Genomic DNA, 139133 nt, shown 5'->3' on the forward strand with positions numbered 1-139133 from the left:
AGCAAGGCAACGCCTCATAATGACGATGACTGCTACGCGGCATTATGGTCAAGTTTGTTCTCATCCGGGAAAGAGTAAAGGGACAGGTTAACGCAACATACGGCAGCCATTGATCGGGCGGTTAACCCCCGACGCTTGGGTATCAAAGATTAGGTTCGCTACCTAACACCCACTGCTTATACGCAGCTCCCCTCATCAAACAGTTTTCCGACCATGCGGAGGTCTACAGCCAGGAGTGGGGGACTCCTCGGAGGGCCTAGCAGGGGCCCACCCGAAAAGGCATAAGCGTTCGCTCCGACCAATTCTAGATGGAAGACGAACTTGCACTAATTATGCTCGTTATACGGCACAAAGCTACGCTTTGGTATCAACCCCACAAGAAAACCCTCCTTCACTAGGGACTTCGGGGACTTGTACATACCGCCCAACATAATTAGCAACGGTTACGCTCATCATCTTTGAGCTACCCGCTCTTACCTTCGCGGCACCTGCGAGCTTCCCGCTTAAGAACTTCTGCTCATGCCTTCGCGGCACCCTCGAGCATCCGCTCACGCCTTCGCTGCACCTTCGAGCTTCAGCTCACGCCTTCGCGGCACCCCGAGCTTCCGCTCACGCCTTCGCGGCACCCCGAGCTTCCGCTCACGCCTTCGCGGCACCCCCGAGCTTCCTCTCACGCCTTCGCGGCACCCCCGAGCTTCCCGCTCACGCCTTCGCGGCACCCCGAGCTTCCGCTCACGAGCTTACCGCTCACGCCTTCCTGGCACCCCGAGCTTCCGCTCACGCCTTCCCGGCAACCCCGAGCTTCCCGCTCACGCCTTCCCGGCAACCCCGAGCTTCCCGCTCACGCCTTCCCGGCAACCCCGAGCTTCCCTCTCACGCTTTCCCGGCAACCCCCGAGCTTCCCGCTCACGCCTTCCCGGCAACCCCGAGCTTCCCGCTCACGAGCTTACCGCACATGCCTTCCCGGCAACCCCTGAGCTTCCCGCTCACGCCTTCCCGGCAACCCCGAGCTTTCCGCTCACGAGCTTATCGCTCATGCCTTCCCAGCAACCCTTGAGCTTTCCACTCACGCCTTCTGGGCAACCCTTGAGCTTTCCGCTCACGCCTTCCCGGCACCCCCGAGCTTTCCGCTCAAACCTTCCCGGCACCCCCGAGCTTTCACGCTCTTGACTTCCGGCATTCCCAAGCTTTACACTCGCATCCCCTCCACATAATACACATTAATGGAACATTGAATTCTTCTACCATTTGTCGTTTGCAACAAATTGAATTCTTTTCGCATTCCATTAATACGAGCGAAAACCAAACAAACACAAGCGTTTGCGTATGCATCGTTCACGAAATTACAAACGCTTGCCTTCATGGCACTCATGCAACTTACACCGAGCGTAACCTCGTCAACTCGACTCGTTCATTTTCTTGTGAACACCACTCGCATCATATGCAATTCATATGCTTATTTGTGATATGTTCACACAACCATACTTGTTCTCGACTTTATACGTCATAACCGATCATACTCGGCGTCATTCATATATACATCAACATGTATCATGCACATCGTACATTCGTATATGCCAATACATATCCGCGCAACTCACATACTTTGCCCAATACAACAAGCATTCTACGTGCGATGCTCCTATATTTGTGTTGCATGTTAAAGAGTCCCTTCATGCTTAAGGAGTTCGGGGACTTGTAGGGGCTAGGCGCCTCTCGGACATCACTTATGCTTGATGACTTCATGTTTATAACTCCCCAACCAAGAAGCTGCTCTTACTCGGGGACTTCGGGGACTTGTAGATACCTCTACTAGCAAGGCTAGTTTGCTACCTCACCAGGCATAAACAACACCCTCGTGGGATCCAACCGCTACTTGCATCTTGTAGCCCTATGTTCAAGCTACGCGACGGTATCCAGAAGTGGCAAATACGGCACCGGGAAGCCACCTTTCCGACCTTGCAAGGTTGCCTTCACAACATGGCTTCAAGACTAGAATAGTGGGTTCTTGTCCCACATCTAAGAAAATGTAAAGGAGATGGTTTCCTTCACCTATAAAGGGAACTCTCCTCCCACTTAGAAAGACATTCCATATCCAACACTCCATTACACACTTTGTAATCCCAAACACACATACTACAACATTCAAGTGGCGACGTAGTTTCCCGCTAAGGCGGGAAACGAACCACTATACTTCGCTTGTGTCGTTCTCTCTCTCTCTCTCTCTATCTCTCTCTCTCTCTCTCTCTCTCTCTATCTCTCTCTCTCTCTCTCTCTTACGTTAATTAGACCCCCTCGGTCACTACCCCTCGGTCACTTACATTAACATTATGAAATTTCATCAACAGTACATGCATGTTAATTTCTGAATGAAAATTTTGTTACAATATTAATAACAAATTGTTCACAAACATGTAACAATGTCCTAAATTGAGTAATCATCTCAAACAAAACTAAGATTACACTTAAAATTACTCATATTACCGCAATGACAACAAATGTGTTGTCATATTTGTAAATGTGTACGTGACATGCATGTAAGTACTTGAGAATTTCCCGAATTGAGATTATTTATTTCAATGTATTAACGTAGTGTTTCTATTTCTTGCAAAGTTTTAAGACTGATTATTCGGATTAATGGCAGACGGTGTAAGCTTCCTCCTTCATGGCTTCTCTATCTCTCCCTCTCGTCCAATTCCCAAAATCGACGTAATTTCTCAGATGATTTGCGAGATATATATCCAATGGTTAATTCGTCCTTATTTTCGTCTTCTTCCCGCAAAAGCAAACATATATTAGTTTTTTTTTTTTTTTTTTTTTTAGAATGAACATTAATTATATTAGTTGAGTAATATTGAAAATGATCAGAGTGCGCATTTGATTGTAAACGTCTTTGTACATACATGGTTACTAGACGATTTGTTTGGGCTTTTTCTTTATTATCATGGGCGGCTTGGGCAAAGGGTCCGCGGTTGAATAGTATTTGCTAAAAGGAACGGGGTTAAACAGCGAGGTGTACGATGTCGTTTTTCCGCCCCTGTTCTAACTTCTAACTGAAATGGAGAAGAAGACTTGAGCAGAGAAGACAAAGCAAACTAGTTGCAGAAACATCAAAGTAAGTTTCGTCTCCAATTCTGAACTCGTCTTCGTCTTTCAATCTTCGTTTCACTGCTTATTATTCCCCTTTTATCAATCTTATTACTCTCTTGGGTATTTTGCATTTTCTTTACTGTTTTGATCTGTCTGATCGATTGCTTGGGGGTTTAATTTAGTGATTTGAAGCTTTTGCACATATGGGTTCACATGATATGAATATATATGGTTCAAATTTTCCTGATATTATTCTGTTGTTTGTACTTTTCAGTGGACTTTGTTATTTCAGAACCTTTGCTAGTCTGCTAGGAATATGACTATAGGAGTCTGTTGATGATGATTTAAATTTAAGAGAGCTAAATAGTTATTGCTGGAAAGGCTGTTAATGCTGTCATTGATTAATCCAGAGAGCGCAGTGTACTATCCAGATCTAAAATACATTCTGTATTCATTAGTAAAGGCAATGAACATCGAAACAAAATGAAGTCTGTCTTCTGGTTTTGTTCTGGGGATATACCAGCACCCTACATTTGTTTCAGCCATGAGGCCGATGCTTACATTTATTCTTCTTTTATCGTATTACTGTCTCAGTGTCTCCTCTATTTTCTCTTCACATTGCTGTTGACCATCGTTTTATGATCTCTGGTTGTCATTTGCACACCCAGTTTGCGCTCTCTGTATCAACCTCTCTGGAAGGGCCACTCGAGGCATATTAGGCGCACTTTACCATATCTTTGCCTAATATTGAAATTTTAGCAGATGGCAGAGCTGGCTGCTCGGAAACATGTTCAATTCATTCTATCAGAAGCAAAGGTCGAATTTGAATCCAAGTACACATATAGATGTTTTGCTTGTTATAGGTAACATGGTTTGTTATAGGTACATGGAGGATTGTCCGAAGAGGAAAAGATGAAACTCTGTTGTTTATTGAACTATGAGAAGCTCTCGGAAGAAGCTTGCATACACCTTTCTCAGAATGCAAAATTCCCATCAAAATCAGCAGTCCAAGCTCTCATTTCTCAGCAAGTCAAGCTTAAGAGCTTATTTCATGCCACTAACAATCCCAAGTCCTATGGTGACTCCCCTTTTAGTGTCACTGAGGTAGATAATGAGGGAAGGAATGGTCATGATTCCAATGAACAACGCGTTCTTTATGCTGGAAAACTTGATCTCTCGGCTGACAACGAGAAACTGAGAGAACATTTACATGGTATGCAGCGGAGGGTCATGGAGTTGGAAAAAATGTGCAAGAAAATGCAAACCCAAATGGCAAAGTTCACAAAATCAAGAGTGTTATCAAGCCACAGTCATGCAAGATCTTTCCCCAAACTCTTTGTTCATGATAGTTTTGCATTTCATTTTATTTTTTTATGAAGTACTATATCTCATATATGTATAGCAAAAAGGAATGGGTGGGGGTTTATGACTTTTTGTGTTTGTAACAGTTTTTTCTTCCTTTTCTGTATAACTCTTGGTTGTATACAGTTACAGAAAGAGAACTGCTGTTGAATCATTTTGTTATGATTTTTCTTTAGTGCTCTTGGTAGAAGATGGGAATTCAAGGTCAAGTCATTTTCCTCAAGTCACTCTCACATTTTGGGGCATTCTCTAATGCAATGCAAGCTGGAAAGCAGCATGGTGTCAAATTTGAGAGGGAATGAAAAGCTGAGCATATTTCATTACATACTTTTCCATTTAAGGCATAAGCTGCATATTTAGCACATGAACTATTCCCCCTTTTCTTAATCATCATCATATATTTGTCTACAATGTCCTCTATGTGAAATCCAAATTGTCAACCGCTTATACTTTCCGACTATTGACCGAATTAATACTCTTCAACCACTATTGAAGAGTATTAATATTTTAAAGCATTGTAGGATTTTTTACCGCGTAAACTAAAAATTAAGATTTCGTTTGTCTCAATTATTTGTCAACTAATCAAACAAAGAATAAAAAGCTAGTAGTAAGATATTATATACAAGTAGTGTAGTTGTTGTTGACTTGCCCCAAAAACAATCGAAGTGGGAAACTGAATAACAAGGTTCACTTATTGACTCCCAAGTCTTCCTCTGCATTATTGACTGCAAGCCTATACAGAAAAACACAAGTTGACATGAACAACTCTCGACTCCCTGTTCTCTTTAGCTGTCCGAGAATCTAAGAAAACTATTCCTGAAGAGTGAAAACTAGAATGAACCAACTGTTAAAAACTGATAGCGACCTTTCATGGGTAAGTCTTGAAAAGATGAAAAGACCATAGGTTTTAAAAAGAAATTGTAATTGAAGGAATTAAAGCATGAACATGGCTTTCCCTTACAGAACACAGGGACTGAATGAAACCAAGCAATGTTATTCTACATTATTGACTCTAAACCTAAACCCTGATTCAATTCACCGGCTGTTAAATATTCATTGCAATCTTCATGGGTAAGTTTGAATAGATAAAAAGGCCTAGATAACATAAAATTGTGATCCAAGGAGTTGAAGCATGAACAGAAAGCCCTTTGCCCTTACAGAACGTACAGAAGGATTCAAAGAAAGAAACCTATTAATGTTTCCACCTAAATAATCTCAAGTAAAGCAGCAATTTCAATCATGTGAAATCACAATATCAACTTGCCTTGAACACTTAATTATCAAGAAAACATTTTCCATAAGATATTCTCCCAACAAATTAATGAATCACATATTCTAATTCCGAGTTTCTGACTTGCATGCTTCTGACGAATATTCATACCAAACCCTGCATTGGGTCTAGTTCTAGTGACTCTCCACTGTTACTATACCTACTCACAACCTACTCTCACTAATAATATGCAAATGATCCCCACCCAGGCATTTGTGTTCAATAATTTGACTAATAAAGAGGAACAAACTTTTGCTAAATCCATTATTGGCACATCAAGTTTTGTATGAATATAAATGTTTGACATCAGTGATCAAAGTCGTAAGCATTAACACGAGGATTATTAAAAATTTCAATTCGACAAAAACACAGAGACCGAAGATCATTTAAAGTTTTAAACATTCTGTAAAACGAGAGATTATTCAGAGCACCGCCATGCACTTGCACCAACATAAATGAATGGTTAGATTTCATTAAATACACTTTTTGTTTATTAAAAATAAAGTTGATAATAAATATCAAGGGTTGAGATTATTTTATAAGGGTTGGGTCACTTACACCGTCGGTGCATAGAATAATTTCCACTGTAAAACAGAGTTGATCGAGCTTTTGGTTTCAGCAACTAGACTCGGTCCTTCATTGACGTAATAATAACATGGCGTAAGATGGAAGGAGATTCACTATTCACATGGACCTGAATTGTGTGTGGATATTAAAGGTTGGTTTTCCGGGTCAATCTGAATCTTGATGAAACCAAGATATAAACATGAATGGATTAAGAGTCAAGAGAGACAAAATCCCATAAACCCTTTCCTTAGACGCCACTTTCTTCTTCTGCAAGTTCCCATGCCAGGTCCTTCTTTCTTAAATCCTTTATTGTTGTTACTTATAGATTGATCGATCCGGATTATAATATAAGCTAACTTAGAACTAAAGCATAAAGAGAACATACCACATTCATCAAGTTGAGGATTTCAATAAGGAAATGGCTACGTACGTGGCTATATTGATATAGTTAGCAACTAGCTACCACTGTATATATAGTTGAATATCATGAGTCCATGAGACCATAACCATGACCACGTCCACAGGAACCAAGCTTCTCATTGAAGCAACCTTAAGGTTAATGACATATTTTAAAAAAATACTTTTGTATTTCATATTTTCAAAAGGAGTTTGTTATAACAACAAAATATATATAAGAAGTCGGTACTGCACTGCTGCCTTGGTCTTGGGGTCATTGTGAAATATCTTCCTCGCTAGGTTTCTCTGCTTGCTTGATGGCTTTAAAGAATAAAAATTTGACAAAAGATGAAACTAAAAGAGAACTAAAGAGGGAATGTGAACAAGATGGATCCGATATTTGCCTACAAAATTTGTATACCCAGGATTAATGTGGTAAAACTAGGTCTTGTACCCTATCCTTCCACCACCTAATGGGCCTGGCTCATCAGTTGGATATTCAAGTGGCCACATAATCGAGCTAGCAATAGAACTGAATGACGAAAATTGTTAAGATGAGGATCAAACACACAATTAGCGATGTGAAAATCAGCACTAGAGGCAAAACAATATTTCGAAAATCAGTGCCATCACTAGAAGGTGGTGGGGAGAAAATGGAAAAGGAAGAAGAGAGGCATATTAATGTGTATTTGGTCTAAGAGATCGAGATAAAAGTTATTGGGCCCCTTAAACAGTTGAACATTCATCGCCACTGCTACGTTACTAGGTGATTTGTTTAGGCGTTTTTTTAAATTAGCATTTGCTAGCCTTTAGTAGGGCTGGGCAGAAACCGAACCGGACGTCCAAAACCGGCCGAACCGGGCCGAAAAACCGGGTTGGTGACCGAACCGGATGAAAATGGCGGGAAAAAATGAGTTGACCGAACCGGACCGGATTGCTCCGAGTCGGGACCGGGTTTAGCCAGTGAACCGGCCGAAAAAAACCGAACCGGCCTGGATAATAATATTATTTAATTAATATAATTTTTATTTATATTAAAATTATTTTTAATAGTTGTCGAATTCTGATTGGTCTAAATGAGGTTACACATACATTGCGTTGCACCTGATTGCTCTCAGTCTCATATACGAAAACCCTAGTTTTGACCTGATCTCATTCCCTCATTTCGAATCCGCCTCTCTCTTTTCTCTCTCAACTCTCAGTCTCAGCTTCTCTCTCTCGACTCACAGCCGTCGAACGCCGGTTCTCTCTCTCTACTCACGACGCCGCTTCTCTCTCTCGACTCACAGCCTTCGAACGCCGACCGAAGACACCGACTCGGACTAACGCCGACAGAGGACGTCATCTCGACTCATCTCCGGATGGAATCGGTATGGGTTCAGCTTGATTTTCATTTCGATTTCGATTTTGTTTGATTTGATTGGGCATACCCAAGTCAAGGCTTGGTTCCTTTCTGTTCGATTTTGTTGTGAGTTGATGAATGAGTTCTGAATGTTGTGTTTTGAGTTGAATGTTGTTCTGGGTATGTTTGTTCTGAGTTGAATGTTGAGTTCTGAATGTTTGTTCTGGGTATGTTTTGAGTTATGAATGTTGTGTTTTGAGTTGAATGTTGTTCTGGGTATGTTGTTCTGAGTTGAAAGTTTTGATTGGAAGTTTATGTTTAGTTGGTCAAAGATTTCGATTTCGATTTTGTTTGATTTGATTGTCAATACCCAAGTCAAGGCTTGGTTCTTTCTGTGGTTTGTGGGTATGTTGTTGTGAGTTGATGAATGAGTTCTGAATGTGTGAACTGTGTTGAAAGTTGTGATTTTTGATCGGAAGTTTATGTTTAGTTGGTCAAAGATTGAGTTTTTAAGTTGTTTGGGAATATGATAATCTGTTATGTTTGCATCCCAACTGGTTTAGTTGGTCAAAGATTGAGTTTTTAAGTTCTTTGGGAATATGGTAATCTATTTTGTTTGCATCCCAAATTGTTTCTGTTTGTATCTTACTGATTTGATTTTTTCTTACTTTCTTATCAGGGAAGTGGAGCTTCGCAAACTCCCAATGCGACACCAGCTGGGTCAAGCAGCCTTTAAGTTCTTTAACTATAGTTTGTAATAACTTTAAATTTAATGTTTCGCACTTTGAAGTTTGAACTTTATGTTTGTGCTGCTGGAACTTTGATTTACTGCTAGAACTTGGAAGTTGGAACTTTGATTTATGTTTATGCTGCATGTTAGCTATTTGGTTTGTAAACAGATTGTTAGACTGTTGGAACTTTGATTTAGTTTTGGAAATTGCTTTTTGATTATAAATGTTGAACAGCTGGAGCAGATTGTTGATATTTGAATAATTTGATAGTTGATCTGCAGGTTTAACATTAACTTAATGTTATTACTTATTTGTGTAGTTGAGAACTTGAGATGTTGATGTCATGAACAGGTTACTTGTAATGTTCATTACTTGATTTAGTGAACAGATTATGAGTGATTTATACTTTATTTTGTTGATATTTTGATAGTAATGGTTACTCATTTTAGGACAGTTAAATTTGTCGACTTTGGTCGAAAATATGCCAAAAAGAAAAGAAAGTCGAACATAACCGAAACCGATCCGCACCGCACCGCAAAACGGTGTAACCGAAGTAAGCGGTGTAGGTTTTTAAAATGCGGTTGCGGTTTTAAATATAGCACAACCGAATGAAGCGGTTCGGTTGCGGTTTTAGCCTAACACCGAACCGCCCCGAACCGCGCCCACCCCTAGCCTTTAGTTTAGGATCATTATTAATACAATGATTTCTTCACTTAAAAAAAATAAAGAGAGCTTCTATTCATACCTCCAAAATTGGTAGTTGGACCTCTCCACCTAATTGACCTCCAACTTTTACAAATGACCAATATGCTATCTACACCTCTCTAATTTTCCCAAAATGCCCATTGCCCAATAAAATCAATAAAGGGTGGTTCTAGTTGGACCTCCAAATTTGCTATTTAGACCTCCCATACTTAGTACACCTCTAATTTACTTTTTACAATACTTAAAAGGCTAAGTAGACCTCCTTATTTTTACCAAAACACCCTTGAACATAAGATATAACAATATGTTACTCTACTTTTTATCTCTATCTTTAACATGAGAAAAAGAATGAATCAAAATCACATGATATTGCTCTCTTATGAGTAGGTCTCTCCTCCACCAAAATTAATCAGAGGTTCTCGATCTTGATATGTTGCTGGAATCATTTTGAATTTGCTAAAAGAATGAATTTCAAGGGTTTTGGGTTGGAAGATCGAGTAATAACTATATCATAATACTCAATGAATTTAGTTTAATGAAAGGGTTTTTGTCCATTTACACCATTTTTAGAGATTTTTTTCCCACTTACCCCATTAAGTTTTTTTAATTCCTTCTTACCCAAAACACTCTAAGGAGGTCTTCCCTAATACCCAATTAAGATTTTTTTTTTGTTTTTACAAATTTTTTAATACCATTTTACCCTCACCCCTTTGTTACTTAGAGAGAGAGAGAAAATGGAAGAGAGAGAAACCATGAGAGACTTCGCCGGAGCCCCATCACCGGCCGCCGGATTCCGGTCACCGGCCGCCGGAATCCGGTCAACTTTCGCAGGAATCCGGTCAACTTTCGCCGGAATCCAGTTAACTTTCGCCGGAATCCAGTCACCGGCTACCGCCCACCGGAATTTGCTGAAAATCTCACCGGAAAGTTTTTTTGCACCCAATAGAGGTCTATTGCCCCCTAATAGACGTTTATTGCCCCCAATAGACGACTATCAGCCATGTATTGCCCCCCAATAGACGTCTATTGCCCCCTAATAGAACTTTCGGTAGTCGGAATAGGAACTAATCTTCCTAAAATTAGACAGATAAAACTTTGATTACAGAAAAAAACGAAGAAATTATATCAATTTTAAAACGTCTATTGCCTCCCAATAGACATCTATTGCCCCCCAATAGACGTTTCAATTACCGAAATGAGAACTAATTTTTCTAAAATTACACAAATATAACTTTAATTAAAGAAAAAAAAAATAGATTACATTAATTCAAAACGTCTATTGCCCCCCAATAGACGTCTATTGCCCCCCAATATCAGCTGTCTATTGGGGTAATAGACGCTTCAACAGACGTCTATTGCTCCAATAGATTTTTTTTTTTTCATTTTTCTTTCCTTTGGGGCCTCCTGACCCATTTTACCAAACAAAAACGAAAAGAAAAAAAAAAACGAATGAGAGAAATTGATTTGGGCACCTAGAGAATAACTCTGGGCACCAAATCATATTTCTCCATTCTCCTCTGCCACTGGCCTGCGTTGAGCACCGGAGGATACAGCACCGGAGCAACGGCGGAGTAGGATCGAACGCCGTGATGCGCAGCGGAGACGGCGGAGTGGAGCGGACGCCGGAATCTGGGCAAGAAGTCGACGCCGCGCCGGAGGTGAAGATCAGGGAGTGCATAGACGTCGGAGATGCACAGCACTGGGTTGGTCCTCGACACGTCAACTTTCCGGCGAGCTCTTTCATCAGAGAGAGAGAGAGTGCATCGCCGACAGTTACTGGAGAGAGAGAGAGAGAGATGGGACGGGATCGTGGTGGATAGAGATCTGCCACCTCTGCCGTGCGATGGATTAAAGTGAGCGTTTATGCCTTCTTCGGCCGCCGAGGTCTCAGTCCTTCACCGGAGAGAGAGAGAGAGAGAGAGAGAGAGAGAGAGACAGAGAGAGATGGTGCAGATCCGATAATGGAGGATGAGAGAGAGAGAGAGAGAGAGAGAGAGAGAGAGAGAGAGAGAGAGAGAGAGAGAGAGAGGTGCTGCAAATCGGGAAAAGAGGAGAGAGGTCTCTTGTAATTAATTAATTAAGGAGAGGGCAAAACTGTCATTTTGTTTTAAACATGGTAAGTGGGAATAAAATTCTGTTGCTGGGGTAAGTGGGATAGTTTTTGTTCATTTTGGTGCTTTGGGTCAAGGACCCTTAAGGAAATTCCAAATCAGATTGTTTTGAATTTATTTTTGTATTAAATGATGGGCCATGTATAGAAATTATTTGTTTTACTTAATTATTTTAGGTAAATTTTAAAACTATATGTCAATATAAGGAAATTCTGGAAAAATAAAAAATAAAAAATCAATTTAATTGAATGTTATATTTAGGGAAGTAATTTAAGAAGAATATTTTTTTTTCTATTTTTTTTTTCAGTTTTCTCTCTTTGTCCTTATTTGTCTTTTCATATGACTTGACAAAGTATATTAATAATTGAAAAAAGTTGGAGGTCCAAATATCAAATTTGGAGGTCCAACTAGAATCACTCATCAATAAAAGCATTTTTTTTTTGTTTAGATTCTATTCATACCTCCAAAATCGGTAAATGGACCTCCTTCAATTTTTGAACAATTCACAATCCTATTTTACCTTAAAAAAAAATATTTAATCTCCAGGTGGTACTCTCTCTCTCTCTCTCTCTCTCTCTCCAGTAATTTTATCGCTCCTATTTATTTCTTTCATTCCATACGTATTTAGTGTTTCTTCCATGAACTTGTGCATGTGACGTTGACGAGTTATATCAAAAGTTCAAAAGCTAGCTAGGTACTGTAGAACATATGAATGTGCATAATCATCATATGCTTGTTCAAAGGTCAAACATAAATATTCAAATTTCTACGAGATAACTAGGTATAAATTTTTAAGTAGAAACTGACAGAATAGAAGCTAAAACTAGGTATAAATTTCTAACTAGGTATTAACTATTAAGCTTGATAGATTGATGTTTGAGAGATAAAGAATAACTGTTGCTAATGATTTTAGGGTTTATGTTGGAGGAGAAAGTTTTCTCCAAGTTGAAGACTTATTATTATTATTATTATTTTCTCCCATTTTTTGTGTCCTTGTTGGTAATTTGATATGAGTTGACAAAGTCAACTATTACTTGGAAAAAGAGAGAGGTCCAAATACCAATTTTGGAGGTATGAATAGAAACTCCCATTAAATTGTCTTTGTTTCTTATTACCTACAAATGCATGCAGTTAGGAGTTCTTTGAGTTTACTCAAGATGTTTGACCACCTGCGAACATTTTTTATTTTTTTGAGTAAGAGATAGAGATAGGGTGAGTCTAGTTAGACATCCCAATTTGCTATTTGGACCTCCTCTAATTTTTATAAAAATTTAATTACTATTTTGCCCCTCTTATAAAAAATACAAGATTTTGGCCCTCATATATCCAAAAAAAATAAAAAATTACAAGTGAATATTGCAACCGTGTGCAATCCCAATAGAGAAGTTCCAATGCGACATGTTTACACTATTTATTTGCAGATCCAATATGTTTTCTCCGTCATCTCTCTCTCTATCAAACTTAAGGAATTACGAATTAATTTATATTTAATCTTTCATTCAGCAACTATAACAAAAGCAATCCAATGGGTTAATAAATCTGATGAGCAACAGAGGCAGCGAAAATCAGTATTCTACAATCCTTTATTAAAGAAATATAATTTCTATTATCATTATCAACATGCAATCTTTGTTCTGCAACAGAGTCTTCTTACTTTACAGTTTGGTATCGATATGCTTTAGTTACTCTCTCTGAGAGGTAGGTGGAGGCCGTGGCCTTCTGGCGGCGGCTCTACGAGTTGGGCTAGAGGAGAGAGGTCTTCCTCCTTGTCTGGTCTCTGGGAGATAGAGGATGGCAGGTTTCCCCGTCATCGGCTTCTCGAAACTAAGAGTGGTGATGCGTCTGCGCTGCAGGGGTGTCGCGGAGATATTGGATTCGGCTAAGATCGGATAGACTATGGCTGGAAAGGAGTGCAACAGGGATCCGGTGAGCGAAGTGTCGGGCTGTGGCCGACTTTGGGTTCTCGACCTCGGTCTAGCGGCTGGCTGCTGATGGGGGACGGAAACCTTGAGGACTGCGGTGTCGGGCTTACAGGTCCAACTCTGTTTCTTGGGTTGAAGGCGACTTGGTGCGGTGATTGCAATGAGAGGCGGTGGCTGACTGACTTGTTCCAAGGTGGCAACTGCTGCACTGGCGTGGGGCTGCCGGTTGCCAATGGTGGTGAAGGTGGTGTCGTGAAGGCGGCAGATTTGTGGCGTAGGGTTTTCTCTAGGTTCATGGGTTGGGGACCTACGAGTTTGGGCTTGGGCCTAGGTCTATTGGCCTGGGCTTGGGTTTGGGCTCTGGGTTTTCTGTTTTTGGTTTATTCTTTAGGGATTCCTCCTGTTTTGTGGGTGGAATTTGTAGGATCTCTCTGAGATTTGTCGCCAAAAATACTCGGGATGTCTTGGCCTCTTGATTTTCTAGGACATTTTAGGGTAGATTTTGGCTGAGCTTCATGGTCTTTAAAAATGTTGAATTACTTAGGTAGTGACTCTTTTGACAGCCCCACCGGGGTGGGTCATTATGTGTAATTTCGCTGATCAATGCAATGAGTTGACATTTCTCTCAAAAAAAAAAAAAAGCTTTGTTCTGCAACCAAAAAATTAACTCAAACCAATTCCTGCTCATTTGTTTTTGGGCTTGCGCCGCCAACCAAATCGCGGAAGCTTTGTAGTCAACCTTAATTGGTACCCGACAACCAACTTGAGCTGAAGATATAAATGGATGGAATAGGAGGTTGATAAAATGGAATTCAAATATGTAAAATACAAATAAGGGTAATTAGGAAATTTGATGGAAAAAAATAAAGAATGAGGTATAAAAAGCAAATTGGCAGGTCTGAATAGAACCACCCATAGAGATATCATTCATCCCAAGGTTAGAACGGCTCTCACAATGATTTCCTCCACTCATTATCTGCCAATACATGTAGATAATTGCCTTTGTTTCTTCTTACCTACAAATACATGCAGTTAAGACTTCTTTGGCCGTGATGATTAATTTTACAGCTTTATGCCAATTCTGCTTCAGAAAATTCGTGATAGAGAGAGCTGTCTTATAAAAAAAAATAAATAAATAAATAAATAAATAAAAAAAAAAAAACACTTCTTTGAGTTTGCTCTAGATGTTTTGACCATCTACAAACATTTTTTTTGAGTAGAAGATAGATATATGATTCATCCCAAGGCCAGAATGACACTTACAATGATTTCCTTTGCTCATTATCAGCCAAGCAGGTTGGGAAAGACTAGTACCATCCATTCTTACAATAAAGCTCACTTATTCAGCAAGCCTACTATGATTAGCATTCTAACACAAAAATAAATTTTAACGAGAACGTACTTCTTCGCCAATGCACTCTATTGTGGTGCTTCAAAAATCTCTTCAATTTGTTGCAAAACATGGCATAGCAGTTACGCTTTAAAAAGAAAACTTAATTCATCTTCAGCACCAAACACGAATTCAATCTTCTCGATTACCAAGCTAGCATCCCAAGCCACCCAAGCAAAAGCATGATGTATTGGACCAATTCCCTAGGGTCCAAAATTTGATACAAGCCCATCAAGCTAAATTGGGCCCAAAACCCAATAGCACCTCATCTAGGAACATTGATTTTATTTTATTTTATTTTTTTTGGAAAAAAGAAATTACAAGGAGAAATCTCTTTAGTAGCTAATGTGGCATCCACATATCCATGTCATTTAATGAAATTTTTTGATAGATTAAACTTTGTGCTATATCCACATAAAGTAAGATACATATGGTACCTTAAAAAGTGGTTCAACTAACATTAACTAAAAAATAAATTATAAATATTAAAACATTGCAAAAAAATAGATAATGCTCGGGTGAGTTTTTAAAACAAGTGAAAGCTGGGGTCTTGAGAAGAACTTCAGTGCTTTCTCGTTGAGAAATATTATTGCTAAATTGATCATGGTACACCCAGACCTAGTTACATCCTCAAATCTTATGTCGATAAAATTTATTTAACAAATTTGAGAAAAGAACTTAATCTTATTCTCGTCAACAAATTTATTTAACAAGACCAAATTGATGTTCTTGGGAATTTGGATAATGTATAAACTTTAAAGGTGGGACTTTATTTTGAGCCAAACTAGTTGGGATTGGATCTGTTTTTTCCCCGGAAGACATGAATAGAGCTTCATTCCACTAAACGGGTTGTACAATCACTGCTAGGATCCGGTTCTTTACTCTTTTATCCGGGGCACCAATCCCGTCTCCATATTGGTAGATACATTGGGCAATTCGAGCAAGGTCTATTGCTGCTGCTACAAATTCTTTTGTGAATGGAGAAGAAGCACTATTGGCACCAAATATTAGTCCATCTTTGTTCATCTTCTTCCAACTACTCTCAATCAAATTACTAATATATTTGTGAGCAGATTCCTCATCAAAAACAACACCACCACGTTTGATGCAGGATATTGAAGTTGCAGTTTCACCTCTCTCTAGTTCTGCCTGTAGCGTAGCTCATTACCAATATGTTAAAAGCTAGAGAATAGATAACAAAGATGGAAATGAAGAGCAATTAATTGAAGACAGACCTTCGAAGTAACCAAATCATTTGAGAGCCGAAAAATAACAGACGGCCAACGCAAGAGATCATGGTGATTCTCTAAGCATTTAAGAGCTTCATCTGAGATATTTTGATTAAGTAGAAAGTAGGTATGGACTAGAATGACCACCCCGGACACTGATATCCATGCATTGGCAAGATATTCTTCAAATGTAGGTGTGTACTTGTTGTGACACCACTCTGCCTCCGTTAACCAAGATTTGCACATATCAGCCCACTGAGAATCGATATGCAAGCAAGATGTGAGAGCACAGATCATCATCAACATATGGCCAATGTTGAAAAAAACTTGGACAATCACAAGACTCTAAAGCTTAAATATGTTCTTAAGGAATTGTATACATGTACTTACAGCTTTTGTCAGGTAAGGAAGAACGTTCACTCCTTGCTCCTTCAAAGTTTCATAAGTCATTTCATTCACAGTGTTATAGAGAGCAAGGAAACAGAGCTTCAGCTGGTAGTCTGAAAGAATTTCCACAACATTCACATCCCATCTGAATTACCACTAATTGGGATTAATATATAGTTATATACACATAGTTTAGCTCATTATATATAAGTGTATGACTAATGACTTGCTAGTTTACTTTTATTGCCCTTTTGATAATTAGTCTAATCAAAAGATCGAACCAATTAATTACCTTTCAACAACAGATGTGAATAGCTCTAGTTCATCCAAAGTACCATAAACATCATAGACATCATCAATAGTCGTTATTAGAGCACTGACTTTAGTTATCCCGTTCCTAACATCGCTGAATTGAGGTTCAGACACTATACCAACTGACCAAAAGAACAACTCCATCAGTCTGTCTCTGTTGAAGGACAACTTCTTTGCTAACCCCGTATCCTTCCACCACCTATTTAATGGAATTGTCATTAAGGAGTCTAAGTTAGTCTGCAATATTACGTACATATATAAGATCTACAAGGACCGCCTTTAGGGGTGCCAAGTGAGGCAACCACCTTGGTCGGCCCCAAATTTTTTAAGAGCGCCTGCTCAATTCATCCCCCCTTCAAAATGCATGTTAGCTAGACCATGTCCTGCAAGTTAATTAATAACTAATAAAAATAGAATTGATAGGTACTAGTATAATCTATAGGTTTTATTTTTCACCTTGAAATATCTTTAAAATCTCTTTGGTATGTTTGTTGCACCACATTGTAATCTAGCTTGGCAAATTCAAGTAGCACCTGATTTGCATATGCCTTTTTACTGTATGCCTCAATATACCATCTAGCTTCTAATCTTTGCATTCTGTGGTGCAATGGCATCTCCAATGCATGACTCACTTGCTCTAATACACCTTTGTCTTGAGTAACATGCAATCTACTGAGGTTCTTTAGGTGCATGCTGGTGAATGCAAGAGCCTCATCCAAGAGGGTTTCTCCTTCAATACCAAGGAATGAAGCTTCATACAGACTTAGCATGCCTTTGACATCTTTGCAAAGGCAATCCTTAAAGCTGCCGTCACAATCCATGAAAATTTTGAAAACATCTGATGGGTAACATACAAATGCATGTTAGAATGAATTGACATGTGAACTGATCAAAAGCTACAGCAGTTTGTGAGATCAACCTAATTGATGGGGGGAAAAAAGGTTAGAATTAGATTCTACAGTCCGACATGTTTGAATGTGACTAGAACATAGATGATTGATAAGACAATAAGACAATAAGACAATAAGAAGAATTATCTAATTAATATGAAACAAAAGTTGATGGGTGAGGGTTCCAGCGAATGTTGGTCTCTTTTTTTGAGATTCTGTGTACGCACTTTGCATAAATGATAAATATATTATCTTATGAAATTTCATCAATAGTACATATATGTTAATTTCTGAATGAAAATTTTGTATCTATATTTTACCTCAACGATAAATCATATATATGTGACCCAAGAGGTAATTAAAAAAAAATAGTCTTTATATATTAACGGAAATAAGTTTCATAGAGTAAAATATATAGACCTCATTTACTTGTATGCTTGAATTCTCATAATGATAATTGCAAGAAGGTCATACATGAAAGTGGAGTAAAAATATCCATAAATGTGAATAAAATAAATATTAACTAAGCTATTATCCCAATTAATGAAGGGCATCTCCGAGTCTCCTACTCACCAATTAATGAAGGACACTTCAAAGTATTGGCAATATCTTAATCACATGCATATGATCTATTTTCTTATGTTATCACTTCAACAACTCATGCAATAGTTAGGAAAAATTTATTGTCAAAGCATTATATATTTGTATGCATATCATGCATGTATTAACATATTATAGAATTTTTCTTTAATATAATATCTTTAATGTTTCTCGTGAAGATATATAGGAGCATGATATTAGATGAATTGTCTCAGTTAGGTTGAACAAGTGACATGTTGATGTACAAGTTTCTTCATCTCGCCTACCACCACAAAAAAAAAAAAAAAAAAAAAAAGATTTCTGGATTAATTGTCATTAGTTAATTCCTAGCTACTTACCTTGGGAGACTTGAAACCTATGATGTCTTAGGAGCCTGAAGCTTAGAGCAGTGAGGTGAAGATTTGGAGTATCCTCGTCTGTTATTTGGTCAAGATTCTTCAAAACTCTATCAAGGGTTTCTTTTATACTGGCCTCGAATCGGTGTCCCAAACCTAATCGTTGGATGTCATCAATCAATTCAAGTGTAGTCTCTAGTGACTCTGCATCAATCATATTTTTCAGATCCTCCTCCATCAACTTCCACCTATTATCTCCGTATACTTCTTCCTGCAAAATCAAACATATACTAGTTAATTAGTTGAGTAATATTGAAAATAATCACAGTGTGCATTGGATTGTAAACTTGGTACATACATGATTACGACCATCAATCTGTAACGACTGAAGAAAATCGCAACTCCAAATACTTGGCTTGTAATTTGCTGTCAGTCTTTTAACATCCAGATGTGAAGTTTGAGCAGCAGTGCTACCGTTGCTCGCTAAGCATTGGGTAGACATTTGAAGAGCTTTAGATCACTCCCTACTATATAAAGGAGTGATGTTACTCGCAAGCGCACGAATCAATTGCAGCACAGAAGTGCAAGAGCGAGGTCGAACCCACAGGGACTGTATGAAATAGGAAGAACTAATCGAACCAAAATTAATTTAACGCCAACCTAGTTGAAAAAAAAAAGTTGAATGTGATTTAGCTAAACTTGTAAAAATTAAAACAAAGCAAACAGATAAAATATACCTTGATGACAAAGTAACTAAGGTATCGGATTCCACCACATTGCTCAATAAATTTCTAATAATCTAGAAATCAATATACTCCTTGATCAAAATTTAACAATGAAGCAACATGAAATGGCTCTAAAGTAGACTTTTCTTTGCTTCTTAATTATGAATACCAAAGCTTCGCATGTGCATAAACTTATTGAAACTACAAAAGATCAAAGTGTGTGCTAAGCATCCGATGTGAAACAAGCTCATTTGAATGACAAGAGATTAGAAGAGTTCATATTTAATATTTTACAAAGCCAAGCATGGATTAATAAAATTGACTTCCAAACTACCAAAAATACATGACAGTAGAGGTGAAAGGAACAAAGATTTTATTAATTCATTTTGAAGCAAGAGTCATCGGCATGAAAAAACATAACTATGGGAATCAATAGATAATTAAATAAAACTTATTTCATAATGTGGTTTCCTCCTTAACTTATTTAAGAAAATTAGCAATAAATAAATTGAAAACATGCTTAAAACAATATAATACATCATACAAAGTGTACCTAAAGAAAGGGAAGAACAAAGATCAATAATGTGTCTATAATTTTCCTCTCTCTCGTGCTCTCTTCTATTCTTTTCAAGGAAGCTCTATTTATAGTACAATATTGTCTTCATTGCAACATCATCCACGTGAAATTGACTTGCCGCCTTGATCTTCACTGCAACATCATCCATGTGAAATTTACTTGCCTTCGGTCCAAATTCTCAAGCTTTGATGGCACATGTCTTTAAACATAGACTAGACATGAAACTTTCTCTTTCTCAAGTGCTATATTAATTGATTACGACATTTTTTACACTTATTTTCCATCTGCAAGGCAACAATGTACGTACAACATTTTAATGATTGAAGAGTTGGTCCCCAGGTTCATGCATGCAAGCGTGTCTCACACATATTCCATGTGGAAGAGCAACAAACTACGTACAATAATTGATGACCAAGATGAATACCAACACAACACAATTAATGGCATGGAAAGCATTCCATCAATTTAAAATGTGCATATGGAGGCTACACGTGCTACTGAAACAATAAGAAATTGTGTTGCGCTTATTCATCTAATGAAAGGGAAAATGACTAATGTTAAAACAAGGACTCTCTTCATCATTCCCTTTCTTCGTCCTTTCTCGTCTCCAGACAGTTTTTGACCCGCCACAACCTACAATTTTATGAAAACACCATATCAAAACTGTTGTAATTTCTTACGAAAACTTCATTTGGGGACATGGCTTACAGATTACATACCTCGTGGCTTGATTGACGTTTGATCTTTGCCGGGCAGAGCCAAGAAGAAACCAAATACAGCAAATAAAATGTTTGTTGAGGCTTAGAACAACCTAATTGGAATTGCCTTAAAGAACTAAACCCCCCATAGATAAAAGTTAAAATAGGGGCGGAACTACTCTAGTAGTAGAAGGGGTCCGGACCCCCCAAAGATTTTCTCAAACACAATCTAATGCAATTAATACTCATTAATGTTGGCGTGAGTCATACTTACCTTATTTATGTAGATATTCTGTGATCTATAATATTCTGTAATATTTGTAGTATTATTTGATTTACTACTTGCCTTATGAATAGTACTTGTCTTATCAGGCACAATTGTAATTTGTATATAATTCCTTCTTGTAAGGTGAATGAAATAGAGAATTATTCAGCCAAAATTGTCTCTAGTTTTTTGTTATATTTTGACTTTGTATCAGAGCACAGATCCGATCCTGGACTCTGACTCATTGTTCTTTGATCCTTGACCCTTGTTCTTTGTGCTTGGATTTGTTCCTTGTCCTTTGATCCTTTCATCACCGTTGCCTTCTTATATTTCCAAGTACTTTGTTGTTTTTCCTTCCGCTGCATATTCACCATGGCTAAAGAACAAGACATTTCGACCGTGATCAAGCAAGATGGAGATGGTGAGACGTCTCATGGTTCCAACCAAATTTCTGTCTCCGTTAAAGATGATTCAACTGGAAGTTATGGAGGTGTCAAGCTCAATGGCTCTAATTACCGAACCTGGAAGAAGATGATGGAAGCTCACCTCTGTGGAATTGATAAGGTGGGCTATGTTGATGGTTCAATTACTAAACCACCAATTGCAGCCAACAATAATTCAAAATGGAAGACTGCAAATGGCTCGGTAACCTCTATTCTTTACAAATCCATGACTGAAGATGTTTCACAGATGATTATGGGATGTAATACAGCTGAAGAAATCTGGGAAAACCTTAAGGAGAACTACTTTAACGGAATGGATTTTGCCGAGGTTTATGAGCTGAGCACTCAAGCCTCCTGTATGACACAAGAGGGAAAACTAGTTGCCATGTATTATGCAAAACTAAAGGGGATTTGGCAAGAAATTGATCAGATGCGTCCATGTCGCATGAAGTGCCTGGATGATGTCAAGATTTATAAGGAGGAGCAGGATCTCATGAGAGTTTATGTTTTTTTTGGCTGGCCTAGATCCAATATTTGAGAATGCAAGGAGTGAATTACTTCGCCGGACTACCACACCAACCTTGCAGCAAGCCTTTGCTTATATTCACAAAGATGAGACCTAGAGGGCTGGAACTAGAGCAATTACTTCAGAAGTTGCAGGCCTTGTAATACAATCGAAGCCATCCAATCCCTCAAGTAATCGATCATTCTCAGGCAATCGGCCTCCTTCTTCTCTGCGTCCCTCTCCTCAAGGTCCTCCTCCCGGGTTCTCCTCAAATTTGACTTGTAACTACTGCAAGAATTCAGGCCACATCAAAGCAAATTGTTACAGGTTGGTTGGTTTTCCAGCAGGCTACTTTGATAGGCCCCGACCTCAGGACAACAAACCCAAGGGAAAGGTTGTCGTTCATCTTGTTCAAGACCAAGATTACTACGCGGTGACAGAACCAGATCACACCAACTTGGCTGGTAAGGATACCGCATCAGTAAGTCGCGGTGGTAATGGTAAGATTGGAGTTGCTTTAAAATTTCTAGCTTTACTGGTGGCAATACTTGGATAATTGATTCTGGAGCATCTGACCATATGACCTATGAACGTAGTTTCTTCCTTTTTCTCAATCCACCCTTTATTTCCTCTGTTGTCAATGCCAATGGTGATTCTTTTCCTGTTTTAGGCATAGGGTTTGTTCGTCTCACCCCTTCTTTGACACTACATAATGTTCTTTATATATGTCCCTGATCTCTCTCATCATCTCATATCTGTGCCTCAGCTTAATACTCAATCTCGGTGTTCTGTAACATTTTTTTCCTTTGTATGTGATTTTTCAGGACCTCCTCACCAGGGAAATAATCGGCAGGGGTTATCTGAGGGGTCGACTATTTCATCTAGATTGCATGTTTGCCGGAATGAAGCCGGAGAAGGCAGTCCAAGCAGCTTTGATTTCGACTGGGGTTACTAATCAAGTTGAAGAATTATGGCTATGGCATCGGAGATTGGGACATCCTTCCTTTAGTGTCATGCAGAAATCTATGCCATCCTTGTTTCTGGGCATTGATGAGTCAAAGTTGCATTGTGAGTCATGTGTGTTAGCTAAAAGTCATCGTACTAGTTATCCTTTAAGTACTACTAGGAGTTCTTTTCCTTTTGAGCTTATTCATTCTTATGTATGGGGACCTTCCCGTGAATCAACCTTGTCTGACAAACATTGGTTTGTTTTGTTTATTAATGATTATACCCGTCTTACTTGGGTCTCTTTATTGAAACACAAATATGAAATTTTCTCTGCCTTCCAAGAATTTTTTGCTCTTGTTCAAAATCAATTTGGAGCCAATATTCAAGTCTTTCGTTCTGATAATGGGGGGGGAGTTTGTCAATTCTCAGTTTCACCAATTCTTTCATTCTCATGGGATTGTTCATCAAACTACTTGCCCTCAAACCCCTGAACAAAATGGGGTGTCAGAAAGAAAGAATCGTCATGTTCTTGACATAGCTCGGTCTCTTCTATTTAGTGCTCATATGCTTAAGTATCTTTGGGGAGACGCAATTCTCACTGCTTGCCATCTCATCAATAGGCTACCTTCTTCTATTCTCAATGGTCAAAGCCCCTATGCTGCCCTTTCAAATCATGTGTCTGTCCCTTCGTTTTCTAATCTCCCTGCTCGTGTCTTTAGGTGTGTAGTGTTCGTCCATGTCCCTAAGAATCAACGGTCCAAACTAGATGTCAGGGCATTAAAGTGTGTATTTATGGGCTGTGGTGTTAATCAGAAGGGCTACAAGTGTTTTCATCCTCCTACACATAAAGTTTATGTTACAATGGATGTCACCTTTTATGATGATGCATGTTATTTTTCTTCCACCAATCCTTCACTTCAGAGGGAGAAACACACTTTTTTGGAAGAGAAGTCTTGTGAGATTAAAATTCAGCCAATTGAAGATGATGATCATGTAATTTCGGGTCCAACGATCGATCACCAGAATGCCAGCGATCGATCACTAGACAAGTTCGAAGAAGACAGTAGCCAAACGATCGATCGTTCAGCGAGGAAGAAGCTCCCAGTAGCAAAACAATCGATCGTTCCATTCCTAGCGATCGATCACCAGAAGAACCAGAACACGACGTTAGAAATTTAGCAGTCCAAGAAGGCCAAGCTCATCCACCCCTCACAGATATAGATAACCCTTGCCAACCAATCCCTGAGGAGCGTCCCAATCTTGAGGTTAGTGGTGTTTTTTCTAACTCTGATAATAGTGATAGTGTGTATGTTTTGCCTCCTAGGTCCACCCGTGGTAAACCACCTCGTCAATATGAACCAAGTTTAGATGTTAAGTCTAAATATGTCATAGCTAACTTTGTATCCACCCATCGGTTATCCAAATCCATGCTTCATTTGTGAATCAAATATCCTTTATATGTGTTCCCAGTAAAGTGCAAGATGCTCTCAAGGATCCCAAATGGTCTCAAGCGATGAATGAAGAGATGGAGGCATTGGAGAAGAATAATACTTGGGAGTTGGTGCCACCTTCCACAAGAAAATAGAGTTGTTGGATGTAGATGGGTGTTCACTATCAAACACAATGCAGATGGTTCAGTGAACAGATATAAGGCAAGACTTGTTGCAAAGGGATATACTCAAACATATGGCATGGATTATGAGGACACCTTTGCTCCAGTAGCAAAGATTAATACTGTTCGAGTGTTGATGTCTTAGCAGCTAATCTAGATTGGCCTTTGCAACAGTTTGATGTGAAGAATGCCTTTTTACATGGAGGGTTATCTGAAGAAGTCTATATGGATCTACCACCAGGATATGAGGCAAGCACAAGAGGAAGATTTGTGTGTAAGTTGAATAAGTCCTTGTATGGACTCAAACAATCACCATGAGCTTGGTTTGGTAGATTCTCTCAAGCCATGTGTCGTTTTGGGTACAAACAGAGCAACTCTGACCATACGTTGTTTCTGAAACGCTGTGAAGGTAAATTAACTGCCTTGATTATTAATGTCGATGATATGATAATTACTGGTGATAATTCAGAGGAGGTTGAAAGATTAAAAGATCTGCTTGCATCAGAGTTTGAGATGAAAGATCTTGGTTCTCTTAAATATTTTTTGGGGATTGAGGTCGCCAGGGGGAGTTCATGAATTTTCTTGTGTCAGAGAAAATATGTGCTTGACTTGTTGACAGAGACATGAATGGTAGGTTGTAGACCTGCTGATCGATACTCCTATTGAGCAGAATCATAAACTAGCTGAGTACCCTAATCAAACTCTTACAGAGAAGGCTCGCTATCAGAGGGTAGTTGGAAAATTAATCTATCTCTCACATACTCGGCCAGACATTGCATATGCAGTTAGTGTTGTGAGTCAATTCATGCATAATCCAAGTGAAACTCATATGGAAGCTGTGATCCGTATTCTGAGGTATTTAAAGTCTGCACTTGGAAAATGCTTGATGTTTTCAAAGCATCACTACTAGAATTTTGTTCGTAGACATCGGTTCTGGACCGATGTTAAACTAATTTTCGACCGATGTCTTAGTGGGTGTAGAGAAAAGTATAGACATCAGTATAAGCGCGTTTTCAACCGATGTTCCAGACAACAACCAACATCGATTCTAAAAAACAAATCGATGTATAATCGTTATAATCATCATATTTTTGTATGTTAGGTATGTCTAATTCTTCATATTTTCACATTTTATGCTTAAAAAAATATATGTCGAACAATATCTACTTGAACATTTGCATCGATTTCTATTCCAAAAGCGATGTCCAGTACACTTGTAGACATCAGTTCCCATGAGTATTGTTTGTTCGTGGTCATTTTTACATGTAGGTTGCTACATTATTTTCCTAGGAACGATGTCTGTATCTTTATTCTACATCGTGTTTTTATTCAGAAATGATGTTTGTTTTGAGACTGAACATCGTTTTCAATTAAATAAACCGATGTTCAACGGTATTATTTACGTCGACTATGTTTATTCAAACTGATGTGTTAGTTCATTGAAGACATCGTTTATTATTTCCAAAACCGATGTTCACCTTTTGACCACACATCGGTTTACTCTATGGTAGGTGATTTGTATGTTCATAATAGATTACGGTTTGGTGATTAGAAATCGATGTGCAGTAATTTTGATTACATCGATTTTGAGTTACAATTCGATATATTGATAATCATAGGACATCAATTTCATTTTTGATACTGATTTCTAATCTCTCAACAGACTTCGTTTTCCTTGGCATTACTGTTTTATTATGCTTTAATACACTTCACTTCACTTTGACAAGTATGATGTGAAAACTTTGCATTTAGCTATTGCTGGGAAAAAAATTGCATTTCTCATCATCCAAAATAAGGGGCTTTCCCATTAATTTTCTTTCCAAATTCATGATTCAACATAATTCACAAAATAAACCCCTAAACTTACAAAAGCTAGCTTGGAAACATACGAGCAACAATGTACAAAAGTTCCACACCAAGCTTTGCTTCAAAGCCAAAACTAGCTAGCCTTACTACAAAAAACATCTTCGCAGTCACATTCCTACATCAAACTCTGTATATAATCAGCCACTTCAATGCGCACCTCGTCAATTTGATCAGGGGATGTGACACCATTGATAGGGTCAGAAAACTCTGCTACAAGTTCATCTGCAACCTGGAATACTCTAAACTCTTAGACTTACAATAAGATTTCAATGAGAACTTGTATAATCTGAAAAATTGAATGGCTGTAACTGAGCTAATGGCACTTGCATGCCAATAATACAACTCCTCAAAGGATTGACCATGAAATGAAGGTATATTATAAGCTATAACTTCATACAGCTTATCAGTTAATAACATGCAGCAGACAACTTAACACTTAAACAACTGGTTATCTTTTGAAAATGACTGTTCATGCACAAAGGGACACAAAACTTGGATAAGATGAGTTTTTGTATCCTTAAAACCACGGATAACTCCTTGAAGAACCAAAGATGCTACAACTGCAGAAGCACCAACTTTATGAGTAATCAAACAGAGAGCTCAAAAAAGAGCAATCTCTCACTTCCCTATGACCTAAATTGATGTAGTTTAGTGACTTTATATCTTGAACATGTGGTTTGGTGTGAGTCTTAGTGACTCCCAGATCAATCAATGAGTTAGTCACTTTCCTGTTATATGGAAGATGCTACACTTTAGCAAACCCCACATTAACCAAGTGGGAATGCAATGGTGTGGTGCATATACTAGCTCTGCCTGGACCACTGTGACAATAACCAAAGGAGAAACAGACAAAAACATTACAAATTTCCCTTCTAGATATCTATTCCAACTTTACATGATAACACAGAAGCAATGCAAATTTTCTCTTAAAAAGATAAGAACAAAGGTTTTTGAGATTTGTTCAAAACAAGCTAGAGAAACAATTGGAGAAGTGAAGCAGGTTGAAAGATTTAGAATAAAGCAAATACAAGGTAGGGAGGTTCAAAATGAATAACAGTAACATATATATGGTACAATGGTAGTACAGCAACGCATTTCAAATCCTCCATGCCAGGACCTACATTGATCCAAGAAAATGGATGCTTTACATTAATGTGATTCCGACTACTCCGGAAATATGTTTACCAAGGCAGAACTTTCAGTAAATCTGATCCGTTTGAATTTTGCCCAAGCAACTAAACATATACTGCCACTTAAAAAAGAACTTATCTTTTAGCTCAGTTCATTCCCTAGTCTCAAATTGCTGATCCGTATAGCATGTGATCCAAGTACACTAATTCAACTGCTAACCCAAAAAGATTGTGCAGATCCAAAAGCATAACTCCAGGTACAACAAAGTTAAGCCAACAAATCCATAGCAAATATAAGATTCAGTCTTTTTGCTATAAAAAAAAAAAAAAAGATTAATAGTATGACCCCAGCTACAATTGTAAACTAAAATTTGAAGGAAAAAAAAGATTAACATACCATAACTAATGATTGAACAAGAATAGAAGCGAATTGGTATACTCACAGATAAGATATTTTTATTTGGATTTAGGGGTTGTTACCTGGCCATATCCAATATCAACTCCATAAACAAACAATGCACCATACTGAAGTAAACAGTCGGTAAATCCACCAGTTGACCAGCATGAATCAAGAGCTACTTTGCCAGTAATATCGATAAATAGCAGCTTCTAACTTATGTCCTGCTCTGCATATACAAAACAGAGGAACAAATTAGCATAACAGGTCTTACCAAAGTTCGAGCATAAAATGACACAAGTAGCTGTCAAGTGTTTACAAATGAACAACATAACTGAACAATGCTCTTGAAATGAGGATCCTGAAATCCAGCTTACCTACCAATGTTGGAATAAAACACATACTACTTGTTCGTTACAAGAGTTGATTAGTCTGTAAATGTGAAAAATTAAGAAGACGTAACTCAAGGCTACAAAACTGAATATAATCATTACAAGAGTTGATTAGTCTTCTTGTTTTAGGCATATGCCAGTCTCTTCTTCCACCTGGAGTGTTATAATAAGAATAATGTAACTTAGCTTTAGGTTAAAGTTGTAAAACTTGCATCTTACACTTAGTACTTGACTGTTGATTATCAAAAGAAGCAGAAAACAGTCAAACAAATAAAATTTCAAAAGATTCTAAAAAGCAACATACTCAGGATCGATAGAAATATACAAAGACAAGTAGGAAAAATAAAAGTATTGAACAAGGCATATTTGCATAAGCAAGAACAAGCAGTAATGAATCTCAAGAGTACCTTGTAAAGAAACTAGATTGGTTTTTCTGAGGACGAAACAAAAAGGAGAAAACCAGTACCAAGTTAAAGAGAGGAAAAATATATAAACAAGTAATAAAACTCTCCAAGACACAGGGGCCGGAGGAAAAGCATATTATTGATCACTAAAAAGCTTATGGTTTTGTGGTGATGATGGATATGGATAGCCATGAACTATAACCAACCACCCGTCTTTTTTGGCTCAAGCAACCATCATATATTATTGGAACAATAATCTTTTTAATAAACCAAAACCATAGCTTGTGGTTTAGAAGGAATCTAAATTAATTTTCAGCTGATTACATGAACTTTCCAAAATACAAGCAGAAAGAGATATGACACAGCAAATATACATGGCATTATACATATATACATATTGAGAGAGAGAGAGAGAGAGACCTCACGGATTGCGGTGCCGAGAAAATCACCCTTGTCATCATCCAACATTCCAGCAGGCAACTCCAGTATGATCCTTCCAACAGGTACTCTAACCTTCGATATGCAACAATTTTTAATAGGGTTTGATTACATGGAAGTACAATGCCGTAATTTCTTTTTGTGATAATATAGGAATTAGGATGAACGTGATTTTCCGATTTAAGTAAAGCATCATAATGTCATAACAGATACTCTAAAACACCAAAATGAAATGAAGAGCTACCTGTTCAGTAAGAACAGCATAAGCCTTGCCCTCCGATTCCAAAAGTATAAGCACAGCTACAGCCGGTCCGCGTGCAAACACAATACCTGGAACCTAAATATGTTTTAGTTTCACAACAAACAAATCAACAACTATGGCCACCAAAATATACCATTAGAATAAAAAAGACAAGTATGTATATGACTAGATACCTTTTCCCCTGTTTCTTTATCAATCACATCTGCTTCAAACTTCAGAAACCCAATCCTCTTTCCAAACATATCCACACCCTATTATAACCCAGCTGATCAGTTCCAAGACTATGAACTTATCAAAACCAAATCAATTCAACCACTTTAAAGAAGGACTGGATCACCTGAATTAGAACTCGTTTCAGAGCCAAAGAACCGTCGCTTAGAATCCCAGTTTCACTCTCCATGTTCTTCAGCCACTGCTTAAACAAAGACGAATCAATAGCGCTCCTGCAACGTTTTACCATCATTATGAATACTTGGGTTCAGTTTATATCCGAAGTTTTAGACTTTTCTGAAGAACAAGGAAGGGAAAAGCGTGACTGGCCTGAACTGGGAGGAGGAGATGTGGGGGGCGGCGACGATCTGGACGGGCTCGGCGGCGAGTTGACTCGGGAGAGTGAGGGAGTGAGTCAACGGTGGCGGGTCGGATGACATTTTGCAGGAGAAGGATCGAAGGGCGAGGAGTGTTCTGGGGAGTGTGAGTGTGAGTGTGGTTCTGGGGATCAACGACATGGAAGCTTGAACGAGCTTGCTACAACCAACGGGGAGCAAGTGCCCATCTCAATAACAATGCAACACCCAAAACAGATCACAATGTTGGCCAAACAAGATCATAACTTAGTCCAAAAATGGCAAAATAAAACTTGGTCAGAAGAAACTTACTTGTAATCAATCCCAACCAGCACAGAGGCTCCAAGAGATACGAATACCCACCATGGCCTACAAAAATTCAAAAGTAAATAAATAATCTAAAATTAAATAAAAAATCCAACTATAAATTACAATTGGGACTATGTATGACATTTCTGGAGTAGCCAAGTTCTTGGTAGTTATGTGTATTCAACATATATAATGGTCTAAAGTATCTAAAACTAAAAAAAACCTGATATATAGAAAAATACAAGCAGTTCAAATAACAAATCTAGATTAGTGGTACCTGCAGATGTAATCAAATTTTGAGCATATATGCTTTCAATTAAAATGACCTGAGAAAAGGAAAAGTACCTGAAGAAGCAACTCGAGTTGCAAAAAAAGACACTGAAGCTTTGTGAAGTAGATTTTCAAATTCAATCTTTTCTATCAAGTAACCTGCAGTTGACAAAAGAAAGTGCTAAAATAATGAAAGAACAAAACATATGTACAAATAACACATACAAATGAGCAGCTTAATCCAGCATCCTCACAATCAAAACAAAACATTTGAAATAAAAAGATTAGGTTTTGATTCAATTGAGCTAAAAGAAATCAGAAACAGAGAGAGACAGAGCCATTACGTAGTCCCTGAAAGCCAGCCCAACTTCCATGCTTCGGAGAATCTCCTCTGTCAGCTCCAAAGAGACCTTATCTTCTCTTTCTGGTCCACCTTTTCGCACCCAAAATTGGAAAATCAAATCCCTAATTCTCTACTGATTGAGATCAAATTTGAAGACGAAAGCTTTGAAATTTCGGTTATCTGCAATTTGGGGAATGCTTGACATTGCTTATTGCTCCATCTTATTTCGAGGAATCGGAAATTTCAGAGCAGCCCTTCGTCTCCTGCCACAGTCCCGCCGTCTCTAACCTCTGGACAAGGTTGGGTTTCTTTTGCCTTAAAACCCCGACTTAGCGGTTTAAGGCTGCAACGGCTACAAGCCATGAAATCGATGTAGGTCCTCATGTTTTCGCCCAAAATCAAACAAACTTCACAAATGAAAACATGGAAGAGCAAAAAATAAAAAGAGGGGCTCGAGTAAATGACCTGCTTGTCGATCACAACTCTGAATAGTCGCTCAACTCCCCAAATGCAATCGCTCACAAGCTAAAGAAGAACAATGAACCACAACGAACAATCAAGAGCTAAAAAGACTGAAATCAAATCCATATGAACGAACAAAAGCTATGAATAAGCTGAGAAGCCTATTCATAAACACAACAAATCTCCCACAAGCCTGATACCATCAACAAGTAAAACGACTGAAATTGACTCTATCATTTACATATATAGAACTAGAACAATACGTACTAAGATTACTTCGTCTCCGACCGGCGACTCCTAGAATCCTTCGACAGGCAAATCATTCGAATCCCACAACAGAGTCGTTCTCTGAAGTGAGTCTCGCCGACTGGCCGCCGCTCTCTTGCTTCGATTCTAGAGGCTAAGACGGAACGGCGCTGTTTAGAAATGCTTCGATGAATAAGCTGAGGACAGACTGGACAGAGTCGATGCCGGACTGGACGGAGTTGATGCCGAAGAAGCTGAGGACGTAGATGAAGGAAGGAAGGGAGGAGATGGAGGTAGGGTTTGGGAGGAGATCCAGTTTGGGGTGAGTTCAGAATGAAGGCGAGTTCGAGTGAGATGGAGGCCGCGCGAGAGCTTAGGGTTTTCTGTCCAACTTTTGGGATCGGGCTTTAATTTTTTTTTCTAAGTGTGAAAGTTTTTAGATTTAGTACCCGCTTCTTCAATTCACTTAAAACACTTAGCGCGTTTTGCAAAAATAGGTTCCCGCAAATTTTCAAACAAAACTTTTAACACCGGTCATTTTAAGACCCGATGTTAATGATATACATTTAAATCGGTATTTTTGTAAAACGATGTTAGATTAGGTTTTTACATCCTGTGCAAGTCTGACCGATTTAAAACATGCGATGTCTATGAACAGATTTCTAGTAGTGCATAATCATCTGGATGTTAGTGGTTATACAGATGCAGACTGGGCAGGTTGTGTTACGGATAGAAAATTCACTTCCTGTTACTTCACTTTTGTAGGTGGTAATCTTGTTACTTGGAGAAGTAAGAAACAAAAGGTTGTGGCCAGGTCAAGTGCTGAAGCAGAGTATAGAGCTATGGCTCATGGAGTTTGTGAGTTACTTTGGTTGAGAAATTTACTTCGTGATTTGGGATTTAAACCCAAACGAGCCATGGATTTGTATTGTGATAATAAGGCAGCGGTGGATTTTGTTCACAACCCAGTACAACATAACAGAACTAAGCATGTTGAGGTCGACAGACATTTCATTAAAGAGAAGCTTGATGCTAAGCTTATCTCTTTTCCGTTTGTCCACTCAGAAGAACAGTTGGCTGATGTTCTCACTAAGGCAGTATCGAGTAAGGCATTTCATGACTCACTTAACAAGTTGGCCATTTGTGATCTGTATGCGCCAACTTAAGGGGGAGTATTGGCGTGAGTCATACTTACCTTATTTATGTAGATATTCTGTAATATTCTATGATATGTAATATTCTGTAATATCTGTAGTATTATTTGATTTACTACTTGCCTTAGGAATAATACTTGTCTTATTAGGCACAATTGTAATTTGTATATCATTCCTTCTCGTAAGGTAAATGAAATAGAGAATTATTCAGCCAAAATCGTCTCTAATTTTTCATTATATTTTGACTATTAACTCCCAGAGAGCTAGAAGGAAATTTGATGCAATTAACTAGATTGGACCCCTCCCACCAATCTGAATCCATGCAAGGGCAAATGGAGAAAATTAATAAAGTTACTGGCTGGTAAGCATCTACAAGTAATGAACCAGCCAAAATTTAAAGAAAAGTTATGAAATATATCAAAAAGGAAAAATTTTACTTAACTGATTATACTTCTAAGTATTATTTTCAAGTTTTCTATTTTGATTTCTTATTTGGACCCCGCCAAACTTTAACTTCTAGTTCCGCTAACTGAGTTAATTACGGATAACTATTAGCTTTTAATTCAGACTTCTTTTTTCTTATCAGGTTTCAATTGAAATTTTTTTTATTGAATTTGTATTTATGTTAAAAAGTTATCTCTAGAAATACCATATATATCTAAAACAATTGAGATACTGTATATATAAAAGTCATGAATTCAAATAATATATGAAATTTTATTATTTTCTACTATTATGAATGATATATTAGTTATTCGATATTCAAATATATTATATTTTAATACAAATTACAATATCAAATAGCAAAAGTCACAGTTTTCAGTCTATAGTTTAGACACGTAAAACAGTGTTCAAAAACAAAAGACACGGATGATATATCAATTTAATTTTTTTTTTTCCAATAAATACATATTTATGTATCATAAAGTCTCATAATGTTATTTTTTCAGTTTTGCCCTCTCAGTTGATACGGTTATATGTGACTGTATAGCGAATGATACATCACATGAAAATGGGTGTCTAAAATAACAATAAAAGATACTGTTACTTAACGGTGTGTAATATGGGGTGGCTACTGCCCATTTTTCTAGTAGTGTTTCTACATATGCTGAAAAAAAATAACGTAATGTTGATATATTCATGGGAAAAATAATGATGGAAATGATGACATGTGCATGGAAATGATGGATGAAATTTCCAAAAATTGACGACTGCCTTTTACACGTCCGAGGTAATATAGTTGCGAGTCTTTTAGTGCCCCCTCATCACATCAATGTGCTTAATCTATTATATTAAACTTATCTATTTATACACTTAGGTGGTGTTTGTTACATGGGATTGGATGGGATAGGACTGCCTTATCTAAAAAATTAAGACTTATCCCATGTTTGGCTGAAACAAGGACTATAATAAATGAGACTATGTAGTCCCCAAATCAACCTCAACACCTTCTTACATAGTCTCCCCAAATTTCACCAGACTGTGGAAGCAACGCTCGGTCGTTCTTCGCTTCTCGGCGCTCACTCGCATCTTTCACTTCGGTCTCCTTCAACTAAACCAGGTTCAGTTTCTCTCTTTTCTCGATCATGCTCCCTTTCTTGCGTTAATCATTGTTCACTCTTTCCTTCAATCCCCTCTACCTTCTTCTTCTTCTTCTTCTTCTTCTTCTTCTTCTTCTTCTTCTTCTTCTTCTTCTTCTTCTTCTTCTTCTTCTTCTTCTTCTTCTTCTTCTTCTTCTTCTTCTTCTTCTATCTATCTATTTGGTGTCTGGGTAGCTAGATCTGCTAAGATTTTGATCAATTTGTTGTCTGAGTAGATTGACCTGGTAAGAATTGTGATCCAACCAATAGAATTGAGGCAACCGGGAAACTTCCCATTTGCCAAGTACCCAGATATCATAGCATTGTAAGAATCCGAACTCCTCCGACCCATTGCATTAAACACATGCAGAGCCTCTTCGCATTGGCCATTGCACATTTGGGTACTGATTTCCATGTTAAATTGAACAACTTCCGAGTTGGAAGCATTTGACAACCTATTCATGGAACTCTTCTGCTTCTGGGTCTTTGTTTTCTTCCATGGGATTGGGTTTGGGTTAGTGGGATTTCCAAAACTGATGTTGATGGGTTTCTGGGTTTTGGCTGAGCTTGAGCAGAAGCTGTGGTACTGTAACTATGTCAAACGGTAACTCCCGCGCATTGGCTTTGATCAATTTCACGTTTTTGCTTTGCTCTTCTATTTTTTTTTTCTGGGTTTAAGAAATGTTTTTTGTTCAAAGGCTAATTACTCATCAGAAATTTGAGTTCTTGCATGCAATCTGATTACCACAAATTTGATTTGGGTTCTTAGTAAGTGGCAATAAAGACCCATTGAAGCATTGAAGCAAGAACTGGACAAAGAAGACATATTTATGAATTTGAGTTTGATTTTGATTTTTGCTTTTGGTATTTGAGATATGATCTAATGTTTGGCAAATTGTTCAAACTAGTTGTGGTGTTACGTGATAAAGTCTGGGAGAGCAGAGAGAGATTGGGGGATTGGTTGCCTTGCCAAACCATATGTTATGTTTTCAAAAATTTCAGATAAGTTGAGATCTGTCTCTATGTTTTTTGGATAGTTCATCAAGGCTTGGTTAATCCTTAATCGATCAGTTGGTTCTTTGTTCTTTTTCTACTCCACCAATCATTCTCCTGGTGTTCTTGCTTGTGTTGTTCTTTCTTATTAAGAGTTTGTTCTTCTATTGTAATCATTAGTCCTACGGAGCACCAAACATGGTTCAAGTATTAGTTTAGCATAAGCCAGGCTTGAGAAGTCCAGCACTCTCATAGAAATTAAGGTGAGGCATGGTAGTCCCGTGAAACAAACATGCCCTTACGAGTCTTTCTAGTACCTCTTCATCACATCAATGTGCCTCCCCCATTATATTAAAGTTATTTATTTGTACAGCTATGAGTCTTCTAGTTCCTTCTCATCACATCAATGTGCCTCCCCCATTATATTAAACTTATTTATTTGTACAACTATGAGTCTTCTAGTACCTTCTCATCACATCAATGTGCTTTTCCCATCATATTAAACTTATTTATTTGGAGTATTACTAGTATTGAACAACATGTGTTCAAAAAAAAAAAAAAAACACCATGTAAAAAACAATATCTTTTCCTTTGTGTTTTTTTTTTAACCAAACAATTCTCATTCAACTCAAGCCAGAATGGCACGGATACATACTGTTAGAGAGAATACATCATTGGCTGAAATCAAGCCATAACTTAGCATCAGTTTCTGATTCACTGTAGCATCAGTTTCTAATTATTTGTGCTGCTATATAACTTGTATACTTGTAATGAGAAAATCAATCAAAATCATTTTTCTACATGGTATCAGCCTAGGTTAGGGTCCTTACCTGTTGTCTTCTTTCTCTCCCTTCTGCGTCTTTCCCATCCTCCTGCAATCATCTTCCTCCTTCCGTCAGCTTCCTCCCATGGCTGCATCAACTTCCACCAATCCACCATCTCAGAACACTGCCCAATTCACCAAGTTAACAGAAACCAATTACTTAACTTGGCTTCGTCAAATCAAGCCTTACCTCAACGGTGCCGATCTCTGGGGCTATGTTGATGGTTCCATTCCCGAACCCTCTCCCACCATCCTAACCGCTGCCACCGATACTGAACCCGCAAGATCTGTTCCCAATCCTGCACACAAGAAATGGTTCACGACTGACCAACAAATCGTCAGTCTTCTCACCACATCTCTAACTGAGAGTGTTGCCCAGCTCACCATTGGCTTCGAAACATCCAAATCCATCTGGGACTGCCTCGCCCGTCACTTCTCACAGCGTTCTACTGCAAGTGCCTCCAGTCTCAAGCTTCAACTTCTTGAGCTTCAAAAAGGCTCTCAATCAATTGATGACTATCTCCGTCACGCCAAATCCATTGCAGACTCTCTAGCCGCCATCAACAAGCCTGTTCCCGATGATGATTTGGTGCTTGCCACGCTTCATGGCCTTGGGTCCGACTACCTTATGCTCCGGACTGCCCTGACTCAAAATCCAACTCTTCCTGACTTCACCGACCTCCGTGCTCGTATCCTCTCTTTCGAGGCCCAGCAGGCTCCTTCCTCCGAGCATGGTTCAGCCACGGCCCTGTTCAACGGCAGCTCTTCTCGCCGCGACAATCGTCCTTTCCCCGGCCGAAATTTCAACTCTGGTGGTCGGCGAGATCACCGCTCCAAACGAGGTCGCAATTTCCAGCCGCAGGCCGCGTCTTATTCCCAGCTGCAGCGGCCGCCCATACATAACGCGCAACAGCAGCCCTATAATATGTTTGGGCCTTACACCTCTCCCACTTGGGCTGCCCGTCCCCCACCATCAAATGGTCTTCTCGGCCCACCTCCAGTGTGGTGTCCTAATTGTCACACCAATCAGCATGGGCTCAATCAATGCCCTCACAGATTTTCCGGCCCATCCACTATTGCGCCATTTGCTGGAGCCCATTTCGCTACTGATCCAACTTGGTACCCGGATACAGGAGCCACCCATCACATGACATCCATGCCTGTCAATCATCCTCAGTCATATGGTGGTCCTCATAATGTTTTTATGGGTAATGGTGACTCAATGCCTGTTTCCCATACTGGTAACCTTCCCTTGAATTTGGGCTCTTCCCACTTCTTCTTACACAATGTCTTTCGTATTCCATCTATTCGTAAAAATCTCTTATCTGTCGCTCGTTTCACTAAGGACAATCAAGTCATTTTTCTATTTGCTCCTGATTATTATCAAATTTATTGCTTACGCTCTGGTCATCTCTTGTTTCAGGGCCCCTGTAAAGATGGCCTCTATCCACTCCGTTTGTCCAGCATCTCCACCACTCCTCAAGCTCTTGCCTCTTTTCATTCTTCCATCTGGCACAATCGTCTTGGTCACCCGTCCTCTGATGTTTTGTCTCATTTACGTTCTTCTATTGACTCACAGTTGTCCTTCCGTACCTTCTGTTGAGATTGTGCACTTAGCAAATCTCATAAGTTATCTTTTCATTCCAATAAAGATTCTGTTCCTTCTCCATTTTATATTATTCATAGTGATGTCTGGGCATCTTCCACTCCCTCCACTAGTGGCTTCAAATACTATGTTCTCTTTACTGATGAATTTTCCCGTTATACTTGGCTTTATCCCATGCGTCGCAAAAATGAAGTTCTTACTCATTTTCAAACTTTAGTTGCCATGATTCAAAATCTTTTTCACACTACAATCAAATTTTTTCAAAGTGACAATGGGACTGAATATGTCAATAATGCCTTCTCGGCATATTGTAAATCCTTGGGAATTCAACAAAGACTATCTTGTCCTCATACCCCACAACAAAATGGCCTTGCCGAGCGTAAACACCGTCACATTGCCACCATGGCCCGCACTCTTCTTCTCACTTCTAGTGCTCCCCACACTCTTTGGGTCGAAGCCGTCCTCACATCAGTATATCTCATTAATCTTCTTCCTACTCCCACCCTCAATTGGGATGCTCCCCACACCCGTCTTTATGGTAGTCCGCCTTCTTATTCGTCTCTTCGAGTTTTTGGCTGTTCCTGTTTTCCTCATCTTGGTCCTTATGTCTCTGACAAACTCTCGAGTCGTAGTATAGAGTGTGTGTTTTTGGGTTACAGTCCTCACCATAAGGGTTACCGTTGTCTCGATCCCACCACTGGTCGTGTTTATATCTCTAGGCATGTTATATTTAATGAAACTTCCTTTCCTTACAAACATTTGCAGGTACAAAACTCTAGCCCTTTGGAATTCACACTTTTGCCCATCCCAGGCCCCCTTGCTACTTCCACAAATTCCATCTCCAGTGACGGCTCAAGTACCCAACCACTCTCTGGTCCAAATCCATCATTGGCTTCTGTTGCCTCCGAACCACCGCACACTGCCAATATCCAGCTTCCTTCGTTAGGGTCCGCCGGTAGTGCTACTCCAGTCCTCACTTACCGCCGCCGAAACAGGCCAGCTGCACCCAACCCGCCTGCCCAGTCTGTCACTGAACCCGAACCGCCTGCCCAGTCTGTCGCTGAACCTGCACCACCTGCCCAGTCTGTCGCGACTCCGCCAGCGCATTTGACGGTGGCCGATCCTCCGGCGCCAGCTGAAGTCTCTCCACATCCTACTCAAGAAATTCCAGCTCCTGCTCCTCCCTTGCCTCCTCCTATCCATTCCATGACAACCCGTCTTCGGGATGGCATTGTTAAGCAACGAGTGCGCACTGATGGCACAGTAAAGTATCCTCTTCCTCGTGCTCTCCTTACTGCTATTGCTTCTACAGAACCTACATGTTTTACTGAGGCATCCAAACAGGAGGTGTGGCGTACTGCCATGGCCGAGGAAATTAATGCTCTGTTGAAAAACAACACTTGGACTCTAGTTCCTTCCTCCCCATCCCAGAATACAGTTGGCTGCAAATGGGTGTTTCGAGTAAAGCACAATCCAGATGGCACAGTAGACCGTCACAAAGCTCGTCTTGTCGCTAAAGGATTTCATCAACAACACGGTATTGATTATGAAGAAACCTTTAGTCCTGTGATTAAACCTGCTACTATTCGTACTGTATTATGTCTTGCTGTGTCTAGAGGATGGCCCCTTCGTCAATTGGATGTCAAGAATGCCTTTCTTTATGGCTTTCTCCAGGAGGATGTATATATGACTCAACCGCCAGGGTTTATTGATCCATCTCGACCATCTCACGTTTGCAAACTCAACAAAGCACTTTATGGTCTCAAGCAAGCTCCACGTGCTTGGTTTCACCGCATGACCTCTTTTCTATTGTCGATTGGGTTTGTTCAAAGTCTGGCTGACTCTTCTCTTTTCATTTTCCGCCATGGGGTGCACGTGATTTATTTTTTGCTGTATGTTGATGATATTGTGGTTACGGGCAGTGACAATCGCCTTATCCAAGGATTTATTGATGCATTGGGTCGTGGCTTTGATCTTAAGGACCTTGGTCCTCTGCATTATTTTCTCGGTTTACAGGTCTCCTCCCACAATAATGGCCTTCACATCAGCCAGCTCAAGTATGCGCATGATCTCCTTAAGAAGCATGATATGCTGCTTAGCCAACCGGTTAGCACACCCATGTCAGCCAAGGCCATCCTTACTGCCACTGAAGGAGACTCTCTTGCCAATCCCACAACATTCCGGGAAATTGTTGGCTCCCTCCAATATTTGACCATCACTCGCCCTGACATTGCGTTTGCAGTAAACTCTATCTCTCAGTTCATGAGTCAGCCCCGCACACCACATCTGGTTGCTGCCAAACGCATTCTTCGCTACATTAAAGGCACTCTACATCATGGCTTGTTTTTCTCTCGCCAACATCAACCTACTCATCTTGCTGCATATTCAGATGCTGATTGGGCTGGTTGTCCGGATTCCCGCCGCTCTACCTCTGGCTACCTTTGCTATCTTGGCACTAACTTGATCTCTTGGTGTTCCAAAAAGCAACCCACCATTGCTCGCTCCAGCGCTGAGTCTGAATATCGGTCTCTTTCTCATGCCAGTGCGGAGACCACTTGGTTAGCCTTCCTCCTTTATGAACTAGGTGCTCGAATCCAATTTCCTATTCTCTTACATTGTGATAACCTTAGTGCAACCTACATGGCTTCTAATCCGGTTTTCCATGCCCGCACTAAGCATATTGAACTTGATTATCACTACGTACGTGAGAAGGTGGCTCTTGGTAGTCATCGCGTTTGCTTTATACCATCCGTGGATCAGCCAGCCGACCTTCTTACCAAACCACTTCATAAGCACCGTCATGCTCTTCTTACTCACAAACTTGTCCGTCAAGGCCCGTCCAGTTTGAGGGGGGATGTTAGAGAGAATACATCATTGGCTGAAATCAAGCCATAACTTAGCATCAGTTTCTGATTCACTGTAGCATCAGTTTCTAATTATTTGTGCTGCTATATAACTTGTATACTTGTAATGAGAAAATCAATCAAAATCATTTTTCTACACATACATTCCATTGCCATCTATGGGCAAGTCTAGGATGTGGCATGCTAGCACTACCCATTAGACAATCAGTGCTCACATATTCAAAATTGAACCTATACACTATGAAAAGAATACATAGTAAATAGGCTACATTTAGATCTAAGATAACCATAGGTGCATTTAGTTGAATTAATGATCCTCCAGGATCCCAAATACGAAACTCTGAAGAAACAGAGTGTATCCGTGTGGTCCGCAAAAGAGCCCAATTCCAGCAGGTACACACAACAGGTTTCGGCGCCCCAAGCCCATTTGAATTTAGCCCCTAAACTGATTTGGGCCGCCGAATCCTTCTAGGGTCCCAAGATGATCTGGGCACCCAACCTGCTACACCCTTGCCAAACGCAGCAGACGCCACCATCTTCTCACCTCCGGTCACCTTGCCGGCATTCACCAAGGCCTGGCTTTCTTCCATCAATGCATTTGCAAAACGACGCACGACGACTATCTCCTCCACTCCCACAGATTGGAGCGCAAAGATTCGCACCGCCATCAATCATATCCGGGTTCCGGTCCCCACATCTGCAATCGAAAGTGCAGCGAGCCATGATGCTCTGTTTTGGTCACCAGAAGCAAGCCTCTGCTGCCATGGGTAAATCAGAAGACCGTCAAGCCCAGACCATCGAGTTTTCGAGTCATCAGGAGGTTTGAGTCGCCCTCTCCTCGGTCGGATCCTTATCCCAAAATTCCAAGCCCCCTATTTTGAATCTTGCCCAGATCGATTCGGTGATATGAGATTCTGGGTAAAGCCACCAGTAGTTGGCTTTTATGGGTTGTAGTCGAGAGGCATCAATGTTGGAGGGCTGCATGCCAACAGCCTGATGTGGAAAGAGAACCTCCACTTAGAGAGGCGGCTAGGTTTCGGGAGCCACATGCTCATTTCGGTGGTCTTAGGTTTCAATTATCTTTTCCTTTGTGTTTGTTTCCTGAACAACATGTGAAACTCTTTTATGGTCAAATAAGTGTTATAATTTAAAAAATTGATGTCTTTCTCTCTGACTCTCGCGAGAGAGGGTTCCCGACGGCAATTAGATTTGGCTGGTAATACACGTCCTAATGTTTTCCCTAATTAAATTATGTAACTCAGTCCATTGATGGACTATGTCAAATATGGTGCATGCGTGCCTTGCAAGAAATCAAAGATGAAGTTCAATTCGGTTCAGATAGAAGGAAAAAGTGAAGGACTATTGATGCATGTTTTGAGAAATAGCTAAATTGAAAAATTAGAAATTCTTAAAGTTTCTTAATATGTAGTAGGAATTTTTTATGTGCCATTTCGTTTGTGTTTCATCAATTATTTATATATTCACAGGGCTCTAAATTGATGTCTAGAAAAATTATTATTTTAAGCATTTGGCGAGGTTATTATTTTTGTACATTAGCCTGAGTTAAGACTACATGCATTTATTATTTAACTGAGGTTGTTAATTTATCGAACATTCGTTTATCGAGATTTTAGCGCAATGTCAAAAGCACTTGTAGATGGTTGTGTGTGTATCAATACTTGTAAGCTAAAAAGCCATATTAGTTTCATAAACTTTCCTCAGTTGATTTACCTTATTTTGAGATATCAATTGACTTTGGATTTTTGATTTTCAGGTCTTTGTTATGGTTTGCTTCACCTAGCTAACAACAGCTTTAATCCAACCTCTATCGATCGAGTCAAGGAGCTCCAACCTTGTCTTGTGAAAATCTGTGTACTGCCTGCGAGAGGGTAGCTTAATTGGTTAAAGCAAGGTGTGGCGAATTGTGGCTATTTTCATAATGTGTTGGTTTTTTGTGATCAGATCTGATCGACGATCTAATCTTCACGTCAGGCGTTGGTGGTAAGGATGAGATCGACTTTTCTCAAGGAGGTGAGGTACCGCGAAGTAGACATTGGATCGGGGAAAAAAAGGATAGAATTAGATTCTACAGTCCGATATGTGTTGAATGTGACTAGAACATAGATGATTGATAAGACAATAAGAAGAATTATCTAATTAATATGAAATAAAAATTGATGGGTGAGGGTTCCAGCAAATGTTGGTCTCTTTTTTCAAGACTAAGTGTGTAGGCACTTTGCAAACATGATAAAACATACTATCTTATGAAATTTCATCAACAGTACATACATGTTAATTTCTGAATGAAAATTTTGTTACAATATTAACAACAAATTGTTCACAAACATGTAACAATGTTCTAAATTGAGTAATCATCTCAAACAAAACTAAAATTACACTTAAAATGACTCATATTACTGCAATGACAACAAATGTGTTGTCATATTTGTAAATGTGTATGTGACATGCATGTAAGTACTTGAGAATTTCCTGAATTGAGATTATTTATTTCAAGGTATAAACGTAGTGTTTCTATTTCTCGCAAAGTTTTAAGACTGATTATTCGGATTAATGGTAAGCTTCCTCCTTCATGGCTTCTCTCTCTCTCTCGTCCAATTCCCAAAATCGACGCAATTTCTCAGATGATTTGCGAGATATATATCCAATGGTTAATTCGTCCTTATTTTCGTCTTCTTCCCTCAAAATCAAACATATACCAGTGTTTTTTTTTAGTTTTTTTTTTTAGAATGAACATATACTAATTAATTAGTTGAATAATATTGAAAATGATCAGATGCGCATTTGATTGTAAACGTCTTTGTAAATACAAGGTTAGGCCCCTTAAAACAATCAGACATTCTTCGCCACTGCTACGTTACTAGACGATTTGTTTGGGCTTTTTCTTTATTATCATTGGGCAGAGGGTCCGCGGTTGATTAGCATTTGCTAAAAGGAACGGGGTTAAACAGCGAGGTGTACGATGTCGTTTTTCCGCCCCTCTGTTCTAACTTCTAACTGAAATGGAGAAGAAGACTTGAGCAGAGAAGACACAGCAAACTAGTTGCAGAAACATCAAAGTAAGTTTCGTCTCCAATTCTGAACTCGTCTTCGTCTTTCAATCTTCGTTTCACTGCTTATTATTCCCCTTTTATCAATCTTATTATTCTCTTGGGTATTTTGCATTTTCTTTACTGTTTTGATCTGTCTGATCGATTGCTTGGGAGTTTAATTTAGTGATTTGAAGTTTTTGCACATATGGGTTCACTTGATCTCAATATTTTATGGTTCACATTTGCCTGATATTGTATGTACTTTTCAGTGGACTTTGTTATTTCAGAACCTTTGCTAGTTTGCTAGGAATATAATTATGGGAGTCTGTTGATGATGATTTAAACTTAGAGAGCTAAATAGCTATTGCTGGAAAGGCTGATAGTGTTGTCATTGATTAATCCAGAGAGCGCAGTGTACTATCCAGATCTAAAATACATTCTGTGTTCATTAGTAAAGGCAATGAACATTGAAACAAAAATGAAGTCTGTCTTCTGGTTTTGTTCTGGGGATATACCAGCACCCTACATTTGTTTCAGCCACGAGGCCGATGCTTACATTTATTCTTCTTTTATTGTATTACTGTCTCAGTGTCTCCTCTATTTTCTCTTCACATTGCTGTTGACCATCGTTTTATGATCTCTGGTTGTCATTTGCGCACCCAGTTTGCACTCTCTGTATCAACCTCTCTGGAAGAGCCACTCGAGGCATATTAGGCACATTTTACCATATCTTTGCCTAATATTGAAATTTTAGCAGATGGCAGAGCTGGCTGCTCGGAAACATGTTCAATTCATTCTATCGAAAGCAAAGGTCAAATTTGAATCCAAGTACACATATGGATGTTTTGCTTTATAGATTATACATAATATTGACAACAAGGTAATGCTATTTCAGGAAAAGGATTCTTATGAATCAGTTCTGATGGAGCATATAAGATTGAATGGGGCATATTGGGGTTTGACCACTCTTGATCTTCTTGGAAAGCTTGATACTGTCGATGTCAATGAAGTTGTTTCAGAGGTCCTCCAGTGCCAGCATGAATCAGGTATTTAGCTTATATAAATTTCTTCCCAACAATACTAAACTTGTACTTTTATCTTCATTGCTTCTTTGGTGATTTGGAGTTGTAAGAAGAATGTTGATTCAGTGTGGTTTATGCAGGTGGTTTTGGTGGTAACATTGGACATGACCCACACATACTTTATACCCTAAGTGCCGTGCAGGTTTTGGCCTTATGTGACAAGGTTGATGTTTTGGATACCGAAAAGGTTGCAAATTGTATCCTTTGGCATATATTTTTATTCTAAACTTTGAAATAAATCTGCATTACCTTTTGAATTGGTCAATGGTATTAGAAAAATTGTTACATCTTGTGTTGAGAGGCTGCGTATAAATCAGAGCTTACAGAAGTATATTGAACAGAGACAGGAATTTACTAACTATGCAACCAACTATAGAAAGGAGTGTGAATGAATTTAGCAAATTTTGTCTGGCTTAACATTCAACTCAGATATAGCTGGGCTGCAAAATGAAGATGGCTCTTTTTCAGGGGACATGTGGGGTGAAGTTGATACGCGGTACTCTTTTGATTTCCTTTCTGTTTGGTATCTTATGATTTGTTAAGTTACCGTTCCTTTTTTTAAAGCATGATTGACTAACAGTTTATTTTCTGTTGTTAAATGAAAGATATTCAAAAGAAAAAAATAAAATAAAAAACTACAAAGCAACTAAGAAATATTTTTTTTTTAATAATTTTTCTTCCTTTTTTAGGTTTTCGTATATTGCTATCTGTTGTCTAGCATTACTACATCATTTGGATAAAATTAATGTGGAGAAGGCTGTATACTACATATTAAGTTGTAAAAATCACGATGGCGGATTTGGATGCACGCCTGGTGGAGAGTCTCATGCTGGTCAAAGTATGTTATCTACCCAGAAACATTTCCAACTCTGTTATGTTATGCACACACCTGGTGGCGCTGTTATTCACTCTCTGTTTAATGCTTCATCATACCGTCATGTTATGCATCCATTTTTGGCTTCTTCTTTTTCTCTTTTTTTTTTTTTTCCTTTTTATTTGTTTGTAATTTTTCTTGTTATATAAGTTCTGTTTAGATTTTCCAGTAGGTTCATTCTTAGGATAGATTCAATCATTCTCAATCAGTTGTTTTTGGAGGAGGGAATTTCATACATTATTCAAGGTGTTTCCTTCTTTTCTTTTCAATGGCAATAGCAGTATAGCACCTGTTCTTGCTAGTTAAGTTTTAAGCTTAGGTTGTCATTCTTTTGTCTTTATTTTGACTCGAAGTATTGTCAGTGACATAGTCGATTTGTTTGAAAGATGGATCTTGTCATAATCTTTTATTCCAGAATAAAAATCAATAATCATGAACTGGTGCAAGGCCTGGTTGAATTTGTCTACTGATTTATTATGCCATATGTACAATCTGTTGACAATTTGACAGAAAGGTAATTTAACAGAAACTGATCTTGAGTGTAACTTATCTGGTACATTGATCCATATCTCCTTAAATCTTCTGTCCCAAGCATATAGATGTATCTTCATCTTAGTATAATGCAACCACATGTCTGATCCGGTAATGAATAGTGATCATGCCGTTTTATTATCTATATGTCAATATTAACTCAAAACTGATGTTCTGCTTTATCCATTGTGATGCAGTTTTTTGTTGTGTGGGTGCTCTAGCTATCACGGGGTCTCTACATCGTATTGACAAGGACCTTCTTGGATGGTGGTTATGTGAGCGGCAAGTGAAAGCAGGAGGTCTTAATGGCCGTCCTGAGAAGCTTCCTGATGTGGGTGTTGTATTGTATTTTATTATTTTGCTGAAATAAAATTTTTGGTGTTACTTTTATCATTCTTGAACTACCTTGATATGTTTGTGATTCTTTTTTTTTTCTGCTTTGGTGAGTCTTAATGGCCATCCAGAGAGATACTGATGTGCATGGGGTTCATAATTGAAATGTTTCTGTTAGCACTACTGGACTTTTCTTCACTGCATTTGTGCTTCATTTCAGGTGTGCTACTCATGGTGGGTTCTATCTAGTTTGATCATGATTGACAGAGTTCATTGGATCAATAAGGAAAAGCTTGCCAAGTTCATTTTAGACTGTCAGGTTTTACACAACCTATTTGTACATTTGGAATTTAGGAGTTTCGAAAGTGAAATTCTAATCATGAGACTGAATTTAAATGAGATGTTGTGGTTAATTATTAAAAATTGCAGGACATTGAAAATGGAGGAATTTCAGACAGACCAGATGATGCATGTGATGCCTATCATACCTACTTTGGTGTAGCAGGTATACAATTGCTTTGGTTCTGCCTTTATTTATTTTCAACATTTTGTTACTTAGCCTGTTGAACCTTTCTGAATGATAATAGTAGATACCCAGTCGGAGCCTCTGCTTCTACTGTTCTACATTAGAATAACCTGAAATGTTTACATAAGAAGATTTAAATTCCTCATGTGCTTTTCCTTCTATAAGTATCTCTTGGCAAGTGAGATTAGGTTTAAGCAAAAGAATAACTTACCATATATACCTAAGCTGCCCTTGTCGTGTAGTATTTTTCTTTGGTATTTGCTGTTTGCTTGCCGCAGTTTTTATCACATGACTGAGGTTGATGCTTTTTGATGCAGGGCTTTCCCTCCTTGAGTATCCAGGGGTGAAACCCATAGATCCAGCTTATGCTCTGCCAGTTGATGTTGTAAATAGGATTATCTTAGGCATAAAGGAGTAGAACTCTTGTAAGAACTCTAATTTGCATTTCTTGCAATTGAAGGCCTTTATCTCTAATATATTTATAAACTCTTGACAGCTTGAGACATAGTTAGCACACTCGAGATATAGTAATTCACTTTGGTGCGGGATTATGTAATTTCTGGATATCCAACTTGTTTAAATAGAGATGAGGAGCCATTCAGTTATGAAGTACTGCAATTGAGAGTGCTATTTGATCAAGTTCTTCTGAAAAGTAGAACTCAGATTTTTTTTTCTCCCTGAGATATGGCATTACATCCTGTTTCTTGGAAGCTAAAACGTCGAATAATATTCAAGAATAGTTGGTACTTTTTATGTTGTATAATTTGAGTAATTGGCACCCCAAGAAATGGTTAAATGAAGTTTACATGTCTCATTACCACAATCAATACAATCACACGGTTCACACCCACTCGATGATAGATGAATATCTCAGTTATGTTTTGTGCTTGGAACTAGTGACAATAGGGCATCGCACTTTGGAAAATTGCATTGTACCAACTGCGGCTCCTGATTCTCAAACAATACTCTTAGGTTTTGTTTGGTTCACAAAATTTGCTTGTCGGAAAATGCACGATTCTGATTACAGGAGACTAAAAAGTGAATGATTCCCATTAAAGGGCAAGAACAAAACCAAATCCCAGGTATCATTGGGCTCACAAAAGGTCATCAACATGAGCCAAATCTCTCTGATGGCTTCCAGGGTGGTGTGTTTGCACTTTGCAGGTTTGCAACTTGCAATTTAATTTGCAAGAAAATAATAGACACACAGAGAGAGGTAATGTTTGTCTGCACGTGACATCAAATTTTGCATCACACACATGTCTATGTGTATATTATATTGTGTCACGTGTGCCAGATTGAGCTTTTACATTTGGCTCTTTCTTTGATTGTTGGAGATTTTCAATGAAAACAGCCGTCACCTCCCACCACCCATGAAAATCGAAACCCTCAAATAATTCAGACACATTTCACGTGCCCAGTTCGCCTCTGTCATCGTTTCTGTAGAAACTGTTGGGATTGGCAGCAAGTATGAACCTGGAGATAGAGCAACTAGACGTCAAAACAGCCTTTCTTCATGGTGACTTAGAAGAAGACATTTTCATGGAACAACCAGAGGGATTTGAAGTTGAGGGCAAGGAGCATATGGTCTGTAAGCTGAAGAAGAGCCTCTATGGACTCAAACAAGCTCCTCGCCAATGGTACAAGAAATTTGAGTCATTCATGATAGACAATGGATTCAAAAGGACAATCTCAGATCACTGTGTGTTCATTCGAAGAGCATCTGAAGACTTTATCATGTTATTGTTGTATGTTGATGACATGTTGATTGTAGGTCCAAACTCAAGGAAAATTGAGGAGTTGAAGGAAAGGTTGAATGAATCCTTTGATATGAAGGATTTGGGGCCTTCAAAGAAAATTCTCGGCATGCAGATCACTCATGATAGAAAGAAAGGTCAGTTGTGGCTATCACAAGAAAGTTACATTGAAAAGGTGCTTGCGAGATTTCACATGGACAAAGCAAAATCTGTAAGTGTTCCTCTTGCTACTCATTTCAAATTGAGTAAGAAACAAAGTCCTTCAAATGCAAAAGAGACGGAAGAAACGAAGAAGTTCCTATCATTCTCAAATTCGGCAGAATAGAGAAAGAGAAAAGATAGAGAGAGCTAGAGACAGAGAGTTGTAAAAGGAGAGAAAGAAAGTCCTGCTTTTACAATATCCTTGTGAGAGTGTATCCAAGAGTGTTTCTCTTGAGAGTTTTTCCTCTAGTGTTCTAGAGAGATTGGTGATTGTAATCCCATTTTCATAGTGGAAGTTTTTCGGAGTTTGTCCCGTGGTTTTTTCCCTTCACCTTGAAGGGTTTCCACGTTAAATTTGGTGTCTCTTTATTGCTCTTTATTTGCTATATTGCTGCGTACTCTGTTAACATTCCCAACAGAAACCAGACCAGACCAATCGTCACTGATGGAAGAAAAAGAAATACAGCCCACCATTCCTTAAACACATTAGCCAGAAATGTAAGGTTTTAAATTTCTTGGTTACAACCTATAAATTCCGTCGATATTTGTTGAGCGATATTTAAAATATCTTCTAAACTAGCTTGTAAGTTATAACTAGCAATGAGTTAAGATCATATCTTGATAGTTTGTCGCGCGATATTCAAAATATTTTCAAAACTAACTTGAAAGTTATAACTACTGATGAGTTACAGTTATGTAATTACAAACCATATTTGATAGTTTCTCAATAGTTATGTAAGAGTAAAGTGAACCACTTTTTGGGTACAAAAGATGGCAGCTATAGGGCATAATCACATCGTCTATTGAAATTTTATATTAAATTTACACTTCATTAACTGTCATGTGAAATGAAATGCAGGTTATTCGGGTAATATAGTTTACTTCTTATAGTATGGTTTATTTAACATTAATCTTAGTGTAGATGTATTTGCGGATAGTCTCATATCCAATGGTTAAAGCCTAGATTACATGTGATAGGCTAGCAGATTGGCAAAGTGGAGTTAGATTTGTGAGGAGTGATTGTGAGCAGATTGGATAAAGTCATGAGACATTGAAGGTAGCATCATCATCATCATTGTGATCGATAAGACATATTGACGTGAAGATGCGTGCACTCTACCATCCCTATACTCCATCACGAAAGTCCTTGTTTATCTGACACATGCTTTATTATTTAACTTGGGGGTTTTTTCACAGGGCTGTCGATATTATCCCAGATATTTTATGCTATATCATCGAGCCCTATATCGGTTGGCATTATTGCCTCTTTTTCATTCCTTTTCCTAATTTTCAAATCCCAGAAACGTCATCAAATTTCATATGTTTTTTTTTTTTTTTTCTTTCTTTCTTTTTGAATAAGAATCCGGAATCCATGTATGCCTGTATGGTTTTTCTCCACTGTAAAGTTGCAATCTGTGTGCTCCATGGTGGTTTAGATTGAATCTCATAGGGACGAAGAAAATGATTGCGATCCAAATATAGAGAGGTCTGCTGTGATTCAATGCATACATGAATGCTTCGAAAATTAACTACCAAAACTGGGTCGGGTTTATGAGCTGGTTTGCCAAGAATGGTTTCTGTGACCCCATACCCTGAAGGTGATGAAGCCTGTTGCCTATATTGCTTCTACTAGTCTTTCCCTATATGTAGATTGTAATGATGGGTCACAGGCTCATAGCTATCTCCATCCCCTTTGGCTCAGAGACTGTTTATGTGTGCAAGAAACCATCAATTGCAATCATACTTGCTGGCAGATGATTTGAATTTCTAAATACGTGAAACCTGTTTTGAATTTTATTTTTACTTCATTTAGAGTAAGCATGCAAAAGATGTGTTAAACATTGCGTATGCATATAACTTTAGTCGGTGCGGTGTATTGTGACTTGTGAGAATGAAATCACAAGAGAGAATTTATATTGCAAATTTAAAATGAATATAAATTTAAATCTATTGTTTTGGTAAAATTTCAGTAACGCTCTCTATAGTTTGTGTAGTCGACTCATTCCTCTTCATATTCTAAGGGTTGTATGCATACTCATATTTTTGAAGCTCATAGTGACATAGTGTGGTAGAATACAAAACCATTAAATAAAGAAGTAAGATTATTATTTGTCTCTTAACGGAACCTCTTTTTTTTTTTTGGGCAATGTACGGAACCTCCTTATTTGTTCAAAATCTCCTCAACTAGGATTTGGGATGATGGATGAACGCTAGAGTCACATGAAACCAATTTTAAAACTTTTTTTTTTCCTTCCTCTTTTTTAAAGAGGATTAAAGAATTTCACTCCTATCCCCATGGTGACTCGAACCCATGACTTCGTTATTAGGTAGTGAGTGCTCTAACCACTGAAACCAATTTTAACACTATGACTCTAGTGGTAGTGAGATAAACTAAACGAAACTGAAATGAACTTTTATCACACTCGTTAATTTATTCTCTTTCATTATTAATTAGTATATTCTTCAATAATGTAATAACCTTTGTAGAAAGGAATAATTTTTTTTATTTTTTTGAATCAAAGGATAATAATATTAATCTTTACTGCAAGAATCGTACTCCATGCAATTGAACGCTACGGTCCAAGTAATACAAACGGCACGGCCTCTGTCCTACAATACAGTCTCACCAAAATATCTCAAGCCATTTGGATCCGAGCCATTCATTGCTTAAGCTTAGAACCTTTTCTAAAGGCTGTATAAAGCACACTTCGTAATTCGTTAAAAAAAATGTGAAATGTAATAATGTACTGTAAATACTTAAAATGTTAACCACTTTTTGGTTCTTTCCAGTAGCTCCAACACTTCATTAATTTTAGTCACGAGTAAATATGGCTTCCACAGTTTTGGTATATAGTTTTTTAATTGCTTGTGTGGTTTACGGTGAAAGCATGATTAACCATTTGTATTAGAGCATAAAGCTTCTAATAATGGAGCATCAAGCACTATAATAAATGGGGCATGACTATGATTTATCCAAGTTGGACCACACTCACCCATTTTCTCAGCTTCTCTAGTACTAATGAACTATAGTGGGACTCCCATTCTAAAATCAATGCATACTTTAATGCTTTCATACTTCACAAAACAAACAGTATTAAGAGCGAGGCTCTATATTCCTCTTTTTTAGGGCCAATTGCATTGAGAGGCCTAATCTGGTTATAGTTTATTGCTCCTCCTCTTTATAGCTTGTTGAGCAAGTCTTGTAATTCCAACTCCATTCTCCTCAAAGATTAGTGCTTGAGAAGACTATTAAAAAAAAAAAAGAATGCAGATGAAACATTTTTCACTTGCCTTACACAAAGAATGAGGTATTTGTCTTCTTCATACATTCGAGTATCAAATCAAAACATTTTCATACCTCATCTGACATTTGAAATAGAATATCGATCAAAATTTCTATGACCTAAACAACGCAAACAAACTTTACATGAATACTGACTCTTTCATCTTCCCGATGTATTTCAATATAAAACCAAACACATTTTAGCGTCTCATTTAACTCCTAACCGACCCAAGTTTATTATCAAGCTCCCTTCCTAATTTTTTTTTTTTAGGGGCTAAAATTTTTATGAATATGGCACGCATTTCAAGCAGTCGACTGAAGAAAACAAAAGGTTTAAATTGCCATTATGGATTTTGCGTAGTGCGATTGTACAACTGAGCTGGCACACTGCCACTGCCATCACTCAAAGTGAAAAAACAAAAAACAAAGATAAAAGCGAACCCTTCCCACACACACCGAGATTCCCACACCACGCGCTCCCACCCGCGCTTTCCCCCCACTGCCACTGTGCCACTTCAGTTCCCGATCCCCGGCTTTCATTCGTCCCCAGCGTTTAGGCCCCACTTCCCTAAACGCTCGAAATTTCATCGAACTTGTCTCATCACCAGTGACAACTGGCCAAATCAGTGCACCAGCTGGAACCCTTCACGTGCCGAGTCCTGATTGGTCCAAATCTGTACCCTTTACTTTTCCGGATTAGGAACATGTCGTAGCCTAGCGCAGTAGTGCCCCCCTCCACAGGCGCACAGCTTTGGCCAGCTAATATGTGGGAGCAGAGTAACGGCTACATTTTAAAATCATCGAAATTTGATATCGTACGTGGCGGGGTTACGTGGAGGCTGAACTCAGATGACGTGGACTCTTGGGGGTCCCGACTCCCGAACTCAAATTTGGGCTATAAAAGGTGGTGTTTTTCTCGTGTCTCAGACTCAGAGCTCTCTCACTCCACTCCACTCTTCTTTACTAATCCCTTTCCTTCTTCCTCTAAGCTCTTAAGCTCTTCTTCAATGGCTACTACTTCAGCCTCGAAAATCATGTCTCTGTCTCTCAGTGTGATTTTGGGTCTCTCATTGTTCTTGGGTCTGGTCAGCTCGGCCAAATTCGATCAGCTTTTCCAGCCCTACTGGGCCTCCGACCATTTCACATACGAAGGCGAGCTTCTTCATATGAAGCTCGACAAATTTTCCGGTATGTGGAGTTTTCATTTAAAAAGATCCGACCTTTAATCCATATGAACTCTATTGGACTAATGTGATTGTGGGTTTGAAATTTTCAGGAGCTGGGTTTTCATCCAAGAACAAGTACATGTTTGGCAAAGTGACCGTACAGATTAAGCTCATAGAGGGTGACTCTGCTGGAACTGTCACTGCTTTCTATGTGAGCAAAATTTACCCTATCATTTAATATTTTAAATCTGTGCATGCTTTATTAGATTGAATTCCTGGGTGGATAACAGCTCAGCTAGATTGGATTTAGTTGCTCCTACCTACTCGATCTCTGTTCCCTCATGAAAATTCTAAATCCCTGCATTCATTGTTTTTGTTCTCATCCAGTCAATCCTGATTTTTTAACTATTCATTTTTGCCCTTTATTTTAATCTCAGTAAATGATGAAAGATTGTAACTTTATATAATCAATTCCTATTGTCTTTATGCTACTGCAAATTAATGCATACCATCAACTCTGACAATTAATGTTATCGAATTATAGATGTCATCGGACGGTCCACTGCACAACGAGTTTGATTTCGAGTTCCTGGGCAACACCACAGGGGAGCCTTACTCTGTTCAGACCAACCTCTATATCAATGGCGTCGGCAATAGAGAGCAAAGGCTCGACCTTTGGTTTGACCCTACCACGGACTTCCACTCCTACTCCATTTTCTGGAACCAGCGCCAAGTAGTGTAAGCACAATTACTTACCCACTCTCCAGTAAATAGTTTTTAACCCGTGAGAGTCATCATGTAATTGTCATGATACATGAATCCAGTGTGGGGTATATAAAAGTTGGAAAGCAAAACAACGTAGGTTGGGTACCCCATGAAAAAGGGCAACGAATCTTGCATGATGATGTCTGATTTGGTCCCATTTGGCCTTTGCCATTAGGAAGAATAATTGTTATTAGTCTCATCTTATTCTTCTTAATCTAATAATACTAATACATTGTTTCATTTCTTTCAGGTTTCTAGTGGATGAGACCCCAATTAGGGTACACACAAACATGGAAAGCAAGGGTTTGCCCTTCCCCAAGGACCAGCCTATGGGGGTATACAGCTCAATCTGGAATGCCGATGACTGGGCCACACAGGGCGGGCGGGTCAAGACCGATTGGTCCCATGGACCCTTTGTTGCATCTTATAAGGGCTTTGCCATCAATGCCTGTGAGTGCCCGGTCTCCGTGGCCGGAGTCGATAACGCCAAGAAGTGCACCAGCAGCGCAGACAAGAAGTACTGGTGGGATGAGCCTGTGCTGTCCGAGCTGAACGTCCACCAGAACCACCAGCTGGTGTGGGTTAAGAACCACCACATGGTCTATGACTACTGCACTGATACTGCTAGGTTCCCAGTCACTCCAGTTGAGTGTGTGCACCACGGTCACCACCGCCACTAGGGTTTTCAGAAGGGTAATATGGGAAATGGAATGTTGTGTAAAAAGGATGGGTTGAAAAGGCATAAGACATGTACTCCATGTTTCATTTGTTCCATTTTTTGGTTTCTTGGTTCAGTTCTTAGTTTGTACGATAGGGAATGATGGTTATCAATGTGAAATATGATTTCTCTTTGCCATTGGGGTAACTCTTTTTTACTTGGTTTTATTTACTACCAGACAATGTACTGTGAACTGGGTACAATATCGTCACGGGCGAGTTATGGGGGAATTGAATTTGGGTTTGATGGTAATGGGTAGGTGGGGGGAATGGATATGAATGCAATGAAACAGTGAAGGAAAACAGAGGAGAGTCACAGTGTGGACCCTGAATTTGGTCATTTTTTTGTGGGGTGAGGTTTTGGTTTGGGGGTACCCTCCTGGCTTTTGTGAATTGTGAATAGTCTTGGAGCAAAGTGGAGGAGACAGATGAACAAGGGACGCTCTTGGATTTAACAAGCCAAGAGGTAGTTGTGTGTAATCATTGAAGAGTCCTCATAATCAAACAGAGGTCCTTTCTGTAACTAGGAACACTCTGGGTCCATCGCAAAAGAAGCTGCAGTCATTAGCAATTTTTACTTTTTTAGCTATGCATGTGAACGAGTGTGACTTGTTTTACTTTTACACGATGAATCAACTCTAGAGTTTTATGTCATCACCGAACAAGAAAAATATGTATATTTAATATACCACTCTTTTTCACAATCTAATATGTTCATAAAGTGATAGTTATGTTTAGGTAGAGTCTGGGTTTTAATTTTGATTAATTTGAACATGTGACTTGTTTAAATAATGACTACTCGTAGAGCTTATATAATGCAACTGTATATACATTTTTTTTTTAACTTGTACTATGTATTCATAGAATTAGAGATACTCAAATAAAATTTGAGTTTTAATATGAGGATCATCCATATAGAGCTTGGATTAAAATTTGAGTTTTAATCTAAAAATCATCAATATAGAGCTTAGATAATAATTATTGAGTGACTGTATATCAAATTAACACTCTTATTCACATGTATTGTAGAGTTTGAGTTTTAATATGAGAATCATCCATATATACTAGGCTCGCATAATCTTGAATAAGAATAATATTAAATGTTACGTCTCACCTTTTTTTATCGAGGATACATGCTTTTGGTCCCAGACATCATTTTCCCTTCTTTCTGGTGAAAATGCGAATGAAAGTCTTACCTTGGTTTCTTCAACAAAATAATGCTGTCACTGCTTGACAGTTGACTGAGGGGAACTTGGAGAGGAAGAAACCGAAGAAGCATCACAAGAATACAATATTCTCAAATTAAGTTTCTTTATGATTAGCGGTTCCTGTGAATTGAAAGTTCCTTCTTTCATGGGTTGAAAGACTGTTCTTTCTGCATGTTCTTGGCTTCTTGCTATAATGCTGAACCGGATGTTTCTCATTTCCCTGTGAACAAACATGTGAAACCTTGTGCTATACTTACTTAGAACCCTGGTATTGTAGACTAGCATGCATGATTGAGTTAAGTAAAGGTGCATGGAGCCAGAAAATTTAGGACCCTAGTGAAAGTTTCCCCAACTTCTAATGAAAGTTTCCCCAACTTTTGAGGACCATAACTTACATATTCAAAGATCTAGGTCCCATTATATAGGACATGAAGGGAGGGTTGGGAAGAATTTAATGGTTATATATCCACAAAAATGAACTCAATTGATAATCTGGGCCATCTTCAATAATGGAGAACACAAAAGCTGGAAGAAGTCATTTTATTTTATGAAAATCAAATCATAATAGCCATAACGCTGGTCTGAATTATTCACAATTTTTTGTGTTGAACACGGACAAATGGTTCGTAGTATACTACTAATTGACATCACATTGATGTTATCTCACCTCGACCATCTAGTAGATGTTAGATACAAGTATACAACTCGAAAAATCTCAATGCAATTAATAATAAACCAGACAAAGAGGTACTATAAGTCTATAACTATAGGGAAGGAGCTACCACTCATTGAAGAAATAGAAGATAAGGTAGATCAGGAAATAGTAAAGGCAACAATCAATTCTCTGAGCAAACACATCAGGACCCATTTATACCAACTAAGTTTGATCATTGAGTGTAAAAAACAAAGTGAAGAATCGAGATCCAGAAAAGACAACTATGGCATCAAATTTTAGTTCATTATAAGCCGAAAGAGCTACAAGACACTGATGAAAGTGGGAGACAAAGCTAATTGTACAATTAGCTAAAAGTGATTTTATGCAGTTGTTTACCAAAGATGAATAATAGGAGCATCTGATCAGATGCTTTAAGAGAATATATCTTACATAATTTAGTGTGTTAAATAAGAGCTCAACGAACACACTAAATGATTAAGCACTTCAGCAATGGCATAGTAAAAATGCTATTAGTTATTGAAACCCTAAATTATCTAGTGATCACAGGTTTCATACAAATGCCTGCGAAAATTGGTATTCAAAGTCAACCCTTCAACTATGCACATCTAATATAAACTACAAGGGAAATAAAAGATGCTGCTTTAACATGAATCATGTGATTTAAACTCCCTCGCTGATTTACCGTATGGTAATGTTTCTGATTCGTTCAGTTTTGTTCACATACTCAATCGATTTCATATATATTTATATTTAACTGTCATTAGAATCATCAACAACTTTTGCTTCTCGTAATTAGATATATTTAAACTCATTAGCCAAAAGAAGAAGAAGAAAGCATACATACTCGATCAGGGATAAAGAATGAAGGCGAAAATAAAAGTCCCTTGGTACAACGAATACGCCAAGTGATGTTCAACTGAGAATTGCCCTCCAACAAAACCTTCGAATAACCCGTTTTAAGTTTTAACAGCTCACCTTGCCTGATCTTTCAAATCAAATATTCAACAAGAAAAATGGCCAAATCAATATATTTTGCCAACGCAACAAATGAAACATCTCACTCATTTTCTCCAACTTGGATTGAAGTCATTGAACCATCAAATTCCAATCACAAGCGTGGAACGTCTAATCACTGGGGTGGCATCTAGTCAATCCAATACGTATTCTCCTCATCCTTGAATAAGTTGTACAAGCAAGATTCAACCTCATCCATATTTGCACCTTCCAAATGATGAAAAATTGATGTACATTCAATAATTCGAAACACAACGGACCATTATGCAAAATGATAAATATCTTGAAAGCGTGATTGATAGACACTTCTCAATTGTTATGTTGCAAAGGGCATAACATACGTATTCGAAATTATTTTTACCAATCAAGATCTGGTATCAAGTCTCTCTCAAATCCACATACCAACAAGAAAGTTCATCGAAAGAATTAAATTGTACTCAAATTACTACAGTAGTGTACATAATCAACAACTTTTACTAGCTTTTGATTATGGAACTAATTTACAACATGTTCAAGATAACACATCCTTCAAAAACTGTTATTTGCTACGCTAATCATACTCAAATGAAAGAGAAGGGATCTTTCAGCCCAAAGGCTTATTTTGGGTTAATGGGCTCCCTTGCATAAGGTACAAAATTTCAAATGATTGAAAGGTGCCCTTGAAAGGTGCCAATTTTCGGGTCGGTGCAAAATTTCAAATAAAATGGCAAAAGCAAACATAAAACCGGAGCCGAATATAAAAATTCAGTTGGGGCAAAATATTCCATTCGTTAGAAATTAGGGTTTTTGTTCATTTCCTTGTTCGTCATTGACTCATTGTCAACGCTTGGTCCTCCCTTCAGCTCCGAACTCAGTCTCTTCTGTTTCCATGAAGCTATAGCATTCTGGTTTTCTATGCTCTGTTTTCCCTAGCCCCAATTGAGAGACTCAAGGCTGGGGAGTCACGGAGCAGAACAAGGTAACTCGTCCGTGTTGAGATCTGTGTGTATTTATTTTACTGAGAGATAGCAATTGCAAAATTTATTTACTGGGTTCTGTTTTTGTTTCAGAATTGTGTGTTTTTAGTGTGTGTTGGTAGTTTAATTGGTATGGAAAAGAATTGGGTGGCTTGGTCAGGTTTTTATACTTGTATGCATGAATGAATTCTCTTTGTATGCTTGATTTATAAGGTTAGGCATATTGAAAAACGTGGGTTGTAAGAATTTTGGCAAGTGGGTACTTTAGAAACTGTTCACCTAATGACCTTAGCGGAAGATGATTTTCAATTACTGTGCAATTCTTAGTTGGGCTAAAGGATTAGCTTTGGAACAGAAATTGATGTGGGTTTTGGAAATTGTATGGCCGGCGAAGCTCAAGTTGAGTGAAGTTTGTGCCACTGATGCATGTGAAGCAAGTGCATTGTTTGCGTGTTCTGATTTTGCATATATACATTCAAGTAAAGCATGTTGTGAACTTTTAGTAAGTTGAGGTAAATTTCCTTTATAGTGATGAGATGCAATGGTGGAATTGTTGGGGATGACAACTGCAAGAGCGTGGGTTTAGTTTTTGATAGCAGCCACTAATGCAAAAGAGCAGAAGGTTAGGGCTGGATCTGACTTTCCCATTGCATGCCTACTGAAACTTTTCATTCTGAGGGTACTCCAAGAGGTCACTAGCATGTTATAGCAATTTTTTTTTTTCTTCTTTTCTGAATGTACTTACCTTGCAGTTTTAGTGCAATGAAGCATTAGTTGAATGTCTGTATGCTGATTGCATATGATTGTGCATGAAGTTGTTGCTTTCCTCTTTAGTTTTTTTGTTTAGATGGGCTTAGCTTACAAAAGTAATATGGGCCATTAGATAAGATTATATTTGCAGTTGTAATTCTGTAAAGACTTGGTGTAATGTTTTTAGTCTGAATAAGTTATGGAAGAAATTTTTGTTGCATTTGATTCTGTATTGGCATCTTGACATGTCCAAGTTTTGTTGTGGTGGTGATTGCATTTGCAGTGCATGCCTGCACCGAGGGTTGTTTCTTTGACTTTAATTTTTGTCTAGATCGGCTTAGCCTAGTTAAGTGATATGGGCAGTTTTGGTCTATAATGGTTATCTCTAAAGATAAGTTCCTCTTTCTATTACTGGCAGGCATCTCATTGTATTCCCTGTTCAGTACAAATTTGGATTGTATGACCAAGTTGAAAAAATTCCATAGTAAACAGGATGGATCTAATCCTGTGGCTGAGACTCTTGCAAAGTGGAAAGAGTTTAACGACCATCTAGAATCATCCAATGATGGGAGTAAACCAACTCGCAAAGTTCCTGCCAAGGGGTCTAAGAAGGGATGCATGAAAGGTAAGGGAGGACCTGAGAATTCTCGATGTAACTACAGAGGTGTTAGGCAGAGGACATGGGGCAAGTGGGTTGCTGAAATCCGCTCACCAAATAGGGGAAGTAGGCTCTGGCTAGGTACCTTTCCAACTGCAATTGAAGCTGCTCTTGCCTACGATGAAGCTGCAAGGGCCATGTACGGTTCCTCTGCCCGTCTCAACTTTCCGAAGGTTACGATCTCCAGTTACTCAACAAATTCTTCTTGTAGAGCAACTCTATCGGCTCCTTCCTGTGTAGTGACTTCTGCAGGTTCAGAATCATCAGGTCACTCTGAGGATTTTTCGCCTCAGGATAAGGTGAATTCTCATTCCCCTCACGTAGTGAACACTGATGTCATCGATCTAAATCAAATGGATCTAAATCATACTGAGGAGGATGAATGAAGAATCAGTTATTGGCCTTCTTGGGCATAAATGTATATGTTTAGTATATATACTTGGGTGATGGGGGGGGTTTAGTTGTTCTACATGGCTGATTAGCTATATGGTGGAGGGTAGAGTTTGCTTTTGTATCTTTGAGATGACTGGAGTTTTGGTAACTTAAGATTAAGCAATTTTCGTTTTCATTTTCAGTGCTCATTTTCGTTCCGATCTTAATACATGTTGGAATTCATAGTGTGATTTAAGATCTTAGTTTGCCAATTTTTGGCATATCGGTATCTACACAATTTCTCAACTTTGCCTATGCCAAAAATTGACAAACGGGTCAAGATCTTCACACCAAGCCTATTGAGAAAAAGAAATTGTTTCAGGTCAGTTCTCATCGTACTTGGATATGGTCTTTAGTTTTCAAAAAAATGATTTCATGATGATTTGTTATGATTTTATCCAATATGCAGTAAGATATATGATTCTATAATACACAAATGTGATAATTAGATGACAATTTTTTTTCTATTTTATGGCGGACTAAAAGTATACAAAGTACATGTCATAACTGAAGGTTAAACATTCCCAGAGTGAAACAATGCTCTTGCTTGATGGACACGCCAATTTTATGAAATAGACAATTTAACTATGAATCACAATCTCAGGCATCATTTGGTTTCCATGATGCATTGCTTTGTCTTAAATCATCAGCCGCTGCCTTCAGTAGTGTTACTCGAACCCTACTTTCCGGCGCTATCACATTCGATAGCTTCTTCACCCTAATTTGAACCGTTACAAGAGGGAAACCAAAAAACAAAAACAAAAATAACTCTCACCTGGGCAAAATGAATTTCCTTGATAGAAAAAAAAAAAAAAAATCAACTTACTATAAAAAGCCCATATCCAGTTGCCACCGCCATAGAAACCTATATATACTCCACAATCTAATTCGATTACCAACTCTTTTCAAACCCACCACTAAAATAACCCTAGATAACCCCAATCGCAATTGAACCCTATAAATCGTAGCTTCAAATTTGCTTAGGATTCTGTTCGATTTCTGTTCCCAATAATGTGGTACAACGCCGAAATTTCACCACCGGGGACGAGAAATACCTTGATTCCATCGGCGGTGGCTCAGCCCTGTCTTCCGTCACCGGCCGATCTTGAAGAGAAAGCCCGCAGATGGCAGCAGCTTTCCTCCCGCAAGTGGTCCAATCGCCACGGCGAACGGCGCGTCGTCGATTCACAAAAACAGGACATGCCTCCGGAGCATGTGAGGAAGATCGTGAAAGATCACGGCGACATGTCGTCGAAGAAGTACCGGCACGACAAGCGGGTCTACCTGGGAGCTCTCAAGTTCGTTCCTCACGCCGTGTACAAGCTCCTCGAGAATATGCCGATGCCGTGGGAGCAGGTCCGTAATGTGAAGGTGCTGTACCATATTAGACTCCCTGGGTTGTGGAGCCGATCTACATGGCCCAATGGGCCACAATGTGGATCATGATGAGGAGGGAGGAGTTGGATTATGCAGATAACTTGTTGGATGTTGAGCCTCTTGAGCCGATTCAGCTGGAGCTTGATGCCGAAGAGGATGCCGCTGTGTATAAGTGGTTTTATGACCATAAACCTCTAATGAAGACAAAGCTGATCAACGGCCCGACCTACCGGAAGTGGCAGCTCTCGGTGCCGATTATGGAAGCCCTTTACCGGCTTTCAGGACAGGTAATTTCCGATTTGACTGATCGGAACTATTTTTATTTGTTTGATAAGGAGTCGTTTCTGACAGCCAAGGCATTGAATATGTGTATACCAGGTGGGCCGAAATTCGAGCCCTTGTTTAGGGATATGGAGCAAGGGGAGGAGGATTGGAATGAGTTTAATGACATAAACAAGCTCATTATTCGGTATCCGCTGAGATCAGAGTACAAAATTGCATTCCCTAATCTTTACAACAACAGGCCAAGGAAGGTAAAGCTCTCTGTTTATCACACACCAATGGTTATGCATATTAAAACTGAGGATCCTGATCTGCCTGCATTTTATTATGATCCATTGCTAAACCCAATACCCGGCACTAACAGGAATAGTTATGATAATTGTGAGGAAGATGGTGATTTTGTTTTGCCTGAAGGGGTGGAGCCTCTTTTGAGTCATACTCAGCTTTATACTGACACCACTGCTGCTGGGATTTTCCTGTATTTTGCCCCACGCCCTTTTCACTTGAGGTCTGGTCAGACTCGTCGCGCAGAGGATATACCTCTTGTGTCAGAGTGGTTTAAGGAGCATTGTCCTCGATCATATCCTGTTAAGGTTCGAGTCAGCTATCAGAAGTTGTTGAAATTGTTTGTGTTGAATGAGCTGCATCGTAGGCCTCCCAAGGCACAAAAGAAGAAGGACTTGTTTCGGTCTCTTCAGGCTACCAAGTTTTTCCAAACTACTGAGCTTGATTGGGTTGAAGCGGGTCTTCAACTCTGTAGGCAGGGTCATAACATGCTAAATCTGCTGATACATAGGAAAGGTCTGGACTATCTTCACCTTGATTATAATTTTAATCTCAAGCCTGTGAAAACCCTGACAACAAAAGAGCGTAAGAAATCTCGGTTTGGTAATTCTTTTCATCTGTTGCGTGAAATCTTGCGGTTAACAAAGCTTGTAGTTGATGCCCAGGTCCAGTTCCGTTTGGGTAATATTGATGCCTTTCAATTGGCTGATGGTCTGCAGTACATATTTTCTCATGTTGGTCAGTTAACTGGAATGTACCGTTACAAGTATAGGTTGATGCGGCAGATTAGAATGAACAAAGATTTGAAGCACTTGATTTACTACCGTTTCAATACTGGGCCGGTCGGGAAAGGGCCGGGATGTGGATTCTGGGCACCAATGTGGAGGGTGTGGTTGTCCTTCCTTCGTGGCATGGTCCCTCTTCTGGAACAATGGTTGGGAAATTTACTTGCTAGACAATTTGAAGGGCGCCATTCTGTGGCAAAGACAGTAACTAAGCAGCGTGTTGAAAGCAATTTCGACTTGGAGTTTCGAGCAGATATCTTGAAAGATATTCTAGATGCCATGCCAGTGGGCATGAAGCAAAATAAGGCGAAAACAATTATGCAGCATCTCAGTGAGGCATGGCGTTGTTGGAAAGCAAATATTCCTTGGAAGGTTCCTGGTATGCCTGCTCCGGTTGAGAATATAATTCTTCGTTATGTCAAGTCAAAGGCAGATTGGTGGACACATGGTGCTCATTATAACCGTGAACGTATTAGAAGAGGTGCTACAGTGGATAAGACAGTTTGTCGAAAGAATCTTGGAAGATTAACTCGCCTTTGGCTAAAGGGAGAGCAGGAGCGACAGCACAATTATCTCAAAGATGGTCCATATATTTCACCAGAAGAAGCAGTAGCAATTTACTCAACAACTGTGCATTGGTTGGAGTCAAGAAATTTCCAACATATTCCATTTCCCCCTTTGTCGTATAAGCATGATACCAAGCTACTTATCCTTGCTCTGGAGAGGTTGAAGGAATCTTATACTGCGGCAGTAAAATTGAACCAGCATCAAAGAGAGGAGTTGGGTCTCATTGAACAAGCCTATGATAACCCCCATGAGGCATTGATAAGGATAAAACGTCACTTGATCTCACAGCGTGCCTTCAAAGACGTGAGCATAGAGTTCATGGATCTGTACAGCCATCATATTCCAGTTTTTGAGATTGACCCTCTTGAGAAGATTACAGACAGCGTGCCTTCAAAGACGTGAGCATAGAGTTCATGGATCTGTACAGCGGTACAGCCATCATATTCCAGTTTTTGAGATTGACCCTCTTGAGAAGATTACAGATGCATATCTTGATCAATATCTATGGTATGAGGCTGACAAACGTCAGCTCTTCCCGAACTGGATCAAGCCTACAGACTCAGAGCCACCTCCACTTTTGGTCTATAAATGGTGTCAGGGGATAAACAATTTAGAGAGTATATGGGACACAAGTGAGGGGGAGTGTGTTGTGATGCTTCAGACAAAACTTGAGAGATTATCTGAGAAGATTGACTTGACATTGCTAAATAGGCTTCTACGTCTTGTTCTTGACCATAACATTGCTGATTATATCACTGCAAAAAACAATGTGGTATTGTCTTACAAAGATATGAGTCATACAAATTCATATGGTCTTATACGGGGTCTCCAGCCTGCATCATTTGTTGTACAGTATTATGGGCTTGTTTTGGATCTAATGCTTCTTGGATTGACTCGGGCCAATGAAATTGCAGGTCCACAGTAGAAGCCAAATGAGTTCATGACTTATGGGGCCACAAAGGTTGAGACTCGCCATCCTATCAGGCTGTACTCTCGATACATAGACAGGGTGCATATCTTGTTCCGCTTCACTCAGGAGGAGGCTCGGGACCTCATACAGCGATATCTTACCGAGCATCCAGATCCCAATAATGAAAATATGGTTGGATATAATAATAAGAAGTGCTGGGCAAGAGATGCAAGGATGAGGCTCCTGAAACATGATGTCAATCTTGGAAGGAGTGTCTTTTGGAATGTCAAGAACCGTCTCCCTCGAAGCATCACAACTTTGGAATGGGAGGACAGCTTTGTTTCTGTTTACAGCAAGGATAATCCAAATTTGCTTTTCAGCATGTGTGGATTTGAAGTAAGAATACTTCCCAAGATAAGAATGAGTACGAAGGAACACCAAACAGATGGAGTTTGGAACTTGCAAAATGAACAGACAAAGGAAAGGACTGTTGTTGCTTTTTTACGTTTTGAGGATGAATACATGAAGGCGTTTGAGAATCGTGTAAGGCAGATCCTTATGTCCTCAGGGTCTACAACATTCACAAAAGTTATCAACAAATGGAATACAGCCCTTATTGGTCTTATGACTTACTTCCGTGAAGCAGTTGTACATACAGCGGAGCTGTTAGATTTACTGGTCAAATGTGAAAATAAAATTCAGACCCGCATTAAGATTGGATTGAATTCAAAGATGCCAAGCAGGTTCCCACCTGTCATTTTTTACACGCCAAAAGAAATTGGAGGACTTGGCATGTTATCTATGGGTCACATATTGATTCCACAGAGTGACCTCAGATACTCTCGGCAGACAGAAATTGGTGTGACACACTTTAGGAGTGGAATGAGTCATGAAGAAGAGCAGCTGATTCCAAATCTTTACCGTTACATACAACCATGGGAGAGTGAGTTTATTGATTCACAGCGTGTTTGGGCAGAATATGCACTAAAAAGAGAGGAAGCTATGGAACAGAATCGGCGTCTTACCCTTGAAGATTTGGAAGATTCATGGGATAGGGGAATACCACGCATAAATACATTGTTCCAGAAGGATCGACACACTTTAGCATATGACAAAGGGTGGAGAGCTCGCACAGATTTTAAGCAGTACCAGATCTTGAAGCAAAATCCTTTCTGGTGGACACACCAAAGGCATGATGGAAAATTGTGGAATTTGAATAATTATAGAACTGATGTGATCCAAGCTCTTGGAGGAGTTGAGGGAATACTTGAGCACACCTTATTCAAAGGAACATACTTCCCTACTTGGGAGGGTCTCTTCTGGGAGAAGGCATCTGGATTTGAGGAATCGATGAAGTATAAAAGTTGACTAATGCCCAAAGATCTGGCCTCAACCAAATCCCCAATCGTAGGTTTACGCTTTGGTGGTCGCCTACCATAAATCGAGCCAATGTATATGTCGGTTTTCAAGTACAGCTGGATCTGACAGGAATCTTTATGCATGGGAAGATCCCAACCTTGAAGATATCGTTGATTCAGATATTCCGTGCACACTTGTGGCAGAAGATTCATGAAAGTGTTGTGATGGATCTTTGTCAGGTTTTGGATCAGGAGTTGGATGCTTTGGAAATTGAGACTGTGCAGAAGGAAACCATACATCCCAGGAAGAGTTACAAAATGAACAACTCTTGTGCAGACATTCTCCTTTTTTCTGTTCATAAATGGCAAATGTCGAAACTTAGTCTTGTGGCTGAGCCGAAGGATGAGTATGATAAAAAAACAAGCAACAAGTACTGGATAGACGTGCAGCTCCGTTGGGGGGATTATGATTCTCATGATATTGAACGTTACACCCGGGCAAAGTTTATGGACTATACAACTGATAACATGTCTATCTATCCTTCTCCGACGGGAGTGATGATTGGTATTGATTTAGCCTATAATGTGCATTCTGCATTTGGTAACTGGTTTCCCGGATCAAAACCACTGATTCAACAGGCAATGAACAAGATCATGAAGTCAAATCCGGCTTTATATGTGTTGAGGGAGCGCATAAGGAAAGGATTGCAGTTGTATTCCTCTGAGCCTACAGAGCCATATTTGTCTTCCCAAAACTATGGGGAGCTCTTCAGCAATCAAATTAAATGGTTTGTTGACGATACAAATGTGTATCGTGTTACAATGCACAAGACTTTTGACGGAAATCTTGTTACAAAACCCATCAATGGTGCTATCTTCATGTTCAATCCAGGGACTGGGCAGCTGTTCTTGAAGGTTATCCACACAAGTGTGTCGGCAGGACAGAAGCGACTTGGGCAGTTGGCTAAATGGAAAACTGCAGAAGAAGTTGCTGCTCTTGTGCGTTCTCTACCTGTTGAAGAACAGCCAAAGCAAATTATTGTGACTCGTAAGGGAATGCTCGACCCATTGGAGGTTCATTTGCTGGATTTTCCCAACATAGTCATAAAAGGAAGTGAGCTACAGCTTCCTTTTCAGGTTTGCTTGAAAATTAAGAAGTTGAATGATCTGGTACTAAAGGCTACTGAGCCACAGATGGTTCTTTTTAATGTTTACGATGATTGGTTGAAGAGTGTTTCATCATACAGTGCATTCTCTCGGCTCATTCTGATTCTTCGGGCACTACATGTGAACAGAGACAAGGCAAGTATGTTGTTGAAGCCTGACCGAACAGTCATTAGTGAGCCACACCACATTTGGCCTTCTCTTTCTGATGAGCAATGGATGAAGGTTGAGCGTGCTCTAACAGATCTCATACTGTCAGACTATGCGAAAAAGAATAATGTGAGTACTTCAGCCCTCACACAGTCTGAAATTCGTGATATAATACTTGGAGCAGAGATTACTCCACCTTCTCAACAGAGGCAAGAGATAGCAGAGATTGAGAAACAGGCTAAAGGAGTTAGTCAGCTGACAGCAGTCACCACGAGGACCACAAACGTGCATGGAGATGAGCTTATTTCCACCACTACGAGTCAATATGAGCAAGCTGCATTCAGGTCCAAAACTGATTGGCGTGTGAGAGCAATATCAGCTACAAATCTACATCTTCGTGTCAACCATATTTATGTGAGTTCAGAAGATACAAAGGAAACAGGCTACACTTACATCATGCCAATGAACATTTTGAAAAAGTTTATCTGTGTTGCTGATCTGAGGACACAAGTTGCTGGTTACTTGTATGGTATAAGCCCACCTGACAACCCTCAGGTTAAGGAAATTCGCTGCATTGTGATGCCACCACAGCGGGGCACCCACCAGCAAGTTCATCTTCCATCAGCTCTTCCTGAGCATGATTTCCTCAATTATTTGGAACCTCTGGGATGGATGCACACCCAGCCAAATGAGCTACCTCAGCTTTCTCCTCAGGATCTCACCACTCATGCTAATATGTTGGAGAATGGCAAGCAATGGGATAGGGAGAAATGCATTATTATGACCTGCGCTTTTACTCCAGGTTCCTGCTCGTTAACTGCATATAAACTTACTCCTTCTGGTTATGAGTGGGGATGTTGTTCTAATAAGAACAGCGGAAGAAACAATAATCCACTAGATGGATACCTTCCAACTCATTATGAGAAGGTCCAGATGCTTCTCAGTGTATCGCTTCCTTGGTTTCTACATGGTTCCTGATAATTGTCCATGGAACTTCAATTTCATGGGAGTGAGGCATGCATGTGACATGAAGTATGGCATCAAGCTTGGACCACCCAAGGAGTACTATCACGAGGAACACCGACCAACCCATTTCATGGAGTTCAGCGAACTAGATAAGGATGACCCAATGGAGTTAGATCGAGATTATGCCTACGCATAGTCTTCGTCTCGCTATCATTTTATACTTGCAGTGAGAGTGAGAGTAGTGTATTTCCATTATAACTTGGAGAGTGTTCCAGAGGATGCCTTGCCATGTTCCCCTAGATGCTATCTTTTCTCTTTTTCTTATTCTCATTTGCTAAGGATTGCTGTTCAGTTTATTTGCTATACTATGAAATAAAGTTGTTCAGATTGTTCTCTCTTCGTGTGATCTGCACTTGCATTTTTTACTTCAGTTCATTATAACCTGCAATATATTGCTTTGTGAAATTGGCTGCATGAAATTGTTGTTCTCTCAAGCATTGAAGACATTAAACTGACTCGTCTCTTTTTCTCTATGGCGCCAGTATTCTATCTTGAATGGATAGAAGAATTACACTTATTAACCTTTGCTGCTGTGAATCTAATGCTCCATAAAAATAATTGCTTTGCTTGTGATTTCATCTGTAGGCTTCGAGCTCTTCAATGGGTAATAAATGCTGCTTGGCTTTTTTTTGGCTTTTATTTTTTTTTTTTTGGGGTCCAACTAGTGTTATGTTTTCTAAGCTCCACTAATTTTGATGGATACTGATTGATCCCAATACATGGAGATGTCTGTGAATGATTCATTTATGTGCTTTTGTTATATACACATAGGATTTGGAATCTGACTAAACTATAGTTTGGATAAGATGTGATGCATGTTATAAGCAAAGAAATTTGAGGTATCTTTGATATTATGGACTAAATTCTGCCAACAAAATTCTTGCATTCATGATGCCAGGCAACATGGGACTCAAAATTTAAGGGCATGATTAGCATCCTTCAACAGATAAACAAAGGCCACAGGTATAATGTTTCAGGTTTTTGGTCAAGCAGTCCTTATTCAGTTATTTGATAAAGCTTTGTTTTTTTTTAATTTTTTTTTTATGTCATATAAATAATGATAAAAGGTGGAGATTATTGTATACTGCTGCAATGCCTCAAGTCAAAGCTTCAGTAAAGCATGCAGAGTGTGCTTAATATTTTTATCTGCCATTTGTAGATGTAAATTTTTTCTTCAGTTTGAAGCAAAAACTTGTTTTGGCCTGTGACTTTGGCTTTGAGAGAGTAAAGAGGGTGTGTGACTTTGTTTGAGTTTTGAGGTCTCTGTCGACACTGTAGACAGTTGGGTTTGGTTTGCATTTACTACCATTGCTCAAATTAAAATGTGTTCGTGATAGAATTCCGATCAAGTACCAGTAGTAATGCACCACCCAATTTGACCAGTGTGCTCTTCGAGATCAATTCACACGCCTGCTAAGGAAAAAGGAAGCAATTTGGAAAGGGTGATGAGGAGTTCATAATTTGGTAATAGTATTTCATTCTTGTATTCTTTGTTAATTGAGTAGGGGAAGACTAGAGTGTCCAAATCAAACACTAGCAGTCCAAAGGCCAACTGGAAAACTGCCTATAAATTTGCACCTACTATTTTTCCAGCTAACCCCAGCTGTGTCCCAAAAGTCCGTAGCTATTAGATCAAAGAAACCTACTCACTACACTAGTAAGGAGGAGGGTTGATGGGTCTTTTATAGCCCCAATGCAAAACTCTATTGCCACATTGTGATTTTCTTTTTCTCAAATGCATTTTCTTATATTATTAAATTTGTTTTTCATAATATGAAAAAAAAAATAACAAACCATTGAGAAAAGTCTCTAAAATAATGAGATTCAAATAATTAAAATCAAAATCAAGGAATTCACTTGAGAAAAAATTAATCTTTGGTTCTACTATATTTGAACAAAACAATTCATTTGCTTGAATGAAATGACTTCAAAAGACTTGACAATCCCATAAATAAGATTTTGGTCTATAATCTCTATAATATGCAACTTCTTCCATTTATACCATAAATGAGAACTTTTGAGCCGTGTAAACAATACCCTAAAGAATGCAAAATGATCCTTTTTTGTTTATGAAAATTAATCTTTGGTTTTATTAACGACAATTAATCTGTTTGAATAAGATGACCTCAAAAGAACTCGGTAATCTCTAACAATGACTTTGCCTCTTTGGTCTCTAGCAGCCTCGTCAATTATTACCATAAATGAGGATTTTCGCATCTCCTTGACATGGCCTAAAGAATGCAAAGTGATCCTTTTTTGTTTATGAAAATATAATTTTCCTTCCCCTCTATTCTGTACTCTATTTTGACCACCACTTCACTGCTGTAGTCCAGTTGTAGTTGAACGTCGTTTTGTAAAGTGAACATCTGTTTCCCTCACACTCTTAAGCTCTCATTCACGTCTTCACCAAACACAATCACTCCCGTTTCTTTTCCTTCCGCGTATTCAAACTTCAAACTTCAAAGTATCAAACTTTCCCAGATGCCACCCAAAAGACTCAACCTTTACAAACCTCATCACACATGGGACCCATTTTCCCACAAATCAACCTCAACCTGGAGACCACACGTCCTCCCCCAAAATCCCAAGCCGCCCATCCCTCTCCTATATAAACCCTCCAAACCCAGCTCACTTCAGTTGCATCATAGATTTGCTTCAACACCGGAAGTCCAAAACCACTATTATCCCAAATACCCAATTCCCCAAATACTTACATTTTGTTCCTCACATGGCTAGAGTTGGTCTGGTTTGCCTAGTTCTTCTAGCTGGGATCCTTGTGGTCCAGGCAATGGCTGAAAAATCTGAGCTGAACCCAACTGAGGCTAAGCCCCAAAATCGGGTTTTAGCAGCACATTCAGATTCAGATTCAGGTTCAGATCAGAGTAGTGTTTCTGTTGCTGAAGTGCCATCTCATAGTATGGAGGAGTCTCAAGTGGCTGAAGGCCCATCTGTCAGAAAGTTGGGGCCCTCAAAGCATCACCAAGATAAGTCTGTTGCTGGTGGAGGTGTTATTATTGGTGGGCTTGTCACTGCCATTTTTGCAGCTGTCTTTTGCTACATCAGGGTCACCAGAAAAAGGGGAGGTGTTTATTAAGCTCCAATGGTTTCCGGGTAGTTAGTAGTGTCGAGGAGAGTGATTTTGATCCACACAGAAACAAAATATTGATATCAATGTAGTCAAGTTTAGTGCTTTATTTGTTCATATATGATGAAAATATTAGATTGAGATTCTTATCAAGTCTGGTGCTTTAGTTTTTGTGCATCTCTGTTCTCTAAATTGTGTTCTTTTTCTCTTGGTTTTTTCCAAAGTCTAAGTTGATGAGGTGTGGCCTTGTTTTCTGGCAAAATCTAGGTGGAGATATTGTATCTTAAACAAAAAAGTAGTTGTTTCCTTCACCTGAAAGAAAAGAAAAGCAAAAAGAGGCAGTTCCCAAAAACATATACTGCAGATGTTGTTCTGTTCTGCTTTGGTAAATATCAGCTTTGAAAGCTTCTATGCCATTTGAGGTCTGCAGAAAACTTAAATCAAACAATATGGTTTCCAAAAGAATTACCAAAGCTTCAAACTTTTAATTACTGTTTGTAAATTGCGTAGTAAAAATTGTTTCCTTCACCTGAAAGAAAAGAAAAGGCAATTCTCAGAAAACTGATACTGCAGATATAGTTCTTTTCTGCTTTGATGAAATCAGCTTGGAGATCTTCCCAAGCTTACTATTTAATCATTTGGGTCTGCAAATAAACTTGAATATGAAAATGGGTTCCAAAAGAAGAACCAAAGTTTAAAAGTACCTTCAATTAGTGCTTGCATCATGATTCAATTCATAGACAATTTAGTAGTCCAAGAAAGTGGGATATGCCAAAGCACTAAACTTTCTATATTATGCTTGTCCAGGTCGGTGCCTCTTTTGCAAAGCCAAAAGTAATTCGTAATATGAGAAACTTTTATTTAATTTTCGGCTACATGGTTGATGGTTCCCCATAATATGATGTCATTATTGAACGCGGAATCAGGTAGATGCATAGATTACTATTATATGTGCATGGCGAGATTGATCGCTGTCTGATTCGTTTTGAAAAAGGAAGAGTAAAATGGGAACTGGAAGATGACAAAATCTTCCAGGTTTTCACATGGGAAGGAGTTGGACTCAAATCTTTCTTTTGGAACCAACCACATATATTCTTGCTTTCTTTATTCAGTACTCTAATGTTTTCTCCTTTTTTGGATCTTTTTATATGTTTTTAGCTACACCAACCTAACTTTTGTCTCTGTCATCATGAATCGAGCAAAAAAATTCTTACAGATGTACAGCAATTTCCCATGGTAATCACATGTAACAAGTTCACATCAGAAAAAGTGTTGATGTAGCTATGGTATACATGAGGATCAATGATATATTCTTCATTCAGTAGATGAAGAAGTTTGGACGGTAGTTTTTTCAGGCACCGTTGTTCTTGCTTTGGAATCTTTAATGCAATTCATCAAATATATTGCTTTAACTTTATAGACAGCTCTCACCGTATTACAACTTATTATCCTGACATAAAAAAGATTTAACATATACGTTCTTACCAAAAAAAAAAAAAGTAAATTTATCTAACACTTTAAAACATTAACAGAAATTGAAGTGAGCGTAATTCCTTAATCTTCAGAAGTCCCCTTCCTAGATCTGGCCTGGTAGTAGTAGTAGGGAAATTTTTTAGTGAATTTACTTTGAATCCGATTCTTCTGAAGTTTATTTGCACCAAATATCTTCGTGTTGACCTTCGTGATATTACTTTCTAACTCTCTAGAATTCACAAACCTCTTGCGGTTGACTTTACTTTATCAAAGCTGTGTGATCAAAGTCCAACTCCTGTGAATAAAAAACGATCGAGTACACGTCAAGTTTGACTGCAAGATCTTTATTACAATCCACAACTTGCGGTTAGCACCATTTTAATTTCCTCAATAAAAGAAAAAGAAAGAACCCCCCCTCCTTTTCGTGGTTCATAAGGGACTGTCATCATGTGTCCTCAAAATGCTTAATTAGATGTCTGTCTTTGTCACAGCAGACACTACATTATTGCCATCTACACCCATCCTCTATGAACCAGAAACTAAATACATAGCAGCTATTCAAGGACCAAATTGAAAAGCTTAGGCAGTTGAGACCAAATTGAAAGTTTTAGAGGAGACCTCTAACCAATAAGTGTAGTAATAGAGGGGCTGGGGTGGTTTAAGGAGGAGGACCCTTAAATGATAGCCTTAAAGGGAAAGATAGGTTTTTAGATTTCAACATTATATGAACTTGCTTTCCAGGCAAGTAATGGTATTAATAGTAAGGCAGCATTGAGGAGAAAATAAGAAGGTCTTGAAACATATGATATTTCAATGAAAGGTTGATAAGTTGGGAATTTGGGATTGGTACGTAGTAGTAGGCTAGGGTTTGATCAATGATGGATTTCATGAATGAGACAGGTTACTATCTTTGTGGCCATGTATCATATTATCTGTTCATTAGCTGGTGGCTTTGTTCAGTAACCATTTAAGGGGGAAGTCCTGGTTACTGAAGACGGGAAACGAGTTGCGTCCATTTTGATCCCCGATTAGCAAGTGGCTACATGGTGTCCAGGCCAAAATGTAATTTTTTAGCTCACCTAACGAGTCCTGGGACATTGAAGTCGAAAATGACTATACCTATATGCCTGGACATGGGGCTGACATTTTTGGAGCCTAATAAGCCACAGATATGGTTGCAGTTATCAAACTCCCCTAATTGAGCAAGTTGGCTCAGTGGGGAAAACATAATGCACTAATTCCAACTCTATTATCAAACCAAAGCTGGCCTTGCGAACTGATACAAAGAAATAATCACAGGCTGTATTAAGTACGCATTCGCATCTAAAATAACACATGATACTTGGCCAAAATCACATTTTCTTGTTTTTGAAGAATTTTTGGTGTGAGTATCAAAAAAACTATTGTATCCATAGAAACACACCTTGGAATTGTTTTTTCTAACCAAAAATAATTCCTTCCATATCTTTGGCGAAAATGTCATTTTTCACTAAAATATGTGGGTTATATATAACACATAATTTCTTTATCCAAAATTGTATTCTTATTTTTTCAATTTTTTTCTAGCATTCGTAAAACATAATTTCTGAAAGGTTCCCGAACTGATCGAATTCAAAAATGTCAATCCAAATCAAGGCAAAAAAAAAAAATATATATTAAGCTGAAGAGGACTCGAATGGGCCTCATAAAAGAACTTCCTAATTAAATACGGGCCTGGTCATCTTAACTCTAGTGCGATACCAGAAGCCCAAGCCCACCTACACAAAGCAGAAGCTTCAAATCAGTTGCAACAAACTTGGTTTGCGCCATAACCGTCTCTCACTATCACACTCTTCTCTCTTTCCCTCCCAAACCAAAAAGACCATTCTCTCCCTCTCCCACACCAGAACCTTCACTGAACCAACAATGGCGTCTTCTTCTTCTTCCTACTGCACCCGCTGGCACGCCATACTCTACTCCACCATGGCCGTCATCCTCGCCGCCATCGCAATCTCCATGACCCTCCGCTCCGACCCCACCGCCCAAACCCCCCAATCGGCCACACCCATCAGCCACGTCATCTCTCTCAGCGCCTCAAGAACTCTCCGGGCCTCCGGCTTCACCGTCACGGCGGCGCTCCTCCAAATCTCGCCGGAGCTCTTCCTCTCCTCGCCGAACTCCACCATCTTCGCAATCGCCGACTCCCACATCTCCAACGCCTCTCTCCCTCCTCACCTCCTCAGAGACCTCCTCAAATACCACACCTCGCCGGTTAGGGTTTCGATCGAAGACCTGATGGAGAAGCCTCAAGGTTCTTGCTTGCCGACTCTGTACCGGAAAAAGACCGTCACGGTCACGAGGATCGATCGGAAGAATCGGACGGTCCAGATCAACCGGGTTTGGGTCTCGCACCCGAATCTGTTTCTAGAAGGATCCGTTTCGATTCACGGCGTTCTTGGCCCGTTCGCGGCCGTGGATCCCGAATATGACGTCATTCACGCTCCTGTGTGCGACTCCAATTCTAGCGTCGTTTCTGGTTCTGGTGGATTGAAGAAGAGCAATGTGGAATGGGGTCGGATTATTAGGTTGCTGAGCTCAAAGGGGTTTGTGCCGTTTGCAATTGGGCTGCATTCTGTTCTTGATGGGATTCTTGAAGATGAGAGAAATGTGAGCTCTGTGACGATTTTTGTGCCACCAAGATTGGAGCTTGGAGCTCATCATCATCATCCTCGGGCTTTGCTTGAGAAGATTGTGAGGTTTCACATTGTGCCGCAGAGGCTTACACACCAGGAGCTTTCGGCATTGCCTGCGAGGACTCTGCTCAGGACTATGGTTCATGGTGATCAGCCTCTTGAAGTCACTGGGTTCATGAGTTTCATGCCGGAATTGGTCATCAATGGAGTGAGGATCGTGGCGCCCGACATCTATTCTTCAAACAACTTGGTCGTCCATGGGATTTCCCGAGCTTTCGAGGTGAATGATCTGCCTAATACCCAATAAAGAGTAGAACATCTTCTGGAGTAGTATTAGGGTGTTGAGCATGTTAGATTTGTTGTTTTGAAAATGTAGGTGTACATGGTGTTTTGCATAGAGTGACATTGTTTTTGCTGCATTGCAAGAACAATGCTGTCAAAGCTGTGATGTGTTGTAGGCTCCTTTTTTGTGTTCAAGGAATAGTTGAACAATGTAAAGTTGCAACACTGGCATTAGGATCAATGCTACTGGAAATTGATGTAACTGTGATTTGATTAATGCATGGTAGTAGAAATTCATGATTGCCTAGTAGATAAATGCTACTAGAAATTCATACAACTGCGATTTGATTAATGCTACTAGATTCATGACATTGCCTATTTCAACACTGGCATGCTTCAAACAATCAATAAAAAGCCTCATTCCAGAAACAATCAATGAAAAGTAATACCTGAAATATTGAGATGAGATTGGACACCAGGGATTTTCTCCCCCCAAATTGTTAATCAGATTGGACAAGCCTTATTATTGGCCTTTTTCACTTTAGAGACATAAGGAGGCCTAGGAACGAGGGACGAGAGAGAAGACTGCACCAATGTTCGTATACGCAGTTGCATTGAAAAACAAATTTCTTGCAAGGAAGTCGTAAGGATTTGAACCAATGACGGTCGTGGAAATCATCCATATTAGTATGCCTGAATTTTGATGATGCTCTTGCTGATGGTTACAACACCAACGACGAACACGATCAATAATAATTTTCTTCAGTGCAACAGCATTATTTACCATGTACATTATGTTAAACCACATGATGCAACAACAACATACATCAATAACCAAGATCAACACATATAACACATATACAAGAACAATTAAACCAGCTGCACAACATCCACACAGAAACTGCAGAATAGCTTTCCTAGTGGAACTAGGACTCCACCTGGATCAATAACACTCTGGATCCTTGCAGAAACAGTTTGGCCTAGGTTCGACATCTTGAGCAGCTTGGAACAAGGATTGAATAGCAGCAGGACTTGAGCAGAAAGCCTTCTGTATGTCAACACCAAAAGCTTCAGAATGGGGCTGAACAATATGATAAAACTGGTGATGAATACAGGGACTTTGCTCCCTATATATATTGGCCAAAAACACGAGTTACACTCATCCCATAAGGAGTCCAACACAGCTACATGTTTATCTAGTTAGGAGACTTGTTGTTTATCACAAATACTCGATGTAATTCAGGTTGATTACTAATGAGCTTCATACTTCTATTAAGAGACATACTCCTCAATAGATAACCAGAATTAGAGTTATGATTATATACTTCTTGTTATTTATGTAAAGATAAATCAATTGGTTTTATTCTTAATGTAAATCAGATAATGTTAAGTCCATATTTTCTAACAATCTCCCACTTTGACTAACATTGTCTGCATACAACACAATTGAACCAATAACTCGACATAACCAACAACTAAAGTGTGCACTGAAGTATACAAAAACTCACTATTCATTCAGCTTGGTCAATTACAGAAAATAATGCAGAACCTCAAACCAACTATGATTAAATAACCAGGCTGATTAAAGATCACTAACATGAATTTCTGCAACCACATAAGCTCAAGGTGATAACAAGAGCAAGATTTGGATAAGTATATCTACCTGCAATATCCAATGCTCATAGTCCTACAGAATGACTTTGATAACTCAAAATCTTAACAGCAAAACTAAAAACACTAGTGAACTGGTATTTGCTTAACTAAAACTGAAACTGAATCTGCAGCATTCTATAATGCAGAAAAGTTCACTTGATAACACACACTGATATTTTAAAGTTGGGCTAAATACTGTTTAGTACCCTATGGTTTGGGTCCAAAATCAATTCAGTCCCTGAACTTTCAATTTCATCAAAAACACCCTCACACTATCATTTCTCATCCAATAGACCCCTCCATCATGATTCCGTCAAATGGAGCCGTTAAGTGGCTGATGTGGCATGCCAACTTGGCATTGGTGGGGCCCACATGAGAGGCAAAATTCCAAATTTCTAAAATAAAATTTCAGAATTTTTTTTTATGACAAAATTGCAGAAAATTTGAAATAACAAATTTGTTTATGTCTCTTTCTCTCTCCTCGGTTTCTCAACAATCTCATCCTTAGATCTGCCGAACCAACCAATCTCACCACTCTGGTTTCTCCGTCAGAATCTTTGAGTTTGGGTATTCTCGAGCGTCACCGGGACTTCATCGGCGTCGATCTGCATGTAGTCCATGAGGATTGATTCTGGGTTTTTGTAATTTTTAATTTCCCAGAATTGCAGAGATGAGGGCTTGTCATCGGAGGCCTTGAAAGGTGCGATCCGATAAGGCTCCGATCAGATCCATTCCGCTCCAATCCGCGTACGTCATCATGTTTCTCTTCGACTAGTTCTACGGATTGGGTGGGGTTTGGGCATGTGGTTGCGGTATATTGAACAATGAGGTCGAGGTCGAGTACTCGAGTTCCCAGCTGCATCCCATGGGTTTGATTTATAATGAAAGATCAAATTTTGATTTGGAATTTTGATATTTGGTAGATTTGGGGCATGAACTTGAATGATGGTTCTGTTCTCGATCTTGATCTAATTGAATTAGGGACCTTGGGTTTTGGTTAGTTATGGCGTATGGGTTTTGGGAGTGAATTTGTGGATGATAATCATGTAAAGTCAGAACCAATGTCCCGTGGTGTTGATGCTGATGATGGGGATGGTGTTGAGATTAGGAACAATGATGGCTCCTGTGCTAATAGAATTGGAAATGGACCTAGAAGATCATTCAAACAGCCCGAGCGATCCCGATAGCAGCCCAGAGAATCACCGGAGCCCATGGCAGCAGATCATTCAAACATATGTTGATTAAAAAAAGCTAGGGAGCATCGATCTTTTTTTATTATATTCTCTCTCCCTTTTGTAGTTCTCTCTTCTTACTTGTTCCAGATTCGATTTTCTGGTCAAATATTGAAGAGGGAATTGATTTTGGTGTGGAAAGTCAAGATCAGAATGATTTAGTCCGTCAAATCCCAGCTAAATTATGCAGGGGACGGTGAAAAAGAGTTTTCTGGGTTGAGGAGTATGGTGAATGATGAACACCCGGGGTTCCTCTCCTACACAACTAGATCCAAGATCCACTTCTATAGAGTGATAAACAATCCAGCCAAGACCAGGTAGAACTCCACTCAGTTTACATAAAACTTAATTCACCCCAGTCTGCTAGCCACCCTCAATCTGGACGATTGTTAGCAAAGATTTTACCAAGAGAAAAAAAGTAAAATGATCAAGGTGATTTTTTAGAATTCTGGGAATTGTTAACGGAGATTTTACCAAGAGAAAGAGAGTAAAATGATCAAGGTGATTTAGAAAAAGAATTCTAAAAACAAAATTCCCAGAATTTGTTATTTCAAATTTTCTGCAATTTTGTAATAAAAAAAAAAAATTCTAAAATTTTATTTTAGATTTTTGGAATTTTGCCTGCCATGTGGGCCCCACCAGTGCCAAGTTGGCATGCCACATCAGCCACTTAACGGCTCTATTTGACGGAATCATGACGGAGGGGTCTATTAGATGAAAAATGATAGTGTGAGGGTATTTTTGATGAAATTGAAAGTTGAGGGACTGAATTGATTTTGGACCCAAACCACAGGGTACTAAACAGTATTTAGCCCTTTAAAGTTCAAAAACGTGTAAGCAACAGTAAATGCAGAAAACCAAAATAATACTGAAAACTAAAAACACATATATGAAATTCCTCATTTTATTCAAAATCTGCATAATCAAAAATTACAAGCCAAGTTTAAAAATGCAGTAATTGAACCAAGAAACCTTTTTTTTTTTAGAATGATGAAAATTCCATTAATAACCAAACAGATTACATAGCATTGGATCCATAGTTACGGGACCGTCAACATGAGTGACTGCCATGAGCCAAAAAGGCCTAACCCCTAACCAAATTTGACACTCATACCCGCGAGCTACAATGAGTACCAACCAAACTTGTACCGATACAACCCAGCCACCAACATTCCGATGAACTGTTTTCACCCGTTCGGACACCGCGACCCAATACTGGCAGACCACGTGTAAGGGTGATTCACCATCACGTTGATAACCAAAAAGCACCGACCAAAGACCAGACCATGACACCATAACAATGGCATCGACACTACCCAGAAACCCCCAACCCCTCGCTCACAAGAGGAGGGACTTATTTTCACCAAAGCAACAACTAGAAAAAAACAGTAACAAACTAAATTGGAAACAACAAAACACCCAAGAAGCCCAAAAACAGTGGGCCGGCCCAAACCCCACTTCCCTAGGGCACGAGCTGCAAGCATCCACCCCCGCCGCCGCCGAGCCCCTTCGCCATCACGTCGCCGCCTCGCATCAAAAAGGCACCGCTCCGAAGTCTTCCGCCGCTATACCTCCTTGACACACCACATCCAACCCTTACACCAGGCAGACGACCACAAAACGGTCCCAAATCGAAGCAGAGACAGATCCATTTCGGGATCTCCACCTCCTCGATCCAATCTGAACCGCCACGGCCACAGCCCACGCAGGATTGGTGACGTCAGAAACAACCGCCGGACCTCCAAAATTTGTCGCTGCTGCACCTCCGCCGGACCTCCAAAATTTGTCGCTGCTGCACCTCCGCCGTAGCCCCAGATCCAAGAGGGTCAGATCGAGATCGATCCGCCCCGCCCAGAACCGAAGGCCCATCCACCCTCACTAGACCACACCGCTGCCCTGGAACCCCTCCACATCTCCGAAACATCATCCTCTCCCGGGCCGGATCGCAGCGGCTGGAATGCCGGCAGCGTCCGGCCGGGAGAGAACACACACCGTCGGTTTTTTCCTTGGCGCGTGAGGTGCTTTCTAGACTCCCCTTCTAAATTTATTTTCCGTATTGAACCAAGAAACCTATTACAAAAATAGATTCTAAAAATTAAAAGATGGCTCCCACTAAATTCAAGCCTCCAAATCTGATAGAATTCCCATGTTCTTGGTATGTTTCTGAAAGCTTGTAACTGACAATGCTTTAATGAAAGGGTCTGCAAGCTGTGGCTCGGTATCTATGTTCAAGACATTTATCTCACCATGCTTCACTCTTTCTCTAACACTATATAATTTTAAGTCTATGTGTTTAGAGTTGTTGGACCTTTTACTGTTTTTACCAAAAAATACTGCAGCTTCATTATCACAAAATATTTTCAATGCATCTGAAACAATTGAACTTAACACTTTAGTATGCATTAAATTTTTTTTGATCCACAAGCCTTCACAGACTCCTTCATAAATAGCTATGAACTCAGCCTGCATGGTGGAGGTTGAAATCAATGACTGTTTCATGGTTTTCCATGCAACAGCCCCTCCTGCAAGCATGAAGACATAACCAGATGTGGACTTTTTAGAATCTGGATAATGACTTGCAAAGTCTGAATCAGTATAGCCAACTAGCTCAAGCTTTTTAACTTGTCTGTAAACCAACATGTGAGATTTAGTTTTCTGCAAGTATCTAAGCACTTTCTTTCCTACAACCCAGTGCTCATGACTAGGATTAGACTGAAACCTAGATAAAATTCCAACTGCAAATGATAAATCAGGTCTAATGCAGACATGTGCATACATTAGGCTACCAATCAACCTAGCATAAGGCTTGCTTTCCATATCAGACATCTTCCCCCTATTTTTAGAATTTTTGTTTTTGGATAGTTTGTCACCCTTTGTCATAGGTGCATCACCTGATGCACAAGACTCCATTCCAAATCTCTTCAACACTTTTGTAATGTAATTGTGTTGAGATAAGCCTAATAAGCCTTGTGCCCTGTCTCTCTTAATTTCAATTCCCAAAACATAGGATGCCTCACCTAAATCTTTCATGTCAAAATTTTTAGACAGAAAAGTTTTAGTATCTTTAAGCAATTTCATGTTTGTGCTAGCTAAAAGAATATCATCTACATACAGTATGAGGAAAATAAAATTATTCCCAACTGTCTTAATGTACACACATTAATCGACAATATTTTCTGAAAAGCCAAAAGATGAAATCACTGAATCAAACTTCTTGTACCATTGTCTAGAAGCCTGTTTAAGTCCATAAATTGATCTTTTCAATTTGCATGCATGATCTTCTTTTCTAGTTTTCACAAAACCTTCAGGCTGTTTCATATATATGATCTCGTCTAACTCTCCATTCAAAAAGGCTGTTTTCACATCCATTTGATGTAGCTCCATGTTATAATGAGCTACTAGAGCCATTATAATCCTAAATGAGTCTTTAGTTGAAACTGGAGAGAATGTTTCTGTATAGTCTATGCCTTCTTTTTGTGTGAAACCTTTAGCTACCAGCCTGGCTTTATGTCTTTCTACATTACCATTTGCATCTCTCTTTGTCTTAAACACCCACTTGCAGCCTATTGGTTTTTGGTTTGGGTTTGGTTTAACCAATTCCCATACTGAGTTTTGCTTCATTGACTCGATTTCAGCCTTCATTGCCTTCTGCCACTCTTCAACTTCATGGCTCTCAACAGCTTGCTTGAAGCTTAAAGGATCATTATCTTCACTTAGGATATCAGTTTCTTGCAGGTATACTACAAAATCACTCTCTTCCCCATAAACTGGTCTTCTTTCCCTTTGTGATCTCCTAGGCTGAGGTGGAATTTGTTCTTCTGCAGGGTTATTTTTTAAATGCACATCATCCATGGGTTCATCTATATGAGGTTCTAAGGCTACTGGTTCTTCTAAAGCTTGATTTTGGTTTTGAGTTTCTATATCTGCATTATTTGACTGAATTAAAGGCAAGAAGCTCTCTAAATTTTCGTTTTCTGTAATTTCTTCTAATTCTAAAGACAACTCTTCAAAATTAGTATTACTAAAACTTTCATCCAGAAATTTTGCTTGATGAGTTTCAAAAATTCTGGTAAAATTATGAGCTGCATATAACCTATAGCCTTTGGATTTTTCACAGTAGCCAACTAGCTCAAGCTTTTTAACTTGTCTGTAAACCAACATGTGAGATTTAGTTTTCTGCAAGTATCTAAGCACTTTCTTTCCTGCAACCCAGTGCTCATGACAAGGATTAGACTGAAACCTAGATAAAATTCCAACTACAAATGATAAATCAGGTCTAGTGCAGACATGTGCATACATTAGGCTACCAATCAACCTAGCATAAGGCTTGCTTTCCATATCAGACATCTTCCCCCATTGAGCAGTTTGGAACAAGGATTGAATAGCAGCAGAACTTGAGCAGAAAGCCTTCTGTATGTCAACACCAAAAGCTTCAGAATGGGGCTGAACAATATGCTATAACTGGTGATGAATACAGGGACTTTTCTCCCTATATATATTGGCCAAAAACACGAGTTAGACTCATCCCATAAGGAGTCCAACACTGCTACATGTTTATCTAGTTAGGAGACTTGTTGTTTATCACAAATACTCGATGTAATTGAGGTTGATTACTAATGAGCTTCCTACTTCTATTAAGAGACATACTCAATAGATAACCAGAATTAGAGTTATGATTATACTTCTTGTTATTAATGTAAAGATAAATCAATTGGTTTTATTCTTAATGTAAATCAGATAATGTTAAGTCCATATTTTCTAATAATTTACAATTGAACATGACAATCACTACCATGATACCTGTATCTCTACCACCTTGAGGTAATGACGGGGGAAGTTGGCATTGTTCCCTATTTTCCTTTCTTCTGGGCTTATATACGTTAACTTATCCGACTTCAACACAAGCCTCTGCAAGTTAGGAGATGACTTCATGAATCGAGTTAAAATATAAAGATCGGACACACAATCCACCTCTATTTTTAGTTCCAAATGCTTGAGATTTGCTAGTATAGGAAATACATGATTCCAATTGTAGTCCACCGACTCCACCCCATCTATATCTAACTTGGGACTTGCTAGCTGAGAAAGACAATTAACTTGAGAGTTGCTCGAAGGGATGCTCTATGGACTTCATCAAGGTAATGTAGGATACTTCAACAAGGAACGGTGCATTAGTGAGATGCAGGTTTTTCAGCTCTATTCCGGAAAAGTATAAAGAAACAAGATTTGCATCACGAACCTCGATGCTGTCAAGGAGAAAACAATCTATTAACACTAAATGCTTCAACGCAATTGAGGAACCAACAACTCTTAGACCCTCCAAATTGTTAGCAGCATTCACAGTCAATCGTTCAAGAACTGGGCAGTCAGACAAGAAGAACTCAAGAACTTCTCGAGTCACATCAGCACGTCGAAAATGGAGAACTTTCAATGTGTTTCATAAGCTGAGCACAAGCATCGAATGTATCTAAGCTTCTAGTTAAGTGGTAGAGCAATGACGGCATATTTCAAATACATTTAATCCTTATTACAAAGCCATATCTTGTATTTCTATATCTTTTCACACATGCATAGGACATCCCTGGTTGATTTTACAAATTCATAGGGTTCTATGATGTCACTCGTCAATGCACGTGTAATGTTGAATGAATTGACTCAAAGAGAAAACAGAGGCCAAACGAAGGCTGAGCAGAGAAAACATAAGCAAGCACACGGCTGGGCTCAAAGAAGACCCAAGTAGAGGCCCAAATACTAAAGCATGCAAACAGAGACCAGTCAACCACATAATAGTGTCCACATAAGGCACGGTTATTTGGTCCAAATAAGTGTCTTTTTCCACAGCTGACAAAATTGCTGCAGAAGTTTTGTGGTTCCTGGAAGCCTAAGAAATTATTTGTCAAATTTATCTATATACTTTTAGTCACTTGAAGACTTGGACTTGAGGATGGTTGTGGAGCTGTACAGCCGCCCAAGTCATACAAATTTGCTTGTCTGCAAGTTTCGGCCATGGATACCAAAACCAACCTAATGAAGTCCATGGTTTATGTTATTTTGTTATGCCTAAATCTCAAAACTCATATCTCTCTTGCAGCTGACACCATCACTATAAACCAATCTCTCTCTGGTTATCAAACCATTCTTTCAGCAGATGGTGCTTTTGAACTGGGTTTCTTCAGTCCAGGTAGTTCCTCAAAGTCCTATATAGGCATTCGGTACAGGTATTCAAACGTTGTCTGGGTGGCAAATAGGGAGCAACCGGTCACAAACACATCTTCGTCAGAATTGAGGATCTCAGATGGTAATTTGGTTCTGTTTAATGAGTCCAAAAGTCCAATTTGGTCCACAAATGTGTCCTCCACCTCAGGTACTTCTGTTCGCGCAGTTCTTTTAGATGATGGGAACCTCGTTTTAAGAGCTGGGTCTAATTCATCCCAGCCCTCATGGCAGAGTTTTGATCACCCAACTCATACTTGGCTACCAGAAGGTAGACTTGGGTTCAGTTCTATTACTAAACAAAGACAAATTTTGACTTCATGGAAGAGTTCAGAGGATCCTGCACCAGGTCTCTACTCTCTTGAGCTAGACCCAAATGGAACTAACTCATACATCCTGCTGTGGAATAGGTCTAAACAGTATTGGACCAGTGGACATTGGGATGAAAAGAGTCGTACATTCAGTTTGGTTCCTGAGATGAGGCTTAACAATATCTACAATTTCAGCTATGTTAAAAACAAAAATGAGAGCTACTTCACCTATTCTCAGTATGGTCCTAGCACAAATCGATTCATAATGGATGTATCGGGTCAGATTAAGCAAGAGTCCTGGTTGAAAACTGGGGGGTGGAACTTGTTTTGGTCTCAACCAAGGAAACAATGTGAGGTTTATGCTTGTTGTGGGGCATTTGGCAGTTGCAATGAGAGATCTTTGCCCTTCTGTAATTGTTTGAATGGTTTTGAGCCGAAATCGAAGGTGGAATGGGATTTGCAGGATTATTCTGGTGGGTGTTCAAGAAGAACCGGTCTGTATTCTGGGAATGCTACTAGTGATAATGCGGAAAAAGACCAATTTCTAGACATGCCTAGCATGTCATTACTTGAAAATCAAGTCTCTGTAGATGCTGTGAGTATTGTGCAATGTGAATCAATCTGCTTAAATAACCGCTCTTGCACTGCTTATGCTTATGACAGCAATGGATGTTCAATTTGGATTGGAGATCTCTCCAATCTGCAACAACTCACAGGAGAAGACAGTGATGGAACAACATTGTACCTCAGACTTGCAGCTTCCGAGTTGAAGAATTTTAAGAGTAATGCAGATTGATCATTGGTGTTGAGGTGGGTGATCATTACTAGGAAACACCATTTTTATTGTTCGTTTCTTTTCTCTGCAGGTGCCAAGAGTCATGCTAATAAGCGGTCCCTTAAAATTGCTACAGTCTCAGCAACAGCAGGATTGCTTACAGTAATTGTTGGCTGCATCTTATGGAAGAGAACTTTGGGAAAGAGAAGGTAATGCCACATACTCCCTCTCCCGCTCACCTCTGCACATGGATTCTGTAATCTTAAACTGGATCCTTTTCACAATGATACTGAAACAGGGAGCGTAGAAGGAAGTACGATGAGACTATAAGTAATGTTGGTGCAAAGAATGATGCAGAACTACCAGTCTATAGTTTAAAGAGCATATTAGTCGCTACAAACAACTTCTCTGAAACTAATAAACTGGGAGAGGGAGGATTTGGCCCTGTTTATAAGGTAGCACTTACCTAATAAGCAAGTACACTGTTGTTCAGAAAGCTTTTCTACTTTTCTTGATGTTCATTGCTCAACACTTACAGACAAAAAATATTCGTCCAAGTCACTTCCTTTCTTTTTGTCCAAGTAATTACCGTCAAATAATTTTGATTTGTAAGGATGTGGTTCTTGTTATGTTGTATTTTTCTTCATTTACAGGGTATTTTAACTGAAAGTCAGGAAGTAGCCATAAAAAGGCTATCAAAGAAGTCTGGGCAAGGACATCAGGAGTTCATGAATGAGTTGAAACTCATAGCCAAGCTCCAACACACCAATCTTGTTAGGCTCTTGGGTTGCTGTATTGAAGAGGGGGAAATGATACTGATCTACGAGTACATGCCTAATCGAAGTCTTGACAAATTCTTGTTTGGTATATATACTCATCATTTCAAACTTTATCAATAGATAATAGTACGTCATTCTTGCTGGGAAACATTAATTTTGATTCTTAGTCATTCTTTCTCATGGTTTGTCCAATCAGATGCATCTGAACTAACAAATTTGGACTGGGATAAACGCTTTCAAATTATAGAGGGTGTTGCTCAAGGAGTTTTATATATCCACAAATACTCTAGACTGAAAATAATTCACAGAGACTTAAAAGCAAGTAATGTTCTGTTGGATGAAACAATGAAGCCCAAAATTTCTGACTTTGGAATGGCAAGGATCTTCGGAATAAATCAAACTGAAGCAAATACCAACAGGGTTGTTGGGACATAGTAAGATCGATCACTTTATTTGAATCATATATGCCCAAACAATGCTAGATGAACACCCAATGCAATTATTATTATTGCTAATTTCTCTACCATATATGAATTGATGCAGTGGATACATGGCACCAGAATATGGACTTTATGGCCAATTTTCTGAGAAGTCAGATGTATTTAGCTATGGGGTGTTGTTGCTAGAGATTGTGAGCGGAAAGAGGAGTGGTAGTTTTTACCATGTTGAACAAGTAGTCACTCTTGCTGGATGGGTAAGTATTATAAATTCTAGTTAATTTGATTTTTTTTTTTTTGAGCCTTTCATTTAAATATCATTATGAGAGCATGGTCATTTAAATTGATAGACCATATGTGAAATCTTAGGCATGGGAATTATGGAAAGAAGGTAAAGGAATGGAGGTGATTGATGCATCCATAAGGGAAACATATCGGCCTCATGAAGCTTTAAGGTGCATCCATGTTGGTTTCTTGTGTCTTCAACAGTCTCCTGCTGATCGACCGACTATGTCTTCGGTAATTCATATGCTGCAAGCCAGTGATGCAACATCACTTCCACCCGCTAAAGAACCTGCTTTTTCTACTGATATTAGGAATTCTAGTGCCCGTGGTTCCTCTGAAACATCTACCAGATTTTCCAACAATGAAGTCACCATTAGCTTGCCAGAAGCTCGGTAGAGGTTCACTGATGAGGTTTGATACATACATATGGCTTTATAATTATTTAGGTGGAAAAATTTTGGTTAGGAAAAAAAAAAAAAAAGAACATGCAATTTTGACTAAAAAATCATGTACTATATAGTTTACGGTTTATTATAGAAAATCATGGACTTTGGCCAATATGTTTTTTTGTTGAGATAATTACAGAGTTGGTTCCTATAAATTTTCCAAAGGACTAAATACTGACTACTACCCTGTAGTTTAGGTCTAAAATCAATTCAGTCCCTAAACTTCTAATTTCATCAAGAACACTCCTGCACTTTCAATTTTGATCTAATAGGTCCAATTTGTTAGTCTTCTGACAATTGAGTCATTTAACTTGTTGACGTGGCTCATATATGACCTATGTTTTATGATATGGTGTTGAGGTGGCCTGTATAGTCAATTTTAGAGTGAGTCCCACTATTAGAAATCTATCAAATAAATAGTTTTTCAACAAATAATCCAACTATAACTTGAACCCATAACAGAATATTAATGAATTGGACCTATTAGATCAAAATTGAAAGTACAGGAGTGTTTTTGATGAAATTAGAAGTCCAAGGACTGAATTGATTTTGGACCTAAACCACAGGGTAGTAACCAGTATAACCAGTATTTAGCCCTTTTCCAAAAGATGTCATATGCTTTTCTTATGGTCTTTCTAAATGTACTCGGCAAATATCTAAATATACCCAGCAAAACTTTTATACCTAGCAAAATTACAAAATTTCTACCTACACCCAGCAGGCTTTCCAATTATGCCCTTTTCTTAATTAAACCCAGCATAATACTCACAGCAGTTCCATACTACAATTGCATTGCTCACAAAAGTAATCACTCTTGTAAGCCCTTTCTCTACAGTTTTTCTTCCCTAATAACAATAAAATTATAAAGTTAAAGCAACATTAGTAATAGTCATGTACGACTTTTCACTCACCTCACATTCCACCTTATCACCCTTTTCAATCAAATTGAGGATTTCTAGTTTCACCAAAGGCTATTCAGATCCACTCTTCTTCAATTCCTCCTGCTTAGGCTCATCTTCACTCACGAAATCACCACCACCACCCGTATTGGGTTCACTATCAGTAGCCATATATATCCACTGCACCATTCTTCATTTTGTCTTTGCTGACCTTCTATGTCAACTTAGACTCAGCTACTTGGCTCTTAGGCCTCAATGCCGACCAGGTGTACCTCATCAACGGCTTTTCAATCACAATCACTTCTCCTTCCACCTTTTCACCATTTTCATTCAAATCGGGCTTTCTTCTTCAAGAGTTTGTGGGGAAAGGATGAAGATTGTTGGGTACTAATATAGGGGTAAAAGTGAAAATTATATGACTATTATTGTCATTTCATACCAGCAGGCTTTCCAATTATGCCCTTTTCTTAATTAAACCCAGCATAATACTCACAGCAGTTCCATACTACAATTGCATTGCTCACAAAAGTAATCACTCTTGTAAGCCCTTTCTCTACAGTTTTTCTTCCCTAATAACAATAAAATTATAAAGTTAAAGCAACATTAGTAATAGTCATGTACGACTTTTCACTCACCTCACATTCCACCTTATCACCCTTTTCAATCAAATTGAGGATTTCTAGTTTCACCAAAGGCTATTCAGATCCACTCTTCTTCAATTCCTCCTGCTTAGGCTCATCTTCACTCACGAAATCACCACCACCACCCGTATTGGGTTCACTATCAGTAGCCATATATATCCACTGCACCATTCTTCATTTTGTCTTTGCTGACCTTCTATGTCAACTTAGACTCAGCTACTTGGCTCTTAGGCCTCAATGCCGACCAGGTGTACCTCATCAACGGCTTTTCAATCACAATCACTTCTCCTTCCACCTTTTCACCATTTTCATTCAAATCGGGCTTTCTTCTTCAAGAGTTTGTGGGGAAAGGATGAAGATTGTTGGGTACTAATATAGGGGTAAAAGTGAAAATTATATGACTATTATTGTCATTTCATACCAGCAGGCTTTCCAATTATGCCCTTTTCTTAATTAAACCCAGCATAATACTCACAGCAGTTCCATACTACAATTGCATTGCTCACAAAAGTAATCACTCTTGTAAGCCCTTTCTCTACAGTTTTTCTTCCCTAATAACAATAAAATTATAAAGTTAAAGCAACATTAGTAATAGTCATGTACGACTTTTCACTCACCTCACATTCCACCTTATCACCCTTTTCAATCAAATTGAGGATTTCTAGTTTCACCAAAGGCTATTCAGATCCACTCTTCTTCAATTCCTCCTGCTTAGGCTCATCTTCACTCACGAAATCACCACCACCACCCGTATTGGGTTCACTATCAGTAGCCATATATATCCACTGCACCATTCTTCATTTTGTCTTTGCTGACCTTCTATGTCAACTTAGACTCAGCTACTTGGCTCTTAGGCCTCAATGCCGACCAGGTGTACCTCATCAACGGCTTTTCAATCACAATCACTTCTCCTTCCACCTTTTCACCATTTTCATTCAAATCGGGCTTTCTTCTTCAAGAGTTTGTGGGGAAAGGATGAAGATTGTTGGGTACTAATATAGGGGTAAAAGTGAAAATTATATGACTATTATTGTCATTTCATACGAGGATATAAATACATTTTCATGCAAAATTGATTTACTGGGTCTACATAGAAATTTGCTGGGTACATTTAGAAAGACCCTTTTCTTATTGTTGAAATTAGTTTATGCACGACCTAAAAGTTCAAAACAAAACTTGTTTCTGCAACTATATATGTTGTGCAGCTAAAGTTTATGCTTTTCTTTTTCTTTTCTTTTTGGCCGACCAATATCTTTCCTGCGGTGAGTGCAATCACTGGAAATGAATCTCTCTGGTGATTAAAGCATTGTCTGGAAATAAAATGATTGGTGTCAAATTTGGCTAGAAAAGTGGCCAAAATTCAAATACGATTGAAATGGTCGATTGGCATGGCAATGACTGCTATTGTATGATTAAACTACTTAACGGACTTGACTCTTGTTCCTCCACAATATATATCAAATTACCAAAAGACTATGAGAAAAAATCAGGAATGGCCACTGAATTATGATATGTTTGACACTTAACTCACTGTATTTTCAACACTATCACATAATTCACTCAATTCTGACACCATCTTTCACATAACTCACTATCGACAGAAGGAGGAGAATTTATTAAATGAAAAGGTAAAAAGAGTACATTAAAACAGGCAAGCGGAAGACAACAACTTTACTCCTCGAAGGATTGAAGAGACATGCCTCTTCAAGAACAATTAAAGAACTACAAACTAGCTAAATCGAAAATTAAGATAACCTAAATGGTCTGGATGGCACAAAAAGAAATTGCAAAGTGTGGTATCGAATCCCACCAAATCATACCAGATAATGAAGCACCAAAATTAGCTAAACCATCAGCAACTTGATTACCCTTCTATAAATGTGTAAAAAAAGAAAGTATATTGTAAAAGTCATAGGTTCGATTCTTACTGACATAAGGGTGGGGTGGGCTAAGAACTTTTTCTAAAAGAAAAGAGGCAAAAAAGAAAGTACATTTGAGAAATCCAATGAAGACAATTATCCCATTCCACTCGAAGTTGCCAAGGTACCATATGAGAAGAGCGAAGAAAGGTGAGAACAAGAGATGCATCAACTTCTAATTAAACATGCTTCCAGTTGCGAACCCAAGCCAACTCAATAGCTTTGATTACCGCCATTACTTCAACTGCATATCTATATGCCAAGACATAGGGCTGATGTTTTTGGAGCCTAATAAGCCATGGTGATAGTTGCGGTTTTCAAACTCCCCTAATTGAGTAAGTTGACTCGGTGGGGGGTTTTGGGGGAAACATAACACATTAATTTCAATCCTATGGTCAAATCAAAGCGGCCCTTGCGAATTGATACACATAAATGATTCCATGCTGTATTTTAGTTCGCCTCACATCCAAAATAACACATGATACTTGACTATGATTACATTTTCTTGTTTTTGAAGAATTTTGGTGTGGGTATCAAAAAACTATTGTAATCCCATAGAAACACACCTCGGCATTTTTTAACCAAAAATAATTCCTTCCATCTCTTTGGGCAAAATATTATTTTTCACCAAAATTTATGAGCCTTTATTTTGTTCAAAATTATATGTTCTTATTTTCTTATAAAAATTTTCTCATTCGTAAAACATAATTTCTAAAAGGTTCCCAAACTGATCGAAGTCAATAATGATTGTCAAGGCAAAAAAAAAAAAAAAAAAAAAAAGGCAAACAACAAAAATGTTCATCTCAAGAGGACTCGAATGGACCTTATAAAAGAACTTCTTAATTAATACGGGCCTGGTCACCCTAAATTAATGGGCTTCTTATACCAGAAGCCCAAGCCCACCTACACAAGCAAAAGCTTTAAATCAGTTGCAACAGACTTCTTTGCGCCATAACCGTTTCTCACGAGAGAAAGTCTTGTGTGGGACAGCCGCACCACGTGGCGATGCGGCTGTCCAATCAGTGCCCAACAGGGAAGTATTTTGGGTATTAAAATTTCTAAAGTGTGATTGGTCAGGCATACCTGTTTGGTACGCCTGAGGTACGCAAGAATTTTTCTTCTCACTATCACACACACTTTCCTCTCTTTCCCTCCAAACCAACAAACTCTCAAACCAAAAAGACCATTCTCTCCCTCTCCCTCTTCCTTTCTCTCTCTCAAGTCTTAACACCAGACCTTCACTGAACTAAACCAACCTTAACACTCCAAAGAAGGTTTACAAGATGGCTCAAGATTTCTAGAAATTAATTGTGCACTATTAGTTTCTAGTAGTGCAAAACATTAACCAACAATAGCATTGTCCTGGGCTTCATTGTATTCTAGTGGCATATTTGATTATTCCCCTTTGCACACTTGATAGTAGGGCAAATAATGTCTTAAGGAAAACGTTGTTACAACGTGCCTTAGAATCATAAACTATCAGATAAATTCGGTTGCCTCATGTAAACGTATGCATGAGGCAATCAGTTGAATTGGTATAGGCTTCTGTATGACACTCAATCAAAATCTGGCGAGAAACCATTACTAAACTAAGAGAGATGAACACTTAAAAAAATCAATAAAAGTCTTTTTCATGAAGCATAAACTTAACTAGTCACCTTCATCAGAAAGGGTTTATCAGAGTATTATCATTGGCTTTTCTCTTTGGTGGCATAAAAAATGCCAATTGAAAGAGGGACGGAAGAGGTAATTTCCACAATGTTTAGACTATAGACACACTCTTGCATTAAAAAAGATTCTTATAAGGGAGTCGAGAAAGGATTTCAACCAATAGACGGCCAGAGAGATTATCAATACTGGTATTCATGAATTCTGAGGCCGGAAAACCTTCCGGACAGCTGACTGAATTGATTTAGGTAATATAATAGCTTCTAACTTATCAATATAATAAATATATAGAACAAATCAAGAAAAACCATGTCTATTTTAGTTTGTGTGCTTACATCATGAGACATCAGTACAAGAGACTAGCATTTTATGAAACAACAACCAATCTCTAGATAATTTGAGCACTGCACTCATGACAGGCATACAAATTCAACTGTTGAAGGCACTTTTCTTCTGAGGTGACGATTAGCGTGATACCTTGCGTCGTTTTTCTCTTTCACTTCTTTAAAATCTCTATCGAGCCAAGCACCCCCAACGCCGGACAGGATCAATAACAAGTTTCTCCAATACGACAGCCTTCTTTACAAAGTATAGTGCATGTTGAACATGACAATGACTCCCACGATACCCTACTATCTCTACTACCTTGAGGTAATGACGGGGCAATTTGGCAATTCTACCTATCTTCCTGCATATTTCAGGCCTCGTACGCGTACAGTTCTGCAACTTCAACACAAGTCTATGCAAGTGGGGAGATGCCTCAATGAAACGAATAAAATTACAAAGATCACTCTCACAGTCTGAATCAAATTTTAATTCTAAATGCCTGATGAGATTTGATAATATAGGAAATACATGATTCCGATTGTAGTCCCCTCCATTTATATCTAAACTGAGAATCTCTAACTGGGAAATACAAAATGAAAGTTGAGTGACGAGAAGCCTTATTGATCTCACTGCGGTCATGTAGGATACCTCAACAAGCAACGGTACTCTAGTGAGAAGCAGTCTTTTCACCTCTCTCCCAGAAAGATGGAAAGAGACCAGCTTTGCATCACAAATCTCAATACTTTCGAGGCGAGAACAATCTATTAACGTTAAATGCTTCAACGCAATCAAGGGGCCACCAACTCTCAGATCCACCAAATTGTGAGCAGCATTCACAGTTAATCGTTCAAGAGCTGCACAGTTAGACAAGAAGTACTCAAGGACTTCTCGAGTCACATCAACACAACGAAAATGGAGAACTTTGAGGAACTTAAATCCAATGTTGTATCCACAAGATTGATGACTTGGAGGGTCGGAAGAATACGAGTTTTGGAGCTCAGACTTTTCTCCAATACCTAACAGTTTGTGGGGAAAAGGATATATAGGATACGTATATGTCAAACCAGAATCTATGTAGAACTCTAACTCCAATATTTCGACTTTCTTATTCATAGCAAATTGAAGCCAATTAACAATGTCCCCTGTATACTGAGGATCTATAATAAAGCAAGCCCTGAATCGTTCGACGGTTGGGTTACTATATTGTTCAATCGCACGATTTACCGAATTGACATATCTCTGGCTATTTTGATGATTATCATGTCGTTGTCGTTGAAGGAACCCGCGAAAACCTTTACCAACAATAAACCTAGCATCAGAAAAGTCGAGATTTGTTGAAGATTTCCATATATACTTCCATCGCCTGGAAAGAATACTAGTAGCTGCCGCTTCCTTAACAGGCAAGGAATGGACTATAATGGAGAGAAGTTCATCAGGCAACGCACTGATTCGGTCTACCAAGTCATAATCACCCTTTGCTTTTCTCTTTCTTTCTCTTCCCCTCGTACTTGTATTGAATGAACTGATAGGTCTAGCGTGCTCTTCTCTCCATTAAAACTGATTGAGGTCGCACCGCAAAGAGTTAAATTACCAAAGAGCAAGAGACAAGTATCTTCGATAAGAATACGTCAATAATAATAATAAAAATAAAATACTAGATAGCCGACATAACTCTTGAAATCAGTTTTGATCCAAGTATACACACGAAAGTAAGGAAAGCAAGGAAATCCAAGCATAAATGGAAAAGTATGGAAAGAAATCAACTAAGAATCCAAATAAAACTAAACCACAAAGTAATTGAAAAAGCTTGTACTGCAAGTAATTGAGATTGAACATGTTAGGCCTTGTTTGAGATTGCTTTGCTTTAAAAAAAATTAGCTTTTGTTCAAAATTTTAGATTTTATTGTGTTTGGTGCAGTTATTTTATGTACTGACAGCACATTTAAAAATGGATTAAATAGTTGTTACTCCTCAAACTTTTGCTTGAAAAACAGTTTAGTCCCTCGCCTTTCAAATTAAACTGGATAGTCCTTATTCTCTCTAATTCTCATATAACAAGTCCAAAATGATCTGAAATGACTATTATGCCCCTCATTTTCTATTTTTATTATTATTTTAATTTTTTTCTCTATTTTTTTATTTTTCTCCCCTTTTTTTATACTCTCTCTCTCTCTCTCTCTCTCTCTCTCTCTCTCTCTCTCTCCCTCCCTGTCTCCCTGTCTCCTCGCTTCTTTTTCCTTCTCTGCATTTCAACTTTATCTCAAATTCCAGTAGTTAGGGCCAAAACCCTAACAGTAATTCTCTCCTCTCTCCTGTCCACTTCTCTCGATCGGAGACCACCATTTCCGGCCACCAATTCAAAACACGCCACCGCCAATCGATTCTGGACCCGATTCCGATCAAAACCCAAGAAGATCACTGCCATCCACAGCCGCCAGCCTCATCACGCGACCATCAAAGTCGTGACGGCGCTGCTCCCTAGCTCTAATCAAGTTTCGGCCATTTCCTCAACACACCCCCGCCATCAGCATGCTCAGAGGAAGCCGAACATCAAAATCCAGAAGCCTCGCCGCCGGTCGTGCCTCGAAGGACCGCGCACGTTCCATCGCCGGAATCCTAGACCCTGGGTTTCTCCGGTCTTCCTTCTCCAAATCGAATCGAGCTCCAATACCTCCAAGAATGGAGTCAGTGCCTCTCCTTTTATCAAAACCAAGGGCCCGACTTCTGATTTCAACCAGAGCCACCGTGGAAGCCGTCGGATTATCCTCTTCGTTCTAGGGAAAGGGTCCACGGAAAACAAGGGAAAGAGTTTTCTAGATGGGTCGAATATCGCCAGGCTTTGGCCACAGGTGAAAGCGGCGGCGGAGGAAATATCTTCGAGGCATTTGAAGGCCCTCAAAGGCAGCCATTTCGGAATTAGGGTTCAGCCCACTGACACCGTGAGCACCTTTCTTCTTCATCTCCTTTTTTTCGATTCAAATTTTGAATTGCTTTTGCCTTCTTTAGCATTTCGCCTTCTTTCTCTCTAATTGTGAGTCAAGTAATTGAACAATGCCCAATTGGAATGATGGAAATGTTGTGATGTAGAAGACTTGATGTAGTTATAGAGAATCAGTTTGACTTGAAATTTGATGTGAAAAATGCAGGTTATGATTGGATGTTTGGCTCTGGTTGTTATGTTGCAGATGAGAAGCATAGATTTGGCTTATGGTTTTTGAATTGTTGTAGTCTATGGAGTGTTACTTCTGGGCTATTGGCTCAAATGCTATCAATTGGATAGATTATGGATGATGGGTTGAAGAAAAAGAAGGTTTCGAAGAAGAAGAAGAATAAGGTTTCGACCCGAGGCCAAGAACACCTCTGGCGAGAGAGAGAGAGAGAGAGAGGCAGGAAAAAAAAAAAAAAAAAAAAAAAAAAAAAAAAAAGAGAGAGAGAGAAATAATATAAAAAACATAAAAAATGAGAGAAAAATGATAAAAAGATGAATTGAAGGGTATAATAGTCATTTTGGACTCATTTTGGACTTGTTGTGTGAGAATTAGAGAGAATAAGGACTAAACTATTTAATTTAAAAGGTCAGGGACTGAACTGTTTTTAGGAGAAAAGTATAGAGAGTAACAAGTATTTAATCCTTTAAAAATATTATTTACCAAACATGAAAATGTTTTAATTTACAGCTGATTATTCTCACAACACAGCAGCAGCAGTTTTTTTTTAAAAGTCACAGCAATCCCAAATTTCTTTTAAACTTCAGCATCAATTACAGAAGTAGAGAATAAAACCTAGAAAAATTCTAATTTTTTGAAATTCAAGAACTGTATGTTGTGTGTAACTTGAGAAACAACTTCTGTGTCCCCATAGAGCCATCACTTGATCGTCGCAAAAATCTGTGCGGGAACTTCGGATATACATCTATTGGACCTCTTCGGCTTCCTCATAATTTTTGTCTTCTCAACTGTTGTTCTAGTTTGGATCCAAACACAGAAAGGGAGTTCTCTGCTCACGAGTTCAGAAATACAATATGTATCATCCTACTAGAGGTGGAGTTCGTGGTGGTCGAGATCAGTTTAGTTGGGACGATGTTAAGATCGACAAGCATCGTGAGAATTATCTTGGCCACAGTATAAAGGCCCCTGTTGGTAGATGGCAAAAGGGTAAGGATCTACACTGGTATAACAGAGACAAAAAAACATGGAGTGCCGAAATGGATGCAGCAAAAGAGGAGATTAAAAGAATTAAGGAGGAAGAGGATCAGGCTATGAGGGAGGCTCTTGGATTAGCTCCTAAGCGTGCAAACCGAGCTCAAGGTAATCAACTTGATAAGCATGAGTTCTCAGAACTTGTGAAGCGAGGTTCTACTGCAGAGGACTTCGGTGAAGGGCATGCAGAAGCAGCAAACATACATGGTCTTGGTTTTTCAAGAGCACCTGTCCCTTGGGATGATTCAACTTCTCTTCAACCTACAGTCAATGGAGGTGCACCTGAAATAGGGGATATTCCTGTGCCTAAGCTTCCACCAAAAGAAAAGGTTGAAGAGGAGTCCGAGGATGAAAGCAGTCGAAGGAAAAGGAGGCATGAAGAGAGGAAGCACAAGAAACATGAGAGGCGTGAGAAACGCCAGAAGCATGAAAAAGGGCATTCCTCAGACATGAGAAAACATAGGAAAGACAAGGAGAAGAGGAGATATGCTTAGGACTTTGAGTGAATGTTCTTACTTTGTGATTAATTGGATCTGATTCTTTGTAGGTGATCAACTTCGTTTTAACTGGATATTGTATATGAGAGTATATGCATAAGAAAAGTACACACTTGATGAAATTATTGTACTTGTTGTCTCTTGCCGGTGAAAAAAAAAAATTAAAAAAATAAAAAATAAAAACTTCTGTGTCCCCATAAAACCCTTTGGATTTTCCCCAGCTTTTAATGTGGATGGTTTGCCCTAATAGGGAATAAAGAGTAACATGTACTTCTAGCTCTATAATGTTCTATATTGAGCATGTTAATGTGTAGTTTGAAAACTTTGGCACACAGACCATTGCACTGGCTGTAATTTAGCACAGGATGACAAATTGTTTCTGCAGTATTGATCATGAAAGAGAGGACTGGAACCCAGTTGTAGCCTGTAAGTTGACACTGGCATTAGGCTCTTAATAACTCGCGTAATTTTAAGCCTCATGTAAATGTGGTTTGGTGCACGCTCCTATGGTAAATGAATGGCACTAGAAATTCATGCATGACAAGAACAGACTCAAATCTGATTAAAGCAAGAACTCTTCACCTCACTCAGTCGTATTTACAAAAGCCAGTATGAAGGCTTAGGAAAGTAATTAAGGTTTAGAGGGAAGAGGATCTTGATATCTGTCTATCAGTTGCTCCAGCACAATCTTGTATTGTACTAATCCTACAAGTCTTGGACACAAGCTTGATTTTAAGATCTAAAGAACCAAGTTATAATCAGCTTTTCAAACCCAATGCTACACAGAGAAAATCTAAGAACTTTTAACCAAGTCATTGGAAGAAAACCAGGTGTCAATATGCAGTTTTTTACATCAACTATCATCAACCCTCTGATGAAGATGTTCATCTATATTCAATCACATTCAGCCACACATTGAAGCTAGTTCTAACAAGTAGCATATCCCAAGTTATATATATTATTAACACTTTCAGCTATGCATAGAATTTGGTGTTTGCTGCATAATAACTGTGACAGTCCAATAAAAGGTTTGAAGTTCAATTTTTCCATTTCAATAACAAAAGAAGATTACAAGAGTACAAATCCAATCTCTTTTACAACAATTCTAAACTCAGTCTACATCTATTCATGCTTTCTATCCAAACTATGCATCATCATCACCATAATCACACAAAGAACAGAAAACTCAAAAAAAAGGAAACACAAATCGAAACAAGAAGTAGAAAGAGTTACCAAAAATGTCAAGGTGAATGCTTAACTCTCATTATAATCCTGGTCATTCTCAACCCAGTCAACGTTACATTCATGGCGCCAAGAAACCTCGAATTCCTAAACAACCCCGCAATCTCCTTGACCTCCCCATCCCCACATTCCTCCACCGCCACCGCGCAAACCCCGCCGGGCCTCACCGTCCTCTCCATCTCCGCCGCGAACCTCGACGGAAACAACGCCAGCTCCAATCTAGCACTAAACCCGAAATCAAACACGTCATCGAAGAACGGCAGGTTGTGGGGATCGGCGCGGCTGACGAGCGGCGGCGAGTCCAGGAGCTCAATGCCGGTGACGTCATCGACGCCGAGTTGGGAGAGGGCCATGACCTCGTGGCCGGCGCCGGCGGAGACGCAGAGGACCTTGGAGTGGTTGTGGAGGAGGCCGATTTGGTAGAAGGAGTGGAAGAGGTGGGAGAATGAACGGACCTGGTTCTGCCAGGTGGCGGAGGACCAGAGGCGCTTGTTCTTCTTGCGGAGGGAGAGGTGCTGGCGGGGCTTGTGGTCGCAGGAGTGCTTGGGGAACCGGAGGTGAGGCTTCGGGGGGGAATCGGGTGCGACGCAGGTGTCGGGGACTTCGAGGATGAGGAGGAGGAAGGTGAGGGTTCCGATGGCCAGGGCGATGTAGGAGAGCCTCTTCAGGAACACCTCTATGTGATGATCCATAGAGGAAGAACACCACAGCAGAAGAGAAGCTGAATCGAAAATGGAGATTTTTGATGAAACTGGCTATGGATGTTGCTACAGAGAGACACGTGGCGGTGTTTTACGTCGATTTTTGCACAGAAGACCTCGATTCTTGACGTAATTAGTTAAACTTTCGACGTTGACTTTCTAGCGGGCGCGTCGGTTTATGTTGGCTTATGAGGTTTAGCCGTTTAGGTGGTTTTTAAATTTTATTTATTTAACTTTTTTTATATACATGACAGAAAAAAGTTATAAAACAAAATCACGATAAATACACCCTCCCAGCTAATCTAACTGGAATACTGGGAACACCGAAAGGGGTAAACAAGAAAATCAAATCTTAGGATCCTGATGATTATATGCCAGACTTTTGGGTGGGTTAGTGCGTTCAAGTCGAGAGGATTTAGTTGCATGGTTGAGTTTGTAGCACAATCATGTTGAGATTTTGATGAGTTTCAGCAGTTGGTTAGAGTTGTGATGATTTCTTTTGTCTTAGATATGAATCTAAGTAGGGAAGATGTCTCCTCTCAATTTTCGGATCCTTGCTTGTCAATTTCTATAGTTTGAGGCATGTTTACGTATTCGTGAGTTAGGTTGTGTAGTATTTATTTGAGATTGAGAATCTTACTAAGAGGTAACATGAAAGTGATTGATCAGATTCCGATCAGACTAATAACATGGGCTAAAAAATCATAATTCTAGTTCTTATATGACTCTGGATTGATTGATAATTATGTGCGGCATTGTTCATTATACTTTCATATTAAAGGGGCGCTAATTTGAATCTATTAGTAATTTTAAATATTTTTATATTATTAAATAAAGATATTGTAAAGTTGTAAACATATGGGTGTTTATGGGCCGCATCATTTCATTAGAAGTGGATATTCAACAATTGTCTCATTATGGAGCTGTCACGCGACTCACGCCACAACTTCGATGTGTAAGTCCTGCTTAGGGGTGGGTTCGGTACGGTACCGGATCTTGAAGCCCAATACCACGTACCGTACCAAACTAAGTTGGTACACAAAAAAGTCTACCATTACCAGCCACAGAAGTCGGTATACCAACTTCTCGGTATACCGATATCTCGGTTCGGTTTCGGTTGGTTGGGCCTAGTACCGAGTTTAAAAATGGGCCAGATTTCAGCTAAGGCCCAACTAAAACTTTAAAAGCCCAGACCTGTCAACAAATGAAAAAAATGCAATCCTCATTCCTCAAATCAATTCAAACTCATGCAGCTGATCCGACCAAGTATCATTTCAGGATTGAACAACTAAGGTTAAATATATATGACCGCAGCAACAAGGAGAAAAACACCATTCTCATCAGCATTATCAATATAAATATAATTGAATTCATTAAGGTCGTCGAATTAAGGATAATCAATTACTATGACTGTTGACCCTTGGTAGAAGTAGAACCGTAGAACACATTATCATTTTTCTTTAATTTGTTCGATCGATATACTACAGAGTACAGAAGTGAACTAAAATTAACACCAAATTCTAACCATGATTCAGAGAAGCTCAACCAAAAATCCAAAAGGGTATTCCAATTCACAACACCCACCAAGCAGAATCAAGAAAAACAAATCCTGAATCTAGAATTGAATCAAAAAGATCAAGTCTTTGGATATCAAACTGGTATAAAGGGGACAAAAAAAACACAAAAAACCCAGAAAAAAGAAACGTACGAACTAGTATCTTCATGAGTCAAACAAAGCTCTGAGCAGCAAGATCGGCGGAGATTTCTGGGTTTCGACCCTTCGAAGGAGAGGACGGAGAGGCGGAGCCTTCGAGGCCTCGAGGGAAAGAGAGATGGGCTGTGCAAGATCGGCGGAGATTGCTGGGTTTCGAGCCTTCGAAGAAGAGGGCGGAGAGGCGGAGCCTTCAAGGCCTCGAGCCCTCGAGGGAAAGAGAGATGGGCTGTACAAGATCGGCGGAAATTGCTGGGTTTCGAGCCTTCGAAGGAGAGGGCGGAGAGGCGGAGCCTTCGAGTGGGAACTGGATTAGGTTCTGACGTTCTGTACTCTATAGTCGTATACTCGTATTTTGGAGAGTTCAAGTCTAATCAACGGTTATAATAAGATTTGAAATCAAAGATCAACGGTTCAGATCGATAGATATAAAATATATTTAAATAAATAAATAATATATATAATATACGGTACGGTACGGTATACCGTATTTATCTGAAAATCAATACCAGTACCGTACCATTATCACTAAATCGGTTCGGTACTACCGTACCAATGTCTCGATAACCGACATAGTTGGTTACCAACATTGTTGGTTCGGGTGGTAATCGGTTGGTTGGTTTGGATTGGTAGAATTTGCCAGCCCTAGTCCTGCTTGTGATGATAATCAAATAAAGTGACCGTAAGCGGCTAATTTCGTCTCGTCATTCTTCAAAGGGTTAACTACCAAATTGATAGAATTTTGACTATACGGACTCAATGTGCAAAATACTCAAAAATGCAGGACCATAAGTGCTATAACAGTCAATAACTGAAACACTACACTCGGCCATTTCCAGAAGCCACTCTCTTCTCAATTTCTCATTGCTCTCAGAAATTATGGAACAAGCCAGTACTGAAATTCAAGCCCCAAATCCAAACCCTAGTCGAACCCTAAACGATATTCCCGACGAAATCCTGGTCCAAATCCTCTCCTTGATTCCGACCTTAGAGGCCATCCACAACTCTCTCGTCTCCCGCCAATGGCGATCCCTCTGGTCCCGTCTCCCCTTCCTCGACTTCTCCTACCACCTCTTCCCGGTCAACGACGCCGAACCTCTCCCCGTCACGAGCCACCGCTTCGCCGAGTTCGTCGACCGCGCTCTCATCCTCCGCCCCAATTCTCCGATCAAAACCTTCCGCCTCTCTTTCATTTTCTACCACTACTACACCTCCCACGTCGACTCCTGGGTGCGCTCCGCCGTCACGCGCTTCCGGGCGCGTGAGCTCGACCTCGACTTCTTCATCGACAAAGAGTACCATCTCCGGAGCGAGGAAGATCGAGCGCCGCGTGACAAGTATGATTTCCCTTTCTCTGTGCTGAGAAACGGGTGCGTTGAGAGTCTGAGGCTCACGTACGTTGATCTCGCGTTGCCGGCGAGCATGGCCACCGTGGGGATGAGCTCGGTGAGGTCGATGTTTCTTGAGGACGTGGATTTGACGGACCAGATGTGGGAGCGTTTGATTTTGGGGTGCCCCAATCTTGAGGATTTGGAGCTTCAAAATGGAGGGATGGATCAGAATTTGAGGATATGTAGCACAAGCCTTAAGAAGCTAAAGTTTGGGTATTTTTATGACTGTTATTACAAGAACACTGTTGAGATTGATTGCCCAAACCTTGTTTCGCTGAGTTTTGATTGCATTAGCTTTACTCAGTTTCGACTTAAGAATGCATCTTCCCTGGTCGAGTTTCATCTTAATATGGTGCACCTAGATAAGTACTATGATTCGTGGAGTAAGGCTGTGAAGCTGCTTGGATCAGCGCCGAATGTCAAGTGTGTTAATGTGCAAAATTGGTGGTTCAAGGTAATTTTCTGGCTTGTGCTTGATCAAGTATTGTTTTCCTGTTTCGAATTTGGTTAATTTTAGGCTGATGCATTTATATGTTTATTTGTATGTTGAAATGTTCCACAAATTTAAGATGTATGGGGCAATGTGCAAGGCTAACTTTGTTTGTTCCTCATTCTATTGCTTATCACTTCCACTATACTGTCATTTATCTTTCTGTATCTGGCATAGTGCTTATAGTTTAATTTCTCGAGACAACATGATTTGTCTCAAAGTACTTCTGATTATAGTGCCTTGTTGCTTCTAATGCAATATAGTGACATTATGGTCGTGTGCACTAATTCTCATTCAGAATATTTGAGTAAGATATTGTATCTAAACGACAGTGTACAAAGAATACTGTCTACATCATTTCAACATTCCTAACCTCTACTAATTAAGTTCATTGCTACGCATTCAACTACGAGATTTTCCAAATATGATTTTAACTGCTTAACCTCTTGGCTTGTTCTAGATTTTAAAACTGGTTTCTATGGCTTTAATAATTTTTGTTTCTTTGTTGGCTTTTATCATCAAAGGATCCTTTCCCAACAAGTTTTGTATTCCACATCACTACCTCTTTGAGCTAGGGACGGGTTATTAGTTCAGTTTGTTGTTCCCTCATCGAGTAGATCAGTAGAATGAGTAGTATCCTTAAACAACTAAATATTACTATTTGTAAGCATGCTTTTTTATTATATCCTCATTCCCTTTTCAAGTTGCATTTCACCAGTTTCAACTTCTCTTAGAGCTATAAATGAATAATCCCGTTTAGTTCATGTGGTTGTCGTCCTCAATTAGTAGTATCCTGATTTAACCTTTTACTGCATAATTTCTTTGCTTGTTTTGCTTTCTTTTGATCATTGGTTTTAAGTGACTTTATTGCATTGAGGCTTTATATGTTTATGTTTTCTGTGTCCGGAACTTGTGTGTCAAAGGAGAACCTTAATCCCAAAAGTTCTGTGATTGCCATCTCAACCTATTAGCTAAGAACAGGCTAATCTGTAGTTCAGGGTATTTATCAAGTAGTATCTTGAAACAATTAGATAATTTATTTCTAAAATTTGACCTATGTTTGACCACTGGTTTCAATGGCATACTATATTATTGAACCTCTTGTAATTTTACATTGTTTGCTTCCTATGCATATGTTCTCAGTTGCTGACATCAAAGGATTCTTTCCCAAAAACTTTTACGCTCCACAACCTCAGCCTCTTAGAGCTACGGACAGGGTATACTCAATATGATCTGGTTGGCATGGCTGCAGTACTTGAACTTTGTCCCAATCTTGAGACAATGATTCTTGATTACCTTCACAAGATAGAAGTTGATGTGAGTATTGTGACATACATGCTTGCAGCAATCCTGGATGCTGTTATGCCACCTATATTGATCATTCCTTTTGTTTTTCGAATCTGATCTAAACTTTAATCTTATCATTTCCAGGAGAGTTTACCAGAAGCGATCTTAAATAAACCAGTTAGATTCAATATGCCAAGACTCAAGCAAGTTAAGATGCTGAAATTTTTTGGATCGGAAGATGAAAATAATTTTGTGACTTTGTTGAAAAAGCAAGGAGTTGTCTTACAAAAGATTACACTTTTTCCTATCAAAGTCGAGGGGAACTCATCCCACCAATATCCTCCAATAGTTCTATGTGGAAACCCTCGAGAATGTGAAGTAACAGGATCTTCTCCTCCATAATATAGTAATATATACTCTGAGCTTTAGGTGGCTTATTTATAACTTCTTGTTCAAGTTAGGTGATTATTATGGATATACATTTCTACTCTGATTGGATCATCTTTTAAAGTGTTAAAATATTTTATCATATACATGTTACTCTCCTTCTTGCTTGTTGAATATTCTTTTTAGAAAGAAAGAATGAACTTAAGATCAAATACAGTTACAATTGTAAAGGAGGGCATTCATAACAAAATGAGAAAACCATTCACCATGAACATGAGTATCAAAGTTAGAGCTAGCCAACCTGCGAGCTACCTGGTTGGAATTTCTAGGAGCATGTTGAATAGAGAGTAAGGCAAAGCCTTCAAGAGGACTTCGACATCTTTGATAATACTACCCAGAGGCAACATGTCCTGCTCTTCACCACATATGGACGATAACTATGAATGATTGCACTCGATATAACTGTGGCTTGCAGCAGTTCTAACCATGTTTAAGAACCAAAAGCTACTGCCAGGTGCTCTTTTCGATAAGCAAAACCAGCAAGGAACTCATCCTTGTCATTACATAGAACCCGACCCGCTAATGGCTTAGAGAAGCAATGAAGGCTCCATCACTGTTAAGCTTCACCACACCAGGAGGAGGAGCACACCAACTTAGCCTGTAAAAAGTGTTCATACCAGTGTACCACGCCATGGTATACGCGACAACAGGTAGGCCTTCTTTTTCTCTTTGCTGAGTACGTTCCATAATAATGGAATGTCCTGTGTGAACTAATGGGATGAACTCTGAAGCAACATGGTGATTTGGTTGATATTTAATTTTATGGAATTCCCTCTTCGATTAGTTCTTTGCGGTTGAAACCCGGTAAAGAATCTCTAAATTTTGCTGGATTTTCACTAATAAAGATTCAGTAATGACTAATAACTTCTGAATCTGTGAAAACAATTAAGTTCAGCTGATTGAGAGTTTGAGACATAGGAAAACAGATTCTAATCTATGCTAAAATCATTTGATAAATTTCTAGTGCATATATATGATATAAGTCATAATAACACAAATAAGTTGAAACAAATAATACCAATATACCATCAATTGTAAGAATTTCTTGATACAAATCTAAAGCCAACAGCACCATAAATATAAATATATAGAGACCCTCATAGGTTCATACACAAGCCAGACTCTCCATGTAAGGATAATTATCAACTTCATCCCGGAAAGAAGTATCCTCTATGGCTAGATAAAGATTTTTATTGGCCAACTCAATAGATGTCTTGAAGTTCTTATTCATAAGATTATATGATATGACCTTACCGGGCATATGCAACAGCAGAATAGTTGAAGAATCCCCGAACTCGTCATCATCCTTTTCCTTCTCTCGAGAAAGGCACAAAATAACAAAAGGATTCAAATCATGTTGAGGAAGAGCCATGACTACTGGATTGAGATCAACATGGTACTTGACAAACCAACCAGAGTAGTCCCTCTCCATCTCCATCACATCAAATTGAGTGTGACAATGCTTATAAATGTCAATCAAGTACAAACGGCCACCGCACTCCCCAAAGTATCTATGAACCAATATCGGAAACTCAATGGGAATCTTGAGGTCAGAACCAATATCCTCCACCGGCATGTTTTCTACAACCAAGGGAACAGGAGGAGTAGCAGCCACAAGCCGCAAACGTTCTTCACCTATGTCAAAGTAATGCAACACATCAGCTTCTTGTCTAAAGAATTTACCAGCTTCACAGCAGAATGGTAATTCTGCTGCATTTCTTTCTCTTATCCAATGAACTGCGCCGTTGCAGTATACTGAGCCTTCCCTGCTCCTACGGTCGAAGTCCATGTGCCATTTCTTGAGATCAGGGTGACAGCATCGGTCATAAAGGCTCTGGAAGAAAGGGATATCAATAACATGTTTCCACTTTCCAGACTTTGACGAATATATATGTATTTTGTGGTACTTACCTTCACCTTCCACGAAGGAATAGCGATAGTGGGTAGTCACGCAGACCAACGTGTAATGAGGAGATTTGGAAGGTTCAAAAGCCAAAGCATAACGTACAAAACTTCTAAACCTAGCCGTTGGAGAAGAAAGAGCCAAGAATTTGTTGGTTGTGGGATTGACAACATATACGAGATCATGTTGTTTTCTAGGTACGAAATCACGATGTTCTCTGCTCTCGGGAATGCAGAGAAAGAGGCCGTTGCAGGACTGAATAATCTTCAACCTGGAGCCGTCATTGAAGGAATCGTTAAAAGTTGTGAAGGGATTCCAACCAGATGGGATTTCAGGGTTACCAAGTGGGAGGGACTTGAAGGACTCGGCTTCGGTTTTGCTAGAGAAGAAAGCCGACATCTTGGGGTTTTTGAGGGTGTGGAGGTTGGAGATGAGAGAGTACCAATGCTTGGAGACGCACATGAAACGAGCAACAGATCGTAATGGCACCGATACAAGGATCTGCGTGAGGAGTTCTTCTATATTGGCCACGGCCTCTGCAGCTGCTGAGGATGACATTTTTGTTTCTTTTCTTTTGGCCATCGGGTTAGGGTTTTCAATTCCAAGCTTTCTTTCAACTCATATGTGTACGATATGTCGATATATAGCTAGATATCAGAAAGAGAAGTTTTTTTTTTTTTTTTTTTTTTTTTTTTTTGAAAATAAAGTTTAGGTAAGAGAAATTTTCAGAGCAATTTACCAATAAGGTAAACTAGCCTAGCCCAATACCCATGCACAAAGACATTTGAATTAGATACCGTGCGGTCAATTTAAATTCTGCCCAACACGAAATAAATATTAAAGCTTTCATTAATTACGAAATTACCACCGCATCTTTAAATTGATTATAATTACTGAATTGCCACCATATTTTTAAATTAACCAATAATTACTGAATTGTCACTACAACATTTGGCTCAACCATTTCCATCAACAATACTATTGTCTAACAGTAACATTCACAATCTTACTGTATTGCATTAGCTTTTTCAATGTTCACTTCATTGACATCCTAAAAACACTTTCAACTTTTTTAGCAAGAGTAAATGTTGATATTGATTTTGTACTACAACTTTTTTAGTATCTTCTCCTTTGTTATATTTGTGGTCTTTATCATTCTTCTTGACCTTGAGTTTCGCTCGTTTGTACTTCCTCCTTCCTGTTTGCACCTTCTACATGTTATCCATAGTTTATGAACTTTTCTTGGTAGGCATTGTGTGAAACTGCAAATAATGAACCCATCATTAACATGTCAATTGTTATTGTGTATAGTAAAAGTTATTGATATGCAGTATTAAGAAATACATGCTAGAAGTGAGGTAAGCGATATGCATGGATAAAGAAATAAATAGTAAATCAGCTCTGAATACATGAAGTTTATATGAAAAACATTTAGATTCACCAGTACTCTATTTGATGATCACTATTGAGTATTAGTACTACATAATTGAATTATTGCTACTGAGAGTCGGTATTATTGTGTACTTGTTACTGACAGTTAGTAGAATTGGGTAAATTGCTAACAAAATCAGTGAGAAATTGGATAATTCTTGCTCGTTTTAAGTAGATATTAGGTAACTACCATGAAATGTAGGTGGTACATTGAGTAATGCGTCATTGCTATTGACAGTTAGTAGCAAGGACTGAGTATTAGTACAGAATTGAATTATTACTGAGAGTCAGTATTACTGTGTAATTGTTACTAACCGTTAGTAGAATTGGGTAAATTTCTAACAAAATCAGTGAGAAATTGGATAATTCTTGCTCATTATAAGTAGAAATTAGGTAACTACTATGAAATGCAAGTGCTACATTGAGTAATGCATCATTGCTACTGACAGTCAGTAGCAAAGACATGTTTCCTACTGAGGGTCAATACAAATTGGGTAATTGCTACTAAAGACAGTAGAGAATTGTGTCATTGGCTACTGAGGGTAAGTAGAGAATTACCGCGGGCAATATGAAAATAGATAGTTCCTATGAAGATTCGGTCCATTTGCCTATTGAAGTAAGAACAAAGTAATCGCTACTCTGGGTCAGTAGGAATATGCATATTGCTACTAAGGTTCAATACTGGAATTCATTAGAACTTTACTATCAGAATATATGTAATGGTAACAAATTAGGTAATAGGAAACAAAACAACTACCTTGGCCACCCAATACAAATTAAAAAGCCTAGCAAGAAGGAGACACAAATTAACCAACTACTTCATGAAAACATAATTTTGAAAATTCAATCACCAAACACTAGAGCAACAATTTTTCAACGATTGAGCAAAATCAAATATATTCTCTAGAAAAAACAACAATCAGATTATACATATCAACTAGCATTTGATGACAACTCCATGAACAGATCAAAAATAAGAACAAAATTCAAGTACAGAACAATCAATTGTGAATTTCAATAGAAATACAATTGAAAAATTCAAAATACCTAAAAACATACCTCAAATTGTTAGATCTACAAATCAAACTTCTTTTTGAGTATGAATTTCAGATTCGTAGCCTCGATACATCTCGATCTCAACACGAATCTATATATCGATCTAGATCTCCTCTCTCTCTCTCATTTACTATTCAAACTTCCAGTTTAAATGAGAATTTCAAATTCATCGTCTTGATTGATTTCGATTTCGATCTTAATCTCAATCTAGATCTGTTATCTCTCTCTCTCTCTCTCGATTATCATCCTCTATTAATATATTTAGGGACATTTTCGTCAGGAAATAGGCCGCACAGGGTTTGGGCCTTGCGCATGGGTCAGAAACAGTACCGCAAGGGGAATAAAAAATAATATGCCTGCTAATGGTAAATACTAGACTAAAATTGTAGTTAGTGGTAATTTGCTATTTTAAATACACCCCTCAATTACTTAATGCACACCCCTTATATTTTGTTTGGTAGAGCGATGATAATGCTCATATAACAAGTTCACTGACTGCACTCCATCAATGCGACACACCGGCTTTGATTTGTTTGTTGGACATGTCATCCATAATACAATAATTATCTGACCAAGTGTTTTTCCAGGCTAACAAGCAACCGATGAATCACCTTCTCCTTATCCAAATCCAAACCATTGAACTCAGCGCATGCTATAAAAATATGAGATTCCGGATTCCGCAAAATTGAAATCTCTCTTACTAGAAACACCATTAAAGAAACTCAGAGTTGAATGATAAGAGTAAGGGTCTTTCTAAATGTACCCATCAAATTTCTATATAGACCCAGCAAGTTTTTTACACCAAATAAAAAAATAGAATTTATAATTGTACTCAGCAACTTTTCCAACAATACCCTTAGCAAAACTCATACCCAGCAAATCTCACACCCAGCAAATCTTGGATTATCTCCGCATCAATTTTTGATGTTAATTGTTGCAGTGTGCATTTGAGCCATAATTTTGAGAATCTACGTTGGTGTAAAAGATTGGTTGAAGTTCCTTCATATTTCCAAAATCTTGAGAATCTTACTTATTTAGATCTGGAAGGCTGCGTGAATCTGAAAATCTTTTCGGCGATGCCGTGTAATATAGAATTCATATGTTTGAGATGGAGAGGAATAGAAGAAATATCGCCATCAATTTGATCTCACGAAAAGCTTCATACATTGGATCTTTTAGGCTGTTGCGAGCTCAAAAGATGGCCTTCCTCGTCGTCAGTTGTGGGACGATTGTGCTCTTTGAAAACTCTGAATCTCAGATACTGCAGTGTATTAGAAATCCCTGATAGTCTCATTTGCTTATCCACGTTACAAGATATAGATCTAAGTGGAACCATGATTGAGAAAATACTTGCAAGCATCAAATATGTTTCTGGGCTGCGCTGGCTATGCTTGCTCGGATGCAAGAAGCTTCGATTTTTACCAGAGCTCCCATCGCAGCTAGAAGAATTAGACGTGGGTGGCTGCACGTCATTGAAAAGCGTGGCAAGTTCAAGGAGTACACAGTGTACGTACACTCATGCAGCCTCGGGAACAATATAAAGGTCCACGTTATGGTGGAGAGAGGGTTATATTTACTGATTGCTGCGAATTGGATGAGAGTGCAAAGAACAGAGCTTAGAATTACGCGAATGGCATCATCAAAACATGTACGTCTCTCTCTCTCTCAAGTCTATAGTAGGTTGGTTCCTCTGCTTTTTTTTTTTTTTTTAATAATTAAGTTTTTGGATAGTGCAGCTATTAAATATTCATGACTAGATTCGAGTACACGGCCATGAAGGTGAAGAAGTGTGGGATTATTTGAATATATGATACCCGGCCATGATGAGTCTCCTCTTTTCTAGCCTTTGTTCTGAAATGATCAATTCAGCCAATTCCTCATCAGTCTTGATCTTAGGCTCATAGCACATTCGATTCGAAAGTTAAACAGAGATAATCGGAGAGATGGAGAAGAAGAGGTGTAAAGATTGGAGCGGGGAAGAGAGTGAGGGACTGACTTGGTTGTCGCGACGATGATTAAGAGGCGGAGAGGGAGAGTGAGGCGGAGAAGCGGCGGTGGGACATGGCTCAAATGCACACTGCAACAATCAACATCAAAAATTGATGCGGAGATAATCCAAGTTTTGCTGGGTGTGAGATTTGTTGGGTATGACTTTTTGGCTGGGTGTGAGTTTTGCTAATGGTATTGTTGGAAAAGTTGCTGAGTATAATTATAAATTCTATTTTTTTATTGGGTGTAAAAAATCTGCTGGGTCTACATAGAAATTTGCCGGTACATTTAGAAAGACCCTAAGAGTAACTAGTATTTTGACACTAAAACTCTAGAAGGCTATGAGATTTTCTTTCAATTTTAGAAGATTATCGATACCAAAGTAAAAATAAGTAAACCTAGGGGACCAAAATGCAATTAAACATGGTGTTTAAAACGCCAAAATGCTTCCCCAGTTTCCACAAGCATTCTCCTCCATGGAAGCAACGACGAGCAGTCAAACGGTCCAAACCCCAAGCGCCACCAATCGAGGCCTAACTGACCTCCCTGAAGAAATCCTCATCCACATCCTCTCCTTCCTCCCCACCTTATACGCCGTCCAGACCTCTCTCCTTTCCCGCCAATGCCGTTCCCTCTGGTCCCGCGTTCCCGCCCTGGACTTCTCCTACGACACATTCCCCTCCGCCGAGCCCGACCCGACCGCCGACACCGACCCGACCCGCCTCTTCGCCGACTTCGTCGACCGCGCTCTCGTTCTCCGCCCCAACTCTCCCATCCGATCCTTCCGCCTCTCGTTCCTCTACTACCACCGCTACAGTTCCCACGTCGACTCCTGGCTCCGCTGCGCCGTAACGCGCTTCCAGGCGCGTGAGCTCCACCTCGACCTCTACGTCGAGAAGAAGTACCAGAACGAAGTGAGCCTCGATCAGATGTACGATTTCCCTCTCTCCTTGCTGAGAAACTCGCGCGTGGAAGTCCTGAGGCTCACGCGCTGCGACCTCTGGTTGCCGGCGGACATGTCCGCCATGAACCTCTTCTCGCTGAGGACCGTTTTTCTGGAACGGATTGATATGACGGACCAGATGGTTATGGATTTCATTTCGGGGTGTCCAAATCTGGAGGACCTGGAGTTTCACAACAGTGGTGGGATGGAGAATTTGAAGATACGTAGCGAAAAGCTTAAGAGGCTTGCGCTTGGGTACTTTTACGACTGTGATTCCAGGAACACGGTCGAGATTGATTGCCCAAACCTTTGGTTTTTGAAGTTTGATTGCTGTAGTTTTACCCAGTTTTGGCTTAAGAATGCGTCGTCTTTAGTTGAGTTTCATATTGCTATTGTTCACGTGGAGCAGTACTACTATTTGTGGAGTAAGGTTGTGAAGCTACTGGAGCAAGCGCCTCATGTGAAGCACCTTAATGTGCAGAATTGGTGGCTTAAGGTAAGTTTATTGCTTTTGCTTGATCAATTGTTGTTTTAGGCTATATACATTAATTCTCCTTTTGCAATTGTGAGGTATATGTAGCAATTTGGTTGGTTTTCTGATTATGTGCAAGGCTTTTGAGTTGTGTAGGCGTCGGAGTGAAGAAGAACATAAGAAAAACTAAGGTTTTTAGCTTTGGAGTTGAAAGAAAATTGGAAAGGGTAATTGGTGTTAGAGTATGTGATAGTCACTGTCTTAGTCACTCAACCTTTAGCTACCTCAGTAATAATAAGCTTGAAAGTTAGAAAAAATAGTCAGCTCTGTTAGTTAATGTACCAGCTATAAATGACTTTATGATATAAAGATCCAAGGAACATTGTTTGTCCACTACAAGCTCAGCCTATGGGAGCTAAGAATATCACTGCTTGTGTTGTGCTGATAAGTCTGATAGGAAGAAAGCTAAAACAAAATTAGCCGTGGATGACCAGTCGTAGGGTAATTTATGAGTTCAGGTTGTTGTTATCCTTCTTTTGAAGAAAGGGTTTAGGTTTAATGAGAATCGAAACTGTAATACAACTTTTTCAAGTGCCAATTAGAGAACAAGAGAATCGTGCAGGTTGTTGTTATATATCCTGATTGGTGCTGTTTAGAAACAACTGGAGGACTTTTCATGTTTAATCATTTCAAGCTTAATTTGTTTGCCGTTGTTTCACCTCTGATTTCTAATGGCACTATTTTATTGAACTTCTTGTAATAATATTACAATAATGCTTTATATGCATATGTTTTCAGTTTGTGACATCAGATAATCCTTTCCCGAAAAGCTTCAAGCTCCAGAATGTAAGGGTCTTAGAGCTACGAACAGGGTATACTCAATATGATCTGGTTGGCATGGCCGCACTGCTTGAACTTTGTCCCAATCTCGAGACAATGATTCTTGATCACCTTCACAAGATAGAGGAAGATGTGAGCTCTATGACATACATAATTACAATAATTCTAGATGTTTCTATATGACTTTGGGTTTGGTTGTTCTTCATAATGTTCTGGAGCTGCAATCTAAACTTTGATCTTCTCTTTTCCAGGAGAGTTTACCAGACGAGTTCTTAAATAAGCCAGTTAAATTCAACATCCCAAGTCTCAAGCATGTTAAGTTGCTAACGTTTACTGGAACAGAAGATGAACATAACTTTGTGACTATGTTGAAAAAGCAAGGAGCTGCATTACAAAAGATTACACTTTTTCCCTTCAAAATTGATGGGAACTCATGTCACCAATATCCTCCGGTAGTTCTACGTAGAAAGCCTCGAGAATGTGAAGCAACAGGATCTTCTTCTTCTTCTTCTTCATAATATGGAAGTTTATAGACTCTTGAGCTTTAAATGGGAAATCAATTGGCTCATCCCAACTTCTTGTTGAAGTTAGCCATCAAGACACTGTTATTGCATAAACATCAAATAGTTCCTTTATTAGTACTCCTTTCAAATGGTATTCTCCTAAAAACACTTGGTCATCTTTGGCGACACTGCTCATGTAACTAGTTTGCTCAATCAATGAAAACTATTCATATTAGTCTTTTAAAAACTAACTAGTTTGACCTGCAAAATTGAAATTTCTCGCTCTAAAAATGGATCCGGATCTTCTCCTACTGATCTTTTACCTAATGTATCTGACACAGGGCTACTTCAAATCTAAATTCAAAGGATTCAAAATGGTCCATAACAAGCTTAGGTAAGGAGCTGTAGAGTTAGAAGAGAGGCGAAGATGATAAAAGTCATAAAACTATAATGGGTATCTTCGTAACTTCAGTAACCCAGCTTAAAAATTGAATATGGCAATAGCCACGTGTCTTTATCTCCTTGAAAGCTTATGTAGGTTGGGCAAAATAAATTCATAGGTTTTGCCAAAAAAAAAAAAATAAATAAATAAATAAATTCATAGGTCTTCTCCTACACAAAGACACTGTCTCCCGGAAAATCCAAACACATGCATGGCAGCAGAGACGAGCACTCAAGTCCTTCTCCTCCACGCCAAACGCCTCCGCGGCCCTAACCGGAGTCTCAACGACCTCCCCGACGAGATCCTCCTCCACATCCTCTCCTTCCTCCCCACCCTCGACGCCGTCAACACCTCTCTCATCTCCCGCAGATGGCGACCCCTCTGGTCCCTCGTTCCCTCCTTGAACTTCTCCTACCACCTCTTCCCTCCCGCCCCCCAATCCGATCTCAACCCGACCCAGGACCAGGCCCAATTCTTCGCCGACTTCATCGATCGCGCTCTCATTCTCCGCCCCGACTCCGCCATCCAAACCTTCCGCCTCTCCTTCATCTTCCACCAAGGCTACCACATCCACGTCGACTCTTGGATCCGCTGCGCCGTCAAGCGCCTCAAGGCGCGTCAGCTCCACCTCGACTTCTTCATCGACGATAACCACCACGACGGAGACACCTGGTTTTATGATTTTCATCTCTCGTTGCTCAGACATGGATGTGTAGAAGTCTTGAGGCTCACGCATTGCTTCGTCACATTGCCGGCTAACATGTCCGCCATGAATCTCTGCTCGCTGAGGTCAATTTTTATCGAACGGATTGATCTGACGGATCAGATGGTCCGGGATTTGGTTTCGGGGTGTCCGAATCTCGAGGACTTGGAGCTTCGGAGCTGTGTGGGGTTGAAGAATTTGAATATATGTAGCAGTAGGATTAAGAAGCTAGTGCTTGGGTATGATTATGATAGTGAGTCCAAGCAGAGCATTGAGATTGATTGCCCAAATCTTTGTTCGTTGAGTTTTAGTGACTGTAGTTCTGCTCAGTTTGTGCTTAAGGAAGCGCCGGCCCTGGTTGAGTTTCGTGTTGATTTTGCTTGCTTAACTGATAAGTACTTTGATTTGTGGAGTAAGATTGTGAGGCTACTGGAGCAAGCGCCTCATGTTGAGAAGCTTAATGTGCAAAATTGGTGGTATAAGGTAATTTTGTGGCTTGTGCTTGATCATTTATTATTTTCTTATAGTTCGATTTGGTTAATTTTAGACTAGTTTGTTGACATTCTAAATGCGTGCAAGCTTCTCATGTATGGCCCTGTCTTGTTGAAAGAAAGATCGAAAGTGGAATTAGTTTAGTGCTAAATTTTGCAGGCATTGAATTGGACTTTAGGAAATTATATGTGCCTAATTTGTACAAAATGTTGTGAATTGGTCTCCCAGGAAAGAAGTGGTTGGGGAATTGGATTGTAGAGAGATAAAATGGTTGTTTGAAGACTCTAGTCAGCTCTCAGTAACCACATTTGCGGAAATTTTGCTGCAATAAACATTTTAAAGCTAGATGATATACTTTAGTGCACATATTATGTTATGTACATACATATCTGTACTAAATAGCTATACTATCTGGTTTCATATCCCATACAGATAGCTATGCTATTTGAAGGGGTCTGTCTTTAGGTTCTATCCTCATTTAGTAGTATCCTGATTGTCGGATTAGAGATTTTGCTGTATAGCCTCTTTGCCCTTTTACCCACGTTTGATGAATGAGTTTTAAATATTGATCTTATAATATTAAATTATTAATCATGTAGTATTGATGACTTGTTAACCCGTGTGTTTGATCACTGGTTTCTAATGGCACCTTATTACATAATTTCTTAACTGCATATGCTCTCAGCTTCTAATATCAGAGGATCCTTTCCCTAAAGATTTTAAGCTCAATAATCTCAACCATTTAGAGCTACGGACTGGCCATACTCAATATGATCTGGTTGGCATGGCTGCACTGCTTAAACTTTGTCCCAATCTCCAGACAATGGTTCTTGATTACCTTGACAAGATTGAAGAAGATGTGAGTACTCTTATATAACGTTTTTCTTTTGGTGTTATGGAGCAGCATGTCTAAACTTTGATTAATTTGCTCGTATTTAGGCGAATTTACCGGAAGAGTTCTTAAATGAACTAGGTGAGTTCAACATGCCAAAGCTGAAGAAAGTTACAATCATAGCGTATACTGGAACAGAAGTGCAACTTAATTTTGTGACTATCTTGAAAAAGCAAGGAGTAAAGATTGAACTTGTGTGTCAAATTTGATGAGAACTCGTACCCTCCGGGAGTTGCATTTACAAACCCGGCCTCTTCAAATGGAATTCCTCCCAGGAGCTTCTCCATGAAATTAAGTTTAAAGATTGAGCGTTAAGGAGGAATCGATGGAATTGTTCCCAAATTTTTTTATTCTCTACATCTGCGGAAGTTGGATGAATTTTGTGGATGTGTGTGTGTATAGAGTATCGACATGCATATATAATTTCTATTGAGATTATTTCTTTATTTTTTTTAATAATATTGGGTAATTTTCTTAGGTGGTAAATTAATCATGCCTGCACTATATATATGGTCACCCGTCACCTATGGTGAATTCTGCATATGGCCCTGTGTACCCTGGGTTTTAGGATAGGTTTTTCAATTACGGCTCTTCAGACTGGAAACATGGATATCACTTACTCGTATTGTTGCAAGCAATATAAGTACGTAATAGAGATCATATCACCATGAAGAAATTTTTTTTTAACTATTCCTACAGAATCATGAAGTAATAACTAGGCAAGTAGACGTATGAATTTCTATTTTGGTTAATATTAGGCTATTTTTTTTTTTGTTTCCTCAAGTTTTTTGGAAATTTTCACAAATTTGATAAATGTCACAATTTAGCTAGAGAAAAAAAGCTTTTGGGTTGACCCAAATAGTGATGAAGGATGAAAAATCAGGTTTAGCTTTTCATCCCCTCCTTACCTGTCTAGTAGAAACCCTTGGAGGCCTATATTTCTCACCTTAGGAGAGCATAAGCTCTGAAATTTTGTGGGATTGTATTTCTCTATGTCTAGTGTTTTCCTGTAAAATGATTTTTTATTTGGAATAGTAAAATTTATGGAATATTGATTGGAATACTGGAGAGTCAGAACATAAAAAATTATTGTAGATTGACTTTGGCCAGCGGGATTATGGAGCTTAAAATTTGTAGGAACTTAGATCTGCATGTCTCACATATGCCTGAGAAACAGTTTTTAATTTTGTGCCCTTTAGCTTACACAATAGCCAACCAAGTACACCAATATAAGAATCAATTTACAGCAGAATCTGCATAATAAAACGGTGAATTTGCAGACCTATAATTTTCTACTCAGATTTAATTGGAGTGTGAAATCTTATGGGAAGAAGGGGAAATGTGTCTAGTTTCTGTTCCAGGTGGTTTCATCCTTTTCAATCTTCTGGATTTGGAGAAATAGCAGTTTATCAACTTTGACAAGCTACCATTTTCACTTAAGTGGAAATTGGGTGACCTACTTTATATGGATGGAAAGCTCTATGAGTGTACTTTCTAGTTTAAGTGCAATCACTCTGTTCGAACATTTTTTTATCTCGGGTTGTGAGCATTTGAAGAAAGAATGATCAATGTTGAAAATTTATGATCTCATTATTTCTTGTCTAGCTTGAAATTCTTTTCAAAAAAACTGGGGTGGGCTGCAACACAATCCAGCCCCCCTCTAGTTCTGTGCCTGCAGGTTGTGTCAGCTTTTGACAATTAGTGACATAATTAATGACACATACACTAACATGATACAATGCTAGGATTTTGTCGTCAAAACGCCTGTGTTTTCAAGGCTAGGCGCAAAAGTATCAAAAACATAAGCTTTCTTCTGAAACGCGCAAAAACCATGGCAAAGGCGTATGCTTCGACTGGTGCTGCTACAGATTAGAGGTTTAGAACTTCTTTCTTTTAAGGGGTTGAAAGAAACCATCCCCGCCCCGTACCCGATTTCAGAATTCGAATACTGGGGATGGCAATGGGGAGGGTAGGGTAAGGGGATTAAATTACCATCCCCATACCCGACTTCATTCCCCATCCCCTTACCCGCCCCAATCCCCGTAATAAGAAACTGGGGATTCCCCGTCCCCATCCCCATTAGGGATTAGGTCCCCGAACCCACCCCAATCCCCGTTAACACACTACAAGAGAAAATGTCATCGGCGATAACCCAAAGTTGTCGTAAAAAGTCTAAATTTCTCGTTGAATTGAAAATGCGACGACTTTGGGTTGTCGCAATCAGTTGTCGCCTTATGTGTTTTACTGATTGTCAAAAGCGACGAAATTACATGATTATCGCTTTTTCAATATGCGACGTATTTGGTTCCTCGCATATCACAAATTGTGAGACACACAGGTGTGTTACCAAAAATTATATGCAAGACTTTATATTTGTTGCTATTTTTAATATACGAGGCTTCGTTTACGTTGCATATTCCATATGTCGGGCTTGGATGCTTGTCGCATTTTCAATAAGCGACGCAATTTGTTCCTCGCATATGACATCTTGCGAGACACATAAGTGTGTTACAGAATGCTATATATGAGACTTTATGTTTGTTACACTTTGTAATATGCGAGACTTCGTTTACGTTGCATATTCCGCTTGCGAGGCTTATATGTTTGATCAAAAATTTATATGCAAGACTTTTTTTTGTTGCAAAAAATAACTGCGAGGTTTCATTTTTATTGCATATATTAATATGTGACATATATTTATTTGTTGTAGAAAATTATATGCGAGACTTCTTATTTGTTTCATATAATTTCGTCGAGGAACTAATTGCGTCGCGTGTTAAAAAAGCGACAACCGTTTAATTTCGTCGCTTTTGACAATCGGTAAAACACATTAGGCGACAACTGGTCGCAACAACCCAAGGTCGTCGCATTTTCAATTAAACGAGAAATCATTGTTTGTTGCAAACGATTATAGACGAGGTTAGGTTGTTTGTCTCATTTAATAATAAGCAAAATGCAACAAATGGCTACATATTTCTTGCTCAAATTTAGTTATTTATTTAAAATTTTAAATTAATTTCAATATTTAAAAAAAAACATTAATAATATTTATCTGCAAATAATAATATTCGAAGACTTATTATTAATTATAAACCAAATAAAGTCTACAAATATTGTACCCGAAAATAATAATAGCTAATATAAAAGGAAAAAAATAGTTTACCAAGACTAGCTAAAACCTAAACTTTAACTTCTCAAAGTATCAAAATTCATCATCTTCATCAAATTCCTCATGTTCCAAATTGTCTGCATTGTTTGACACTATCTTCATCTCTTGGCTCTCCTTAAGGCATGTTAAATGAAAGGCACAGCTCTCCCACGATTCACCTTGAAATCAAGTTTCTTATAGAATGAAGAATCAACTCATAGTCTAATTGTTTCATTTGCAAACTCTTCTTTCCATTATCAAAATAAGAAAAACAACGATGACATAGAAGATTGGATCTGAACAGTGAAACCTTGGCAACTCCAAAAGGCAGTCACAACGCAGAAAAAACGAAGTACAGAGTAAGTTAGATCGAGATATATAATAATAAGATAAACGCAGGCAATATATTTTGACGCATTTTCTCTACAGCATAAAAGAAAAACCTTCCTCTCTAAATCTCCGTCGCATCTTCTCATCAAATTTTTAAACGCTAAATCGGAATGATACATAGAAGCGCCATATCAAGCATATAAAGATCCAAATCGTATAATAAGAGAGAAAACGTACCATTTTGACTGTTGGGTTTGGTTCTTAACACCTTGAATTGTAATTCGACAGAATAGAGAACATTCCCTTTATATCGTCTTCCATCTTTTTGGGTTAAGAAGAGTCATAACTAGGACTCCTATCTTTTCTCTCAAGATCCCACCTACTTTGGGAATAATGAGAATGATAACTTTATCTTCTGCTCCTTTTTGAGATAAGAACGGGAAGAAGTTGTTCCATTTTGGGTTCTTTTGTTTTTGAATGAATTTACAGATAATAGAAGAAAAAAACATAACAGATTTATCAAAGGAAACAATAGTGATAGTTAGTTTCATATATGATCGATATATCAAAGGAAACATTAATAATCATAATTATAGAATTACAACTATAATTTATTTCCATATATAGAGAAAAAAAAAACAATAATCATAATTAATTTCAGAATCATAATTACTTTCATATATGATCGATATTCAAAGGAAATAATAATCATAATTATAGGAATTACAACCGTAACTTATTTCCATATATATAGTAAAAGAAAGTACGTTCTAAAAAAAAGAGAGAGATTCTCTCAAAAAATAATAAAATAAATAAATAAAAGAGAGACAATAATCATAACTATGGAATTACAACCATAATTAATTTCCATATATAGACAAAAAAAAAAGCAAAGAAGAAAGCACGTTTTCACAAAAAAAATACAGTGAGAAAAAGAAAAACAAGCATATCGAACACATGACCACAACCATATATTGAAAGAAAGACAAAATTAATTGCACTATTCTACATTTGTTGTTCACATCATTTTTATAATTGCACTATTCTATATGAGCCTCAGCAATAGAACCTTCAAAGTGTGCTTTGTTGTTCACATAATTTTTATATGTTCTCAATAACCTATGAATTAAAACTAGTTAGTTAGTTTAGAATGCACAGTAGAAAAATATAAATAAGTCCAAACAAATAATATGCATTACCTCTCAATTGGACACATCCAACGGTATCCTATTGGCCCAGCAAGTTTAATCTTGCGTGGCAAGTGCATGGCTAAATGAACCGTGATGGCAAAGAAAGCTGGGAGGCAAAATTTATCAATAAGCTTCGATGGATTGGATCATATTGTATCAAATAGAGAAGTAAATAACAAATATAAGTTGACTAGGATTAGAATCATAATCCAAAAAGGAATAGATTAACTAATGAAAGCTGTCTAAGTAATATAATTCAACTAGGAAAGATAAATTTCACCTCGACAAGAATATATGATGAAGTTCTAATATATATTTTCACAAACAATAAACGAAAATTCCTACAAGTCGTCGCCTAATTGGTTTTCGGCGAGGAAGTTCAAGTTGTCACAAAATCATTAAGCGACACCCAATAGAAATCGTTGCCTAATTGGTTTTTTGCGAGAAAAGTAAAGTTGTCACATAAACATTAATCGACAACTCATAGAAGTCGTCACCTAATTGGCTTTCAGCGAGGAAGTTCAATTTGTTACATAAACATTAAGCGACAACCTGTAGAAGTCGTCACATAATTGGTTTTTTGCAAGAAAATTAAAATTGCCACATATACCGACAACTCACAGAAGTCGTCGCCTAATCAGTCTTCACTGAGGAAGTTCTAGTTGTCACATAAACATTAACCGACAAACCATAGAAGTTGTCGCTCAATTGACCTTTTGTGAGAAAATTAAAGTTGTCACATAAAAATTAACCGACAACTCACAGACGTTGTCGCCTAATTGGTCTTAGGGAAGGAAGTTCCAATTGCCACATAAACATTAAGTGACAACTCGTAAAAATTGTCGCCCAATTGGATTTCAGCGAGGAATTTAAGGTTGTCACATAAACATTAACCGACATCTTTTAGAAGTCGTTGCCTAATTAGTTTTCAGCGAGGAAATTCAAGTTGTCACATAAACATTAAGCGACAACCGGATAAAGTTGTTGCCAAAGTGATTTTTAGCAAGGAAGGTAAGGTTGTCACATAATCATTAACCGACAATTCACAAAATGGTCACTAAATCAGTATTCAGTGACAAAAATTTAGTTGTCACATAAACATCAAGCGACAATTAACAGAAGTTGTCACCTAATTAATCTTTTGCGAGGAAGTTAAAGTTGTCACATAAACATTAACCGACAATTAGTAGAAATTGTCGCTTAATTGATATTTTGTGAGGAATTGGATGCCGCATAATGTTATATGGGCGACAATTGTCGATTTCTTGCAAATTCCTACTTTATGCGACAAATTGGTTGTCGCCGATGGGATTATGTGCGACAACTGAAATTTCCTCGTATTTGCCAAGCTTTTGCGACGAATTTTAGGTTGTCACAATGAAATTCCTCGCTTTTGCTATTTTCTCTTGTAGTGACAATATTACTAATTTATTATATAAAAATTTATACAAAAAATTATTGATTGTAAAGTATGAAGTTAAAATCAAACATCAACATAAAATAAAATTTTTATTTCAATCAAACAAAAATAAATACAAGTCTCGCTTAAAAAAGAAGAATAAAAGTCTACATTCGACAAAAAATTATAATTTAAATATTTGACAAAAATATGAAGTTTACCTAGATATTTATTTATAAATAATATCAAAAATATATATAATAAAAATATATATATTTTTTAGATAATTCTTATTGGGTGGGTATGGGGATGGGGATCAAAATACCATCCCCGCCCCGTACCCGATTTCAGAATTCGAATACTGGGGATCCCCATCCCCGTTACCCGATTTCCCCCGAATTTCTCCCAATTAGGGTCGAATACCCGATGGGTACCCTACCCGATGGGGATTATTGCCATCCCTAATAAACAGTTGTATACAACTTTGTGCACTATTATACAGAAAAAAAGAGAAAAATAATAACGTTGGGTCCGAGTGCCTAACCCGAGTCTGGGCCCAAAGTCCAACCCGAAACAATCTCAGCTGCAGTAGCAATTGTACATGAAAGTACCATTTCTCAGAAAACCACGAAACCCAAAACCCGAATTGAAGCGACGACGATGACTAATCGGAACCCTAATCGAAGCCTAAACGACCTCCCCGACGAAATCCTCCTCCACATCCTGACCTTCTTCCCGACCCTCGACGCCGTCCAGACCTCCCTAATCTCCCGCAAATGGCGACCCCTCTGGTCCCGCCTCCGCTTCCTCAAATTCTCCTACGAGCACTTCCCCCTAAACGACCCGCCCTCCGATAACCGCGACTTCTTCGCCGAGTTCGTCGACCGCGCCCTCATTCTCCGGCCCCACTCCCCCATCGACCTCTTCTCCCTCTCCTTCATCTACCACGACCGCTTCGGCTTCCACGTCGACTCCTGGGTCCGCTGCGCCGTCACGCTCCTCCACGCGCGCGAGCTCCACCTCGACTTCTTCATCGACCGGGAGTACCACCAGACCGACGAGACCTTCAACCACAAGTACGATTTCCCTTTCGCCGTCCTCAGAAATGGCGCCGTCCGAGTGTTGAAGCTCACGCGCGTCGACCTCACCTTGCCGGCGAGCATGGCCGCCATGGGGCTCGTCTCTCTGAGCTCAATGTATCTCGATGAGGTCTATTTGACGGACCAGATGGTGTGTGATTTGATATCGGGTTGTCCGAATCTCGAGGAATTGGAGCTTCAGAACTGTTGGGGGATGGAGAAGATGAAGATATGTAGTAAAAAGCTGAAGAAGCTGGCGTTTGCTTATATATATGATTCGGATAACAGGAACACGATTGAGATTGATTGCCCTAATTTGTGTTCGATAAGCTTTGATAACTGTAGTTTTACACAGTTTGTGCTTAAGTTTGCGCCGGCCCTGGTTGAGTTTAGTGTCAGCATTGTGAGGATAATGGAGCAGGACTATGGTTTGTGGAGCAGGATTGTGAGGCTACTTGAGCAAGCGCCTTATGTGAAGCAGCTTAATTTGCAAAATTGGTGGTTTAAGGTAACTACTTTCGGGGTTGTGCCTTGATCGGTTACTGTTTTTATGTTTCGGTTTTGGTTAGTTAGTGCATTCTTTCTTTGTGTGTGATTAATATAAGGAATATCTTGCAATGAAAGGTAGATAGGCTCATTGTGGGAAGTTGTGATTTGATGGTTAAGAAAAATAACATTGTTGTTTGCAGACTCTAATATGCTCTGTCACTAACCAGAGTGTGGTCAGGTTTTGCTGCAATATACACATAGATAAGTTTTGCCTTGTAAGAATTGAATGGTTGAACAACATAAAAGTATTTTAGTGTTACTGAATCTTGGAATCAGAAGAAAAATAGAAAGGGTGATTAGTTGTTGAAATGTGCTGGTTATTACTTGCATTGGGACTAGACTTGGGAAATCATCCACTACTGAGTAGTGAGTACTGGCTTTTATGTTTCTGCTGTGTCTGTAGGTTTGTTTGTTGGGGAAAGTAAAATTTTCTTCAGTCTGATTATTGTATGTCCATGCATAAGTTATTTAACTCCGACTACAGCTATCAATACAGTGATACATATAGTGACATTACAAAAAATTACTAATTCATTTGACATTATTTCAAAGAGGTATCAGTCCAGGTTGTTATTCTGATCTAGAGGTTTCCTGATTTTCAAATTTATCCTTTTACTGCATAACCTTTTTTGTGGTTTTTATGATATTAAATTAATAATGATCCAGTAGCCCATACTTTCTTCATCTGCCCTTGCCCATACTTTCTTCATCTGCCTTTATATTTATCACACCCTCAGCATATGAATGATAGGGAGCTCGCCCCTAAAGAATTTCAATATCTTGAAGAGTTAATTACAGGCTAATCTATTAGTTCATGTTGTTATCCTGATTGAGTGGCACCCTGAAACAACTATAGGGTTTTCAACTTAAGCTCTGACTTCTTAGCCTGATGGTATTACTATTTTTATTGAACTTCTTGTCTTTATGTGCATGCTTATTTATTGTGTACTCATTGTGAGTTGAGTCCCTTTCCCCATATGGTTGTACTCTATCAATCTCCTCTTACAAGTCCCTCTTAGATATAGTAGTATACTCAGAGACGGAACCAGAAGATTACATTGAGGGTGGCAAAATTTACCTTAGGTTGCCAAAATTATTTCTTCAAGGTAATTTTTTAAAATAGCAAAAAGGTTTCAAGACAGAAAAAAAGGTTTTACAATTGGGGTTAGCATATGAATGGAGGGTTTAGAAACAGAAAAAGGTTGGCATATCAATGAAGAAGATATGCTTATGCTTATTCACCCGAGTCTTATAAACATAAAAAGGTTTTACAGAAATATTTTCTTTGAGGAAAATCTCTTATGGCCTCAGGCTTTGTTCTCCATACATATATACTTTTTCTTTTCACTGGGGTGGGCTGCAGCACAACCCAGCCCCACCCTAGTTCTGTGCCTGAGTATACTGATTGTCGAATCTAGCCTTTTATAATACTACATAATTGCTGTATTTGCTTATGTCCTCAGCTTCTTACATCAAAGGATCCTTTCTCCAAAAGTTTTATGCTTCACAACCTCAACCACTTGGAGCTGCGAACAGGGTATACCCAATGTGATCTGATTGGCTTGGCAGCACTGCTTGAGCTTTCTCCCAATCTCAAGAACATGACTTTAGATTATGTGGAAGATGTGAGTACTCTGATATATGTTAATTACAGAAATTCTAGATGTTGCTGCTATGTAAATACATTTATTATTATTTGCTGTATCTAAACCATGATCTTCTCATTTCCAGGGCATTTTACCTGAAGAGTTCTCAAATAAACCAGATGGATTCCACATGCCAAGTCTGAGGCAAGTGACCATGAAATCATATTCTGGAACTCCAGATGAGAATAATTTTGTCAATATTTTGAAAAAGCATGGGGTGGTCCTAGAAAAGATAGTAATCCATCACATCAAAGTTGGTGAGAAATCATTTTCTCCGGTAGTTTTAAGTAAAATCCCTTGCAAAGTTTAAGCCCTGCAAGATCTTCTTATTAGTATAGGAGTTCATTGGCTCTGAGTGAAAGGGGGAATTTATAAAATGGTTCTAAATTTCTTGTTTTTAATCTGATGATGTTAGATGACTTATCCCTGATATAATAATTATGTTCTGTTGAGATTAGTTTTACTTGCATTGCATGCACTCTGTTGTTTTGACTGCAAGTTGGTCATTCTTTGAAACAGAAACTTCTCTTCATTTATTCCGCTATGAAAAATATTTTAATTCACTCATAAGGTAAAGCAGCCCAAAACCCAGATTATTTTTACTGCACTAGTGTAAAGTGACGTTCATTTTCCAAGACTCGTCCGCCCTATAGAACCATCAGCATGGACCGTTGGTCCAGGATACCTGTTCAATAATCAATATGATGTTAGTTCATCAGGTTATGAGGAATATGATTGAAGAACTTGCCCTCTATGCCTCCTGTGGTAACAAGTCTTATGACCGGTTTCTGGGTGTGATTCATTGAGGAGCCTCACGTTGGAAGCTAGAGTTAGATATGAGTCATTGAAATTAATATCAGAACCACTATTTGGGTTTACAGGAGTCTTCCCTCGCTTCACTCCTTTGTTTCTAACTAATGACGAGTTGGTTGTGCATTTACTTTCGGGCTCTTCATTCCCTTGCCTTGGGAAATTGACCACAAACAAGTGCAAAGGAATAATGAGTACTCCTAGCTGTCCTGGGCATCTCAAAATTTGCTGTCCTCAGCTGAAAGATGTACAAGTTGTGAAGGTGGTAGATAATCTGGAGATATCTGGAATGGGATTGGAGAAGTTGCAAGTCGAAGAATGCTTAAGCAATGGATCAACATCTCTGCCCCCAATCGAGAATCTCTAGATTGGATATTTAATGAAATTATTGGTACGTGTTCAGTCAAGAGCATTGCATCCCTAAGAAGATGTCAAATATGGTTCCCTGCATCCGCGGCTCATCTGCCGAGCTTCGGAGTGCTGTCGATATCAATCATCTTCTTTTCTCTCTTCCATATCCCAAGTTCAAAGCCTTTCGATTCGGAACGACCGTAATGGAGTTGTGGTAACTTTACCTATTCCTTTCCTTCCATATCGATCTATACCTATGACTGACAAACTTATTTTTGTGGGTTCCAATTATAAGCAAACTCTTTTACCAACCCCCAGCCAATATCCTACTTTGCCAATAATACTGCTCTTAAATTTAATAAAATTAAAAGTTTAAAAATAAGTTTTCTTCCACAATTTCTGGTTAATATCTTGAGAAAGAAGAAATTTCACTAAATAATAAAAACCTAATAGAATAAAAGGACGTTTACAATTTTATCTTTTCATCATTATAATATTGCTTTTGCAAATTGAATTAGATCTAAATAATTCAAACTTAGTTCGAAAGTCGAAACAAACTCAAACGATGTTCTCGTTCTCACCTCACTTGAAAACATTGAACAATTCAACCCTAACGCAACTAGCTCGAGCATCTCTCTCACCACCAAAGACCACTGAAAAAAATCAGGAGATCGAGAAACGCAAACTTCCCATTCATCAATGGAAACAAGATCTGCCGCTGCCAAGAAGAAAAAGCTTTTCTTCTGCAAAGAAAATGAACACAGCCACAACAATATTGACCGCATCACCGAACTCCCCGACGCCGTTCTCCACCACATTCTCTTCCTCCTCCCCATCAAAACCGTCGCGCAAACCAGCGTCTTGTCAAAACGGTGGCGTTCGCTCTGGTCGTCCTTCCCGGACCTCGACTTCACAACCCTAAACCCATTTCCGAAACCATGTTCCTCATCCAAGTCACATTCTCTGAATTGCAAAGAGTCCGACTTTATCACTCAGGTCCTCAACAACCGAGACAAGCACTCCGATATTCGGATTCTCCGGTTCCGGGCCCGGCTGAGCTTTTCACGTCTCAACGGTCTGATCCGGCTCGCAATCAGACACAAGGTGCAGGTGCTCGACGTGGAGGTTTTCACAGAGGATTACTTCAACTTCCCTAGATGTGTCATCGCCAGCGACTCATTAAGGGTTTTCAAGTTAAAGTCCCGGAGACCCGGTTTCCGGTTACCACCTTCTTCTGTAATGACAAGCGGTTTCCGATCTCTTCAGTCTTTATCGCTTTCCCGGATCAGTCTATGCAACCAGCCCTCTCTCTCCGATATGTTCTCCGAGTCGTCCTTCCTTCTGCTCAAGAAACTGAGCCTCGACACGTGTTTTGGGTTGAAGCATCTTAGGGTTGGGTGCCGTGCGCTGCAAGACTTAACCCTAGAGAACTGTTTCGAGCTGCAAGGGCTGGATGTTTCGGGTTCGAAATTGGAGAGGTTGCGGATTGCGAAATGTTTTGATGGGTACATTGAGAAGAGTTGGGTGAAGATTGATGCGCCGAGGCTTGGAGTGGTTTTGTGGGAACACAATGCTCTTAGTGATAATATCTGTATGGAGAATCTGAGTTACTTGCATAAGGCCTCCATTGGTATGCTCCATGAAGATGTTAGCGTTGCAAAGCTTCAAAGTGTGTCCAATCTTTTTTCGGCTCTCTCTCTTGCACATTGCTTGACACTCGAAAGCAATTGTATTGAGGTACTTCAATCTTTTCTTGTGTAGATCATGGTTTGACATCGTTAGCTTAGCGAGTACTGTTAGAATTTCTTGATATATGTAACATGTGTATTGACTGAAATAATTTTGTGGATATATATATGGTTATTGTTGTTAATTTTATATAGTTTGGTTTTTTAAATAGTGTCCTTACTTGTGGATGAATTGTATTTTTAATGGTTTTCATAGTTAGAACACTGTTCTTATGGAGTCAGAGAAGCATTTTCAGTGCATTCTGATGAAGTGCCTGTTGAAGTTTTTCCTCCATGCTACAAGTACTTTTGCATACTTTTGTTTTTTTTTTTTTATTGTTTTTTTTATGGAATAGTTTCAAATGCTTTTAATAAAACACTTATGTGCTTCTATAAAAACTACATCCAACAAAAATCTAGCGAACAAAAGGAAATGCCAAATAGAGACACGTTTCCTCATGAAGAGAATGACTTATACATGCATGGCAACTTTTTTTGTGTGCAGATTCTATCAAACAACAATTATTTTGCAGTTTATTTGCATCAGTTTAGCAATCTGAAATATTTGGAGTTGCACACGGGTTTCAAGAAGAACAATGTCCCTGGATTAGCATCCATATTCAGGAGTTGTCCTATGCTTCACACTTTGATTCTCAACATTATTAACGATTTCAAAACTGAAAGGAGAGTACGTATTTTAAAGGAGATTAATTTTTGTCAATCAACATTACATTGCTCAATTTTTTTTCTCTTTCAAAATCTAATTTAATTTTTCATCTATGCATATGTAGCAATGGAACAAGGATTTGTGGGAAATGTCTAACTCAGAGGAAGAGAAATACTGGGAATCCCAAACCCTAAACTTGAAGTTGTTCTTGCATCACCTTAAGATAGTGAAGATTCTTGGGTTTTTAGAGTGCGAGAATGAAGTGAGCCTGGCAAAGTTCTTGCTCAAACATGGAAAGTCCTTGGAAGAAATGATTTTGTCCACCGGGCACTGCAAAGCTAGACACTGTCTTCAGAGACAAAAGATAAGGTCACAGATGATGGGATTTTCTTGGGCTTCTTCTAATGCTAAAATTACATTTCACTAAGCTTGCTAGCTGGTAATTTGTACTGCTACCGTGCATTCTCTTAATTCATTCGACTTCCTCTTCATCTTTTTTTGAATATAAATGTTTTTTTTTCTCATTCTATTGGTGAGCATCAGTAAATTTTGAATGTGGAAAAACCAAAAGCAAGAGGGAAAGTATATGAGGTAATTAGTTGTCTTTCAGCATAAAAAGTAGCATTAAGATCCCGAGCTGTCCTATGTATACAAGTGTTTTAATGAATCCAATATAAATATTTACGTATTTGGCGCAAGTCATGCAACTATGAGAAGTGTATTGAAAGTAACTCGACATCAAAATTAATTAATGATACGTAAGCATCACAATAATGTATATATACGATCATTCTCCACACCCGGCCACTACCAATTGAATTTGGCCTGGATGTGCATACCCTTTCAGTCTTTCATTTTGGCTGTGAATGGCTTCGACTAATTTACTCCTCATTTCCTGTACTAGTTTGGTACGTGCATCTATGTAACGTAAGTAACAATTTATTCATTTTGACATGTCCCAACTATAAATTCCATGGTTTCAATTCACAGAACAAGTTTTAAATCTGCTGCAGTTATATATTCGTGTCTACAATTTGACATGTGCAGTCGTACTGAATGATGCTCGATCTATTTCGAAATTACTAGCTAGTTGCCTCTGTAAGATCCAACATCGTTTCAGATATGTTCTTGAGAATAACAATAACAAGTTGTTAATTACATATACAATATCTAACTGGCTGCAAATGAGGTCCAATTTTTTGCTGGTTCTTGGTTTGGGGTCCCTATGTGGTTTGCTTGCGCAGTGAATGGGTAGCTAGTGAAGTAGAACGACGCTTGTTTTAGTTTATATATCCATTCGGTCCCCTTGCCCCCCCCCCCCCCCCTAATTGGGTGTCATCCAAGATTTCCTCGAAAGCTCCAACTAACCTAACGAAGATTCTAATTCCCCGATGAACCGCTCTATGTTAATTTTGTAGATTTGGGCTCGATGCCGTATCCGAATGACAAAGGGAAATGATGATCGAATCCCTTTTGAAGCAGTCAAAAATATGGGGTTCTCTTTTGTCCCAATACTGGAACTCCCTCTTATCATTTGAGCCAATACCAATGGCTCAATATACGGGGCTCTATGGAACTTATAAACTAAAACCTTAAAAACAGTGGAAAACGGATTTAATGTTCTAGGTGTATGATGCATTCATGCATCAAAAATAGTTTTGTTTATTTTTATTGATCACCAGTTTGCCCTTTTTGAGAATGACCAAGTGAAATCAGGGCTGGACGTTTTAGCCCAAAAGCCTGGCGAGCCCGTTCTCGATTGAAACGGACAGTCCGGTCTCTCTAAGTTTTTTAAATTTTTTTTGCAAAATTCGGGCCGAAATATATACCAAACGCTCTAAGCCCGGTCTGAGCATAAACTATAGTTAATTTATAGTTTTAAATTTTAAGAGCTTTAGGATGACATCATTACTATGACACCAATTGCAGTCCAAGTAATAGGTAAAAATATCAGAGCCTTGAGATGACACAATTGACTAAGACGTTGTCATGTAACATGGAGCATTATAGAACTATAGAAGAGACCCTTTTTCAAATTTAAGCATTTACTTCATGATTGGTAATTCATTACAAAGTCTTTATTTTGGTCATAAAAAGATCTTCTGAATATGTCATCGAAGAGAAAAGAACTTACTGAATATCAACGAAATTATTCAAAAGGACTATAGCCTCTCATAAAACAAAAGGACTAACATCTTTAAATATATATATATATATATATATATACACACACATTTTTTTTTCCTTCAACCACGACTTAGCCCTGCATCTTTCCCAGATCAGTGCTGTAATCTCCTCGTGCAGTTGACAATTAGAAAAATGAGAAAAATGAAAGCACAGAGTATCATTTTTGTTCATCTAATAGATAATGTTCTTTCCTGCCAGTTTCATATCATTAGAAAATTATTGTTAGTAATGGCAAGGATCATATACCAAATAATCCAAATAGGGATCGGAAGACAATTAAGAATGACCCCTGCACAAGAATGATACTCATGAATCGAGACGTGTTTGTAAATTAGTAATGATCGATATCTACTAATTCCTCTGTATTCAATTTCATTGCTTCAGAATGAACAACAATGAAGATGTAAAGACTAGAATGCAACCAAACCGAGGAAAAAGCACAAAACTCTTCCTCAGTTTCTACATACATACAAATCAAGATCAAGGTCTCTTAGTATTACTATTTAGCTCCTCCTGCAAGCCCTGCTCAAGCCAAACCCAACTCTCCTCCATCAGCTCAGGACTCAATCTAAACATCAAAACGCAAAACTCCATCTGATTCAGAGCTCCATCTCCATCCAAGTCACCTTCCTTCAACATACTCACTAGCTCGTCCTCTCTCAAATCCTGAAGGCCCAGAACAGCAGAGTTCATCCTCAAGCTCTCAAGCGTAATGACCCCTCTCTCCTTGTCCATAAGCAGCTGGAAACCATTGCAGAGCTCCCTTATCAGCCCCTCGCCACCGAGCTTGTCCGCCATCTCCGGTAACAAGTCTTCGAAATCAACATTTGCCCTGTTGCCAACTCCTGCCATTGACGATTATGATCGATGTTTTCTTGCACGACGTCTAAGCTATGGATGCTTTGATATCTCTATTGGGTTGAATAGAAATATATTGGATGATTGAATTTATATAAGAGAAGAAGCAAGTGGGTTCTTCTTGGAAGGAGAGGGGCTATGGTCTCCCTATGGATGACAGCAATGGAACAGTGGAGTAATTGCAGGTCGGCTTTGATTCTCTGCAAGGGCCAGCAATTGTCCCTGCTCTTTCTCAGAAGCTTGTCACGGGGGTAGTTTCGTCATTTTAGTCGACCGGTGCCGTTCTCGTGGCACTGTCGTTCGATTTGGAATTTGACTTTCTGCTGACCAACCGGCCTATGTTGTGCCTTCCAAAGGGCATTCTTGTCATTTGCGTGATCTTAGACTTTGGGTTTCCTCTGACCTTTTTTTTTTTTTTTTTTTGGCAAATCCTCTGACCCTTTTGACCTTCACAATTGGGGTGGAAGTTGGTTGTTAGTTATTTAGGGATTTAACTCTGTTCACATGAAAATGGAAAAAGGTGGTCAAACTCAAAGGGCTTGAACCCTCTTTTTTCTGGTTGGTTTAAGAGTCGGTTGTTCACTTTCCTGGAAAATGTAGGAAATCTGCTGCAAAATCATCTGGAAATTGAAGCAAAGTTGCAAAAGGATTTGTAAACAAGTGTTGCGTATGACTTTGAAAGCTATAAGCTTTTGTCCCTTAGAAGAAATGTTCTAGCTCATTGCCCACGTCGGCATTAAGAAAGAATCTCATACCTATTTTGCTTAGGCTAGAAGGTTGTTCAATATGCCATGAATGGGGATGCGAACATAGTCATGAGATTGTTATATATGCTACTTTTCCATTCGTCAATCCATTGTAGAAATAAGCATAAATGCTCCCTTTCTTGGAAAGGAGAGGAAAGAAAACGGTGATGATTCTTATGCAAACAATTGTCCACATATGAAAATGCTGCATCTGATCCTTTAATATCATATTGGACCGGCACTGGTTTTATTTAGAATAAAAATTTTGCATAGAATTTGCTCACAATTTGTTGTATATACATATGAAATTCGAAAAAGAGGAGAAACAAACATAAGGAGGAATATATTTCAATTCATGGTTGATCTAATAATTATGTTGGATAAAGTTTGTTGAAAAAAAAGAAAAAGAAAAAAAAGATTGACCATACCTCTATTGCTCCTTGGTGTATGCGTATTACATCCGTGTATTGAGTATGACTTCCCTGATTTGTCAAAAAGTGCGTGTCTTTGTTTAACCTCTATTTCCTTAAGGTCCAAGTCAAACGGTTTGGTTGGCTGGTATAGACTATGTGAAAGCCTCCAGCCTTGTATTTCCTCTCCAGTTAGTCATTCATGGCCATCCCAAGCTTCAAGCAGTCTAAATAAGATAACTGTTTTAATTTACAGCAGAGTCTGTTCATATTCTCTAATGTGTAAAGATTTTAAGTTGGCCTCTTCTAAGTTTCATTCACGTTAATCATTACAATATGCAATTGCTTCTCATTGCCCTGCTCTTTGAACTTTTTTTGTATGGAGCTTGAACTTGAAACACACCAAAACTGGAGCAATTGAAACTTGAAGCCCAGTTGAACCATTTAAGTTGAGACATATAAAGTTTTAGACCCAGGCTGAGGTGGTTGATCTGAAGCCCAAATCACACTTTTGAATTCATTAAAGAGAATTAATTTATATAATGGCATTGTTGTTCGACTGGGATATGGGAATTCACTAGTTTATTGTACTTTGTGTTTTTACTCACATAATCCAATTGATGAATTGAGATTGGGCATATGATTTTTTTGGAAGAGTAAGGTAATTCGCTCCTTATTAAGAATTGGGCATATGATTTTTTTGGAAGAGTAAGGTAATTCGCTCCTTATTAAGAATTGGGCATATGATTTTTTTGGAAGAGTAAGGTAATTTTATTCGACTTTGAACCGAGTGATCAAATGTCCAAATATATCTTTAACGTTGTTGTGTGGAACACAACAACGTTAAAGATATATTTGGTCACTCGGATAACACGGAAAAATTGTAGAATTCAAAGTATAATAAAATTACCTTACTCTTCCAAAAAATCATATGCCCAATTCTTAATAAGGACTAAGGAGCGAGAAGTCAATTCATCAATTGGATTATATGAGTAAAAACACAAGTACAATAAACTTTACGGGGTGCCACTGTGAGTTTGGGTTAAGAGCGGTCGTGGTTTTCCCCTTGTTTTGTTGACGCTCTAGAAGGGACTGGGTTTGGTTTGGAGAACACTGTGGTGCTCGGATAGAAAGCGAAAGAAGAGGATTTGGTTTCGACAACACCCAATTTGTGGTTTTGGTGGGTTTGGCGAGAGTGAGGATTGCAGGTTTGGAAGTTTTCTTCTGCGCTGTTGTTTTTGTTAGTTTTTGTGTACTTTGGTGTGTAATTGATATGGGTTTTTACGTTTTAGGGGTTTGGTTTATCTTTGGCTTTAGGATCTTGGTGATTGATTGGAAAGGTTCTAAGGTATGGTTTTGATGTTTAGCAATTTTCTGCTATTGTTTCTTTTGCTGTTTGATTGGGTTTTTTTTTGTTGTTGTTTGTCTTGAATTGATATCGGTTTTTACATTTTAGGGGTTTGGTTTATCTTTGGCTTTGGAGTTCCAGTGACTGATTGGAAAGGTTGCAAGGTATGGTTTTGACCTGGATTTACTTTGTGATTTTAGATCCATCAGTTTTAGATCAGTGTACAGAACAATATTTTTGTTTTGATGTACTTTTCATCGCTTTAGCAAGTAGAAATCGCTGACGATATGTTCTATCACTATGAAAAATATAATTCTATGCTGCAAATAGTTTCACAGTTCTTCGTATTACAGCTCTTTGCAATCATCATTTCCTTTTTATATTACGTTTGTATTTAACTTGTAACATCTGCTGTCTGCTTTTGAACTTTGTTACTAAATAGGTTTACAACAAAAGTAATCGCTTTTCAATTTTTTCTCCGTTTTTCTCAGATTCACTCTTGCTACAGATAATTGGTTATTGTGGATTCATGCTTTAATTCGTGAATTCTTTTCAGGTGTTCACATTTGTCGTCTATAAATCTGTGAACCAGAGTTTCAAATTGGATTGAGGTTTACAAAAGCATTAGAGTTTTATCAATCATTGTCAAGCTTGAACCAGGTAATTAAAACATTTGATTGATAGAAATAACAACCCAATTCAATAAAGAAAAAGGATTTTTAATGGTTGCTGCACTTTAATATTCCTTTGTCCTGTTTTTGTGACTATTTAAGAAAGTATTTACTAGGCTTAGTTTTTGCAAACTTAGTGTACCAAATGCCAGCAAGCTCACTACTTGATGAAAACAGCAGTATTTCTGATTTCTGATTTCTGACAAATTATGCAGTTTGTGAATACTCTATTAATAACAGCAGTAAGTTTGCTGGCAAAGTATTCACAAACTGCATAATCAAGTTTTTGCAAACTTAGTGTATCAAATGCCAGCAAGAAATATCATAAAACGTTGTCAATTAATACAGTACCAAAACAGCAGTATTCACAATGGCAACTCATTTAGTATTTAAAACAGCAGTATTTCTGATTTCTTTTGTATGCTAGATTTGAATATTCGTAAATTTTCAATTCAATAGTGATTTATGAGTAGTGATACAAGCTTTGCAGAATTCATGTCAACGAATTAACTATTCACTTACTATATAACTGTTTTGTGTCCAGCTGCACTATCTTAGGCTTAACGCAGATTGGCAGTGGTGCAGTTTTTTGGCTGTTGGTTCTGTTGGGATCAATCCAGGTGAATAAACTATTCCTTCTTTGTTATTTAATTGAAAGCCTATATGAGTTTGACAAATCGAGATTCATTGCTTTCTTTGGATTCCTAATGTTAATGAAGAAGTTTGCTTTTTGATAATATCATTTGCTCAACTCATTGTCATGACAATGCTTGATAGACACTTCAGAATATTTTTAGGTACTGTTATAATGATATAAATGAGAATGCTCTGATTACGTTGCTTACACATTGTTCACAATTATGATTGAATGATTACTAAATCAGTTTGGTAGCACTAGATTGATATTCCTGGACCCTTAACCTTTATATTACTAGACAAAATGGCTAAAATTTTACTCTAAACTTTTCTTTATCTTTGTCTTCTTTTCAATAAGCTACAATAATGAATGAGAAAGTTGGCAGATTGTACTGTAAAGTTTGGAAATTTAGTTATGGCTATAATTACAAATGAATAAATTCATTTCAATTTTGTTCAGTTGGTTTGGAAATTCAATGTGAAAATTATAGTTTAACATTTAAACCTGTTTCGGTAGAAAATGTACAGTTTCGATAAATGTATCTTTCACATTTCTTTTGATTTCATTCAAAATTTATGCTACTGTTTTTTTGTACAATGATTCATTCTATTCAGTATAAATTTTTTTTTGCAACATTAAACATGTATTACTGTATAAGTGTAAATTTTTTAATTTTTTTTCTTTTTGTGCAGTAGTTGAATATGCTAATTTTATTGACTCCTTTTTGAAACAAAAACAATGAACTTTGTCAACATTTTATGATATGTCTTGCATTCAATCAAGTTCTTCACTGATATCATTTCATTTCATGCATTTACTTCCTAATGTTCAATCAAATAAGTTGGTATTGATTGACATTCATCGAACATCTTCGATGAACCTCAGACAGAATGCTAATGTATTAACAGCTGTGTCTAATGTGCTTAATCTCTGAATTTGCTTTTCAAATTTAAACCTCAAGTACAATAAACCTCAAAGAACAAACATTTTTGTTTTCTGTTTTTGATAAATGTTTAGTTCTGATTTAAAAGGTTTTCTCTTTTTGATAAATGTGTGCTTCTGATTTAAAAAGAACTTTACATGAGCAAAACATAATAGTTATGAAACTAACTGAAATCTATTCATTGTTTATATGAAAGCCATCATTTTATACTACAAAAACAATCAAACTAAATCTCACAAGTAGTTTCAAGTCTAATACAAGTTAAAGCTCCAAAGATATGAATAGTTGGCTGATAAAGGTTTTTTATCATTTGGTACAAAATTAGGAATACTTGATATTATTTGGTACAAGGTCAGGAATTGTTGACATCATATGATCATCAAAATTGTACAGATAGTTGGTTATTGTGTTTTCATTTGTTGTACCTCCATAGATGCTTCATTCCATTCTTATTATTTTGACATAGTGAGATAGGTTATCTAGCACACCAAATACATAGTGTTCATACCGTGATAGTCAAAATGACTTTTGCTTTTTAGTTAGATGATTTGGCACAAATGTGATGCTTGACTGAATTAGCTTTATTATTATTTGAAATAGCAATTGTATAAATGTCAGGCTTTTAAAAAAAGAAAACGATGAGATATGATATATTTGAAGAAAAAGGCCACCGAGTCGAAAAAGTTTGCTATTTGAATGCATGTCTGACTAACTTTCATTTTCATTTTGGGTATTTCTGTCAGCAAAACAGCAGTATTATTAATAGAATATTCACAAACTGCATAAATAGTTGAAAGATTTAGCCATTTCTGATATCTATTGTATGCTAGATTTGAATCTTCGTAAATTTTAATTCGATAGTGATTTATGAGTAGTGATACAAGCTTTGCAGAATTCATGTCAACGAATTACTTACTATACAAGTTTTAGGAAATTGTATTAGTTGATGTGGGAAAGGATTAACTGTGTCTTTATCCTTCTCTCTGTTCATGACACATTATTGTAGGTACTTTTCCAACAATCTTCATTCTGTGAGCTGTGCCACAGAATACTTTTAACATAAATATGTAAATGTGTACACTTTGCTTGATATTTTTGTTTGTATGATGGTTTGTTCTGTGTTATTGTTGTTTCCATATCCTTTACCAACATCTGTGTGTGTTGTTATTAACTAGATTTCCCAACTTTATTGCTTGGTAGCTGAATAGAAAACAGTTGATTGAGCCTTCAAACATTTAAAACCAATTGCAGCTGCTGGGCAGCAAAGGGTGAAGTGTTTGGTGAATGTGAAAGATTTTCCAAATATTAT

The 139133-nt window shown here is 38.7% G+C and overlaps 19 protein-coding genes, 1 long non-coding RNA gene, 1 other non-coding gene and 1 pseudogene across 33 annotated transcripts in view; 16 read left to right on the plus strand and 6 right to left on the minus strand.

Annotated features, from left to right (window-relative positions):
• Positions 1-2959: 2959 nt before the first annotated feature.
• LOC133744515 (BTB/POZ domain-containing protein At3g22104-like) lies at positions 2960-4606 on the plus strand. 4 transcript variants are annotated; one of them, XM_062172613.1, is made up of 3 exons: positions 2961-3115; positions 3759-3906; positions 3973-4606. In XM_062172613.1, the coding sequence occupies exons 2-3, from the start codon at positions 3853-3855 to the stop codon at positions 4465-4467; spliced, it is 549 nt and encodes a 182-aa protein (XP_062028597.1). In that variant the 5' UTR covers positions 2961-3115; positions 3759-3852; the 3' UTR covers positions 4468-4606. The 4 variants fall into 4 exon arrangements, 3 of the variants coding, with proteins under 3 accessions (XP_062028597.1, XP_062028607.1, XP_062028602.1); XM_062172623.1 differs by having other exon boundaries at positions 2988-3115; positions 3853-3906; XM_062172618.1 differs by having other exon boundaries at positions 2996-3115; positions 3365-3906.
• Positions 4607-14537: 9931 nt separating this feature from the next.
• Positions 14538-14629, plus strand: LOC133727646 (small nucleolar RNA Z223). The gene has a single exon (XR_009855323.1). It is a non-coding gene; the product is annotated as a small nucleolar RNA Z223 (small nucleolar RNA).
• Positions 14630-15448: 819 nt separating this feature from the next.
• On the minus strand, positions 15449-19974 carry LOC133744530 (tricyclene synthase EBOS, chloroplastic-like). Its single transcript, XM_062172626.1, has 8 exons — positions 19918-19974; positions 18998-19299; positions 18643-18910; positions 17271-17652; positions 16795-17013; positions 16506-16647; positions 16122-16370; positions 15449-16035 (listed from the first exon to the last, which is right to left on the minus strand). Exons 2-8 carry the CDS (start codon positions 19139-19141, stop codon positions 15727-15729), a joined length of 1713 nt encoding a protein of 570 aa, XP_062028610.1. The 5' UTR covers positions 19142-19299; positions 19918-19974; the 3' UTR covers positions 15449-15726.
• An 8291-nt stretch (positions 19975-28265) lies between these two features.
• On the minus strand, positions 28266-32638 carry LOC133732786 (nudix hydrolase 14, chloroplastic-like). The gene is made up of 10 exons (XM_062160370.1): positions 32623-32638; positions 30791-30856; positions 30522-30605; positions 30180-30236; positions 29842-30076; positions 29639-29744; positions 29475-29552; positions 29284-29376; positions 29022-29114; positions 28266-28350 (listed from the first exon to the last, which is right to left on the minus strand). The coding sequence occupies exons 1-10, from the start codon at positions 32636-32638 to the stop codon at positions 28309-28311; spliced, it is 870 nt and encodes a 289-aa protein (XP_062016354.1). The 3' UTR covers positions 28266-28308.
• Positions 32639-43389: 10751 nt separating this feature from the next.
• LOC133726075 (geranylgeranyl transferase type-2 subunit beta 1-like) lies at positions 43390-47552 on the plus strand. Of its 4 annotated transcripts, none has more exons than XM_062153544.1 (10): positions 43390-43594; positions 44231-44378; positions 44463-44613; positions 44730-44846; positions 45079-45145; positions 45339-45487; positions 46252-46385; positions 46608-46706; positions 46817-46892; positions 47231-47552. In XM_062153544.1, the coding sequence occupies exons 2-10, from the start codon at positions 44325-44327 to the stop codon at positions 47329-47331; spliced, it is 948 nt and encodes a 315-aa protein (XP_062009528.1). In that variant the 5' UTR covers positions 43390-43594; positions 44231-44324; the 3' UTR covers positions 47332-47552. The 4 variants fall into 4 exon arrangements, with proteins under 4 accessions (XP_062009528.1, XP_062009529.1, XP_062009527.1 ...); XM_062153545.1 differs by having other exon boundaries at positions 44322-44378; XM_062153543.1 differs by having other exon boundaries at positions 43392-43594; positions 44325-44378.
• Positions 47553-52890: 5338 nt separating this feature from the next.
• On the plus strand, positions 52891-54941 carry LOC133726076 (xyloglucan endotransglucosylase protein 6). Its single transcript, XM_062153547.1, has 4 exons — positions 52891-53342; positions 53431-53531; positions 53865-54058; positions 54336-54941. Exons 1-4 carry the CDS (start codon positions 52919-52921, stop codon positions 54763-54765), a joined length of 1149 nt encoding a protein of 382 aa, XP_062009531.1. The 5' UTR covers positions 52891-52918; the 3' UTR covers positions 54766-54941.
• A 3434-nt stretch (positions 54942-58375) lies between these two features.
• On the plus strand, positions 58376-60632 carry LOC133726077 (putative dehydration-responsive element-binding protein 2H). 2 transcript variants are annotated; one of them, XM_062153549.1, is made up of 3 exons: positions 58376-58658; positions 59186-59278; positions 59825-60632. In XM_062153549.1, the coding sequence occupies exon 3, from the start codon at positions 59866-59868 to the stop codon at positions 60448-60450; it is 585 nt and encodes a 194-aa protein (XP_062009533.1). In that variant the 5' UTR covers positions 58376-58658; positions 59186-59278; positions 59825-59865; the 3' UTR covers positions 60451-60632. The 2 variants fall into 2 exon arrangements, with proteins under 2 accessions (XP_062009533.1, XP_062009532.1); XM_062153548.1 differs by lacking the exon at positions 59186-59278 and having other exon boundaries at positions 58380-58658.
• A 132-nt stretch (positions 60633-60764) lies between these two features.
• On the plus strand, positions 60765-68735 carry LOC133726079 (pre-mRNA-processing-splicing factor 8A-like; annotated as a pseudogene).
• A 2288-nt stretch (positions 68736-71023) lies between these two features.
• LOC133744540 (uncharacterized) lies at positions 71024-71662 on the plus strand. Its single transcript, XM_062172637.1, has one exon. The coding sequence runs from the start codon at positions 71129-71131 to the stop codon at positions 71492-71494; it is 366 nt and encodes a 121-aa protein (XP_062028621.1). The 5' UTR covers positions 71024-71128; the 3' UTR covers positions 71495-71662.
• A 3092-nt stretch (positions 71663-74754) lies between these two features.
• LOC133744546 (fasciclin-like arabinogalactan protein 21) lies at positions 74755-76249 on the plus strand. The gene has a single exon (XM_062172641.1). The coding sequence runs from the start codon at positions 74864-74866 to the stop codon at positions 75935-75937; it is 1074 nt and encodes a 357-aa protein (XP_062028625.1). The 5' UTR covers positions 74755-74863; the 3' UTR covers positions 75938-76249.
• An 8467-nt stretch (positions 76250-84716) lies between these two features.
• Positions 84717-88157, plus strand: LOC133726080 (G-type lectin S-receptor-like serine/threonine-protein kinase At2g19130). Of its 2 annotated transcripts, none has more exons than XM_062153550.1 (7): positions 84717-86103; positions 86188-86305; positions 86395-86551; positions 86750-86960; positions 87072-87309; positions 87419-87569; positions 87682-88157. In XM_062153550.1, the coding sequence occupies exons 1-7, from the start codon at positions 84804-84806 to the stop codon at positions 87991-87993; spliced, it is 2487 nt and encodes an 828-aa protein (XP_062009534.1). In that variant the 5' UTR covers positions 84717-84803; the 3' UTR covers positions 87994-88157. The 2 variants fall into 2 exon arrangements, with proteins under 2 accessions (XP_062009534.1, XP_062009535.1); XM_062153551.1 differs by having other exon boundaries at positions 87663-87852.
• Positions 88158-93683: 5526 nt separating this feature from the next.
• LOC133732799 (uncharacterized) lies at positions 93684-94610 on the minus strand. Its single transcript, XM_062160388.1, has one exon. The coding sequence runs from the start codon at positions 94608-94610 to the stop codon at positions 93684-93686; it is 927 nt and encodes a 308-aa protein (XP_062016372.1).
• Positions 94611-94910: 300 nt separating this feature from the next.
• Positions 94911-100238, minus strand: LOC133726081 (uncharacterized). The gene is made up of 2 exons (XM_062153552.1): positions 99427-100238; positions 94911-95054 (listed from the first exon to the last, which is right to left on the minus strand). Exon 1 carries the CDS (start codon positions 100125-100127, stop codon positions 99435-99437), a length of 693 nt encoding a protein of 230 aa, XP_062009536.1. The 5' UTR covers positions 100128-100238; the 3' UTR covers positions 94911-95054; positions 99427-99434.
• Positions 97276-98616, plus strand: LOC133726082 (uncharacterized). The gene has a single exon (XM_062153553.1). The coding sequence runs from the start codon at positions 97519-97521 to the stop codon at positions 98188-98190; it is 672 nt and encodes a 223-aa protein (XP_062009537.1). The 5' UTR covers positions 97276-97518; the 3' UTR covers positions 98191-98616.
• A 2419-nt stretch (positions 100239-102657) lies between the features above and the next one.
• Positions 102658-105536, plus strand: LOC133744554 (F-box/LRR-repeat protein At3g26922-like). The gene is made up of 3 exons (XM_062172648.1): positions 102658-103692; positions 104872-105045; positions 105160-105536. Exons 1-3 carry the CDS (start codon positions 102727-102729, stop codon positions 105415-105417), a joined length of 1398 nt encoding a protein of 465 aa, XP_062028632.1. The 5' UTR covers positions 102658-102726; the 3' UTR covers positions 105418-105536.
• Positions 105537-106567: 1031 nt separating this feature from the next.
• On the minus strand, positions 106568-107923 carry LOC133732808 (F-box protein At5g07610-like). The gene has a single exon (XM_062160398.1). The coding sequence runs from the start codon at positions 107921-107923 to the stop codon at positions 106568-106570; it is 1356 nt and encodes a 451-aa protein (XP_062016382.1).
• A 4371-nt stretch (positions 107924-112294) lies between these two features.
• LOC133744561 (F-box/LRR-repeat protein At3g26922-like) lies at positions 112295-114834 on the plus strand. The gene is made up of 3 exons (XM_062172654.1): positions 112295-113280; positions 114055-114228; positions 114348-114834. The coding sequence occupies exons 1-3, from the start codon at positions 112318-112320 to the stop codon at positions 114612-114614; spliced, it is 1404 nt and encodes a 467-aa protein (XP_062028638.1). The 5' UTR covers positions 112295-112317; the 3' UTR covers positions 114615-114834.
• Positions 114835-115195: 361 nt separating this feature from the next.
• Positions 115196-117614, plus strand: LOC133744565 (F-box/LRR-repeat protein At3g26922-like). The gene is made up of 3 exons (XM_062172660.1): positions 115196-116227; positions 116922-117095; positions 117176-117614. The coding sequence occupies exons 1-3, from the start codon at positions 115253-115255 to the stop codon at positions 117335-117337; spliced, it is 1311 nt and encodes a 436-aa protein (XP_062028644.1). The 5' UTR covers positions 115196-115252; the 3' UTR covers positions 117338-117614.
• Positions 117615-123754: 6140 nt separating this feature from the next.
• On the plus strand, positions 123755-126932 carry LOC133726083 (putative F-box/FBD/LRR-repeat protein At5g44950). The gene is made up of 3 exons (XM_062153554.1): positions 123755-124782; positions 126287-126448; positions 126555-126932. Exons 1-3 carry the CDS (start codon positions 123856-123858, stop codon positions 126777-126779), a joined length of 1314 nt encoding a protein of 437 aa, XP_062009538.1. The 5' UTR covers positions 123755-123855; the 3' UTR covers positions 126780-126932.
• A 1338-nt stretch (positions 126933-128270) lies between these two features.
• Positions 128271-130687, plus strand: LOC133744573 (putative F-box/FBD/LRR-repeat protein At4g03220). Its single transcript, XM_062172667.1, has 3 exons — positions 128271-129367; positions 129863-130045; positions 130149-130687. The coding sequence occupies exons 1-3, from the start codon at positions 128330-128332 to the stop codon at positions 130449-130451; spliced, it is 1524 nt and encodes a 507-aa protein (XP_062028651.1). The 5' UTR covers positions 128271-128329; the 3' UTR covers positions 130452-130687.
• Positions 130688-132558: 1871 nt separating this feature from the next.
• On the minus strand, positions 132559-133218 carry LOC133726084 (calcium-binding protein KRP1-like). The gene has a single exon (XM_062153555.1). It carries the CDS (start codon positions 133061-133063, stop codon positions 132692-132694), a length of 372 nt encoding a protein of 123 aa, XP_062009539.1. The 5' UTR covers positions 133064-133218; the 3' UTR covers positions 132559-132691.
• A 2022-nt stretch (positions 133219-135240) lies between these two features.
• Positions 135241-139133, plus strand: part of LOC133726085 (uncharacterized) — a 5445-nt gene continuing 1552 nt past the window's right edge. For 2 of the 5 annotated variants that reach the window (XR_009854639.1, XR_009854643.1), the window contains exons 1-6: positions 135241-135433; positions 135518-135573; positions 135682-135737; positions 136130-136233; positions 136789-136864; positions 139025-139133. The exon at positions 139025-139133 is cut by the window's right edge. This is a non-coding gene — a long non-coding RNA (uncharacterized LOC133726085). Of the gene's footprint in view, positions 135434-135517; positions 135574-135681; positions 135738-136129; positions 136234-136788; positions 136865-138999 lie in introns of all 5 variants that reach the window. The other 3 variants (XR_009854640.1, XR_009854641.1, XR_009854642.1) reach the window with 3 other exon arrangements.

The sequence above is a fragment of the Rosa rugosa genome, chromosome 1 (assembly GCF_958449725.1).
Source record: "Rosa rugosa chromosome 1, drRosRugo1.1, whole genome shotgun sequence".
Lineage (NCBI taxonomy): Eukaryota > Viridiplantae > Streptophyta > Magnoliopsida > Rosales > Rosaceae > Rosa > Rosa rugosa.

Coding starts and splice junctions, on each gene's coding strand:
- LOC133744540 (XM_062172637.1), top strand. CDS start 71,129: ATGGCTAGAGTTGGTCTGGTTTGCCTAGTTCTTCTAGCTGGGATCCTT.
- LOC133744530 (XM_062172626.1), bottom strand. CDS start 19,141: ATGTCTACCCAATGCTTAGCGAGCAACGGTAGCACTGCTGCTCAAACT. Junction 18,911..18,997: donor AGATTGATGGTCGTAATCAT/GTATGTACCAAG, acceptor TTGATTTTGCAG/GAAGAAGTATACGGAGATAA. Junction 16,036..16,121: donor ATGATTTGGTTACTTCGAAG/GTCTGTCTTCAA, acceptor GCTACGCTACAG/GCAGAACTAGAGAGAGGTGA.
- LOC133726084 (XM_062153555.1), bottom strand. CDS start 133,063: ATGGCAGGAGTTGGCAACAGGGCAAATGTTGATTTCGAAGACTTGTTA.
- LOC133732808 (XM_062160398.1), bottom strand. CDS start 107,923: ATGTCATCCTCAGCAGCTGCAGAGGCCGTGGCCAATATAGAAGAACTC.
- LOC133726077 (XM_062153549.1), top strand. CDS start 59,866: ATGACCAAGTTGAAAAAATTCCATAGTAAACAGGATGGATCTAATCCT.
- LOC133726076 (XM_062153547.1), top strand. CDS start 52,919: ATGTGGGAGCAGAGTAACGGCTACATTTTAAAATCATCGAAATTTGAT. Junction 53,343..53,430: donor GAAGCTCGACAAATTTTCCG/GTATGTGGAGTT, acceptor TGAAATTTTCAG/GAGCTGGGTTTTCATCCAAG. Junction 54,059..54,335: donor TGGAACCAGCGCCAAGTAGT/GTAAGCACAATT, acceptor CATTTCTTTCAG/GTTTCTAGTGGATGAGACCC.
- LOC133744573 (XM_062172667.1), top strand. CDS start 128,330: ATGGAAACAAGATCTGCCGCTGCCAAGAAGAAAAAGCTTTTCTTCTGC. Junction 129,368..129,862: donor TCGAAAGCAATTGTATTGAG/GTACTTCAATCT, acceptor TTTTGTGTGCAG/ATTCTATCAAACAACAATTA. Junction 130,046..130,148: donor ATTTCAAAACTGAAAGGAGA/GTACGTATTTTA, acceptor ATGCATATGTAG/CAATGGAACAAGGATTTGTG.
- LOC133726082 (XM_062153553.1), top strand. CDS start 97,519: ATGTATCATCCTACTAGAGGTGGAGTTCGTGGTGGTCGAGATCAGTTT.
- LOC133744561 (XM_062172654.1), top strand. CDS start 112,318: ATGGAAGCAACGACGAGCAGTCAAACGGTCCAAACCCCAAGCGCCACC. Junction 113,281..114,054: donor TGCAGAATTGGTGGCTTAAG/GTAAGTTTATTG, acceptor ATATGTTTTCAG/TTTGTGACATCAGATAATCC. Junction 114,229..114,347: donor TTCACAAGATAGAGGAAGAT/GTGAGCTCTATG, acceptor TCTCTTTTCCAG/GAGAGTTTACCAGACGAGTT.
- LOC133726081 (XM_062153552.1), bottom strand. CDS start 100,127: ATGGATCATCACATAGAGGTGTTCCTGAAGAGGCTCTCCTACATCGCC.
- LOC133744515 (XM_062172613.1), top strand. CDS start 3,853: ATGGCAGAGCTGGCTGCTCGGAAACATGTTCAATTCATTCTATCAGAA. Junction 3,907..3,972: donor TCATTCTATCAGAAGCAAAG/GTCGAATTTGAA, acceptor GGTTTGTTATAG/GTACATGGAGGATTGTCCGA.
- LOC133732799 (XM_062160388.1), bottom strand. CDS start 94,610: ATGAATAAGAAAGTCGAAATATTGGAGTTAGAGTTCTACATAGATTCT.
- LOC133744554 (XM_062172648.1), top strand. CDS start 102,727: ATGGAACAAGCCAGTACTGAAATTCAAGCCCCAAATCCAAACCCTAGT. Junction 103,693..104,871: donor TGCAAAATTGGTGGTTCAAG/GTAATTTTCTGG, acceptor ATATGTTCTCAG/TTGCTGACATCAAAGGATTC. Junction 105,046..105,159: donor TTCACAAGATAGAAGTTGAT/GTGAGTATTGTG, acceptor TATCATTTCCAG/GAGAGTTTACCAGAAGCGAT.
- LOC133726080 (XM_062153550.1), top strand. CDS start 84,804: ATGGATACCAAAACCAACCTAATGAAGTCCATGGTTTATGTTATTTTG. Junction 86,306..86,394: donor AGAACTTTGGGAAAGAGAAG/GTAATGCCACAT, acceptor ATACTGAAACAG/GGAGCGTAGAAGGAAGTACG. Junction 86,961..87,071: donor TCTTGACAAATTCTTGTTTG/GTATATATACTC, acceptor TTGTCCAATCAG/ATGCATCTGAACTAACAAAT.
- LOC133726075 (XM_062153544.1), top strand. CDS start 44,325: ATGGCAGAGCTGGCTGCTCGGAAACATGTTCAATTCATTCTATCGAAA. Junction 44,379..44,462: donor TCATTCTATCGAAAGCAAAG/GTCAAATTTGAA, acceptor ATGCTATTTCAG/GAAAAGGATTCTTATGAATC. Junction 45,146..45,338: donor TGGGGTGAAGTTGATACGCG/GTACTCTTTTGA, acceptor TTCCTTTTTTAG/GTTTTCGTATATTGCTATCT.
- LOC133726083 (XM_062153554.1), top strand. CDS start 123,856: ATGACTAATCGGAACCCTAATCGAAGCCTAAACGACCTCCCCGACGAA. Junction 124,783..126,286: donor TGCAAAATTGGTGGTTTAAG/GTAACTACTTTC, acceptor TTATGTCCTCAG/CTTCTTACATCAAAGGATCC. Junction 126,449..126,554: donor CTTTAGATTATGTGGAAGAT/GTGAGTACTCTG, acceptor TCTCATTTCCAG/GGCATTTTACCTGAAGAGTT.
- LOC133732786 (XM_062160370.1), bottom strand. Junction 30,077..30,179: donor CTGGTTGGGATTGATTACAA/GTAAGTTTCTTC, acceptor ATTGTTATTGAG/ATGGGCACTTGCTCCCCGTT. Junction 28,351..29,021: donor TCGGCACCGCAATCCGTGAG/GTCTCTCTCTCT, acceptor ATAACACTCCAG/GTGGAAGAAGAGACTGGCAT.
- LOC133744546 (XM_062172641.1), top strand. CDS start 74,864: ATGGCGTCTTCTTCTTCTTCCTACTGCACCCGCTGGCACGCCATACTC.
- LOC133744565 (XM_062172660.1), top strand. CDS start 115,253: ATGGCAGCAGAGACGAGCACTCAAGTCCTTCTCCTCCACGCCAAACGC. Junction 116,228..116,921: donor TGCAAAATTGGTGGTATAAG/GTAATTTTGTGG, acceptor ATATGCTCTCAG/CTTCTAATATCAGAGGATCC. Junction 117,096..117,175: donor TTGACAAGATTGAAGAAGAT/GTGAGTACTCTT, acceptor GCTCGTATTTAG/GCGAATTTACCGGAAGAGTT.